Source organism: Rhea pennata, chromosome 10 (assembly GCF_028389875.1).
Source record: "Rhea pennata isolate bPtePen1 chromosome 10, bPtePen1.pri, whole genome shotgun sequence".
NCBI classification, from domain to species: Eukaryota; Metazoa; Chordata; class Aves; order Rheiformes; family Rheidae; genus Rhea; species Rhea pennata.
This window is the reverse complement of record NC_084672.1, coordinates 9,289,489-9,428,432: the sequence shown is the minus strand read 5'-3', so window position 1 is coordinate 9,428,432 and position 138,944 is coordinate 9,289,489. Positions and strand designations below refer to the sequence as shown.

The following is a 138,944-nucleotide window of genomic DNA, read 5'->3' as shown; positions in this document are numbered from 1 at the left end:
TAGATTTTAGACAAATTTCTCAGTGAAGCTTTTCTATATCAAATCTGTTTTGCAGCAGGGTTCACAGGACCCCATGCTTGAAGGAGGCCCTGGCGGTCAGTGACTCCATTCATAAAACTCAAACTTAGCCAGTGCATTATCAGCAGCCCCCAAACTGGGCACACTATCATTTCTACCGTATGCTTTAAGTATAAAAAGGCTAAGAAAGTGAACAGTTAACTGAACCATAGTAAAACTGATACATTTGGTGGGTTTGAGAAATTATTTTGTTTTCTTTATTGATGCAAGCTATACATTTGTAAGCAGTTCAGCACCTTGCTAGCTTCCTGCCAGACTGAGTCATTTTAGCTGCAAGATGAGAAACAGCAAAAGTTCAAGGTTGCCACAACAGCAATCAGGCTTCAGGCCTGGAAATACTATAGGCAAGTAAGCAAACCATCTCTCAGCCTCAGGAGATTCAATTTCATTTAATAAAGCCAGCCACGCACGATACCACACAAGGCAGTGTCATTGCCAGCAGAGCCAGGGCCCACACCAACACCCTCCTGAACAGCCGCGCTGGCGAGCTCGATGCTGCAGGGACAGCGGGGCCGACGGGCCACCTGGCAGGGCTGGACAAAGAGCAGGTAACTGAGCTTTGGCAAAGGCAAACCAGGCACTTGTTTTTCAGGTAGGTTTTTCCAAGTTCACAGCAGAAAAAAGCAGCTGTGCTCTGGTGAGATTTTCAGCTATGGAGGGTTGCAGACAGTAAAATGCCAGACTGTTTTTCTTAAGAGTGATTTGAGATTAACTTGACCTGTAATACTTTTTGGACATTTTTAGTTGAGGTATAAGCAGCAGTGGGGCATTTAGCTCTAAATTTGGACATCTATCTTTGTAGTCACAGACAAAATATACCGTTTCCATTCCCTCCACCCCCACCACAAAGATCAGTACTTTCTTTGCCTTTAGGTAGTTCTTGTCTTAAGCTTGTTGATACTAGGATGAAAAGAACCAGAGCATCTCCCCTAGACCATAAGATGATGCTCTTACACCATCCCACCACCCCCCACAGGCTACTACAACACACACTTGTCAAACTATGCTGAATGCATGCATACAGTCTGGACTTCGCTCTCAAAACACAGCTATTTTAATCAAATTTGTTCTTGTTTCAGAAGTATTTTACCCTTTGTTGTAAATGTAATCAGCTTCCACTCACATGCTGTTTTCCCCTTCTCTCACACTTGTTCTGTTCCCTCCCTCACACCCACCTTTCATATTTTAAGCTGCACTGGTAGAAGACTTTTTTAAAGGAAAAGTTAGTAGCCAAACAGGCCCATGTCATAAGATGAATGATTATACAGCTGAAGCAGCAATGTTTTCAGAATTAATCTTACCTAAGTATTTCATTTCTTCATTTTAAATTATGAACCTCCTTCTACATAATACTGGTAGGTTTTATAGATCTCACTCCTGAAAGCAAAGTTTGATTAAAAACCCTAGAAAACCACTGCAGCAAGAGGACTTCCGTCTTATCTAAGAGACGGACTCTGCTATCTACTGAGGAACTCATGGCAAGATGACAGATAGTCCAAATAAAGATTTTATCAAAAATAAGCATGACCTAAGAGGGCTACCATGCAAGTCTTGGGCTGTGCCACTGTTGGGTTTATGCAAAAAACACACTTACTTGGAAACAGAGCCCTTAGGCACGGCGAGCGGCTGTGCGAGATCAGCCGTTCTGCAAGGATTCAGCGCTGTGAGTACCACATGCTGTGCGATTCATTGAGAGCTGTCGATACACATTTGCTTCAGGAGACTAGGAAGCATAAGAAACCCTGCGGCAGACAAGATGCAAGACTGGTGAGCTGCAATCAGTATAAATTAGTGTCTGTAACGGATAAATCCAATAGCCAAGAAAAGAGACGATATCTGTTACAACTGTCTGAAAATCCAGGTGCAAAGCAAGCTTGAGGAAGTTGCAAGATTTATTTGTAGCTCATGGCAAGGGGATCTCAGTAAAACCTGATCAATAATCAGAGCTTTGCAATAAAAATAATAATAATAATAAAAAAAGCAATGCTAATTTCTATTTACATACAATGAAGAAATCAGGCTGCACAACACCACAGCTAGGCAACCCCAGACCCACTGTGAACCAAAGCAGCTTTAATCTAAATTTGCAGATTTTCTTGACAAGATTCTAAATCAACAAGGAGTGGATTTATTTAAGTCCTAAGCAGAAATAACACTAAGTCAAACATCAAGGGTGGCAGCTCTGCTCTTCCAACGCTGCACAGACAGCAGAAGAGCAAGGGATGAAATGGGGCAGGCTCTAGAGCACAGCTCTAACAACCCAAGTAACTGGGTCCCCCTCTACCTCAAGGGAGACCAGGGTTGGGACCCACGCACAGGCACTGCTTGGAGAGGAAGGAAGACGCACAGCTCTTCTGCCTGTGTTGGACCAGCAGGAGATCGATGGTTTTCTCACCAAGCTGTCACTCATCTGAAACAGGATTTGCTCCATCCTGCAAAGTGGTATCACCACAGAAGAACCAAATGCCTCCATTTTGCACAGAGTCCAGACCTATCGCTCACCACAGCCGGGTTTGTCCCACTGCTGCAACACTGCCTGCACAGAGACCCCCAAGCCCACCTCCCCCAACATCCTTCCTTAGGAAACCCTCTGCCAGCTGTTCTTATACAGGATACATAGCCTACTCCATTGCATCTGCTATTCTCCTGCACCTGGGGGCAAATCCTACCTACTCCAAATTCATTCCAACCAGGCTGCAGCACCCACAGCAGTGGGCCTCTTCTGGTGGCTGCCACTCCACTGAAGCCCTGCATGGATTGGAAACTGATGGAGGTAACAAACCTACTGCTGCATCCTTCTCGCACAGCCTCTCTCTGGTCTCCTGCTGGGCAGGACAACCATCCTTCTCAGGTACACTAGCTAGAGCACAAAAATTCCCAGCAAGCCCCAGATAATATGAGCTGTTGGGAACAGGCCAGAAGACAGCTCCTGCTTGCCTTGGCAAACTCCTTTCTCCAGCATGGGACAGCTCTTACCTGGCTTTTCCCAAGACCCTTTGTTTGGCTTCTTGCAATTCCCCCATGGTGTTCTACAAAGTAGAGGGAAAAAAAATTGTAGGCTCTTCTAAAGGAATGGGTCTCTGGGAGGCTCCAGCTTTCCGTGCAGGTTCCATTTTCTTTTACTGGCTGCAGTGCAGACAGGACAGAGCCCAAACTGGCTATGGAAAAAACATGCTTCCTCCCCTCACGCCTGATGGCTCTCATAGCCCACACAGGTAGGTGGGAGAGGGGTGTCAAGAACAACCTCAACCCAGTGTCACTGGGCCTCCTGGTAGATGATGTAAGCCAATATAATGGGATGCTAGTTAGGAATTTCACTTAAAGCTCCATGTGCATACTCTACCTGCACAGCCTGCATAGAAAAACCTCATCTGACAGTTTTCTTAACTAGGAGATAAGCACTATTAATTACCAACAGGCCTGAGGATATCTTCTTTTTCCCCACTCCCCTGGTTTCTTTCAAGCACTTTGATGTACAGGCTTCTCCTTGCCGAGGAAGGGATTGTATCTGCAAAATGTTAATAGTCTAAAGCCATTTTCAAAATAGCTTATACTGGCTGATAAGTTTATCCTACATCTTGGCACTTTAAAAACAGCAAATCCAAACACTTCCCCTGACCAATTTATCAAGATTTATATCAAATTTGGGTTCTCTATTCTAGCTTGACTCGCACAATTTTTCAGAATTCTATAATCAAGTCCCGAGAGACCCATGATTTTTTCTGTGCACTGTGTTTTCTGCTCTCAGGATGTTCCTGTATTATAAAATAAAGAGGTAACTGTGTCAGGCTGTAAGCAGGAAGAAAATATCTCATAAATACAGAAGAAATAATTAAAACTCAGAGCAATTTATTTTGGAGCACATATATGCTTTTGTTGGTAGGAGAATGTCATACCCTGCTCTTTAATCTTAGGATCCACTGAGGCATTGTGGCACTTAATGCTTTTCAACGTGGTGCATTTACATCCATTCTGTCCCCTGAAGTGGGACAGGCTTTCCAGTGGATTGTCACCATTTAGTAATTACAAATATAAATGTCACTGCTGTCAAATAATATAACACACCTCACGCATCAGGACACAAGCTGCTTAAAAATCAAACTATTATAGTAAAGCTGCTGCTGTGAGAATTCACATTGATTAAATTCATAGACATTAATCATTTTTAATAAAAACTGAATTTTGTCAAGGCAGCAATGAACTTTCCAGAAGCTATTGGAATGAAATGAAGTCTCCAGAAGACACTATTCCTGTGGGCATTGCTTCAGCATCAGAGTTGGAGAACAATTCTAGCGCATAATGTATAGCTGCAGAAAACATTTTTACAAAAATAGACATCCATGCAGCAGTTCAACTAATACTGCAAGGGCAAATACAAAAGACCTGAAAGCTGCAACCCTGCTGCAATACTGCAAATGCAACATACTGAATACGTGGTGATTGCTCACATGAGCACGAGCAGAGTCACCGCAGTCGCTGGAGCTGTTTGCATATCAGTTACAAGCCTGGGCCCAGAGTCCATAATAATTGCTTTTACCGTGCTGTCAATCCCACCCCCGGGAAAAGATTTCGTTGCTAGCCTGCTCAACAACGCCAAGGCATTTTCTATTTTCCACACTGTCAGTCTTAAATCTTATCAGGTTTCAGACTGTAGGATACAAATTATTGAGGCAGCATTATGACGGATACACTGCCGAGGATGCCCAGTTACTCAAAGAGAAGAGGGTAAATTTGTTTCCCTTATGCTTTTCTATCAGTGTCAGATCCATCTGCTGTCCACTGCTGTGTTCATCTCTGCCACGTTCGGGAAATGAGATGACCAAAGGGTTCATGACAGACATCAGTTAGACAGAAGCCTCATTTTTGATTGCAGGATTTAGGTTCCTTATCTTTTTAGAGAAAGGATACCCTGGGAAAACAAACTATGATTATTTCCTCTATATATTAAAGAGGTTATTTTGCATCAGGATCAAATTGCAGTCACAGCGTGGAGCAACCACTCGGCATGATGATAGATTGCGGTATCAGTCATACCTGTGAACCTTACTTACAGAAGCACCACAAAATATTTGAGCTGGCAGCTGATCCATTTTGAGAATAAATATAGCTAAAAATATTTTCTATCTTGTAGAAGTTACAACTCTTCAAAGTATGTGCAGAAGTGGTCTCTCTTCACATCCCTTCAGCTCCTGCCTGCGTTGTTTAACAAGGGACAAAGTCTTCCAAGCAGGAAGGACGTGCTAAAATACAGCAAGTGATGCTGATGCCATCATGCAGCCTACTTGTGGGAATCAACTCTGGGACCAAGAGTAGATCAAAGAGGAGGAAAACCATGCCTGGACCAGAGGCTGCTCAGCCTCAGCTTGCTGTAAGCCCAGCTAAGCCAGAAGCTGTTTTCTGGGTTTACATCTCTGTGACAGAGCCCAGCCACACACTGTGGGGTCAGTCTGCACTCAACCACTGGTTTCCAGCGCAGGACTGAGCCTTGCCCAGTTTAGCACCCGCCACAAGAGCACAGGTCTGCTGGTGCCGGCCGCAGCGCCCACCTGCAGGGGACAGCAGGATACCCTGAGGGGCATGGCCGAGCCACAGCAGGTAGCCCACATCCCAGAGACCAACTCTTTGGGCAAGACCAGCGCCAGAGCTCAAATCTCTTGCTGTACCCTACTTCCCCCACAAACACTTCAAATGCTCCAAATAAACAGGGATAAGAGCTCCCAGGTCCTTCCCGTCTTGGAGAGGTGAATCAGGCATCAAGTACCTCCTTCAGTGTTTACCTTCTTTACTGAACTCAGGAACCTCCTCCTCATCCTTGACCCTGTCTTGCTCCCTCTGTTCCACCAGCACAGCTGTTTATGCAGCTGTATTGCAGATCAGACTGAGGAACTGATTAGGGCTTAAAAAAAAGGGGGGGGCTACTCTTAGTAAACAGTATCTTAAATTTAGCTGAAACAAGACACAGCAAAACCCAAAACCACGCTCAGAGAAGGTTGGTCTGCTGGGACTGAAGCCTTGCTAGACACCCACCAGCAGGGGACAAGCCAGAGGGCAGCCCCACACATGTTGGCAGTACACAGAGCAGTTCATTGTGGCTCCCAACAACACTGGGGTCCTTCCTCAGGCAGCCTCTATACCAGACCAAACCAAAGGCTGAACAGACTTTGCTCCTTCCAGGCCCACAGCGCTTCCTATTTCAGCTTGTCACAAATAGTCATGCAGTTTAACCAGCTCTGAACCCTGTCTTCATCTCCCCAGGAGAAGCACCTACTGTGCCAAGGCACCGATCACCCTACTGCCTACCCGTGGCATAAAGCCAACATTGCATCTTCAGCCTTTACACCTTCTCTCCTAGATGTTCCTCACAAACACAGATCAACATCTGACTTCCCTAGAATAGACTGGAGCAGCCCCACTAGAAGATGTTTGAACTGCAAGAGTTTGCACCAGCCAATGCTCCCATTCTCCAGATTTTCTCCTTGAAGGACTAGGGCACTTTGCTGTATTTAAGCAGCTTTGCTTTCTTATTCAGCCTGCCTGAGCACACATTCCCTCTTGTTCCTCAGCATCCCACAATTAGAGATTTAGCCTCAAAGTGAGGCAGCTGTTTCAAACACAAACAAAACCTGAGCACTTACCCCAATGTCCTACATCTAAGTTCCTGAGCAGCTTTTCTCTTGCATCCACTGTTTGCCACCAGAAGCACACAGTCATTTGCAAAAAGCTGTTGTCCACCTTCTCCAGAAAAGTCTATTATTCTGCAAGCCTCAGACCAAAACTCCTCATCTAGCACCAGCCTTCAAAAGGGAAGAAGAATCTTTTATAAACTAATGGTCCTTAATGATTTTCAGGTGGTCAACATATCAAAAAAATTGCCTTCTCCACCTGAAAGCTGTTATCCCAGCTCCCTGATGCAGTTTTACTGCAGAGAAGAGAAGGGGTAGTCTGGGGCTAAGTTTGAAAAAAAGAGCTTTCAGAAGAACATTGCTAGAAAGAGATTCATTGAAAACAAACTTTTACAGACTGTTTTTGACTTTTATGCTTTAAGGGGTTAACCTGTCTGGCAGGTCAGGTGCTTTCCTGGATCACAGCTCTTAGCCCAGCTCCTCCAAGCTGCGCAGAAAGGAGAACCTAGTGCTCATTGCAGAGTGGAGAGAATCATGCTGGGGTAATAACTGGCATGTAAAGCAGCAAACTGAAATTCCAGACCAGATGACTATCTTTAACCAAATCTGCTAGAGCTGGCAAATCACAAGGCTTTTAAATGAAACTGCTAGCTCTTGTATTACCCAGATACCTACACAGGCAAATGTGCCCAGGCCTTATGAGAAGCTCTGCATCCTTTTCCACAGAAATATTTTTCTCAAAGAAAAACTTGAATTTTCAACAAAGCAAGGTGGATGGTTTTGCAGAATTTCTTTATTTTTACTTTATTTTTCTTATTTTATGGGAAAAAAGGTTCAAAACCTCAGCTTTTTTTTGATGTGGAAACGTTGTTGCTGAGCTCTAAGGGAGTCTGAAGTCTGGTTTTGTCCGTGTTGCTTTATCCCCTATAAAACAGATTCCCCGGCTGGATTTCACCACCTAGGTGCATTTTCCATCGTGGAAATCTGTGATTTTTATGACAAATCATTTGTGTTGCTTCATGGGAGGGAGAACGGAGGCCAATCTAGAGGAAAACATTGACACCATTTCCAAATGGAAATACTTTTGGTGCTTTCCTTTTTCTTTTCTAGTCTTTTTTGGACAAAGAAACAAACTTTTTTATGTGGTAAAAAATAAAGACAGTAGAGGCAGAGTCAGCAGCAAAGCACACATCTTCCTCTAAAAAAATATAATACGTGCGTACCAATGTAATAAAAGCAGCGGCATCTTGCTCTGCATTTCAGCGTCAGCGTGTCACTGAGTTGCACCCGCTTACACTACTGATGAAAAGGCAGCGCTGCTGCTAGATCTGCAGAGCCAGTTCAGCCATGGAAGAACAATCTGGAGTCTATTCTGCCTCATAAATCATCAACAAAATTGTCATGTGTAGAGAGCTCTCATTACAGCCAGGGTGGATGAGGCAGAGAGAAGGCAGCTTGGCTGTGCAAAGCCGGGCCGCGGTGGCGGGCGCCGCTGGTTAGCAGCAGTAATCTGTCAGAGCACATGGAAGCTCAGCGCGCTGGCTTGACATTTGCTTTTCAGAGCCTGCTTTTAATGTGCAGAGTTAAATTTGTTTGCATAACTTTCAGAAGAGAAAACCCATCCTTAGTTGTCTCCAATATTCTAAACCTGTCACTGCTTAATATTGGGGCGCTATGAGACATCCCTTATTTTTATCTGTGCATTATAAATTAAATCCAAAATAAAAACTATTCTTTCCAATCAAAGGGAACCTTCCCAGGGAGCACTGCAAAAAAATGGTGCTCTGCAAACTGTGTTTGCACTGAGGGTGTATGCAGAGGAAAACAGATGGAGGTGCTTTCAATTGCAGCAAATTGCTAATATATTTAGTAGCTTTTGTTTTGCTCTAAGGGAGAGCAGTGTTTGCATGTGTGTGAGGGACACTGAAGGAGACTGATGGGGCAGCTGGAGCTGTGCTTTAATGTCCCGGACTTTCCATATTGGGTGCATCTCACTCCAGCTGCTGTGGTCTAAATTACAGGCCCAGTTCCGTGCTCAGTCCCAGCCTAGCTAACAGTTGCTCGTTTGCTGAACTTTACTAGTAGAGTAGCCTACAGGTGATGATAGTCCCAAGGCAGCCGTAACTTAAATTGCGGGGCCAGAAGTGCATCTGAATTCTTCCTCCCATGGGCACTCCAGACAGCACAGCATCCTCATCTCATAAGCCCAGGTCAAGAGCAGAAGTGAGTACTGAAGCCTATTTTTATGCATTTAGGAGAAACATTCACTCCGCAATGCTCTGCTGAGAAGACTCCAGGAGATAAAAAAGTAGTTTTGCCAAAGTGATGGACATATATGGTGCTTCAGTGATAGTGCAGTCACAGAGCTGAATTCAGATTTCTATGAATACTATAGTTCTGACCTGAATCTAAAACCTTTTTAAAACCCTTCCATACACCTCAATTATTTTAACCACTTAGCCATCACATCCCAGTATTGATTTGAACATGTACCAATTATTTAAGTCAATTGCCTATTAAAATTCATTTTCAGTGAAAGGTCAAAACTGCAAATTGAAACCAGATGCAGTACATTATGCCTATCAGTATTGTGATCTGCACACAAGTTCATTACTAGGTTTCTACAGAAGTAATTTCTCCTGTCAAATTTTGCTCTGTATGCCAGTGTAGCTATTACCAGCTCTATTAATTAAGAGGGCCTTTTATTATTATTAACCAAGGTTTAAAACACTGCAATCTCACATAAACGTACGTAAAAAGGCACTGGGGCTTGCCCACCTACACTACGTTGCTCCTGTCACTCAGAGAGAAGTGGAAAGGAATGAAGTTTGCAGCTGGATGTGCCTTTTGTTTCATTACGGGAGATCTGAAGAGCTCTGAGATTCCCTGTTGAGAATAACAGTGATAAGTGGTACCCTCCTCCGAAGCTTTCTTGTGCAGGCAGGACTCGCTTGTAAAGCGAGGTGACTCGCGTGCAGTTTCTAATCCCCTCGAAACTCATCAAGCGAGAAGGGCCCCGGGAATGGCCTCTCTGTGTCACCTTGAAACTTCTGTCGACTTCTGATGAAAGGCAGCAGAAATACAGCAAACCTCAAAGTAATCACAAAGCACTTACCCAACTTTCTCCTTTCGCAGCCAGAGCTGGGAAATCTTGCCTAGATGCCTGACCCCCCTTCCCTCCGGGAAGCCCGACGCGGGCTGCCTCGCTGCGGCCCCTGCCAAGTTGCCGTATCGTTTTCAGTCTTTGGTATATCCTGGGCAGCATCTAATTTTCTCTTTAAGATCATAGAATAATAAAGGCCAGGAGAACAGTTATTCCCCAGGTAGCCCCGCTGACTTCCAGGCTGCTTGCTCTCCACGGAGCATCAAGCAGGCATCACAGCAGCAGGATCTGGCCTCGGGGAGGAGCTGCTTGGGGAGATCATTGATTAAAGGAGCAACATGAAGTGCTGTTTCCAGTGCCTCAGTTCTCACTTCTAGAGCCTAATGTTTTTTTCAATTCATGCTGCTGATGCACAAAATGCACAGGACCAACAGCAAGAAAATACCCCCTTGAAAATACGGTTTTTAGCTGAAGTCCTGTCTTGGGACATCTGTGGATGTTTGAGTGCAACTGCAAGAAGTCTAGAGAAGATTAGATGAGGGCACGGAATTACTCATCAGCTGCCACTCCTGCCACATACCTTCCCGAAAATGCACCCACTGCCCTTTGCATCTTTGTTTTATTTAAAATGAGGCAAGACGCTTATTCTACGGCTGAGTAGTAAAAGGGATGTTAGAATGCAGGAGGAAATATAGCATCTTCTCCCTGAGTATCAGAAGTGTTTTATTTCCTTTGAGATTGACCCTGTAGCATTCCCAAGAGAAAAATTAATTTTCTTCCTGACTCAAATTGTTGCAAAGGATGCCATCAGTTCCAGTGAGAAAATACTGATCTTCCCCAATGAGAAACCTGGAAATAAACCAAAATGGAAATTTTAATTTTAAAATGCCAACTTGAAATAGGCATTTGCATTTCTGTCCTCCAAGAGCAGGCATATTTCTCCTATTAAGATGCTTAAAATAGGGTTGTGTTTTGGTTGAAGGAGGGGGTATTTGATACTTCTGCTACAAAAACATGATTTCTGAACATTTCTAGAGAAGATGTCTGACAGTGTTCAAGCTGTTTGGAACACAGCCTACACTCTCGTTTTGGGATGCTGTAAGTTGCTCAGATCAATGAACAAATTTTAAGCATCTTAAACTGTCCAGGCTAGTTCAGTCCATTACATGTCTCCCAGCCAAGGGAGTTACTTCACTTGCACATTGCACCGACACAGACCAAGGCTGTATTTTCATTACAGCTCCTTCCAGAGTCCTTCTAAGATTCCCTAATAGTTCTTTAAGACAATAGCTGGAGAAAAGAGGAACAGAAAACACAAAAGGGGCTGCTGCCAGAGTAGCAGCCGCACACTGCAGACAGTTCAGCAAGCACCCACAGATGTGCAATCACTGTCCTTGTGGTTAGTCCTTTTCTTCCAAAAAGTTCTTATTACTTTGTTGTAAAATTCTCCTCTCTTTGTGGAGCTCTATATAATGTTTTAAATTTCTTTCTATTGTACTTGCTCAAGAAAGGGGTTGCCAGTCCACACATGCCCAGAACATAACACACTACCAGATAGCAACATGGGTGAGTGTGAGCCATAAAGCTCCAGCCCTGAATGAGTTTGTCACTCTCTTTGCTCACCTGTCACAATCAGCTGTGGTTCTCTTCTGCTGTTGACTGGGTTTGGGGTTTTATTTATTTATTTATTTATTTATTGCGGCATTTGTGACAGCAGTGGAATGGCTAAATTGACAGGCTCAATGTGGTTTTACAGGGCAGGCCATGCAAAATCTTCTCTTATGAAGATATAGAGGCATTCCCAGCAAGTACATGAATTACTGGCATGAATATTTCGGTGGGTTCTCAGCAGGGTTCAACTTCTGTGATAAGTTCCCATGAGGGTCAGATCCTGGGAAAGGTAACAGGTACCTGCAGAGACCCCTCCCAGTGCCCACAACCTGCAGGCTGTTAGCTCACTCTCAGTAAAGGTAAAATGTGGGAAGGTGGTTTACTTCTGCTACCTGACCTGTGTGATTGCTGGGGCATCCTGCCCTGGTCCCTGACCAGCTCTGCTCCACATTTCCCATGTTTTCACATCCTGAGAAAAGATTCTTGACTCAGCCAGACAGTGCCAAGACGGCCAGAGAAAATGAATAGGGAACTGCAGAAATAGGACTGTTTTAACAGCTGGCTGAAGCACTGCATGATAGAAGAAACTTGAAGCATGTGTAATTATAATGCCAGGAGAGAACATCTCCGAACAACAACAGGGGACCCGTCGCTTCCGTTCTCTCTTTGCAGAAAGGATATGCTCTGATTGCAGGAAGATCTGGGGACAGAGAATGACCTAAGGGAAAGCTCTCCCTGGTGTTTCCATCCATAGAGCTTGCTGTTGTTAGGCAGCAGAAGTACACCTTGCTAGAGAAGATGGATGGATGCTCTCCAGGCAAATATCCTGGAAAGAAAAGTCACAACAAAATACTTGCTTGTTCCTTTGCACCTCTCCCTCAGGTTAAGCCCAAAATAAATGTCACCGAAATAAGCAGAAAACTTTCATTTTCATCTGATATTGGTCAGAGCAGAAAGAGTAGCCAGCATCCAATAGAGCTCTCTTCCCATTTAGTTACATCGAGGAAGATCTGGGATGCTATTTCTTACTCCTGTGGGCCCCCAATACCTTCCTTGAAATTAATCACTGGGGAGTATTTTATTTTACAGAAGATTTGGTTTCTTAACAGGAATTCTTGGAAAGCAGCAGATGAAAGGAGCTGCATCCAGGGTAGAGGTCTCAGTTTGCACATACTACTCACATGGGATCTATAAAAACCAAGAAAGTGGCTCCTGAAACTAGGAGCATTGTGCAAACAAACCCCCAAAAGAGGACCAAGGATGTGTAAAGGTGCCAAAAAGATGGATGTGATGCATTGAGAAGACTGTGTCTGTTGGTCCTGTGTCTTGTTAAGTTGGGCTAACTTGTCTCTCTTAAGAGAATATTATTATTTTAAAATAACTCTGCAGACACAGCCTCTGGAAAGGATCAGTGAAGGGTGTCCAGTCCCTGTCTCAGCACCCATCGTATTTCTAGTTCAACTGCAGAAACAGCTGATCTGAAGGAAGGTCAGTGGCCTCTCTTCCAGAGGGTTTTGCAATGCAGGCATGTGCCTGCTGGGAGCAGAGTGCCCAAGCCAGTCTAGCGAGGCTAACAGATGGTAAGGATCTTCCATCACTGCACAAGTCACTGAGCCATCTCCAGGGGAGGGCGGACACAACACCTGCTCTTGGAGTTTCACATCGCTCTGTGCAAGCAAAAGGATAATCCATGAGTGAGAGAAGCACTGTTCAGGGTGAGCTCCCTCAGCTGTGCTTGTTGGAAGCCATGGGAAGAGATCTGCAGGACCACAGCTTATGGAGGAAGGAGTTTAGTCCCTGAGAAAGAATGGGAACGGAAATTGTTCCACTTGGCCAAAAGAAAGCAGGAAGTGCTACATAACCCAGAAGGACCTAAATCCCAAGTTCCAATATTCCTTTCTTGCTTCTTTTTTTTTTTTTTTTTCTCTCTCTCTGAGAAGAGTTCAGACCTGGGAAGGATTTTAAGGTCTATGGCAGGCCAATACTACCTCTTTGAATGCAGTTCACAAAGAGAAGGTATCTCAGAGCAATGTAAAAATGACTAGCATCTAGGAGTTACAAAAATTTGGCTGAGATCATCCTCATGCCAGTGTGAGACAGTCCCCTGGTAGGGTACACAGCTGGTGCGAAACTGATGCTGCACTTGATCTTAGCTGAGAGGCTATTAAAAAGAAATCAGAAGAGACTGGCTAAAAGCAATTTATGGGGTTACAAAATGATGTATTACATGCACTATGGCTCCAGGTTTGCAGTAATTTAGGCTGGTATTGATTGAGGAGAGACTGGGGCATATTCCACCACCTTTTTAATTTCAGTCTGATTTGGCCACTGCTTGCAGGTCAGCAGGCAATTTGATGAGACAAAAACAAACCAAGCATTAGAGCAGCCTAAATCATCCACTTTTAGAAGTGCCTTGTAAATAACTTTTAAGTCCAAACAAGGAGAATAGAATGAAAGAACTGGCTATTAAGGAAATCACGACTGAAGTTCCAGACTGGGAAAATATGCTTTCATGGCACAGTTAAGAAGGAGTATCATTCATTCATACCATCATCGCCTACTTTTATTTCCCCAAACAAATATGATGTCTTTTTCCTCATATTAGGGTGCTAATTCTGATTCAATATGAACTGATTAGATACCAAAATAAAGCCGAAGTACACATGCATGCTTACAAAGGCCTCTAATCATATCACTGCCGCAATGGATGGATGACTTGGTAGTGTTCCAGATTATTCGAATCATACAATAGCATAGGATTGTCTCTCCACCCTGAGGAGTGATAAACTTCAGTATAAATCTCCATAAGGTAAAATCTGGGATGATTTTCTCCCGAAAGTAATTACAATACTGAACATACTTGCACACAACAGGTGTTAGCAAATAGTGGAAACCCAGCATTATTTGAGGTGGAGGAAAGCAATTGTCCATCAGCTCATATCAGTGAAGAAGTCTTGCCATATGCCAGGTGTTACCAAGTGGTGGAGATTCAGGAGACAAAGCACAAACACAGGAAGCAGGGTGGAAAAGGCAGCTTAATTCCTCTGTATGTCCCTTTGATTCTGGGATTAAAACAAAGATGCATTGATGTGCATAAAATCATAGTCCTTTTTTCTTGTTTCTACCAGGAATCTGCCCTATATGGGAGGAACTGCTCAAATATGTCTGACAGAGGGACAGAGTTGAGAAGTGCTTCAGTAAAATGAGGAATCATCTCATGTCAAACAGTGTATCTGACTGCAAACTGCCTTCAGTGTCAGCTAAAGCTCTGAGCTCACCTCTGCTACATTCTCGTATTGATTGTGTGTAGGTCGCAGGCGAAGGTCCAACTAAAGAAGATCAATTACCTGGCTTATACCAGCCATCAGGTGTTGGATAAAAATGGATTTTCCAAACTTACTGTGACTATCAACAGTTTGAACTCTAATGTGCACAGGGAAGCAGAGACATGTAAAACACTGATTGAGCTAATTAGCACATTCCTTCATGAAGGCTTCTCTGATCTCTAATTGCACATTCATTTCAGTCTTTTAATATTGCACTTGTGAGCCTCTCTTCTGTTTTCTGCAGGTAAAGGGAGGTATGACCTTGTATCCTGGTACACATGTTGACAGAGCTGGAGATGTGACATTCCGGTTTACTGAAGCTCAGGAGGCAGACAGTGGAGCATTTGGATCTCCCTCATTTCTCACACGCCTGCACCATATGCGTGTTCAAGGATGGATTCAGTGCAAACGCATCCTGTGTTGCTCAGCTAAGGAAAGCTCTCTGCATTCACTCCAAACTGAGCAACTGTTAATGAGCTCGTTCTTTATTTCTAGCTAACAGGGTGTTTGATCCAATGGCACACCAAGCAAGATGAATTCTTGCAAAAGTTTTGACTCGTAATAAAATCAAGTTGACGACACAAGAGTGGAGCCAGGGATAAACTCTCCTTCCATGAACCTGTAGAAAATGATACCTTGCTCCCAAACACGTGTGTGCTCTTGGAAGCCTAGCATAGGTGATGCTGACAGACTGTTACAGCTAGCAGATGAACTGCAGGACTCAGATGCTGGGGAATCTGATTCCACCCTTCCATCCTTCTAATAATTATTTGTACAATCAAATGTAACCACCTGAGCATCTTGTCATTTTGCTTCAACTCCAGAAATCAAAGACTTCAAAAGTTATTGGCAGTTTTAATTAAAACTAACTTTGAGATACAGAACAACAGTTATGGCTTATTCTAGATAACGTTGTAATAACCTTCTCTCATATTAAATAGAGCAGTAATATTGTTCACCAGAGATGAGGACATTAGCACAGAGATGAGGACAGCCTTGCTGTCACTGGGAGGGTGCTGCAGCCAAGAGAGGGTCTAACATAATTGCACAAAAGGTATTTGTTTCATGAAACGAGACTATCCTACAGCTCCCTGACCCCTGCAGCATGCTCCCTTGGAAGTCCAAGTGTCCTGCAGCTTTAGTCCAAAAGCCTCCCTTTTTTTCTCAGCAAAGTGGTGCCAGTGGGAGGCAGTTCCCAGGTTTCCACCCCTGCCTGCATGCTGGCAGCATCATGCCCATCTGAAAAGTCTTAAAAGGCTCTAATTTGGGGAAGGCCTGTTGGGGACAGGGGAAAATAACCTATTCGAAGGAACTCTAGTTGAGTATCCCAGTGTAAAGAAATCCAACACCTATCACTCCTTTTGAAAACCACACTTCTGCTCTTCTCTGAAACACTGAGCACACATACAGAGCTAGCTGAGACAAGCTTTGTTTGAAAGACTATCACAGTGAAGGAAAAAAAAATCAAGATACATATCTGTGTGTGTTTCATCTCTCTGAGGAAAAATAAAAACAAAATAAATACTGCTTCCTTGGAATTCTTATTCTTTGACTTGACCCTACTGAGTAGAGTATGAAAGAAAATGAAACATATTAGGCTTGTATTCAAAATCTGAAAACAGTTTTTTTTCCTTCTCAAACTTCTTGTGGAAATGCTCACCTTTCTATCAGATTTACTTACCTATCTAACCATAAGCTCCTGCTAACTTGAAATTCCTCTCATATGAAATGCACTTACTTCAGTGGGCATTCTGTTCAGGAACAGTTCATCCTTGGAAAAATATTATTGCTGGAATGCTACGTGAGTCCACAGCTTAAAGCTAGAAGATGCATTTAAATTCTCTAAAGAAGCTTTAAGATTTCATAACAGTGCTTGATCTGCCTTTGGGTGAGGGGGTATGTCCTTCTTCTTTTTGAGCTGCAACAGCCAAAAACATTAATTGGCCATCTTTTATCAAAAATGAATTATATTTCAGAATATGCTTTTTGTGACTGTTCCGTTACCCCAGTGTCTTGCTAATGTCATAACTGCAGGATGCCATCTTTCAAAGAGGAAGAGAGGCTCTAACAGTTGCTCTGTGCCTGAACAGTGAAAGCATATTCAAAGTTAAATGGGAAAACAGTTGTCACCACAATGATAATCAAACTGCAAACTATATTAGTGCTTTTCCTCAGGAAGCCACAGATTGAGGGAACAAGATGCATGTGTCTTTCAACAAAATAATTATGTTGTAATGAGACTGCCCTAATGTATTCAGTAGAAGAAACTGTTGTTAAGATTGACTTAAATGAAAGTGCACAAGCAGAATGGGTAGCCTAAATGAGTTAGGCTTCACATTTTCCTCCCAAATCTATCAGCTCAGAACCAGCACAATCAGAGACATCGAAGGGTAAAAATCCAAATGAAGATGTGATGTGGGTTTTCAAGAGGCGGAATACATACAGAGGAAAGCTTTTGATTCAGGCTCACTTTGTAGAGGAAATGTGCAAGTCTATCTGCTCGCTCAGGTTCCTACAAGTAAATAACCTCAGCCCCTCTGCTCCCTGAGGAATGATGATTTACAAGATGATTTACAATAGTGGTAATGTACACTGAAGAAAAAAATACAACCACTGATTGAGGTGATCATAGCACAGCAAAATAACTCTAGGCTTCCTTCTTTTATCACTCACATATGCTTTACCCTTTGTTACTTTGCTCAGCAGCTCTAGACCTGATTTGATCTGAAGGAAGGGTGCTTGTCTGCAATGCTGATCAACACAATTCAGCCTTTAAAACAGATACCCATGCCAAGGTACTGTCTAGTACTGCTTTTAGCAGAAAATATTTTTAAGAAAATGAATATTAGAAATACGAACTTCCACAGAGACAGCACCAGGAAAGGAGGAAAAAAGACAAGTCCATAGTACCCCCTTGACCTACTCACTGCACCGAAGTACTGCGAAGGGCGAGATCTACTGAAGCAGCAGATCTGTTTAATCCTGTCTAATCCACCATCACTGCTGCAGTCTTTGCCAGGAGCCTGTCAAATTGAAGATCCATAAAGGACAAAAGCTACCAGTAATGAAACTGAGCATTTAATTCCTATCTGGACCACGTGAATCTCAGTCTCTGTCCCAACCACTGTCCTGTTGCCTTTCTACACTGTGCCAGCAATTGTGCAGGAAATGCTTTTCTCCTTTTCATCCACCACATCAGAAGTATGCCATAGCATTCATGGGGACTCACGAGATCCAAACATAGAACATATGGAGAAGGCTTCAGGAACCCAGACTATTTTATTTCTAGAAATTTAGAAGCAGAGGAAATGTAGGCTAAAAAAACCTCAAGAGACCTCCCCATATTAAGTGAATCTCCCTGACCAAGGCATATCTCTTCTATGTCATTCCTGATGGATGTTTGTTTGATCAAGATTACTTCCATGGATGGAGATTTCATGGCTCCCCAGACAGCTGTGCTAATGCTTCCTCGTAACCACCATAAGTTTCTCCCTCATTCCTAACCTAAACCTCATTTGCTGCAGTTTAGATCTGCTACTTTATCTGCTCCATCATGGGAACTAAGAACTGCTAGCAAACCGCAAGTCTTCTTTGCACACATATATAACTTGAAAATCCCTACCCATGAACTAGCCTTTATTTGATAGGCTCCTCCACCTCCCAGACAAAGATCTAACAAAATCCAATGACTGGAAGCTGGAACATTATCTATTCACGTTAGAAACAGGGTGAAAATTTGAACACCACAAGTGGTTTAACAACTGGAACAATTCACCACAGGCTGTGATGGAGTATGATGGGCAATTTAAACAGAATACCAGATGTTTCTACATTACTGTGTTTCAAAAAATATTAATTCAGAAACATCCTCTGCTGTGTGTTTACTCTACAATATTGTGCTGTACTACACTATAATAGGTTGTAAGGTCAGAATTGTAACCTGGCAAGTTCCTTCTCTTTGCTTAATTGTTTCTTCCTCATGCTTCAGTGTGGGGTTTTCCCCTACACAGGGCTTCACTTCCCCTGTGAGCCCCCTACACAACACACTTACTCCCTCTCGCCTTAACCCCCAGAGCAACAACAGCTAGATCCTTCACACGCAGGAAAATTGTTGTTTACTTGGCTGGGCTGATGCAAGCTTTCTAACATCTGTTCATCTGAGCTGTACAGAGATGAGCTGGTCAGACTGAACAAGAGTTTCACCCTCAGCAGCCCAGGCCAATTTGCCATTCAGATACTATGTGTTTCCTCCTGCACAGGAGCCCTGCAGTGACATGAGTCATTCCCCTTCCCCTCTTTTAAAATACGGACTCTCCTGGGGCTGAGCCAATGTGTGTCACTGCGCAGAGGTGCGTGCACATGAAGGCCTGGCTCTTGTAACGACAATCCTCCCCTGCTGCACTACCAGTCTGCTGCGCTACAGCACAGCCCTGTTGCTTGCCCTATGAAGGCTGTAGGTTTTTCAAAGCCCAAGTCCTGCTGCCTTCAGCTATGCAGAGTGCCTGCAAATCCACAGAGCAATAGCCAAAACACACACAGCATCACGCTAGTAGTGATGCAAATCTCTCACCTCTGATTATTTATCATCAGCAGCGAGGCTCAAGTAATTTCCTTCTGTATTTTGGCCTCAAAAATATGGCCAAGTTCCCCTTCAAGCCAATGGTCCTTCTCTTGCAAGATCAGATATAACAGCTGAACCAGGTTCCTCGTGCCTGAGGAGAGGTTGTTCATGAAGTATCATGTCAGGTTCTAGACAGAGCAACAAGGAACAAGAACAGACTCTAAGGGGTTTGCAGAAATTCAAACAAACTGAAACATCTGGCACAAGCACTAGGAGAGATTAAAAGAGTTAAATCAGTGTAGCTTGGCTGAACAGCATAACTTTTCAGCTATAGCCTGGATGTAAGGGAAGAGAAACTGTAGCCTGGTACAGGGAACTGGCTTTAGAGGTAATGAGACGACACTAAATTAGACAGCAAGAGCTGTTTGAGACATTAGGAATGGTATGTAGTACCTGGTTGCCCTAGATCTAGATACAAGCTTGTGCTCAGGGACCACCTTTAAAGCACAACAGGGCTCTGGGTCGCCCCTTCACAACAGCACATGCCTACTATCAGGGCAAACAGAACAAGAAGTTTGCTGGAACCATCTCACCCTGGTCACTACTATGCGCCCCATAGTGCTTGCAGTGACATTACATGGACCAAATAGGAGACACAGGTCTTTGCAGAGTCCGCCTCAGGATGGCTGCAAGGTGTACGTAGTGAGGCACTATGTGATACAGCTGTCCTAAGGCTGACAATACAGAGGCAAGGAGTACAGCTCACAGAGCACACCATGCTTCAGCTGTTCAAAGGCCCATACTCTTTCCAACAGTAAGGATATGGCTTACCCAAACAGCCCTAACCTTTGCTGGCCCTCAGTAGGGGAATATTATCAGATCAGCTTCTGACTTCTCCTACTTCCAAAGCACAAGCAAGTACACAAAGAGGTAGGATGACATTTGGCTTCCTGCAAAGAATAGCAGATAATTTAGTAAGATTAAAAAACAGCCTCCTCTCCCACAGCAACCACCTCTGCATAGCTGGGCAGTAACCTGGCTGCACTGCAATGACGCTGCTCGAGCGCCTCTCTGTGGATTTTTGAAATCCTGTTCCTGGACTCACACAATCCTTTTGAATTCACTACTCTTTTTTTGTTCCTTTCAATTACAGAGCCAAATTGCTCTTATTATACCCAGGCAGCACCTTTGAGTTCACTGAACTTGTTGCTGAGCCAAATCTTGGCCCAGCTGAAACTAACAGTTTCACCTTTTGGTGGTGATATTATGATACCTCCCAAGGCCTTTCTATAATTTCCAGCAGCAACATTAGCTCAAATTGGCTCAGGCATGTGGCTGCCTAGGGCTCACTGAATGACTGGGAAGGAAAAAAATGGCTGGAAAGGGTATCATCTTTAGAAGAAGCAATTAGGTGCCTCTGATCCTCTACAGAATGGGCTGTAAAACTCAGTGCACAGCTCCATCACCAATGCACATGTCAACATGCTGATCATACCAATTTTTCTGTAGCTCTTTGAAGAAGCAGGAGACAAATAGTCCTCCTGCTGAAGTCATGAGTAAAAACAAAGTCCCTTCATCAGCCTCCCACAGCTGCTTGTTGTTTTCCTTCCCCCGTGGAGCCTGCCAGCTTCTAGTTATCTTGGCCAAACACATGATTAGAGTTTTACAGCAAATTCAAACTGCAAACAAACAAGCACATCTTGAGACAAATGCACAAACTGGTGGATGCACAGTACATCTAGCTGCTCTAGCAGTTAGAGCATCTCCATCTTTGGAGATATTCAAAAGCTGCCTGGACATGGTCCTGGGAAACCTACTCTTGGCAACCTTGCTTGAACAGGGCAGGTGGACTAGGTGATCTCCAAAGGTCCCTTCCAGCCTCAAGCATTCTGCAGCTCTGTGAACAGATCCTGTCCTGCCTCTTCAGTTCCTACAAGTCCTACTCCTTTTCTGGATGGAAAGCAGAAGGGGTAAGATCCAAGAATACAGATCTTCCAGGCTTACATTTAGACAAGTGTCAAGGATTATACCAAGTGTCAAGGGTATATTAGTATAGTTGTTGTGCTAGCTCTCTGCAGCATGAGAAGCAATGCAGGAAGAGAAATTCCTGCCCGGAGTAATCCCTTGTATCTAGTTATGGCAGAATGGACATTTTTTTTCTTAAATCACCACAGTTAGTGCTAAACCAGGTGGCTTGGTTTAAATAGGCATTAAAGGTAGTTTGAGCTAACCAGTCTGACTTTGCACTGAAGTAGATGGTGAGTGCTCATACAACCCACCATCAACGCACAGAACAATTAGATGAGCTGTGGAGTTGTAATCTGTGGCAGACAAAGTGATAGCACAAAGGGCTTTGCCATGGCCCACAGAGCCCTTCACAAAGGTAGCAAGTGGGAGGGTTTAAATTCAAATAGCTGGTACATCTCCAGAGCAAATCCAAGCATCTGAAATGATGAAACAAGCATAAGGCTTTTCTTATTTCCTACCTTTTCAACAGACTGGGTTGCCTTCACTTTCCAGAAGAGGAGCTGAGACCTCTCATCAAATCTCAATCCAGAACAAGACAATTTCCTATGAAAAAAAACTGAAATGGGACGTTGGCATAGGAGAGTCTACATAGCTCAAACTGAATGCCTGCACTCTAGTGATGTTTTGCTGAACCCTAGGGAGGACTTATAAGAGGGAGAGCCAGGACAAATACAACTCACCCTTGCATACAGATGGGAGCAGTCAACATCACTTCAGTGGCATCATATTTGATTCTTGTTCCAGACACGGGTGCTTGGTCTTGCATTGCTCCTGCCTGTTTCTTTTCCTATGCTGTCTGTAGTGTTTTGGCCTTTGACTAGTGTGCTGGTCATGCTTCTGTACTGTCTTTGGCTCAACACAGTCTGTGACTTCTCTGGGCACCCAAGCTTGTCCAGCTCCTCAATGATATCAGCACTTGGCTCTGACACCAGTTCTAGCCTAACCTTAATCAGTGAGACTGCCTGCCTGTGTCCAGACTGTAATTCCTACATAGTTTTGTCCCAAAGCTTCCTGCTTTGAAGTCAAAATAAGCAACTAGACTTAGGAACAGCCTGGATGGGTCCTGACACACTTCGCAGCATCACTAATGCTGGCCCTGCTATGCTCTGGGTGATGCTGGCCTCACAGGTGACTTGCTGTCTGGTTTAAAAGGACCAGGTCTCTTGCTAAGCACAAGGATGCTGCTGTCTGCCCATACAGGTCAGAGAAGATGACGAGACACACTGGTGAAACGCAGAGACAAAGACAGAGCATCTAAGTCTGGTAAAATGCCAGTCCTGTGAAGTGCAGGAAACACGTGTACTAAACAAAAAGCTTTATTAAGGAGGAACATTGTAACACACCACACTGCTCTGATTCTCCAAGTCTTTGAGAAGACTCAAAAATCCAGTGCAAATCCTTAATCGAAGCACATAAGTGTTGGGCCCACCACCTTGGTGAGAGGCCTTTCCTACCTCAAGACTGTTTCATATGTTGTGTTTGTCTCTGAAGAGGAAGAGCTGATTCCTGCTGTAACAGGTTGAGGGTTAGGTAAGAAAAGCGGGGTGCAGATCCTACCATAGAGCAGCAGGTGTGAGTAGCAGGCAAGGAGTTAGTCTAGATGACAAGTTGCTCCAGGCTGGAAAGCAGCATGACTTGCATGGAGTTGGTGTTCAAGAGTCAATCCTGGGCCACTGATCTGCAAAACTGTAATAGCAAAGAGCCGAGCCCTCAGGATTTAAGGCTGACTACAGCTTCTACTGTCCCCTCTCTTTCTCTCTCTCTCTCTTTGTCCATGGCAGCTGCGTGTGCCTGAAGCCGGCTCCAGCACTCAGGCATCTGCTCCCCAACTCCCAGCAGGCTCTGCTGCCTAATAAAGGGAAGAAGAAGGGGTTAGAACAGTCTCTGCCATTGCCTCTGCCACCTCCCTTAATGCTCAAGCAGTCCTAGCCTGGCTCCCCAAGGGTCCCTGGGGCTCACTGCAAATTAAGTAGTTCCAGTTTCTTGTGTCTGAAAGGCCCAGTAATTTCTTCCATGTTACTCAGCACTAATGTGCTCTTGTCAGTGGTGACCTCAATACTTCCCCCTGCCTGTTAGACCCTGTAGACACAGGTCTCACTGCTGTTTTCTGGTCAGAAGTAGGGCAGATGCCAGGAAATCCTAGTAACTCCTTTCTCTGGCTTTAGCTCTCAGTACCCAGGAAGCAAGGTATCCCTGGAGCTGATACCTCCACAGTTTTGCTGGTATGAGATTGACAACAGACTTCTCTCCAGCTTTATGAGAAGGAAGAACAAAATGGCATAGGAAGCAGCTTTTCTGCCCTTAACTAGCTGTCACCACAGGATTTGCCCTAGAAACAAAGGGTTAGGGAAGGCTAATAGGTAATACGACACTTTGATCATGCCTGCACCTACCTGCTCCACTTCAAACTGAAGAATTAAAGCCTAGGGATAAGACTGAACAGATGATCATTGACATGGATCTGGCTCCAGGTTCCGAAAAGAAGTAATTCAAGGAAAAAAGTCACCTAATCAGATGCCACATTGCCATCTAGTGGCAACGTGAATTCAAAGCATCAGCTAGGCACAGATCACACTGCAACCTCAGCACCTTCTTAAACTGAGAAGTCACCAGCACAAGTCTACTTACAAACCAAGCAAATCTAGTAACAGAGAGGAGGAACAAGTGCAAAGATATCCCAGCTCTGTTTGTCGATGGGCCCAAAAGAAAGGCAGGCATTTAAGTGAAGATCACATTTCCTGATGGCCTTGCACAGTCTGGGTTGCACAAAAAGCATATGAGGCTCTCCCTACCGGAATGACAGGCTTGTCCCATGCATCCTGACCTGAAACTGCAAATTATTCTAGGAAAGACAGAAAGGGGAGAAGGAAGGGCCAAGTGCTGTGAGTGGCTGTCTGGAATCCAGCTAGCTGAACATCAGCCTTACCCAGACATACATATCTGGGTCAGTGCATAGAAGACCCTAGGACTCCAGGATGACACCTTGTATGGACCTGAGCAACATCTCAGCTTACAACTATTCTGATGCTCCAGCAGGAGAATCTTACCAATCATGAAAGAAAATATTACATCTCTCAATCCATGGCAGGTCCTGTAATGGTTTCAGAGGCAAATCCGGTTCCTTTGGGAGAGACTCCTTCAGCAGGTAAGAGTTGAAGTCAAAAAAGAAGATGGAGCTGTGACTTGCTCTGCTCTGTGCCAACACATCCGCCGGCTGCTGCTTATCTCCTGGACAGAAGAGATAAGAACAGTGGGCTGTTTCATCAGGAGTCATGCACTGAAAAGAACCACCAAGGAGCAGTGCAGAACTGAACCCAACGACCATGTATCTAAAATTGTTCTGAGTTCACCAGTAGAGAAAAGACTAGTCCCCAAGGTGGGGATATTTTCCAGCCCTGCTCCCCTTTGTGAATCCTGTCTTAGGTAAGGGGGACCAGCAGGCTGCCTCAAGCCATTCCCTGAAGATCACAACAGGGTTGTAAGCAGAAATGTACCAATATATAAAGGCTAACAAGGCCTGAGCAGTTCCTGTAGCCTCCTGTAGTCATGCTGCATGAATTGGCGCTTCCCCTTCCTAGAAATGTGCTTGCTGAATACACTTGTCAAGAAACATAGCCCAGTTCCCTCTGCCCTCGCTGACACTTGAGTGCATAGTCCCACTGTGCATCTTACTACCCACCTCGAAGGATCAGGCACTGATCTGCAGTATCCATAGTGAACACTGGTTGCCAGGGGGATGCTACAGCATGAGAGAGTGGGGTGCTGAAGTAGCAAATAATGTGCGATGTGGCAGTGTCCATCAGGAACACTGTGCCATCCCAGGAGAAGACCAGCGCCTGAAATAGCAAGTTGACAATTAGAAGGGCATAAAAGAAAGGTGAACAGCATTTCCTAAAGAGGTCAGAGAATGGTATCCAGGACTTCATGTCCTTAACTGTTGTTGTTTCCTTTGCCTGCTCTGTAATTGTAGGGCCACAGAAGATCAAGAATAGCTTGTGCAGGGAACTTGAACTAGAATTGCTGCAGGCTGGGATTGGGATGGGCAAGTTATAGCTGAAATAGACCCAGCCTTCTGCACTAGATGGTTCTGGCAAGGGGGTTATAGTCCTTCTTTTTCCCAGAAAACTTTCTGAAGCCATTTGAAAGGTCTGACTGGAGCTGTGCTTTCAGCTTCTCTTCTCCACGAAGCCCTCTTATATTTGACCCTGATATCTGAAGTTTCATGACTGGACTCTCATCTTTGCACTTTGACCTATCTACCTGCAGAAGGACCTCCAGTGTCTTCCACCTCAGCAGCCGTTAGAGGACACTAGTGTGAGTGGAGACTGAATTAGACCATGGAAGATAAATCCTTTGGGAGTTACCATATACATACAGATTTGTAATTGTTTCTGGAAGTCCTTGAGATGAAAATGGAGGCTGGAAGAGGATTTGCATGGCAGGGGGGAGGGAAAGGTTGTACTATATATGCCTGTCCTGTTCTTAATCTTCAGGGCACTCAGTTACAATCATTACTAGAAATGAGACGCTGGGCCAGATGGACGTTCTCAACCAGTTCAACTCTTTTTGTGCTCTTAAGGTAGGCTGCCAGCAATACTCACTGTGTTAGGGAAGGCCAGGACAGGTGCCACTGTGCTAATGGTAAATTTTGGATCCTCAGGCCTGTAAAAGAGACTCAAGCTAAAAGCACTGTTTCATGTAGACTTGGCACGTCACTGAGACACTGTAATGACAACAGTAGTGTCTGGCACAGGAGCTGGAATGAGGTTCAACCAAGCCACTTCCTCATGGAGACAGGGCCTGTTACCCCTCAGAAGTAGCAACCTCTAAAGCCTGTCCCTATGCATAACTGCCTAGGAACTAGATAAGTGCAAATCCTGTCTGCCACATAAGCCACAGTTCCCAGAGCAGCAGCAGATTCCCCAGAGCTGGTGAACAGAAATTTGATAGAAAGCTGGCAGGAAATGCCTATTCTGACTTGCAGGTGCATGCTATTCTGGAAAGAAGAAAAGAGCACAAAAATGTGTCCAGGGTCTGGCCAGGGTCCAGAGCAGTGGTATGAGCCTAATGCACAGGAGAACCCAGGAACACCCTTAAATTTGGTATAGCCATTAGATTTTAGCACTAGGACTTCTCACCAGTAAAGCCATGCTTGTTGCTGCATGGCAGAGATAGCTGGGCAAAGGCAACAGAAGAGTTCTGCATCCCATAGAGATTTGGGGTTCCTTGCTGGTCCTGACCACTATCCCACACAGTTTCTTTGGCTGGAGTGACAGCTATGAGAGTCAACCTCACCTGTCTACCAGGAGCATGATGCTGGACTTCCTGGCCCTGGGTGCTCTCACCAAGTAGAGAGATCCATCTGTACACAGCACTAGAAGCTGCACAATGGGATAGGCAGAATCTCTACCAGTGTAAGGTGTCTGGTCACCGGTAGCTGCAGCACTCCGCAGGAAGTGCATACTACGGATGACATGTTCCTCTAAAAGGGCAGTCACAGTCAGTGGGTATCCTGAGGAGGCAGAAAAAAAGGAATAAAAACTAAAAAAAGAAAAATCTATAAAAAAAAAACATCAAGGCAGTAGTTTGGGAAGAAAAGAACAGGCAATTTATCCAAGGAAAGCTTCACCAGGGGATGTGGAACCTTTATAGGCTTGGCTGGGACCCAGAAAGGTCCCTTATTTTGTTTGCACTTCTCTGGCTACAGTGCAGTAAGAAGTCTTTTCAGCTTCCTCCCAGGAACCTCAGGGGATTTGATTTGGTCTTAGGCCTGCTCAGGGATAACTGCCAGGACAGCCCTGATGGAAAATGATTCTTCTGCCAGGAGAATCGCTGCATGCACAAGGTGACACTAGCATTGATGGCAGGCTGGACTGTGATGCCGTATCTCAAAGATGACCTGAGGTTGCAGTTGGAAAGAAGCAACTGTCCCACAGCCTCAGGGTGAGATGGGAGTCAGTTCTCACTACAGCGGTTCATAGGTCCTGCACTGTTCTGAATGGGAATGGTTCTGTCAGGGCTAGAACAGTCACGTTTCCATGATGGCACAGCTGGCCAAGCATCCTGTGAACAAACAAGTCTGAAGACTTGGAAGATTTGTTTGTAAACTCACTGGCAATACCCTGTTCACATTCACTCAGTCTCAAACGCCATTTGATCCCAATGGACAGGACAAAAGTGCAAGCTCACCTAGGTGTTTATCCCAAATAGTTATTGTTGCATCTTCACATGCCAGTGCCAGGTACCTGCAGCAGGAACTGACAGCTGAGCACACAATTGGCGCTGCACATGGCCACACAACATCAGGCTTCGGATCAGCATCTACACAGCAGGACAGGAGAAGGCTTGACTGCAAGACCGTGTTTTTTCATGGTGGCAGCTTCCTATTTCCCAGTGCAGCACACACTAATCTGGGGTCTCCTGCCAGGCTGGCTTCATTAAAGATAGTGCCAGCACACAGAGCACAGAGCCCTGCAATCCGAATGCAAGCCTAACCTATAAGATACAGGGCAGCTCTCCTCCCTGATTCTTTGAATCATTGAGATCTGCCTGAGACACAATTACTGGCCTCCGAATACCCCACAGAGTACCCTGCTAGGAAAAATAAGACTCCACCTACACAGTTAAACTTGTGACAGCCCCTTCTAGCCTCTATACTATCTACTTAAAATAATAACCCCTTCTAGTCTGGGCCTAGTTCTCCTTCATCCCACAAGGTTGTGTGCACTTTGTTGTAGTGAATAACTAAATCCTATAGCTAACAAATTCCCAAAAGCCTGCTGGGGAAAAAGGATCCCCTTCCAGAACACAGGTAGGAAAAGGACAGATTAACACTGGTAAGTGCTGCTGGTGAGACCTTTGTGAGCAGCTGGGAACTTCCCTGACACACTGGTTAATGTGGAAGCCTCTGGTCACAAGTTTGCATGACAAGCCCTGTTTGGTTCCTCTTGCTTACCCACTTTCTCCTTGAGTGGACGGTTAAGCGAATACAAGCAGAGATTGTGACTTCCATCCCAGTGCACACTGATGCCAGCTGGAACAGCTGGAAATGGGGAGGGCATAACAAAGAAAGGGGATCAGGGGACACAGGCAACAATCCAGCAACTCCAAAACCCCATTAGGAAACACTGGGAGGAGATCTCAGCATATGAGATCTCTCAAGGTTTCCCTAACAGAATTTATCTGAACTCTGCTCACATAAAACCTAATATGATCAACCACCCCTTTGTGACCTTTTCCTTGCCTACGTGCTTCCTGCCCTTTTTACTATGGAGCTAAGTTTGACTGCACGCTGGTGACTGACTTACATATGAGGGTTGGCATTTTTATCCAGGTTTATGTCCTTGAGGATAGAATTTAGTCAAAACAAGCCAGAGCCATTAAGCTATAACTGAAGCTCAGCACCATGCAACAATGAGTTACACAGGTTAACACCTTATTCCTACCCATTTGGATTACCTGGCTGTAGTTTTATTTCAGGTCCCACCTGTAGGATCCGGCTAGGCAGGAGAAAATGAAAGGTAGCATGTCTGAAAAAGGAAATAAGAAATACATGCAAAAGAAAGGCTTGATAACTAGACAGCACTGCATCAGGCCCTGAAGCTTTGGAATGAAGGAGGAAGATCTATAACAGAGGCTTGTATCTACACTTGGAAAGTGCCATATATTGAAATCTCATGCTGGTTGGGGCTCCCACTCACCTGGGGATCTCATTCTTGCTCTCACCCTCAGCCTCCAGATACTCCTGATAAGTGCTGTGGAAGATTGCCTCCTGCTGCTCCCACTGGGAATTCTTGATCAGGTGATTGTGCCCCAAACCAAATACACTGCCATCATCCACTTTCATCAAGGCATCCAAAGGACTTGTATAAATAGTTCCTGAATTGAGAACACAAATGAAAGAGGCACAGCCTTGGGAGAAGCAGACACCATAGAGACACGGGAGAGCCCAGAGGCACTTCTACCATACCAACTTCAGGGTGGCACTGTCCTGAAGATGACCACATTTCGTTTTACTGGTAGAAATGTTTCAACATTAACAACATTCTGTGGAACTTTTTGTAGCACTAGCCCATTTTCCAGTTATTTGAAGGTCTCAATTAGGGCAGATCACCTGAGGATCCAGTTCACCTTGCCTTTCTGCAGCATTCTCCCTGACAGCATTCTCAGCATAAGGTCTACTCCCTCCTCTTTACTCCCCTTAAAAGTTTCAGCATGAATCCGAGAGAGAGAAAAACTGGTATTACCGTCAGACTGCTAGGATCTAGGAAACAGTCTGCTTCCTCGCTGGTGGCAATGAAGCCAAGGCTGTATGAAATCCACTGCCAGGCACACTCAAGTATTTTGTGCTAACAGAGGTGTCACATTATGTGATGGTTGGGTAACAAACAATTCCCACTACAGGATTATAGGTAGCTACAGAGACAGGGCAGGAAATGGCCAGGAAGCATGTCATTAAAACTTTCTGAATTTTGTGTTATAGATGTAAGGGTCATGATTCCTTTGCCACCTGAAGGAGGCTGCAGGGTGGACATGCAGAATCAGTTCCTGACCTGTAATAGGTTTCGGTGGCTTGACTTTCAGCAACAACACTGGTGGACTCAGCTTGGCATCAGCTTTGTTTGCAGACACAGGAGACTCCTACAATAGAGAAAGAGTCAGCCTGAGAACTGGCTTTCCAGTAGCTGTGTTGTGTCCTACGCTGAAAGTTTTCACCCGTCAGAAGTTCCTGAGACTCAAATGTTTCCTGAAGTAGGATCTGCGTCTCCTCAGATGGTGCAATACTGTGGGGCTAGCAGTTTCAGGGAGGAGCAGCAGAAATGTTAGCCCTGGAATCAAAGGAACTTCCATGAAAGTCTATCTTAGGAAAGGCAATGTGTTCCAATAACACGGAACAACGCAAAGCTTGGCTTACATTGCCTAGGAGATACTGGTTTTAGTCTCATCCTTCAGGCCAAAACACAGAAATTTGAGGGAGGTCACTATTTTCCCCAACACAACTACAAAGGCTCTCCTCCTCAGACACTGTGCTCTGCATATACCCCACTTCAGATCTCCCTGAATGCCTCTTATTGAAGCAGAGGCCTTGGTGGGACAGCGGAAGGCTTTAGCCTTTTCGCCTTGGGTGGGAGCAGGGAAGGACTAAAGGTTATAGAGTGTTATGGAATTCATGAACTATATTTGACTTCAAAGGGTCCAGGACACTAGGAGATCACTTGTGTGCCTGGCTGGGAGTGGAGAATCTTACCAGGAACCTGCACTGGTGCCCCCTCCCCACACTCACACAACAAACTTGCCTAAACAAGAAACATCAAGCTAAGCAGTGCAGCATGTCTGAGAAGGAAGAGGCAGGAACCTGGATACTTTATATGAGCACAAAAAAAGAAATCAAAGAGGGAAGACCTGGGTGTGTGTTTACTTTTGGCTTGCCCAATTTAAGTGGGATGTGACCGGCACAGAGAGTGCTCAGTAGCTACTCCCTCCTAAATTCCCAGGAAAGTCTCTGCTGAAGAAAGGAAGAACTGTGAGGCAGATGTTACAGCGGGTTAACCAGAGGTGCAAGATAGACAGTGCCTGTGTGTTAACAAATGATCTGGCAGGGTGAAAGTGATGTGGGAGAGGGTTAAGCACTGATTCAGTATTTAAAATTCCCCATAGCAGCTCAAGACATTCATTGAGGCCAGTTACCATCTCTGCAGAACGCTCTCCATACAGCTCCAGACTTCTCTGACAAGGAATCAAAAGAGGGCAGTGGTTAGTTCAAACAGGCTGGCTGAGGGTGGGCAGAGATCTTACCCTGCTCAAGGGGATCCAGCTACAACCCCAACAGGTTCCTCTTAAGAGATCTAGAATTTGAACCCATGTCAGAGGCACTGCCAGGACCAGACTCCCAAGTGGAGATACCAGGCCTGATTCTCAACTCTGCTTTTTCACCCTCCCCTAGTAACATAAGGAGGAAGGCAGAAGTCCTGTGGGAATATCCCCAGACATGGCGTCCTCAGATGGGGCAACACTGCTGGGAAAGGAGCTGGCAGTTTCAGGGAGGGGCAGCCGAAATGACAGCCCTGGGACCAAAGGAACTTCCTTGGAAAGCCTGTCTTTGCAGAGGCTATGTGTCCCAATAACATGAAGCCCTTGTGAAATGTGGGAAGGGCAGCTGTAGAAATTGCAGAAACACATGGTATCCCCCTGGGTTGACAGACTTGTTCAGCCTGAATCTTGCTGTCACTGTCTGCAGGAGCAAGCGTTGAAGAAAGACCTGTAAGCAAAAGGGTACAAGAGAAAAATAGTACAGTCGGAAACAGAACTATTTCGTACCATAGATGCCTGGCTTGACTTCCTCTCCCTGACAGCCAACCCTGCTGCAGCTCCTGGGCTATTTTCTCTCTCCTTCAGCCAGAAATCCTTAGGCAATCGGTAGATCTCCAGCCAAGCTTCTGTGTTGCCTGCATTGGGAAACTGTGTTGAGCAATTGAAATTAAGGAGGAAAGGTCTTCCAGGCAAGCAGCTCTTACATCCTCAAAACAAGATTTGGATTTATTTATTTATTTATTTATTGGAAATATAAAATCACTTTGCTCTCTGTGCAGCCCACCTCTCCTCTCACTTCAGGCTTCACATGCTAGACTCCAAGACTGACATTACAGACCAGCTCAACTGCTCGAGGTCCAATATCCACGGACCTCAAAAATTCCATGGAGCAAATTTGTCACAGAAATTGACCTGTAGCCCCTGATCTAAGATAGAAAGTGGTCTCACTGACTGTGGATGCTACACATCTCAATCTCAGTGTATGGTCAGGCAGGTTCCAAACATGGGGTCTAGAAAATCTACTAGCAGAGAATGGGCAGCTACCTTGAAACAGAAGAGTACTATAACAGGGAGAGTTGCTGTGTTTTTCAGACTGTCTCTATGCTCTCTGCCTTGTGCCTGCAGAAAAAGTTATCCAGATCTATGTTTCCAGTGTAAAACTGAGCCTTTGTGAATCAGATGAAGAACTGAAGCTGGCGCTTCTAGAAAGAGGGAAACCTGCTTTCACTGAGCCTTCTGGGAGCCTTGAAAATTACACTGCCCAGTTCCAGTCAGCTGATCTGGGATCAGCACTGATCCATACCAGGCCTTTTGGAGAGAACAGGGAGTGGCAGCAGCAACTCTCTAGGCTGGAGGAAAGGATTGGGTGGTTTAGGAATAGGATCCCTGGGAACTCAGAACACACAGAACATTTTAAAAGCATCCACGGAGGCCTTTCCTCTAGAATGCAACAGCTGTCATCCAATAAACCAATACACCATGCACTTGCCTTGCAGCAGGACTCCTGCATAATCGCCTCCTTGGGAAAGCACTACCTCCACACAAGTACTCCGCTTGCTGATATCCTCCTACCAAAGAAAAGAGGGCTGGCATTAGAGCAAGGTTGCTGATTTAGAGTGCTCCATGACTTTAAATAGTTCTCAGACAGGTGAAGGCAAGACAGACTGCTGGAAGAACAGGACTAACTATCCTAGGTACAGTGCATATGCATGGGAGTAGGAAGGTAAGGGAAGTGTCTTGTGCCTATGGTTTTGTTTAAGTTTGCACTGGGTTGCCAGGAAAGTCTAGTGGCCAACAATGCTACTCGTGTGTCCTACGCAAATACCTTGGAAGTGTTTAGTTTGGGCCCTGCCTCAGGCTGTCCTTCAAAGGCGCATGGAAGCTTCAGGAGATGCAGAACAGCATAATGGAGAAAGATGAGTGGGAGGTACTTAGTGCTCTGGCTTGATCCCAGAACGGGCAAAGAAAAAGCAGACACCAGAAGAACTTAACGCTGGACAAGGCCTTAGAGCCTAGGAAAGTGATCTAAACTTTGTGATTTATACCTACTTACTTTACGTTATTTGATTTACACTTTTGTGTCTTAGAGGAGAGCTATCAGCTCTGGAAATCACTTCCCTGAGTAAAGGAAGATTCATGCCACTGGGTCACAAATGATAGTACCAGAGACCTCCAGACAGTGCTTCTGCTGGGATGTAACTCCAGGATGCCTGCATTCAGAGATGACTTTGGCAATAACATGGGGTATATATCACAATCACACCGTGCTCTCCTGGCTCAGTGAATGGCTCTCTGGTCTTGGAGTGCTGCTGCTGCCCATACCAGAAGTATCAGATATACTAGAATATTTCTAGAGGGCAATTAGCACTCATCATGATTGACTACTTAGCAGTTTTTGCCCAGTGTCTATGGAATTAACTCACTACTTACCACTTCATTTAAGTTTTTAATGAATAGGAAGCTGTCCTTGTGAAAGCAGAAGAGCCAGACAAGCCCTGGAGAAGAAATACAAATATAAGTAGTAGTAGAAGGAAACTGAACAGATGGTAGCCAAGCTCTTGGGAGATGGCCGTGACAACATGTGCAGGAGAGCAAACAGGACTACATATTTTCCTGGGCTCAAGGAGGAATATCCCCTTGCTGCCAGCACTGAACTTCCACTGCTTTCCTTATCAGCATTCGCAAACAGTTGGCTATACATGGAGACAAATCAGCCAACTTGAAAAGTAATTCTGCCAATAAAATAAAATAAAATAAAATGACAGCTTTCAGAGGAATCAACAAAGTAACGAGATTTATCATAGGGCTGTGCAATTACAGATGCTGAAACGAAGAACAGGCAGCAATCCATGGCTACCAATACTTTCTGTCTGGTCCAAGGTATTGTTAAAATTTACTGCATCTCAGCTTCAGCTCTGCACCCGCCCCTGCTGCTCCAGAGAGGACACCAAGCCCACACCCTTCACTAATCCCAAGGCCCTAGGGCCACTCTGTCACCCTACAACCTATTATCTAATGACCTTCATAGAGCTTTCTAAGAAACCTATCAGGTACATTTACATTCCTCCCTAATTTAATACTTTTGTGCAAAGTAGCTGCCAACTCTTCTGCCCTAAAGCACAGCTATCCCCTAGGTAGCTCAAGGAAATCCAAATCACACTAACCCATTTCATCCACAGCAAGCAGGACATGGTGTTCATTCCCTAAGTCCGAGGCACAGACGGCACAAACCTCTGTCTTGACTGCATCCCAAGCAGAGACCTGCTTACAGTCAGATACCTGGAAGACAGCCAGACCCATGGACAGCCCAACAAAGATGTATTTTCCAGAGACAGCAAGGCAGTTGGCTCTTCCTGTCACCTACCAAGAAAAGGAAAAGATGAGTGTACCCAGCTATTTCCCCCAGGGGGATACATGAGCCACACTCCTAACCTTTCACCAACAGTAATCAGTGATTTACTCTACAAGGGGAAAAAAATTGCATAAACTTTCATCAGAAGAGTAGTAAGGGCAGTGTGGGAGGGTGAAGGTGTCTCATCTCCCATCATGGAGACAGGTCTGTGCCAGGAATGAAAGCTTGCTCCCCTCTGATAAACAGAGGGGGCTTTAAGGGCCAACAACGGGATGCCGAGTCCCCCTATTTTAGGCAAATGCAGAATGCTAGCAGACATGCTCTACCTCCTGGATACCTGCCCTCTGGATACCTCCACAGAGGGATGGACAAAGCAGTGCAGCCCTTCCGCCCAGAAGGTCCCCACAAGCCCCCAAAGCAGCCCTTTTCTGCTGCCAGGTACCATCATAACACAAAGCTGAGTTCATCCATTTACACGCTACTGATTAACTGCCTTCTCCGCAACAAACAAAGGTGAAGCCAGCCTGAGAAGCAGAAGGTGAATTTAGTACTGTTTAATATCTGCTTCTTTCTTTTCAAAGATGTGTGATGGATGGGTGGGAAGAAGAACCTGTTAAACAAGCTTGGAAGCTGCAGCCTTTTGAAATGTATCAGGTGAGATGGCAGTGGACTCTGAGGAAAGTGATGAAGATACGAAAAATCAACTGAATGGATATTCTTAAGAAAAACTGCTACGGTAATTAATGCTGTATCTACTGCAAGCAGCTCTTTACCTGCAATTCAGCTGTGGGAAAACATTTTGTGGCCTGGACTTCTAATTTTTGTGCTTCTTGGAGCATCTCTCTTCTTTCAATGATTTCCATAGCATTCTCAAAAATCAGCATCACCAATTTGTTGATCATCCTAAAAGGCTGAGGCAACACTTCAAGCATTTTATCAGGATCCTGCTGGAAGAAGTCTTCCTCATCATCCTTTAACCAGTCTTTTTCAGATGGTGGAGGAATCTCCAGGGGATGCTTCCGGATATACACTGGCATCTTTCTGCCTTTCCAACTGCAAAGCACACCACAGATGCAGTAATCACAGTAGATGCAGAAGATCAAGGAATCACACAGTATCTATATTCATGAGGTAATGTGAAAAAAAAAGATAGTTATTGATTTCTAACAGGGAAGTAGGGTTCCTTTCTATATATACGGTCAAGGCAAACCTGTTTTACATAGCTCATTTCTACTTCCTCCATCACTTCTATTGCTCATGTTTCTGCCCTGCTCTGGGAACATTGCTACCCAGATACCTGTAGGCTAAACACTCTGGTGAAAAGGTAAAAGTTTAGGTGCAAGTCTGCATACAACTTAGGACAAAATATCTGTAAATAGGGGCTTGTTCTTCATTAAAAGGCTTAATCAGCCTGGATTAAAATAAAAATTAATTTTGAAAACAGCTAATTTCACCTTAAGCTAGGCTGAATATTCAAGCCATTGGGTACATCATTTGTTTCTAAACTCCAGTTTTCACAGTATGCCCACTGCACTGGCCCACCACTGGCACCATGAGTTATAAGCTCAGACCCCCTGGAAGTTGTTAAAGCAGCTGCAGGCTCCCCCATCCTTCGGGGTCAGCCAGCACACTAACGCCTGGGTTAGCATAGGCCGGGGGAACCACAGCTGCCAGCCTGACGCAAGAGTTTAACCTAGGACTGGGAAACAAACTCCTTCGACCCTGACTCTGGAAGGGAGAGACCAAACTACCGACCTCTCGAGCTAAAAAACAACAATAAAAGGCACAAAGCCAACCGGGCCCCGCGGGAGGGAGCTTCCCAGCTTAGCTCAAACGCCAAAGCGACCCACGGGCGCCTAACCCAGCCCGGCAGCTGCGGGGGGAAAGCTTTAAATGGGACACCGCGCTGCCGCCCGCCCCTCACCTGCCCCCCGAGTGTCGCCGGTCGCCATGGCAACGGCGAGGCGGAGCGCCGCGGCGCGCCGCCCGGCCGGAAACGAGCGCCGAGGCGGAGGGTTCCCGCCGCCGCCGGTGCCGCCGCTCGCCGCGCCCGCTGGGGCGGGGAGGCCGGCGGCCATCTCCTCTCGGGGCTGCCCCTCCGCCATGGAGGGCTTCGTGGACTTCACCAACCGCAGCCAGGGCCGGGACCAGCTCTTCCGGTGAGCGCGGGCGGCGGTGCGAGCGGCCGGGGGGGGAGGGAGGGGCGGGCAGGAGCCTCCCCTCGGCCCCCAGACGGCGCCGGCCGCTGCGGGCGTCCTCGGGGCCCTGTGCCTGTGCGGCCTCCCTGGTGGAGCAGCCCCGGCACCCCCAGGCGTGCCCCGAGGGCTGGCCGTGGCCGCGGGGTGCAGGCCCCTTGCGCAGTCAGTGCCGGTTTGGGTCCCCCCCCCCCCCCCCCCGCTGCCTGCGGTGTCCCCCCCAGGAGAGCTGCTCCCAGCCCTGCAGGGAGCCGGCGGCAGGCCCGAGCGCGGCCCCTCTCCTGCGGTATTCAGCCTTTCCCTTTCAGGCGGTGGTCGCACACAGGCCTCCAAGCTGCTCTTCGTTGCCCCGCTGCGTTTTCTTTGCTTGCTGCTTTGCGTGTCTCCAGCTGCTGCACCCTTTACGCTGCCTCTGACTCACCCCGGCCCTGCTGCCTGCCTAAGGGGCCGGGGAAGGTGAGACGGGCGACCTTAGGCTTGGAAAGACAGTTTGCACTGCTTCTGCTGTTCCTACGAATTGTCCATGTTTCACCTGTGAACCATTTTCCTCATTTTTTCCATTCCAGAGCCACTCAGTACACATGCATGTTGCTTAGCTATTTGTTAGAGCATAAGGCTGATACTGAGAAGCTGGTAATGAAACTCAAGCAGTTGGAATCTAGCATGAGCTCTGGCCGTAAAAGTAAGTACCCTGCTGTGTAGAGGGGTAGTTCTTCACTTGTTTCTTCCAGCAAAGTAACTACTGAGCCAGCCAACTTACCCTGAGCCCAGCAGCCTCTTTTAGTATACGCACAGATTTGTCAATAGACCTTATGCCTGTGCTGACTTGCTAGAATAGGTACAGCCATTTAGATGTTTATCGCTTCATTAGCCTCTTCTCTAATGAGGCAATCTCAAGTATTGCTGAAGGAACTAGAGAAGTGAGTTAACAGTCAGCTGTTGCTGCAGAAATCAAAGTTGTCATCTCTGATAAAGGACAGAACAGAGAGTTACAATACAAGGCTGACTTACTGCCTGCTTATGAGTCCTTCCAGCTAGTGTGATGAGACAGTCAAACGTTAAGGATTGTCATCCCAAGAAAATCACCTCTGAGGGAGCATCCTTTGATACGGATTTTTATACCCTTCTTCACATATTAATTTTCTTCAGCACTTTACCAAATTATGTACCCTTCTGTACTTTTCTTTTGATCTAACCATATGCATCATTTCACGCAGTGTCACAATTGCATCAGTTATTTTCTGCTGTTGCTATGGTTATACTACTTGCTCTCAGGCTGACCTTACACCTGCCTATCAGTTAATCAATTCTAAAACAATTTGAGTATATAAGGCATATATTGTAATTTAGTATGTTAGCATATATTGCTTTATTATTCCAATTAGCTCTGGAGTATGATAATTTCTAGGACAGAGGCCAGCTGGTTTATCAGCGTACCTATAATTGTCTTGCTTAAGCTAAACAAATCTCCAGCAGACTTCAGGCCTAAATTCAGGCCACTTGTATTTCCACAAAACTTGGATACTGCCACGGCTATCGTTGTTACAGTGCAGCACCTTATGAAATGAATTTTGTCTGATGTATTAACATTCATGTTAATACATGTTAATAAATGGAGTGAAATCCAAGCAGTGTAGAGGACGAAATCAGGCTTGTTGTATATATACAACATATATATAGGGAATGGAACATGCTGTTCTTTTTGGCAGAGAACTATGTGTACCTCTGAAAAATTCTTGTTGTTCTTGTTGACAGAGGAAAAACTTGGGTCTGAGTTTGATCCGCATGTGAATCACCAGCCTTCAGAGAAGCTTGGAAATGACATAGCTCATGGTTGCAATGGAATTAATGCAGAAACATCTCCTGCCCACAGAGTTAGGAGAAATGTGGTCCAGTGTAGAGCTGAAATTGGAAGCTCTGTTTGTATCATGTTTTTGCTGGCCCTGCCTTGGTCAGGGCAATTGGTCATATTGGTCCAGAGAGCACCTAGGCCTTGAGAATAGAGTGGCAGAAGTCTGCAAGTCCTGGCTATTGAGAGAGTTGTATATACGTCCTGGGCTGCTACAGACCAATACTACTGGGATATTTACATCTCTTTCCTTACAAATGCTAGCTTCTCACATTGCGAACTCACAATTTTCCCTAAGGAACATACAAATGCCCAAAGACTGTCAAGGTTTTGAAAAGTGTATGTGGACAGTGACAGGCAGAGTTGTCCTACGCAGGACTTTGTTTGTGGTAAAGGACGGGTCATGCTAACCTTTGTGGGGTTTCTTGCAGTGTTCAGACTGGGCAACATGGTACATGCCTTGGTAGCAGCCAGGAGAACTACACAGTTGCCAGATGTGGTTCCTCGCTTCTGCCTTACAACTTCCAACCTGACCCGTGCCCTGTACTTCATCTGCGATGCAGTCTTGTGGTTGAGGAGTGTTGGTCTCCAACCTGACATCGATAAGCAGAAGTGGCGGAATTGGGCTACCAAGTGTTACTACTTTTCACTGCTGATGAATCTGGCCAGAGACTGGTATGAGATCTCCTGGAGGTTGGAGCAAGCCATACAGAAAAAAAAGACAAAAGAAAATTCTTCCTGGGACAAAGAAGATCAGGAACTAAACTGCTTGAAACACGATAGCTTACCATCTTTTCTCCTCCTGCTGTTTCAGATACTGAAAAGACATCCTCCTTTGCTGCTAGACATGGTGAAAAATCTGTGTGATCTCTCTAGTCCTTTGGATGCACTAGGAATCTACAAGACCAATCCGGGAGTGATTGGTTTCTGTGGCCTCATCTCCTCTCTGGTGGGGATCCTCACATTAGCAAGCCCACATCTGAAACTGAAACAGTGATGCGAAAGGAGCCACATAGTGTGCAATGAGCCAATAGCTTTGATTCTCTGCCAGGTTTTGTTCTCATATCGCACTTTGAAAATGAAGATGTCTCACAGTAACTTCAAGATGAGGTTTACACTCTGAATAAGTGTCTTTGCAGATGGGTTAGGTGCTGTGATATACTCCCTAATGGAGTGGAAATGGGAGAAGACAGAATAATATTTCACAAACAGAAACAGGCCTTGGAACGTGGCTGCTAGAGGAACATAGCTGCTAGATAAGGAAATATTAATGTTCCCATATTTTAATATGGGGTTATGAAATAGCAGCATACAACAATAGGTGTATGACTCGTAACTAATCATGTTTACACTGTAAAGGTAGAATTCACCAATCAAAGGTTCCTACAGTCAGATTTTTTTAGTATGTTCAGGCAAATTAGGAACTATGATTAAAATGTCTTGAAGTAATATGTGAGCACTCTGATTGGTTTGAATTGATGGATTCTGTCATCTATAGGCTGTGGTTTGAATCCAATGTGATGGTAAATGGAAAGTGATATTGTCTAACCTTTCAATGGTCTCCATGTAACATCCATTGGTGGTACTGGATCCGTAATCTAGTGAGTGCCAATTTATGCCTCAGGAAATCAGCACCTTCTTCTTTTCCTTTGACAATGTGAGCCAAGGATTCTTGGCTACAAACTCTGAATTCTCCAGCAGGCCATCGGTGAGGGTTTTGGTGAAGGACAGTGTGTGGGAGAAGCTTGTTTCAATGCTGATAATAGTGTGATTTGCAGGAAACTGGGTTTCCAAAGCTGTGAATTTGGAACCACTCGCTAGCAGTGAATTTCACTTTATACACACATTTTAGCTCCCAAGCCCCTATGATTCCACATGCAACTATTTTCTGTTAGTCACCATATGATAAGTAGTCTGATTTGTTGTTTCAATTTTACTTGAAAAATTCTAGTGTAATAAGGAGCTTTGGAACATGCACTTAAGGAGAGAAGGCTGTCTCAGAGCTTGGAAGGACTGCAAGGGTGTGTTTCCAGTTGTGTAAGCTCTCAGAGGGAAGGGAATGGAGCTGGACTTGATAATATCAGAATCATCTGGGAGAAGAGAAGCTTATTATCTGGATTTGGGCATTCATATTTCAGATATTCCTACCTGGTCTTCTCTGTCTTCCTCTGCCATGGCCACAAGATTTCTTCTGTGTTTGCTTACTGTTTAAGTAAGTTCTACCATCTGAAAATGCCTGATGTTTGCCCTGCGACTGCATTATGACTCATCACTTACCTATCTGGGAATGGTTACCTGGCAGTGTGGTCTAGATTAAAGGAAAAATGCTATGTCCAGTTGTCTAAAAATTGTATGGCTTGCAGTCCTTCTTTTCCTAACTTCACAGAGTACCAGTTCCAACAACATCTGAGAAAAATCTGTTCTGCATGTAGGAGACCAAACTGTCACTTTTCTTCAGCAGAGCTAGGCCTGTGTGTTCTGCTGCTTTCTGATGCAAGGACTCCTAGTTTAATTTGTCAGGAGATGTGAACAGAAATTACTCTAACCAAGACCAAGGTACTCTTATTATTTCTGACTCTGTTTGTAAACAGAAATTAAAGAATGCCAGTTTCCTTTATTAAAAGGAGACAGCTGTGGAATTTAGTAGACATGGTAATGCAGTGCTCCAGTATATCTTAAATCATTGTGGTCAATGCTTGGAATTGCTTCCACTCTGATTTTGAAGTGTTAGCCAGCAAATGAAGCATGTGGAAAAAGGAGCTTGCTGGGCAGGATAATTAAGTGTGCTTGAAAACCAAATGTGGCCTGCAACAGCTCTTCTTTTTAATAGGGAAATGAATACCATTAAAAGTAGAGTGTACTGGCTGTTCAGACCACAATAGAGCATTATGTGATGGGCTATGTTGTCTTTAAGGGCTTCCTCTCCTTTCTAACGATAGGGTTTTTTTTTTCTTTACTCCATTTGCCTTTGAGCTCCTGGCAATGTGTGGACCATCCATCCCTCCCTTAGTCAGAGTTTGATCGTTGGCCCGGTGTGCAGTAGCTGCTGTGAAGGGAGTAAGAGGAGTTTTGATGATCTAGCAATGGAGGCTTGGCCACCCTCTGGCTGTAGAATTTTGTCTTGTTGCAGGAAACTATGTTATGAATTCTTTACGGGGAGCTCTCACATACAAAATATATCTTTCATTGGTTTGCCAACTGATTTATCTTTTTCCCTTGTAGCTTGTAGATAAAGGGAAATGGATTAAAATACTGATGTGGCCTCTAGCTAGATACTCTTCCCTGTGCCCCATGGAGGGAGAAGTGTGCGGTTTTCCCCTTGTGTTGGGCAACCACTGTGCAAAGCCATGAGCCAGCCTTTGATGTTTCTCCTGTAGAGATTGGGATGGATTAGCAATTACAGACTTAATTTTGGAGATGGGGCGGTGAATTTTCAGCCTCTCTCAGCCTTGTCTGTCCTGTTCCACGTTACACAGGTTGGAACATACAAGAGTAGCTCTTTTTGCTGAGTGTTAGGCACTAATACTTGCCTTTCTGCTCCCCAGCTGGAAGCTAGCAATATAATGCACCTTAATATTATGTGACTGAAGCCATAGAAGCACAATCAAATACAGAAAATCCTTTTATACCTTTTCTTTATATCTCCTTCTAATACAACAGTTGGAATAACGATGGCTGTTTGAGCACAAGCAATAAACTTAGATGAATATGGCACTATGTCTGTGTGTGTGACTTAGAAGGTGTAGAAAAGAGATAATGAAGGTGAATTTTATGAAGGATGATACTACTAAAGAGTTGTTGCCTGTATTTGCACTGGGGTTACAGAGCTTTCCTTTCACAGTAACAAGGTCTCAGTCAGATTCGTCATATTCATTTACAATCTCAATTTCTGTTACAAAAACATTGAGAATGTAATATGTGAGTACTTGGTAACACTGAACATGAAATTCAGTGAAGGAAAATGACATTTTGGGCATTGGCATGAGCTGTTCTCGTGTGCAAATAAAGAGAGCTGGAGCCTTCTGCCCAGCATAGGCACAGCTACCGTGAAATGAACTGGTGCCACCTGCATTTTAATATCTTATAAACAGCCTTTTGTTTGGATAGGCTTCGCTGTTGAAGGGTGAATCACTACAACTGTTTAACAGTGGATATTTGTTTAGAGTAGAGAATGAAGGATAAAGCCTCCAGCAGAGAGGGGGAGGGATGGAACAGCAAACCATTAAAACTAGGCTCTTGCTGGTAGCTTACTGCTAACTTTCATCTTTTGCAGAAACAAATTTGAGAGCTCAGGAGCTCAAAAATGTCACTTCCTGAAAAATGTGTAAACCATTCTGTTCAGTGATGATTTAGCAAGAATTTCTGAATTACTGGTCTCATACACATTTCATAATGGGAACAAAAAGCAGCAGAGTGGCATATGAGATGCATAAAGTAATTCTTCTACTCTACTTACAGGTGAGGCCTACTAATACTATTACTGTATCTGGCATAATGTTTGAAGAAATATGTGAACCATTCAGGACTCACAGGTGAGCAGCAAGAACAGTCAAAGGTCTGAAAACCAACATCTCTAAAGAGGAATCCAAACAACCAGCTTTGCAGAGCAAAGGTGACTGAGGGAAGGTGTACAAAGCCTTCAAATATCTAGAAGGTTATCTGCCCAGAGGAAGATAATAAATTGATCTCTAAATCCATCCATGAGGTAATAGTCATATATTACATCAAAGAATTATTAAATCACATGGGAGACTTTTTTTTTTTTTAAATGTAAGTAAAATGAAACAGTAAATGGATCGCCTAGGAAGGCAATCTTTAAAAACGAAGTGGATAGACGCTTATTAGCAGTGATTTGGGGGGGTGCTGATCCTGCCATAGGGCCTGGAAATGGTTACTCCCTAGGCACCTTCCAGACCGAAGTGTAAGGAGACTTTGCGTGTCTTTGGGGATCTGGCTCATCCCCTCACCATCGTAATTACTGAGTATGGAGGAGACTGCAGAGATAAGCATGTAAAAGTTCTGCTTTCCTGAACCTAGCTGACCCAGTGAGTTCTGAATATTGCCTGCAGGAATGCTGGAGCTGTTTCTGGTGTGCAGCAGAGTGGTGGAGCTGGGCAAATACCTTTGCACTGCACAATGTGGGGGCTGGCACACCCTTTGCTCTAGAGGAAGGGGAGGGGATGAGCAAAGGCATTAGTAAGGCAAAGGTTGTGTTGTCTGTTAGTTCCAACTAAAGCTAAGGCAGAGAGAAGTGAGATAAATGGCATTTTTACCAAGGCGAGCAAAGCTGGCACAAGCCACAGTGCGAAAAGAGCATGCAGTAAACGTTGGAGCAGGCTGCTGCCCTTTGTCCTGCTGTCTGGAGAGCAGTGGCTTACGCCACCACTGAGCTGGGGACAGTCCGTGCTATTCCCTTGCCCGGTATTTTTTTGCCTCTCTGTTGCAGGGGCGTGAGCTCAGCTCGCAGGCCTGCAAGAGGCTGGAAACAAACTCCAGACTCTTCAGGAGGAAAGGAGGTATTTTCCTCCCTTGCACTGCTTTTCTAATTCTCTGGGAAGTTTCCCAGCTCCCCCTACAAGCAGTGCTGCCAGGAGTAGGGAGCCCTAACAGGAGTGCTGGGTGGTGTGGGTGCACACCACATTATCCTGTGTGAGGACACCAGGCAGCTGCAGTGTTCAAGGGCTGGGTCCTGCTTGGTCCTTCCCTGAGGCTGAATGTGGGCAGCTGTACGCCAAGGGTCTCCCTTACTCCTGCTGTGCTGAGTGGTTGAGGACACTCAGCAATCTTGTATCAAGAGACAACTTTACTGCTGCCTGGATCTATCCTCTTCACACATCCCTTTAGGTTATTTCTTTATCCTTTGGCATCACTGCTCTTTCCAGCATGCTGTCCAGGTCATATCAGCGCAGCTCTTCCTAGTACAGTGTGGATTAAAAGTGACCTTGATCTCTGTAGTCAATAACCAAACCTGTCACAGCTCATCACAGTTTTCTTCTTCTTTCTTTTCAGTCAATATGACGTGCTGTTTTTGTAAAGCGTGATGTGAGTTAGCAGGGTGCCCATGCAGCAAGGAAGGCTAACGGCATGAGGAGCAGCACTAGCAAGAGCATTGCTGGCAGGTCAAGGGGAGTGATTCACCCTCTCTGTGCAGTACTTGTGAGGCCACATCAAGAGCAGCGTGTCCTGTTTTGTCTCCTCCTCGCACCCCAGTAGGAGAGATTGTTGTCTATCCAGAGAGAGTCCAGCAGAGGATTACTGGGGGTAAAATGTTTAGGGGCATGGAACATCTGCCATGCAAGTGTAGGTTGGAGGATAAACTCTTCTCTGAGATGGACAGGAGATAGCAGGCATAAGTTGCAACAGAGGAAATTCCAGTTGGACACAAGGGAAAACTCCTTTAACATGAAGGTGGCTTAGCAGTGAACTGGGGCCCAGAGAAGTGAGGATCTCCATCCTTGGAGATTTTCAAGACTCAACTGGACAAAGCCCTGAGTGGCCTGATCTGGCTTCAAAGTTAGACATACTTTGAGCAAGACTTAGACTAGGTCACCTCCAGAGGCTCCTTTCAACTTTTTTCTCTGATTCTACCTATTCCAAATGCCTGGAGCTTTTTTCGTACAGTGTCTGCCCAATACACAGCTAAAAGCATCCTCACTAAAATCCTCAGTGAATTCTTTTAGACTGGTCTGAGAATGCATTTTGTATGACCTCTTCCCATTGCTCATGGTCCATTGCTTGCGAAGTGGTAAAGTCCAAGGATGACTTCTTTTCATGTTATTTGTTAGGATAGGATTAAACTCACATGCATCCCAGCTGTGCCTCAGCTTCTGGGCTCTGCAGTGAACAAGGCAATGGGGATTTTTTTGCAATCAGCTGTTCTGAATTGAGTATGGCTCGAGGGAGCTGTTTGTGAAGTTACCACAGCAAACCACCAGCTCCCAAACCCGTGCAACTGGGAGGTGGAGCCTCATGATGGTCCTGCCCGGGGCGCAGCACATCTGTGTCAGAGTAGCCACGCAACAGGCAGTGCAGCTGCCACGCTCTGCTCCGAGCTCTGCCTACGACGGCGACGGACCCTGTTCAGTGAGTAGTCTGTCACCACCACGCACTCCAGGGAAAGCTTCTACGGGCTGGGGTGATGAGGGCAAGGATTACCTACTCTGCCTAAATCACCTGCATTTAGTCTGTTGCAGAGAAAAGGAAGTCTGCACTGGAGATGGGAGCGAGAGAAATGCTTTTGCATGGCATCAAGCTAGGAACAACGGAGATGGGTGCTCTGTGGCGCTTTGCAGGAAGGCGCTGGGGTTGCATGGGGCACATAGGAGAGCTGCTGATACTGCTGTGCTGCAGCTGCAGAGCAGCCCAAGTGCATGAGCTGCAGAGCAGACATGGGCAGGGGGATCATGTTGTCTTGGACCTGAGACCTCACACAGCCGTGCATCCCAACTCCAGCTTGTCAGCTCACCTCATCCCTACCTGCAGCAGCTCTCTCTGCTTCTGTCCTGATTTTGTAACCTTTTTCTGTTTTCACCTGTGTCTGTCATCCTGGCTCTTTATTCCCATATCTTTCATGCAAATCCATTAGTATTCTCCACTCCTGGTTACCCTGAGCTTTCCCTACAGCTCTGCCAGTGCATTTTATTCTGTCCTGTTAGAGCAGGAGCTTTAGCACCTCCAAACTAGATGCCTCTCAGCCCTTTCTTTGTATCTTTGAATGTTAACATACACTACCAGGAGAGGTTCGTGTGGAGTCATCAGTTCTACAGTTTAACCGGTAAAGAGTCATACATTAGGCAATGCCACAACTGCTGAACCCATGGGAGCTGCCATGTCTCCGCCCAGCTCCTGGCCCATCACACTCTGGGGTGCAGGTCAGGCAGCAGGAAAGAGCGCTGCAAGAACAAGTCCAGCTCTGCCTTTGCAGCGTGGTCGGCAGCGCTGAACTTCGCTTTGCAGGTGGATGCATCACAATGACGGCAAAGAAGAACCAGGCTTTGCAGAATGGAAGTGCCAAGGTAAGCATGAGAAGGAGGGAGAAAAGAAAGGCAGAAGTCTGTGAAAAGTGCTGACTGCTTCATGCTGGCTGTGCTAGATGAATCAGTCACTTCTGGTGCTGTCTCTTGTGTCGCTGTGTTATCTTTACACGTATTTGTACTTGTAATAATATAGAGCATCCATCAAAGAAAACAGAATAATCTTTAGGAAGATGGAAATTAAACAGTTCAGAATCAAGTAAAGTAGCTCTGACCTGATAGGAGCTCTCAGTGATATCAGTCAGTAGTGCCTGTACTTACCTTTGTCTCCTTTATGGATCAAAAACCTCTGGCAGTTGTGCTGCTGTGAATGCAGCACCGCTCTAAACAGCTAGAGCCACTGAGATTGCTTAAATATGGGATTTGTGAGAGTGCTGGCCCCAGTTCAAGCCGAAAGTAGCAGCAGATATGTTTATTGCTGAACATTGCCATGTGAACGTTCACAGTTCCACTGCATTAACAAGTGGGACATCAAGCCAAGCTCAGCCTCCCACCTATGCAGACAATATCAGAATATCACCTATCAGAGAATATCTCAACATTTTCTTTCATTCTGTCATATGCAACCCAGAAACAGCATTTGCCTCATAGCTACTGTGATGGATCAATATATGCCCCATTCTTCCTGTCACTCTGAAACACCCCACTTTGTTGCGTTGAGCTAATCTGCTCTGTAAGCTGGTGAGCACAGCAACAGAGGGTTAGAGCTGCAGGTTCATCCTGCTCATCCACCCTTGAGGCCCTGCTTTTAGCAATGATCTGACACTAGTAAGGTGGATAAGTTTACGTTATGCAGGTTTATACTGGTGTCCTGTGTAGCCCACACTATCAGGGCTGGCAAACACAATGTCTTGCTGTCTTAGAGATCTCTGATGATCTCTTCTTCCAGCCACGATTCTTACCAAAGCCCCTTTGTACCATCACAGGTAGACCCACTCCTCTCCCTTTCTACTAAGTGAGGTCTATATGCCTTTCCTGCCACTCTGGTGACAGCATGGACAAAACAGATGACAATTCTCAGCCATGTAGACAAAATGAACTTTGCTGATCCAAACACAGGAGCAATGGCTAGGTCAGATAGAAGAAGAAGCAGAGAAGGGTGGAAAGCTGGAGAGAGCCTAAACGGTCAAGGTTGCTGTTTTGGGGAGATGGGAGGTATGGGGACTGTCACCCTCTCCGACACTGCCTATTGCACCCGTGCTCCTTCAACAGCAGCAGCAGCCAGCCTGGGTTTCCATGGCTATGCAGTAGGCAAAGCAGATAGGAGGTCCTCTCTGGCGCTGTCTTCCATCTCTCTGCTTCCCTGCGCAGCTACTCACTTGAGTGAAGCACAGAGCTGATACAGGAAATCTGGGGAGCAGTTGGATGCTAGGTGGGGTTCAAGAAATGCCCTTCTCCTCCAGAGTGAGCTTAGGCCCTCCATGGTCATTACAACATGCCAAATGCCACTGATGTCCAAGTGATCGGGCATTTCTCAGGGAATAACAGTTGTTGGCTGGTTCCTAACTGATCCCCTGCCTGTGGTACACAGGAGAACGTGCTGCAGAGAGTCCTGCAGCTGCCGGTGGTGAGTTCGACCTGCGAAAGCCTGCAGCGGACGTACACCAGCACCAAGGAGGCCCATCCGCTCGTGGCCTCTGTGTGTGAAGTCTACGAGAGAGGTGTGCAGGGGGCCGGCGCCCTGGCCGTGTGGAGCATGGAGCCGGTGGTGCGCAGGCTGGAGCCGCAGTGTGAGTCTGTTGACTGCTTCCACTTGGGGGGGGGGGGGATGTGGCAAGGGACAGCAGCTGCCTCGTGGCCAGGGCTGAGGGAGGAGAGGGCCCCGTTCTTTGCTTGCCTCCTTCATGCCCTGCAGCAAGTGATTGGGGTGGGGTTGAAGCCCTGCAGGGTCATGAATGCTATACCTTACTGGGGCTGCACTGGTCTGTGGCACTTGAGACCTTTGCATTTGGCCAGAACAGTATCTGTGCACCCTCAGCCAGCGCAGGGTCATTCCCTGAGCCCTGCCTGAGGACATCCTCCTCCAGGACAAACTGCCTGAACCTCTCATTCCCCTGTATCTCTGCGGCAAACCCACTCTCACCAGAGCCTCCATATTCCCCCTCCCTCCCATCCATGTACCTGAGGGAAGGTCCCCAGGTGAGAAGTGCAACACCTAGCAGGCACCTTCCTGCTGTTTCCCAACATGAACCCCCCCAGTGGCCTGTGACAGACCAATGCCACGGCCAGGCAGCAGTGAAGCAGCCCTAAGCTGCCAGCCACACACCAGCTCCTGGCCGGGTGCCTTTCCCAGCACTCTGCCTGCGCTGACCTCTGGCTCGCACTCATCTGTGGGCAGAGATAACACCCAGGTCTCCCTGACCCAGATCTGTCCAGCTCCCATCTCTAGATATTGCAAGGGCAGGTGTTGTAGGGTATGAGCGGTGCTGGCCTCAGTTTAGGCAGCCACGGAAGGAGAAGTCAAACAGAACAACGCTCCCAGGGAGCGTGGGGCCTCATTGAGCCTGCCGTTGAAGGACTGGGGCTTTGCACAATGTCCCATGCTGAAGGCAGTGCTTGCATTAGTATGCACGACCCCTCAGCACAGCCCTGGGATGGCCAGGCAGGCAGGCAGGCATCCCACCTCTGCATCCTCTGCACCTCTCCAGACAGTTTCTCACCAACCCAATCATCATGCTTTTGCCCAAGGCAGTCACTGTGGCCAACGACCTGGCTTGCCGGGGCTTGGACCACCTGGAGGAGAAGATCCCGGCACTCCAGTACCCAGTTGATAAGGTGAGTCACAGATGAGACCCCACTGCCTTTGGGACCCACCAGTCCCTCTGCAGAGCCAGCATTACTTCTCTTCCAGGGCATGTTCTGTTTTTCTTTCCTACCTCCATCTGATTATAACTTGATGGTGACAGGCTATTCAGGAGTAAACAGGGCAGCACCTTGAAGCAAGGACTGCTGTGCAGGCACCTCCAGCCAGGAGGATGGCTGGAATCACTCACAAACTAGTACAGTCCAACAGCATCCAGTGCTCCATCCCAGCTAGCTGCCTCCAGCCCAGGCTTGAGAGAGCTATCATCCCCCTCCTGGGGCTGCCTCAAGACTGTTTGCACACACAGCCATTGCTGTGGTCCCCATGGGTCCCTTTGGCTCTCCCACACTGCCTGGAGCACCCTGGCAGGGCTGTTCTCCATCTCTTCACCTGCAGCTTGTATCTGAACTGAAGGACACCATCTCCTCCCCCCTTCAAAGTGCCAGAAGTTCTGTTTCCAACACCGTGGACAAGGTCAAGGGGATAGCGGTGGAGGGTTATGAGAAGACCAGGAGCACAGCTGAAACCACAGCAAGGTATACAAGGAGCAACTCAGTGAGCCAGATGGCAGCTGCAGGCCTTGACACAGCCCTGGGAGGGCTTGAGAAGCTGATGGAGTACCTCCTCCCAGAAGAAGATGAAGCAGCAGGTAGTCCTGCCTCCCACATCACCTCTGAGGGTGGCTGGAGAGAGGGGTGGCAAGGCTTCTGATTCCAGCAAGAGCATGGGAAATGGGGGGTAAGGGGGGATGAGGGAGGGCTGTGAATCCGCTTTGGACAATTTACTGCCTCTTCATCTCTTGAGAATTAACAGGAAAACATATTTGTGTGGATAAAAGAAAACAGAGGGAATGAGGCTGTCCAAACACATGGGTTCCTATCTCTTGCCGACAAGATGCAATTGCTGCTGTTTCCATAAGGTGGCAATGCCCCTTGGGCAGCCACATCCCCGCACAGCACCAAGAGTGGGGCGCAGTGGGGCTGGATGTGTGCAGACCCCCAAGCAGGCAGGAGCTGAGAGACGCGGTCTCACCCAGGAGCAGCTGCTGAGCCAGCCCCCCTCTGCAAGGCAGTGCCTCCCTCTGCACGGGGATGGGGCAGGGCAGCAGGGAGGGCTGGCAACAGGGCTCTTGCTCACAGGGTGCAGGAGCAGTGCTGGGCTCTTGGCCCCAGGAGGATTGTGGCTTGCAGGACAGAGGAGGAGGTTTGGCTCTCCTCTGGGTGCAGATGCTTCTGCGAAGAATAGAAAGGGGTGTTGGGATGGGGGCAAGCCACACGGCGATGCACGGTGTAACTGGGGGTGTAACAGGCACATGGTCTGGGAGCCCCTGGCCCCGGGGGGAAGCAGTGTGAGGCCAAAGCCATCAGGAAGGTGGTGCAAGGCTGTTAGCAGGTCTGTTCTGCCAGGATGTAACCGCCCTCCACTGGCCCTGTGTCGTTCTACCTTTAGATCAGAAGCCAAAAGAGGTTCGTGGATCAGTGGCAAAGGCCTCCCAGCAGCACCCCAAGGCTCCCAGTGCTCCCAGTAATCCCAGTACCCTGGGCCGGATTGGAGCCTTAGTCAGTACCGTCTCCCACCGTGCTTACCAGCAAACGGCCCAAAGCTTCCAGCGTGCCAAAACCAAAGGGCAGGAGCTGGCCACCTGGATCCCTGGTCTGGTGAGTGCGAGAAATCGGCTGCCGGGACTCCTCAGTAACACCATGAAGCAGCAGGCAGTCTGCCCTCTAAGGTGGGAGCTAATTGCTATGGGGGGTTATTAAAACACCCGCTTGCTGCAGCATCCTGAGCCGCATGCACACCTTGACCGCAGGCACGTGCTCCCGGGCCACCCAGTGCGCCCGTGGCAGGAGCCAGCCCAGCTCTGCCTGCACTGCCCTTCCCCAGCCCGCAGGGAAAGACACCGGCTTCAAGAGAGCCACTCACTGAAGCAATAATAATGGTGTAGTGGGGTAGTTTTGCCTTGTTTAGCCCTTCTCAGATTTCTGTCCCTTTGGTCTCCATGGATTTACCTCCAGGCATCTAATTGTGAAATACTGTGATTCCTGCTGAAGGATGAGAAAGTCTTTCACAGTGTAGAATCTGAGACCTTTTCCATGTTCTCTGAGTCACTGTAAGTTTCGCAGTCATAACTTTCTTTCTTGTTCCTTCTTCGCATAGCACCAGCACCTTGGGGGCCCAAAAATCTAAGTGCTACATGCTGATAAGATAAGCAATCTGTATAGGAAACATAAACATATGCATCCTGCTTCCCAGCACCACATTTTTTGACTGATTTTGCTCTAAAATTACACATATCAGGCTCTTTAGAGCACATTAGTGAGCAGAGTAGTGATCGTTGCTGTTTTGGATGTATCCCTTCCTGGCTCATAGGAAGAACTGAGTGGGCCTGCAGTTCCCATCACTTCTGCTCGTGCTTGTAGGAGAGTCCTGAGCTCCAGCGGGGAGCCAGTCCCTGCAATCTCCATGTCATAGGCATGCTCTCACACACAAGCTTGTACTACATTAGCAGGATGCATTATTTTTAGCTGGCTCCAAATGTATATTACTGATTTATGGCCTTGCCATAATATCCTCCCCAAAGCAGAAAGCCCTGCCAGCATCCCAGCTAGAATCAGGAGTAAGAGATGACCCTTTCTTTGCCTCTCCCACCAAGTTTGCTGGGATGGGAACCCCCTTCCCTGACCTTTGCCAGAATCCCAGAGCTCCCTGATGCCATCAGGACTTCTTCCCACGTGCATATCTGTCCCCTATGAGTCCTTTGCCATCCTGCAGCCCATGCCAGGGGATGCCTTGGGGCTATGAAATCCTCGTTTTCACATGCTAAGAAGGATGGGGCGGATGGGCTACGAGGCAGTGTGCATCCTGTCGGGCTCCATTGCAGTGTGCTGGAGGAGGCCAAGGGCAGTGTGGTGGCACAGGCATCAGCATCGCTGGCATCACACCGGCAGCAGGGCTCAGCCTCATTGCACTGGGCAAAGGCTCCGCAGGAGAGGCCTTATGCTGAGCATTGGGGCAATTCCACCCTCTGGGTCCAATCTCCTGCCCTGGCCCTGTGTTTTGGGTGTTGGCATGGTGTGGGCTCACTCGGTGGCTGCAGGGGCACTTGGAGGCAGTGCTAGGATGGTCCTGAGGCCCTGCACTTGGCCTGGGGGTAAGTAGCGTGGCTGGGAGCTGTCAGCTCTCCCCAGCAATGGCTTTTTGCTCCTATTCCAGGGCAGCATGGTGAAGCCGAGCGTGCCCACGGTGCAGTGCACCCAGAGCGAGGGGCAGAGCACTCCATCTGGCTGGCTGAGCAGGAGGCAGAGCAAAGTGCCAGAGCAGAAGCAGGAGAAAACAGAGGGGGAAAAAGAGGACGATGACACAAATGAGGTATGCAGGCAGAGCAGCAAGCCTGCCTGGCCGTCCCGGCTCTGCTGGCCTGCAGAGGTTGTTCCAAAGCGCCCTCCCAAGTCCATAATGGGGGCTGTTACCCCATGTCCGCTTGGGGACCAGGCTCACCACCACCGTCATACGCTGCGGGGAGCTGAGGCTTGGAGACGGCGAGAGGGCACTTGCCCACAGAGCTGGACACAGAGCCCACAGCCCCATTCCCAGCCGGGACCGCTCCTGGCTGCGCGACAGCCGTCCAGCATGCACGGATCCTCCCAAGAGCCGCTCGCACGCTCTCACTCTGTTATCGAAGGGAGAAGCCAAACAACTTCACTCCCCATCTGGCACTCTTCCAGGGGGTGACTGCAACCCAGAGGACTGAGTTTCCTTGGCAGCCTCCAGTATCTTGGGCTAAGTCATTGGGCAGAGGAGCTGGAAAAAAAATCCTGCTTCACAGCTGGGGGATGTTGGCAGCCTCTGTGGGAGGCAGGGTGGAAATGCCCAGATTCCCTAAATCTGCGGTGCTTCATGCTGCACTGAACTGTCGGTTCATCTTGTGGTGTTCACCAAGCTTCTCCACACTCTTGAAAAATAATCCACGGTAACAGCAGTGAGTGGCACAGCACACTGCCACGTGGGAAAGGCAGGAGGAGCCTGGGGGTAGCGGGCGGCTGTGTGGCAGCTCTGCTGCCTGAACAGGACCGAGAGCCGGGCCGGCAAGGCAGGGGTGGGAACTTTCCCTTTGCAGCGGGTCTGCTGGGACACGGGGCAGGAAGCTGCGGGCCGAGGGTCAAGGCCCTTCGCCTCTGCCTCCAGGCCCTGTGCAGCTGGGAGAGCCAGCAGAAACACGGCTCGGGAAGGGCAGAGCTGTCCCTGGAGGCCAGGGAGAGGGGGGAGCCCGGGGTCGGGGGGACAGGGAACAACCCCAGTGCAAAGGGCTGCAACGGCTCTTGCAAAGCCGGGGACAGTGATCCTGTATCGTCAGCGGAGGCTTTGAGGGGCCGGAGGGGACAAGGAGAGCCTAGGGCTACAGTTGTCCTGTCTGGGCCATGACTGGCACCAGGCAGAGTGTCTGAGGTCATTTGTCTTTGCAGGCAGGGGAAGGCCCAGGGCTGGTGGGCAGCATGGCTCAAAACCTACAAACTGCCTACGTTTCTGGCATCTCCAGCGTGAAGAAGGTCCCAGCTGTGGCCTGGGATGCAGCTGAGGGCTTGATCCTGTTCACACCCCGCAGGCTTTCCAAGGCCATGGAGACAGTGGATGCTCTCGGGGGGACCCTTGTCAGTGCCCCCAAGCATCTGCTGGGCACCCTGTACAGCTACGTGCCGGTGAGTTTATCTCCCAGACCTCGGATAGACCCTCAGAGAAGGGTGCATGAGGAGCTCAGGCCCAGGCCAGATCCTGTTTATCTCCAGCAAAATCCCCAGCTCTGACCCTTTTTGGCCGGCTTCCTCCTGTTCATAGTCCTTAGCGCTGGGCAGTGCCAAGGAGCAGCGAATCATCCAGAGCAGGGCACACGGGGCGCTGTGCGACACCTCAGTCCCAACCCTCCCTCGAGTCCCTCACCGCCTCAGTCCCCCAAGCGGTGACGGAGGGTCCTCGTGAGCCCCACGGCAGAGAGCGCAGATCAGCTGGCAGCGACGCCTTGCACCGCTGACCCTAGCGCTACACATCACGTGCATCGGTCCGTCCCCGGCAGACACCGAGGGGCCACGCGGTGCCTTTCGCACAGGCCGTTGCAGCTGGGAGAGACAGTTTGTGCTCAAGCCTGGCTGTGTCCACAGAGTCCTGCACAGGCGAAAGTTCAGGCCAAGTCCATGTCGCCCTCTTTCCTTCCTTCCTCCCTTGGGTCTTACAGGTTTTGTGGGACTGAATTTAAAGTTTGGATTTTTGGCGTGGAGACTTAGGTGACTCAGGGGCAGCTGGTTTGGGGCTGTGTTTTGCTGAGTTGTTTTGCAGCTCCTGAGGGAGGAACAGGGACATTTGCACCTGCAGCCACTGACTCAGAGAGGGGGACGCAGTGTGGTGAGGTGCTCACCAGGGCTCACCCTGGCTTTTCAGCTCCGCAGACAGTCAGTGAAGGAAGAGGAGACCACTCGGGGGAGCAAACCCAGTGCTGAGGCAGACCACAAAGAGGAGGATCCCAAGCCTGCAGCTCCCTCCTCTGAGGAGAAATCCCAGCTGAAAGGAGACTGGCGAACTTACCGAGGTCACCACCCCCTCTCCTTTTTGGGCCTCGAAGACCCCTTCTTCATACGCCACAACCTCTATCGCAGCCCTAACTTTGAGCCCGAGTGCCCTCTCCCTCGCAAATCAGCCTTCGCCCCCTACAACAGGCGGGTGAGCGAAGGCTCGTACCGCTTCAACCCCGAGGCGATGTATACTCGGGCTTATTACACCAACCTCTACGGCGGCACCTTCAAAAAGGACTGAGCTGGCGTGGGAAGGACAGCGCTCCCTCGCTGCCTGTCTCGCCCACGCCAGCTCACTCTTCTTCACGCTTTGCCGGCAGCACGACGCTGCGGTCAGCATCCACCCCCGCCAGCTACCCGCATGGCACCGACCTCTGTCTCCCCCGAGCCCAGCACGAACACAGAGAAGAGAGGATGGTGGAACCAGGCTTGAGGCTGGAGGGAAACGGGCTGCCCGGGCCCAGTGGTAGGTGTTCCTGGGGACCTGCCCCGCAGTGAGTGACACTGGGGTGGTGAGCTCCAGGTAGCAGCGTGGGGAGGCCTGGGGTGCTGCAGGATAGCATCTGAGCAGGGGCAACTGTACTCTCCGTCCCTGCCTGTCAAAAAGTTGGAAATAAATGGTCATTTCCTCTCTTCCAGACAAAGGAAAGGCACCAAACTAGCTAGGTCTTCTAATAACTTTCAGTAGCCAAATCAGAAATGTAAAGGCTAGTCTGTCCTGCTTCTGCTAGAAGAGCCATAAGGCTCTCCGGCATATGTTACGAGCCTCCTCTAGCCTTGGTTCAAATGAACAAATATTGAGTCTTTACAAAGGCAGCCTTCCACCCAGTTACCTATTGCGCTTACAGGAGATTATAACAAAATATGAGAGGCACTTTGCCCTCAAACTACACTCTCTTCATACTTACTCAATGCAGGAGGAGACTGTTTCTGTTCTCTCAAGACTGTAATGGGGCTTAGTAACAGCTGTGCAATGGGAATTTGTTTCTTTATGGAGTGGAGTGAGGCCAGGAGGAGGACACTAAAGGCAGCAAGAAGTTGTGAAAGGAAGAAAGTAGGTGGAGAGGATACCAGAAATGTGAACGAGATACAGAAAGACTGGGGAAACCAGAAAACAGAAAAGAGGACCAGTCAGGGCTGGCACCAGGCCACCCTGGTCCTTGAGCAGACAGCATAGCCTGTACGAACTACAGAGAGAGAACAACATTGTGAGACAGACCAGTGAAGACAGCAAAGCCATCAAATGCCAGCACAGACAGCCTGGTTCCTCCTCCCTCTTCCTTCCATCCTACCTTGCAGAGCATGTCTCTGACCCTACTTTGCTCTTTCCAGGCTTATCTGGGAGCTGGGCTTGAAAGTCCCCAGTGACTAGCAGGATTTACAAATAGGAAAGCCCCGGGGATCGGGCTCGTCATCCACCAACGAGAGACTAATGGTAGGGCCTGTGGGGTCAGGAGCAATACCTGTGACAACAAGTGAAGCCCTTGGAGTCCCTCTCTCCCATAGGACTGCCTGATTTCCTGCAACATGCTGTTCTATTTGCTGCAGTAATAAATCTTCTCTATTTGCCATGTGTGCAGTTTGCTCAGTTTCTTTGTGTGAATGAGCCTGGGTGGCTTTACAGGCACCAAAAGGCAAGAGCAGAGGAGAGTGAGAGCCAGGGCTGAGGGAGAGGGGATAGGAAACCTCACTATCAAGTTGTTAATGCTGGGACAGTGGGATCCTCAACATCCCTGCAGAGGTGTGTTAGCTGGGTCCACACAGGGAGCCATAAAGGGGCTGGAAAAACCTAGAGAAGAGAGCCAGGTACAGATCTCTCTGCCTTCGGTGGTGCTCAGGTAGTGCCCAACACAACCCAGCTGTCTTCTTGTGTCTTTAGCATGAATTCACAGCCATATAGAGTCAGGGGCTTCCTGCCCCAAAAGATTTATTCTATTTACAGTGGCACATTAATAGAGAAATCACTATCTTCATCACGTACACAAACCCTCTTCCTACAGGCAGCACTCCCAGGCACACCAAGGGCCTTGGAGGGGTGTGGTGAAGGGTTTGAGGGAGAGGCAGGGGAATGCCTTCCTGCAGTGGTGAGCTCAGGAATGAGCCCAGTGTCCCTTTTCCCAATCTCCTTTCATCTCAGGGGATGGACAGGCATGGCTTTTACAGAAGGACTGGGTTTATAAAATGCACTATACAATACCACGCCCTGGGAATGAGCCATACAGGTAATTTTTCCCATGCACAGTCTATACACCATTTGAACAAGGGAAACATCTGCAATCACTGAAGGCTGTAGGAGGGAGGACCGTTGGCAGGGAGACTCACAGTTATAAAGCACGGCACTGTTTGAAATCACGCAGAAAAGGCAGACCGGACCGGAGGCCAAAGCATCCTTGCTGAGGTCCTTCAGTATCAGCTGGTAATGCAGGATCGGAGAGACTTGGACACCACTACTCACATATAGAAGCCGCTGGCTATTCCACAGCCAGTTCAGCACCAGCCAGTGTTCAGCGGAGAAATCCTCATCCAGTCAGCTAGTTGGGTGTGAGAATCAACAGAAAAGTGAGAGTAGATCAAGGATTACAGACAAAGGGACCCTGACAAGTATCACAGTTAGAAGTAACAGGAATCCTGCAGAAGGAGCACTGCCAGGACCCAGGATAAGAGCAGGGGGCAGGACAGTGCTACCAGACAAATGCAGTGCATCCTCTCTGCTCACCAACAGTTGGAGCAGTTTCCCATAGAAGACACAGAGAAAGCTCCAATGCTGCCTGGGGTAGCAGTAAAATGACCTGGTGATTTCTGGTGCTGGAGGAATGAAGGAGAAAGCAGGGGGCACCTAAAAACCTTGTATGGCAAAAAGGAGAGATTCTGACTCAAAACGTGTCCCATCATAGAGCTAAGAGCCTCATGGGAGGCCTGCAGAGACCATGTGCTTTAGCAATGACGTCAGGCATGACTAGGAAAATGCAGCTGAATCCTAACCAAGGAGGCAACTCAACACTGACCATGGGGGCAGGGCTGGCGGTATTCATAGCTTCCCATGACATACAAGGGAGCCTAGGTCTGCAGGGCTTATCCCCATTGCTACGGAAAAGCCCTATAGTCCTCGGCTGCACAGGCCATATATAGCTGGAAACCTGGATCCTGATGTTGGGATGTAATCAAGGAAAATATCATACTTATCAAATGTACACCCATCTCCACTGGTGCCCAGGGAGGAGGCTCAGCCCAGCCAGGCACTGCGTAAGCCCAGCTGGCAGCACACAGAGAAGCAACGCACTGGGCGAGCTCAGAGAGAGTCTGTTCTTTTACGGGCAAACACAGCCGACATGCTCTTGACAATGCCACGGATCCGAGTACCCCTTTTCAGTGCCAGTCTTGTGTCAGGGATACGCTCAGCCAGTCCATGGAAGACCATGAGCGCCCCATGATAAGCCTCGGCGGCTGAGACCTCATAGAAACCACAGTCCAAAGAGAGGGCCAAGAGCCGGCCCTCCTCGCTGGACACCACCCTGTGATGGTGCAGGTCCCGTTTGTTGCCCACGATGACGATGGGCACCTTCTCCTGGCTCAGACCCTCCTTGGCTGCCTTGATGAACTGCACTTTGAGAGGCAGGATATTGAAGCTGGCACGGTCACAGATGCTGTATACCAGGACAAAGCTGTCTGCCCACTGGATTCGCTTTTTCTCTGAGGAGCCCTCATCTGCCTGGTCCTGGGGAAACAGAAAAGAGACAGGAGCAAAACAGTGGGGTTAAACTCTGAAATAACTCCCAGTGAACTGCCAAAGAGGATGTAAATGCTGGAAAAGCTCCCTGGCCCATGGGGCTAGGATGGAAACAAAAATACTGCCCTTCTCATCCAAGTTCATGGTTTACCAGCCTAAACTACAGCAACCAGGGCCTGGAGGGCACACAGTGCTGTTTTTATCACCACTGGGCAGACTTGCTTGCCAGAGACTGAGCCAGACTGATGCAAAAGGTTCATTTATCCAGCTCCCCCTCTCCAAGCCCGCCTGCAAGCAGGCAGTGTACAAGAATCCTGCAGTGCTCTACCGTCCTGAGTTCAAGGAGGCACCAAACAGCAACTCCTGCTCGCCAGTTTAGCAAGCAGGTCCAGGAACAAGCTATAGGGCACTAACCCTTTCACTGTCACAGGTCCAGCACCTCCATGTTATTAAACAGATGGGAAAAAGAAGACGGAGCCTATCAGGAATGGCTGGTGAGCAGCAGCAACACAGAAGGGCAACGAGAATCAGGAGCACAGAGGAAGGCAGAGCAATACCTGACAGATTGTACCAAGGCGACAAGATTGGGGCACTGGAGTCATGGTTACTGTCCTCACCCTATCATACAGGTGTGGAAGTGCTGCAGGCTGTAGGTGGTAATTGCGTGGCGTTCTCAGTGTGGCATTTCCATTTTGTTAATGCAGTCTTGAGCTCAATCTCGGCAGATAAAATTACTGCTTCAGCCTCCACTGCCCTTCTCAGTCAGAAAACTGCAGGCTATGATGACTACTGCTAGACTGTGAATAACGTTGCAGCCCTTTACTCTGCAGGCAAGAAGGGTTCAGTTGCCCACAAACCATCTGCTGAACGAGTCTGAAGCAAGAGCTTTGTTCACTGGTGCTTCCAGTCTGTGACTTTCCATTTGTATTTTTTTTTAGTAAAGGGCTTTTCTCCTTGGGGTGAAACCTCGCAACCTGAGTGGAGCCCTCTCACCTGTGAATATGGGACGTCCCAGATGTGGAAGAGAATCTCTCGGCCATCCACGGTCAGGCTGTGGCTGTAGATGAATTCTGCCAAATAACGAGAGTGAAGGTAGTTGTCTTCATAGGCTCAAGAGACAGTTCCCTCAAGCCAGGCCTTTTTCTCCTGGGGACAAGCCTGTCACGTCCACTCTGACGACATTGGCTGTCCTCGCTATGTGGAGATTGCACTCCACAGGCAAGGTCTGAGGGCTCCTTATGCAGAGTAACAGCCATGCAGAGTGTGTTGGTCTCCAGGACAGAATTACCGCTACCTTAAACACCCTAAACTGCCTGGATATTCACCTCTGCCCCAGAATACAGTCCATGCACAACTGTGCCATCAGTTCTCCCCACCCCGAGCCTTTTGCACACCAAAGAAACGCTTCTGAGGCCAAAAAAAACAGGCCCTGGAACAAATACAGCCACGAAACCTCCTGGGGGCAGGTGAAGGCCCTAGGGAAACACCGGGGTGGATGGGAAACAGCCAGATCCTGTAGCCAGAATCAGGCTCATTCCTGACTTCCCAGTCCCTAGCAGTAAGCTAGCAGGACTGCCCTCCATCTGGCACTCACCCATGTCTCCGTATTCCCCGATAAAACGCCTGGTGAGGAAACGCACAGTCAAAGCTGCAAAGAGGAGAGTAAGACTCATAAAAACAACCCTAAGCATTAAAGATCTTTATTTCGGTCCCAAGCAAGGTTAGCTCGGCCCTTGACCACGGTCAGGCACCATCCCCCCTCCCAACTCCCACTGACAGGCATGACCTCTGGATTTTCTCCGTTGTGTTTCCTTGTAGCCATCAGCAGCTCTGCAAACAGAGCAGGGGCAGAGCACACACCAGCACATCAGCGGACTGCGGCTCGCTGGAAAACTCCTTCCCCGGACACCGTCCCGCTGCCCGAAAGGCTGCGCTCAGCTTCCCCACCTCGAATCCCCGCTGCCCCGGACAAACCCAGCCCCACCTCACCCGTGAGCTCAGACTGCAGCACCGGCACCGCAGCTCACTCCAAACTCTGCTACGGGGTTTTCGCTCTTTTCCTGTGGGTGAAATGGAAAGTTCCTGCCTGCAAACTTTCCTCTCTCAGCTACCGCGTGTTTCTTACCCGACTTCCCCACGTTGTCCGCTCCCATAACGAGCACGTTTGCTTCCATTTTCAGGGCGGCGGGGCCAGGCACCTCCAGGAGGGCAGGGTGCTCCGGGGTGAAGCTGGCACTGCGGCGCAGCGGGAGCCGCAGACCCATGTCTAGCAGGGCCGTCCCTCTCGCTGGCGGTCCCAGCGGCTCTCCGCGGAGCAGTGGAGCTGCCGCTTCCCACACCGCCCAGGGGATCCGTGGGGACCATACCATTCCCAGCAACCGGAGGGGTGACGCAGCACGAGCTGCGGCCTGGAAGATTAAAAACTTTGCTATCAATCAGATCCGCTCAGACGTCAGCCCCCGTACCTGGCCCCGCCGCCCCGAGCGCGGCAGGGCGCAGGCCGGGCAGGGACGTGCTCTGCGAAGCGCGTCCCCGGGGTGGCCAGGGCCTGCACGTGAGGCACGGTGTCCCTCGGCGGGGCCGCGCGGCCCCCGTCCCGTCCCCGGAGTCGTCGCACGGCTGTCTGCGTGTGATGGAGCATCTAATGAGACCTACACGGGTTGTCTTCTCCTCTCCGCGCATCTTGGCCCCGATTTCCCGCGTGGTCTCCGTAGCCCGCCCTGCTCTCCCGTCCCACGCAGTCGTCTCCCTCCTTCCGCTCCCCCAGCTCGCCTCAGCCGCTCGCCCTCACGGGCAGGGCCCCCGCTTCGGCCATCACGCCCAAGGGTCCTGCCAGGGGGACAAAGGTCTGGGAGCGGAGCCCGTCGCCGGGCACGGCCGCCCTCGGCCCCGGGACCGCGGCACGCTCCCAAGGAGGCCGCTTGTCTCCCCGAGGCAGGCCCCGCGCCCGGCCGGGGGGCCGCAGGACAGCCCGAGGCCCCCCGCGGCGAGCCCTGGGCGCGCGGGCGCCACAGCCGCCTCCTCAGGGCTGCGCGGCACCGCGTGCCCCACGCCGAGGCCCCGCCGCGACGGGGCCGGCCGCGGCCCCCCGACACCGCCCACGGGGCTGCGGGGCCGCTGCCCCCCGGCGCCGCGGCGCAGCGCGGCTGGCGGACCCTGACGCCCGGGGCGCCGGGCCGGGCCGTCGGCGGGCGCGGGGGGCCGGGCCGGGCCGGGCCGGGTCGGGCCGTCGCCCCCCGCCCGGCCGGGCGGAGGCAGCCCCGGGCCGTTCCCCGGCAACGGCGGGGCCGCGCCCGGGCCGCGCCGGGGCGGAGCCGTCTGACGCCATCGCGGCGCGCCGGGGCCGGGGCCGGGGCCGGGGCCGGGGCCGCCATGGGCCCGGAGGGGGCGGCCGTGCGGGTGGCGGTGCGGGTGCGGCCGCTGCTGCCCAAGGAGGTGCTGCGCGGGCACCGGCCCTGCCTGCGCGGCGACGCCGCCACGGGCGAGGTGGCGCTGGGCCAGCGCCGCCGCTTCCGCTTCGCGGCGGTGCTGCCCGAGGGCGCGGGGCAGGCGGCCGTGTACCGGGCCTGCGTGCAGCCGCTGCTGCGCGCCTTCTTCCGCGGCTTCAACGCCACCGTCTTCGCCTACGGCCAGACCGGCTCCGGCAAGACCTACACCATGGGCGAGGCCAGCGTCGGTGAGTGCCCGCGGCCGCCGCCCGCCGCGCCCCGGCCCCGCCAGCGCCCCGGCCCCTCCGGCCCCGCCGCCCCGCCAGCGCCGCCGTCCTCACCGGGGCCGTTTTCATGTTGTTGATGACCGTGTAGATATCTTACTGAGCATGTACTGTAAATATTTTGGTCAGCCTTAGTTAATGGCATAACTTGAAGATACTGAATTGCTTCCATACTTTCAAGTTTATCTCTAGTTTAATTTTCCAGCTGGGGATTGGGGCATTGTCCTTTTACATGGCTGTTAATAAACAAAAGCAAAACAACTTTAAATTAAAGTTCCAGAGTGCTGTGGCCAGATAAAGATAGTCTACAAGCATTAAAAAAATAAAAAATAAATAAAAATAAAAGTATGTGCTAGGAAAGTTTGTGGAGTAGTGCTGGCTTCAAAGGCAGGCATATTCTGGCCTCGGGCATGGTGTTTGTTTCCTTCTGATACCTTAATGCAGCTTTTTGGTCTCAAGGAGCACTGTAGACATGCAGTGTTGCTCGAATGCTGCACTGCTGTGGAAGGGAGGAGTGGAATAGGATTTGCCCCAAGGCCCTGTGTCTTAAAAGCATTCACGTGGAAGTTTAATCTGGGCTTCTAGTGATGAGCTGTGGGAAAGCTGCAAGGCTGCTCCGGTTTTGTGAAGTGTGCCCTGCAGCCTGGCTCCTGCATCGTGGCTCAGTCCCCGTCTGGCACTGGCTCTCAGGGCATTCGGCGACTGTGTACATGAATCTCTTTGCCAGCCTCCATCAATGAAGATGAGCAGGGCATCATCCCACGAGCCATGGCTGAGACCTTCAGGCTCATCGATGAGAATGACCTGATTGACTACACGGTCAGAGTGTCCTACCTGGAAGTGTATAAGGAGGAGTTTCGGGACTTGCTGCAGGTGGATACAGCCAGCAAAGACATCCAGATCCGGGAGGATGACAAGGGGAACATTGGTATGTTTGTCTGCTCTTGAGCTCCCTTTTCTTCCCATTTGCAAGCCATTTTGGCGTTTGTGTCCATGTAAGGTGGAGCGAGGTCTTCTCCTCCACATCTCTCCTGCAGTAGCTTGCTATGCATAGCCCTGCTCTGTCTAAAAAACCTATTTTTGCATGGCATAATGTGAATAGAGCAGTGGCACCAGGCTGCATAAGGGGCACTGGAAGGGACTCCTCAGAGTCTAAGCCTCAGACTTTGTGTGCCGCTGAGAACTGTGGTTTATGCTGCAAGAAGGTTCGCAGGAGCAAGCTGCTTCAGTGTGCTGTGGGGTTGTTCCAGACTGCAGGCTCTGCTGCTCCTTTGTGCAGATTTCCTTGGGCAGCTCATCCCTTGCAGTGACAGCTCTGTTTCCCATTGCAGTGCTGTGCGGTGTGAAAGAGTCAGAAGTGGAAGGGCTGGATGAGGTCTTGAGCTTGCTGGAGATGGGTAACACAGCCAAGCACACTGGAGCTACCCACATCAACGCACAGTCAAGCCGCTCGCACACCATCTTCACGGTGACCATGGAGCAGCGGCGTGGGGCTGGCCGCCTTACTCGCCTCACCCTCCATGATCGCGCCTCCCTCCCTGCCTCGGGCCAAGTGCTGGTTTCCAAGTTTCACTTTGTGGACCTTGCGGGCTCAGAGCGAATTGTGAAGACTGGAAACACGGGGGAGAGGCTGAAGGAGAGTATCCAGATCAACAGTGGTTTGCTGGCCTTGGGCAACGTAATCAGTGCCTTGGGAGATCCTCGGAGGAAGTGCAGCCACATTCCCTACAGGGACTCCAAAATCACCAGGTACAGAATGGGATCGGGACCCCACGCTCTTATGGGTGCATGGCCCAACAGGAGGGACATGAGGCTTCTCTCTGCCTTTCTGGCCTGCTGAAAGTCTTCTCCCATGCTCAGCCTGCAAGGTTTGGTGGCAGAGTCCCCCAGCCTACCGGAGAGAAGTTTGCTGGGTGAGATGTCCCTTGTGCTGTCACACTGGGGCTCTTGGTCCATCTACTTGATTGCAGGAGGTCAGTTGACCCCATGTGCCTCACAGCATTTTAGGAATCTACCCTATATGTGAGTCTTCCTGTAGAGAAGCTGGGGAAACAATGAGGCCAGGATAAAAATGAAAAACTAGCTTGTTCTGGTGCTGCAGAAGGCAAGGCTTAGATGATTCATGCTACTGAAGCTGAGATTGGGTGTCAGTGCAGGTTATTCTGCCCATTCCTGCTTAGCAGTGAGTAGAAAGTGCTCCAGTATACCTGTTGGATGGTTTGCCTATAATGAGCGGGGCTGTAGTTAATTTTTAGCCTAAACAGATGTCCTTTGCAATCTACAGCAGGGTGCTTTGTTGCATGCACCTAGCAGTGTTCTCAGAGTCAGGTAGCCCAGAGCCTTGGGAATTACCCAGAAGGAAATGTGCCATGGTGCAAACATTTCTCCTACTGCTTAATCATTCGGGTCACTTTGCTAGTGCTGAACTGATTATAGACAGAGAATATAATTTTCTTTGGGTTTAACCTTGTAAATGGATGGGTAGGTGGTACCCTTCTGTTTCCTGCATTATTCTACATTTCAGCCGTTTTAATTGTCTTGTGATGTGCTTATTCCTAGGATCCTAAAAGATTCCCTGGGGGGCAATGCCCAGACTGTCATGATAGCCTGTGTCAGCCCTTCCTCTTCTGACTTTGATGAGAGCCTCAACACACTGAATTATGCCAGCCGAGCTCAGAACATCCAGAACAAGGCTGTGGTGAACTGCCGCAAGGAGACAGAGCATGTTGAAGAGCTTCATCTGCAGATAAAGAACTTGCAGAAGGCACTGGAGCAGCGGCACCGCTCAGAGACCCGCATTATCAACCGCTCGGACACCACCAAACAGAGCTCACAAGATGCCACAGCTCGCCTACTGGCAGAATGTGCCCACTACCGGACATGCACAGACGCTGCGTATCGGCTGCTGATGGAGCTGCAGGAGGACAGCAACCTCACTGTGGAACAGATCCTGCGGGTTAAGGAGTGGCTGTGTGCCGTGGAAAGCGAGAGGAGCGAGCTCACCTCGGCCGGGTTGGATAGTGGCATCGAGAGCACCTCTGCAGAGGACCAGAGCCTTGAGGGACAAGGTTCAAAGCTGGCAAAAGCCCAGGTAATGATTGGGATGTTAGCTCTGCACTTGGATGTGGGCATAGCATCCTAGTAAAGCACAGCACAACTGCCAAAGTCTGCTGCCTGAGGGGGGGGGCAGACCTATTGTAGAGAGCAGAGTTACAGAGGTGCCATGTGAGGACAGTGAAGTGGGCCCTATATTAGCAATGGGAAAGGCAGATGATTTTTTCCATGAAGCACTCTAGTGGTCTGGCATGAGCTCCTGTAGGCACTTGGGGAAAAATGAAGAGGCTGCTGTAGCTCTGAAGCAGGGAGGAGATGATGCTCATCTGACTACCCTGAATACAGCAGCCCTGGGGCAGAGAGCAACAACCACAGCTCGGCAGGTGGAAGGGTCAGGAGAGCGAGTGGAGGAGAAACCTGGCTCAGGGCAACCTGGTCAAGAGGCCATAGGGAGGCAGAAAGATGGTCTTCTAGGAAAGCGGAGAGAGGCTGGATTCAGCTATCATTCTGACATTTGTTTTGAAAGCAAAATCTCTGCAGAGCTGTGTCTGCAGAGCTGCCGTGCCGCTGTGGAGACCAGGGCAGTGAGGGAAGGACAAAGGCGGAGGCTGATGCTGCATTTCTTGTATTCTAGGGGCATGTGAACACTGAGAAGGTGTGTGAGCCCATCAAAGATGAGCATGTAGCCAAACTGCAGAGGCAAGTGGAGCGTCTGGAGGAGGAGAACCGTGATTTCCTGGCTGCCCTGGAGGATGCAATGGAGCAGTATAAACTACAGGTATTTCTGGGTTCTGCTTTCTTAGAAGGGACCTGCCTTGCTCTTCCCCGTTCCCCCAAACAATAGGGGTGAGTGCAGCCTGGCCTCTGGGATCCTGTGCAGCAGATCTGGGATTGACAGGTTTATGATCCCATTTTTCTTGTTGCCTCCTAGAGTGACAAACTGCAGGAACAACAGGATAAGATCTCGGAGCTGCATGTGCGCTTGGAGATGGCAATGCCAAATCTGAGTGTGCCAGAACTGCTGGAAAACCTCCACTTGGTGACTGTCACCCAGAGACCTCACACAGCCCCTCTGGATGCTGCACAGTCCCATGGCCTCAGCGTGGTTCCCTCTGGGCTCCTCCATGCTGAGCAGAGTGGAAGAGGTCTTTATAGGAAGGTGAGAATGCAAATCTTTGTTGTGAGTGCCTCCATTTAGCAGGTGCTGCCTTTTCACTCTCAGTCCCTTCACCTCAGGAGCTGTTTTTTCCCACTTCTGCACATTAGCCTTGTCAAAAGTGTAGTCCAGATGCTCAGTTCGCATCCGGAAAGATTCACATCTCTGACAAAAGCAGCCAGCTTTGAAACTGAGGCCTTTGCTTTGATCCTGCCAGCTAGTTCCAGTCTTTTGCTCAGCTTCTGAGCAGCAGAAGGCAGGAAGACTGCCAGTTAGTTATGGGAACACTCCAATTCCCCCGAAAATACACTGAACTCTGCTTTGTTGCTCTTCCTTGTACCTAACAGCAATGCCCAGCTGAAAGTCAGCTTCTTTTTCTAACACGGGCTCTCACACAGCATGTTTCATTTCTCTCTGATTCTCTTTCCCAGCAGCTTGACAGTAATCCCTCCTGCCAGGAAGAGGACCTAGCAGTCTGTCATCCCAGCCCTGTGCAGTGTCTGACTGGCAGCCCAGAGATCAAAGATGTGGTGCTGAGAAGGGAGTTCAGCCAGGACTCAGAGAAGCTGGCCCAGCTGTCCTCAGAAGAGGAGGAAGAGTGGGAACAGAAACGGTCCCTGTATCAGCGTCGGTGAGTTGAGGCTGTTCCAGCACTTGCATTGCTGCTGCAGTAATAAGGCCCTGGCCGGTCACTGGTTGGAGCTTAGTCGCCCACCTCTGCATCTCAGCCCTCATGTAGGATGTAGAAGTAAATGCCATTCCTGGGGTCAGCAGTTCTGTTGAGACAGTTGACTGCTTACCGAGGAGCTAGTTTGCTTCATTCCTGAACTTCATTCCCACTATTTCGATCTCCCTCTTACTCTGTGGATCATGAGGGTCCTTAGTGGAAACAGCTCTGGTAGTGCTGAGACCCAAATGATTAATTTGCTGTTCTTTCTAGAAATGGGATCCTAAGTTGGAGCAAGAAGGAGATTTGCATCAAGTTGGGTGAGGAGACGAGTGGAGGCAATTCCCAGCTAATTCAGGAGCAGTCAGAGCTGCCCAAAGGCAAGTGGAAACCCTAGGTTGTCAGGCAGGCTTTCTAAGGGTGGTGGTGTTTTGCTGGGTACTTTTGATAGGAAGGTCTGGCTGAACCAGAGGACAAAATGAGAGTCCAGCTGCTTTGCTCGTGGAGAAAGCTAGCTTGCTGGGATCTCGGAAGAGCTGCGTGTTTTGGTGGAAGATGGAGGTGGCTGGGTGATGCTGTGCCAGTTCTAGTTACAGATCTGAGGTCTGATTGTCCTTCTGTCCACATGACTGCTAGGACAGGAGCATCCTTACCTGGGAATCTGTGTTGTAGAAGCCTGCCGGAGGCAGGAGCAGCTGGTTGGTCTGCGGGAACACCTTCCAGGGAAGGACTCCGAGTGGAGGCTGGTGCAAGCACAGCAGAAGATCCGAGAGCTGGCAATCAACATCCGTATGAAGGAGGAGCTGATCACAGAGCTCATTAAGACAGGTGCAGAGGTGCTGGCGAGGCAATTGGGGACTATGTACCTGTTTCCTGCAAACCTTCTCCTGGTTGGGATGCTTGGTTTCCTCTCCCAAACTCACCTTTGTTTCCCTGTTGTCTGTGTTCAGTCTTTCTCCTGTAGGCAGCAAAATGCTGTTTCTCTGTCCTCTGGCTGACTGGGGCCTTTTATAGTGTTTTTTCCCCAAATCTCTTCCCCAAAGTAGCTGAGGGCAAGGAGAGCATTGGGGAGCTGAGAAAGGGAGGTCTGAAAGTCACTGTACCTAGTCTTTATAGCCACCTGCCAAAAAAGTTCAATGAGCTAGAGCAGACCTGCAAGGCCAAGGAAGCAAAGGTCTGGTGCTTTGTCTGGGGCTCTAATGAGGAGCCCAAGGGCTCTTCAGGGAAGAAGTTCAGTCACCCAGAAGGGGAAGCTCTTCCTTGTCTGTGCATGAAGGCTGCCTCTGCTCATATCTGCATGGCAGCTGATCCAGTCAGATCCCTGGGCAGCGATGCCGCAGCCTGAGGCAGATGGAGCCCTTCCATGGGACCTTGGTGGCAAGAGAACTGGGCCTGGGTGTCAGCATGGAGGTGTGTGTATGTTGCAGGCAAGGACGCCCAGGCTCTGAACAAGCAGTACTGCCTGAAGATCAGTGAGCTGGAGCAGGAGGCAGAGCAGGTGCGGGCAGAGCTGAGCGACAGCCAGAAGCAGCTCCAGGAGTTGGAAGGCAAAGAGCCATGGGACCCTGGGGAGAAGCGCAAACTGCAAGAGTATCGTACACGTGTGGCAGCTGCCCAAAGCAAGGCACGGGTCAGTGTGAACAGAGGCAGTCTGGCTCTGCCTACCAGGGCTGGTGGGTTGGGGCACTCCCCACAAAGGGTGTGGGGAAGCTGCCGAGCCTAAGGATAGCTCTCATCTGGCAGGTTCTGAGCAAGAAGAAGCAGGCAACGGAGAGGCTGGTGTCACTTTCAACCCAGAGTGAGAAGCGAGTGCAGGAGCTGGAGAGGAACATTCAGCTGATGCGGCGGCAGCAGGGTCAGCTGCAGAAACGGCTGCGGGAAGAGAGTGAGCAGAAACGGCGGCTGGAGACCGAGATGAATAAACGGCAGCACCGAGTCAAGGTAGGCGCTGGCAGGAGCAGTTGTGATAGAACTGTATTTGAGATGAAGACAGGTGGGCTCTGCAAGCCACTGGGCAGTTCTGATGGTGCCTCTGACTGTCCCAACGGAGCAACAAGCTGGGGAGAGTATGGTGGGTACTACAGTTTTTAAGAGTCTCCAAAGAGCTAGCTTGGGAGCATAATCTGCCCATCAGCCTGCAGTCCCTGGCTGCAAACAGCTTCCAGTCTCTCAAAGGCTGACAGTTGCTCCTCCCCATGCAGGAACTAGAACTGAAGCATGAACAGCACCAGAAGATTCTGCGCATCAAAACTGAGGAAATCGCAGCTTTCCAGAGGAAGCGGCGGAGTGGCAGCAACGGTTCTGTGATCAGCCTGGAGCAGCAGCAGGTACAGGCACAGCAGGTCTGGCTCACCCTTTCGCTTCAAAGAGAACTGCTGTGCCATGCTACAGGCTCACAGGGGATGCCTGGCAGTGGGTGTCTCAGCTTGAGATGGGCTGTGGCATGCTCAATCCCTAGCCTGTCCCCTCCTTAAGGAGGACAGTGCCTGATGTCATTCATGTCTGGCAGCAAAGTACCTAGAGATCATCTCTCATCTGCATGGCTAGGATCCCTTTAAGTCTAAGCATTTGTAGAGAACCTGTGCTATCTTGTCTGTTGGTACAGGGGTTGTGGGAGTTATGGCTCCCTAGGCCTCCTTGACAGTTGGGAATCCAGCTCAGCTCTGCCTCTTGTAGGAGCCTGGAGGATAAAACCAGTGAAGACTGGGCTATATAGGTTGGCACAGTTAGAACCAAGACTAGGTCTGATCGCAGCCCCTTTGCTCCCTAATCTAGTAGTCTTCAGATTGCTAGTGCTGTCAACAAACGTGCACATGACCTTTCTCTCTCCTCCATCAGAAAATTGAGGAACAGAAGAAGTGGCTGGACATGGAGATGGATAAAGTCCTTGAGCAGCGCCGGGCCTTGGATGAGCTAGAGGATGAGCTGAGGAAACGAGAAGCTATCGTGGCCAAAAAGGAGGCGTTGCTGCAGGAGAAGAATGGCCTGGAGAGCAAACGACTGCGCTCCAGCCAGGTGGGAGGAGAGTGACACCTCTGCCCCTTGCTTGCCTTCCAGCTAGAGAGGTGGGAGAGGAAAGGGCCTGTGAGGGGATGACTACGTGCCATTCTGGATCTGGCAGAGAGCTGCAGGCCAGAATGATGTAGTGTCATTGGGAAGTAGGTAGAAAATTTTATCTGCCTCTGCGCTAGTGGTTTGATAAGCCAAGGCATTTCGGGGGGGGGGGGGAAGGTTTATTTTCTGGTTTTCAGTAACAACTTGACCTGTGGAGGGAGTGTTGAGAGGCCTGGCTTTCCTTTAGAGCAGATCCTTTCAAGCATTTTCTGCTTCAGGCCCTTACAGATGACATAGTGCGTGTGTCCAGCCGCCTAGAGCACTTGGAAAAAGAGCTGACAGAGAAGAATGGACAGCTGCGCCATGGCAGTGCTCATGATCAGCAACAGATCCGCCAGGAGATCAACAACCTGCGCCAGGAGAAGGACCAGCTGCTCAAACAGAGGTTGGAACTAGACAACAAACTGCGCCAGGGCACGCTGCTGTCCCCGGAGGTACCTGTTCTTTGGCAAGGCTGCTCTGCTTGTGAGAGTGCAAAGCAGGAGGAGAGAAGTAGGGTAAAGTCCTGATCACAGGTTCCTAAACTGTGCATATCCCAGCTTCCTGCTGGTAACATTGGAGCTAGGTGAGTTGCTAGGTGGGAGGGAGATAGGGAAGGAGTGAAAGCTTTGGTCCCATATGAGTGCTGTTCCCTGTCCTGCATGCTGACCCCAACCTCAGATGGTAATTGCTGTTCTGCCTTGGCAGGAAGAGCGGATCTTGTTCCAGCTGGATGAGGCTATTGAGGCTCTGGATGCTGCCATTGAGTACAAGAATGAGTCCATCACATGCAGGCAGCGAGTGCTACGGGCCTCAGCCAGCCTGCTGTCGCAGTGTGAGATGAACCTCATGGCCAAGCTCAGCTACCTCTCCTCCTCTGAGACCCGAGCTCTGCTTTGCAAGTACTTTGACAAGGTGGGAGTCAGACTCCCTTCTGCGCTTACCAAACTGTTTTCCTCAGCCTTGAGCCTTCTGTCTGCCTCCTACTGTGTTTCTGCCCTATAAAGCTATCCCACTTGTCCCAACACCTGAAATACTTAGGTGCTGGTAGAGGATGCATTGATCCCTGTGCTGTGGTGTCTCTGCCACAACAATGCAGCAACATGTTGTTTGCTTCCTTGAAGTAGCTGTGACAGCCTAGAAATACTAATCTCCTTCACATGCAGTACCCAAAAAACCCTAACTTGATCAGGCTGTGTGGGGAAGAAGGCGTCCAGACTCCAAAGGGGTTGAGAGATCTTTGTTCTTGGGCACTGGACAGGTGGTGACACTGCGAGAGGATCAGCACAGGCAGCATATTGCCTTTTCAGAGCTGGAGATGCAGCTGGAGGAGCAGCAGCAGCTGGTGTACTGGCTGGAGGTGGCTGTGGAGCGCCAGCGCCTGGAGATGGACCGCCAGCTCACCCTGCAGCAGAAGGAGCACGAGCAGAACATGCAATTGCTGCTCCAGCAGAGCCGTGGTAACAGCAACAGGCAGCTGCAGCCTAGCATGTTCTTGGGCCTGTGCTAGCTCTTCTTCAGCTTTTGTAGGGCTCTGTGGCTTGAAGTAGCACTGTTTCTCCTTGTAGAGCACATGGATGAGGAGCTGGCCAGCAGCAAGATGCAGTATGAGGGGAGGATTCAGATGCTGGAAAAGGAGCTGAGCCGATACGTGTGGGCAAACCAGGAGCTAAACCAGAGGTTGGGTAACATGAACCTCCATCCAGGACAAACGAAAGGTAAGGGAGATCCTCGTCTTGGGCTTTGCCATTCCTAGCAAATTGGAGGTAAGCTGCTAGCACCCAGGAGCAATGCTGGAGTGGTTCAGTGCTGGCAGTGAGCACTGGGGTTAGGTTTAGCTCAGTTGGTTAGAGTGTGGTGCTAATGATGCCGAGGTCATAAGTTTGATCCCCCTATGGGCCACTCATTTGGGGTTGGACTAGATGATCTCCAGCGGTCCCTTCCAACCTTACCAATTCTATGATTCCATGAAGCACTTTGTAAGAATTGCTTTAATTTTCTCATCAGCATCAATCCTGACATTCAGCTCACCGCAGCTGTAATTTTTCCCAGCAGGGATGGAGAGAAACATTCATGGGGCTGGGGAGAGACCTCCTCCTGCACTTGGGATCTGTGAAGAATCCAGCCTTGGGGAACAGCACTTGCCCCCAGCTGTTACTGAAGAAAGCCATTGGGTCAGGGATGACAGCAGAGATCTGGTGCACGCCCCTTTGCCATCCACATGGCGACGTTCTTCCCTGCCCAATGACAACTCCGCGGACCTTCGGCAGAGGGACACAGAGCACCTGCTCAGAGGGGGGCAGTCCCATGAGATGTACCTGCCACGGAACCTCACATCTGCCTCCAAGTCCCGCCGGGAGCCGCGCAGAACCAATCTGAACACACCCCCTGTGCCTTACCACCCAGCAATGATAGATGTTAGGAAAAATCCACTCTAGACATAAGCTTGCAACACTTCTGTGGCACAGGGCCAGAAGGAGTAGATACTGCTGATGTGGGCTCAAGTGCCTTTCTGCTCCCCTGAGCCAACCTGGCCACAAACCTGTTGTATTTCATAGGCCTGAAAAACGTAGGGCTTTTCAGCATAAGGGAACTAAGGTGCAGTCTCACCAGCACTGCCTGGCCACCTTTCCTCCTGCATCTTCAGCAGCTTAAACACTGGGAAGTGGGAGGTATCTCTGAACCTGGCCTCTAACACTAAAGACTTGTTTACATTTCCACAACCTCTGCTTGTGGAGCTTGCTCATCACTAGCAGATTCAGAGGGAAACACACTGCAGTTCTAGAGAACTTGTAAATAGATTTTTGTAGTAACTTTTTAAAAAATGTTTCTACTGTAACTTTTCTAATAAAGCAGAATGAATTTTATGAAACAGGCACATGTCAGAGGTCCTATGGTCACTAATTCAACACTGCAGGAAAGACATTTAGACAAACTTCATAGCAACTGTGAATAGCTGAGGCCTGCTGCATTGTTGCCTTAATGTCTGAATACACGTGATTTAGAAGCACTCAAAATAATTACCTGTAGGATTCATGAATTACGCATTTCTCTATTTGCCTTCAGCAGCAAATGCTATCTAAGTTGCTTCAGCAAAAGCACCTCCTGACAACAGCTCAATTATCTGAACCATCTCAGATAAAAGCAGGCCTGGTTCAATACTATCTTTTGCTCTAAGCTTTCGAACAGTTTTTTTTTCCTCATTCTTAGGAGTACTTCCAGTCAGGATGTAAGAGATGAAATATGATCCTGTAAACTCATGCTGATCTGTCCCTTTCCCCAGGTGGATCTTAAGTTTAACTCTCCTAACAGCAAGAAGTGAAAGCCTTGATAGCTGCTTTTAAGAAGAGAAAGCTGCAGCTAGGTTCTGCCTGATCCCCAAAACAAGCCACTTACTGTTGGAAGAATAGTTGTGATAGCTGTGTTCCTCACTTCAGCCTGAAGTAAGGCATGCTAATTTAAAAGCCAGTATCTGCAGGAGGAGGAGAATTGGAAGATGATTCCTACATACCTATCTTGCCTATAGGGGTATTTCTTGTCCTCTTTTTAAAAGGGAACTTAACATTACTGAGGGCTCTAGGTGTGTCTGAACTGCAAGATATTTCCAAAAATAAAGGCCTCTAGTTTAAATAAGGACCTTCAGCAGCAGAAAAAGGAATCCCTTCTACTCTCTCAGAAATAATCATCTTTGAGCCCCAAGCTTATCTATGAATCCACATCCTTCCAACACATACACCTTTTCCCTTCATCAAAACAACCCTAAGTGCAGCACTTCCCTCTTAGAAAAGCCTTAAAACCACTTAATGACCTACTTTTGAACAGTTATGCCTGGCTTCAGAAGGATAGCATGCTATCTTTCTTTGTAGCTCTTTGCTTCGTGTATGTTCCGTGGACACTGGGATGACTTCCCTGCTGTGCACAAACAGATCTCTGCTAAAGGAAAAACCCAGCGCTCCAGGAGAGCTTTGGGTAGCGTAAGACAACACATGCTTTCAGCTCCTTGTAGGCTACGTTTTACTCACTGAATCACAGCTCCTGCTGTCTTCCTGTGCTCTCATTCTAACCCCACATCCCACAGATGATTAGTCACTATCTAATTAGCAATGAAGCTGGAGAAGGGAAAAAAGTCTCTTTGAACTGTCATCTCCATTTACTCCGTAAGAATTTTACCTCTCTGGGGAAATTTCCTTGACTCCTCTCTGGCTCATTATAAGCTTGCATAAGAGAAGGGTAACAAAGTTACTCTTCCAGCAACAATTGCACCAGTACTAGACCTATTCAGCCAGCAATTCCAGATCCAATTCTGCTTCCGGGGGCAGGGCAGGAACAGAAGGACAAACTTCCCCTCCACATCTTCCCTGTTGCCAGCTAGGTGGTCTCTCCAGTTCTACATAGTCTTCTCTGGCCTTTGACAGATATTTCTCAGCAATTTGAGCTCATTAACCTGTCAGAGAATGTCTGCTTTTTTTGTTGTTTGTTTGTTATTTTCCTGCTAAGGTGACAAGCAGGATACAGCTCACAGAGGGATCCAGTTAGTCTCAGAGCAAGATGAACAGCAGAAACATGCAACCAGTTTTGTACACATTTGCCTTCAGCACCCCTCCTGCAGCCATAATCCCTTGCTCACAACTTGGGGTAGGCCAGGTATAAGACCAAGTGACACAAAATAAAAATTCAGTAATTTTATTTTACAAGATAGGCATAGAACACAACAGTTCTCCTTACCTAGTGGAATGGAACCTTCACTGCAAAACCTAGCTATCACACGCAGAAGTAGTGCCAGAAAGACTGAGCTAGGTTTTGAATGGATGAAGAGATGCTCCAACTGAAGCTAAAAGCTTTTAAAGTGGTCCCTATATCCACTGTCACATGCTTGCATCCTGCCTCTTACCAATGCAGACAGCTCCAGGACAGCATCAAGTATCCTCATCCTTGTTAAAAGTCATGTTGTACAGCTGAGATGATAGGAAGTTCCCCATAGTATTCTGTCCTGGCTTCCAACTTCAGCTAAGCAGCTTTTTACGTGAGTAAGTCCTGCTAAGGAGACGCTCCTTAGAAGCCACGCTGTTGAATGGAGACAGCTCCTGACTGGCAATATCTTGGAAAGCATCTGATTCCTCTTCTACAAACACAAAAAATAAATTAAAGCCATGATTTGACAAACGTACTGCTCAGTGACTCTAAGCAGCCCAATATCAACTGGAAGCAACAGAAGTAGTAAACTGCACTATATGGTAGCCTATTCTACTCTTCAGTATTACCTCTGCTCCCTTCTGAACTTCCCAATGCAAATATCTTAAGGCATGTCAGATAGCAAAACTGAATACAGAAGTCGCAAACATACCCAAAGGCTTTCAGCACAAAGACCAGTCCCTAGGATAGTGCTCTCTCATTCTTAGATACAGGCATACAGAAAGCAAATTTAGATAGTCCGCTAGAGCCCAGCCTTTCCTCACAGCCCAGGTGGTTGGTTACCTTGAGCATATTTTCTCCAAGATGGTGTCTGTCTCTGACACAGCAGTGGAGACTGGGTCAGTGCTAGAAGGCTGCTGGCAGAGAGAGCGCTTTTCACTGGCGGAGTTGAGCCTGGAGAAGCACAGTAAGATACTGCAGCAAACTGACAACTCATGGCTTTCAGGTAAGTCTAATACAGTCCCATAAGGCAGCAGCATCTGCCTTTACCCTCACAGTTATTTCACATCTTACAGGCTAAAACTACTCTACTATAGATCTTTGTTTCTAAAACAAGACTGGATTAAGTATTTGGAATTAACAAGGCCCTGCTTAGAAAGCTGAGATGGCCCTTGGTGAAACAGGCTAACTGAACTGTCAGCGTCCACAGCAAATAAATAAATAGAATTTAAACTTCAGTGCCTACTGATACAATATTATGACTAGCAAGGCAAACACTTCTGTACTGTTGCACTTCTGATTTACACATTGAATTAGCACTATTAGGTTGGCACATTAGAGGATTGGAACACCAATATATACAAATATCCATAGGACCACCTTCTATGGATATTCCAGTTTGAGAGCACCAGGCTGTAAACTTCATATAGTTGGGTATAGCATTGAACAGACACTGAGCAGAAATAGTTAGCCGCATCAGACAAATGCAGATTCATTACCTAGTCCAATCTCAAAATGTATTGTGATAAAAGCTTCCCTCAAGCAACAGTTCGCTTTCCATCCCATGCATCCTAGCTGCCTTGCAGCACCTTTTATCACTTGATTTTTCATATCTATTCAATCCAACAAGTTAGCCATTAGAGGCAGTAGTGATCCTTTCTCAACCAAGTCCTTAAAGTAAATTCCTCCCAGCTCCTGCTGTTTCATGTTTCCCTGATCACCCCACAACTGTTAACGTGCCAATAGGTGAACTTGTTATCTGTAATCTGCCTACTTCTCTACTATAATAGGGCAAAATTACCTTGTACATCATTTGCAACCCACTCTTCCCCTCAATCTCATTCTCCCTCAGATAGACAAAAAAAAAAAAAAAAAAAAAAAAGTTGTGTTCTTGTTTCTTGCCTATCCCGTATTTTTAAGGCATCTCTGAATTTCAGTGGAATGTCACTCGTGCTGCTCAGTTACCTGACAAAAGGAAGACATCATCATCCCCTACGCAACTGCGATGCACAGGAGTTACAAGCGAACATGCTCTGGGTTTCTCCGGAACTACAGTGTCTGCCCTTGATTTGCTTTCCTTGCTCTTGTCTTGAGAGCAGCAAATGAGCTCTAAGTTGGTCATATCGGTACAAGACCTCTTAGCCTCGTGCTTCTCCTCCTTTTCGGGTGATAGATACGTAAAGACCCGCTTCCGAGATTTCAGGCCAAAAGTCCCAAAGGCAGTATTCTCATCAGTTCTGGGTTCAGAGTCACTAGGAGATGGCTGATCCTGGAGCCTGCAAACCCCTTCCAGTTCAAATTCCCCAAAGGTACTTTTGACTTTGTTGCTGTAGTGCTCCAAGATTTTCATCTCCCCCTCTTTGTCTGTCAACGTTCTCTTCGTTTCATCTGCATTTTTCTCACTTTGAGTACAGCTAGCATTAGCAGTGCTGCTGGAGGCTCTCTTTCTCCGAGGCCAATCCTTGATAGCATCAGGAGTAGTCTTCCCCTTTTGCTTTGGGGAAGGTGTACAGGGAACTCCTGCTTCCAAGGGGGATGGGGAAGTGGTGTTAGAGGCAGAGGCACAACTCGTTGGGGTGTATGACTGGCATATGTAGGTCTGTCCTCCACCTTTCCCAGGCGTACTATGGAAAGAGCGAAAGCAAGAGGGCGAAACACAGACTGCTGCTAGCTTTTCTGGGTGTTTGCTACACCAGGTCACAGTAAGATCACCAAAAGGGCTCTCTCCTCCCTTGGGTTTGCTGGCATTTGCTTCAGATTGAATTTCCAGTGCTGAGGAAGATCCAATCTTCTTAAAGCGAAGTTTGGGCAGTCCTGAGGCTTGCATTTCAAGTTCAACCTCATAAGTCGGAGGGCTCTCAGAAGGCAGTTTGCAGTGTCTTTTAGGAGTAGAAAATTTGGCTGGAATTTCAGGATTTCCCAGGCGTGCTGCAGCCTCCCGCTGCCTCCTGTCTGCAGTGCAGCGCAAAGAATAGGCAGAAGCAGACTTCGGCAGAGCAGGCAAAGCATTCAGGGCTGATCTGGAGTGTCTCTTAAGACTTGGAGCTTTCAGCTCTGTACATGGATCTCTTACAGTTCTTGGTTCCAAGTCATTATTGCTTGTTTGAGATTCACTAAGGAGAGACTCACAAGTATTTCCACTGGAGTTATCCTCCTTAACCAACTGCTCACTCTCCATCTCAGCCTTCAATACCTGTACCTGCCCTCCAGCACAAGGCTTAGGAGAGAAATGCTTTTCCAAGCTCTTCTGGTCCTTTCTTGGAGAAGGATTTTGAGGTAATATACACATTTGTTTATTTTTCTCTGATATAGAGGTAGTTTCAGGAATATGGGTATTACAAAGCTGGACACTTTCTACAGAAGAGCTACCACAGTTACTATCATATTGACTATCCTTATTTCTGGAAGGTGTTGTACACACAAAGGTGAGGTTCTCTCCTCCAGAATTTGATTCACATTTGGACTGTTCAGGTGTGCAGAGGGGGGACCTCAATGAAGCATCAGTGATGCCAGGCAGTTTTAGAAGAGATGTTTTAGGTGTGTTAAGTTCCCAGTAAAACTCCTCAGTTTGCACATGAAAGGGAGAGCTGTTTGCTGGAGCGTTTGTGGAATTTGCAGAGGGGGGAGAATTGAAGGGAGGGTCTGCCCTCGCAGTGAGCTGTGCAGTTTCTGCCCTCAGTGGGCTGGTATGTAGTTTTGAACCTGAATCTTCAAGCTTTCTGGGAGTACTTTCCACTATCAGAGGCGCTGATTCTGACTGCATCTGTTTTTGCTCTGGTATGATTTGCCTCTGAGCATCGATTAGACACACTGATTTTGAGATGGATCTCAAGGAGCGTCCTGGAGGTTGAAGGTCTGTAAGAGATGTTTCTTGGAGGGTAGATGTGGAAGAAACACTTGGATTTGAATCTTTCAGAGGCAATGATGAAGCACTGTGCATTTTCAACCCTTCCTTTTCTGGTATTTTTAAGTCAATCTTTTTGTGAGAAGGGGAAAATCTTTTCATTGGAGAACAATCCGTATAAGTTACTTGTAGTAAGTCAACCTTCTTACTTTCCGTTAACACAGATGGTGACATGACCCTCTGTTTAGGGTGAGAAAAGTACTTTCCCAAGCACTTAGCTACACTTTGCCTAGCAGCTGGACTTCTGCCAGGAGTCCTCCCCAACATCTCTGGTGTCCTGTGGAGTGTGCGAGGTGATCTCCTTGGTAGTTTACTGGCAGAACTCAGTGGTTTCTGGGTAGCTTTATGAGGTGCTTTTTTAGGAGTCTGTAGTGGGGGGGGAGGGAAGAGAGAGAGAGAAGAATCATGCATGTTCTGCTCCAGCACTATTTATCTATCCTTCTTGATTTTTTGGTTTTTGAGATTTAAAAAACAAAAGGAACTGTTTGGTTAGAGATTCTACACAATTTAACCCTAGGTTTATGATGCATAGATCTGATTAAGCACCACTAGAAAAAGAAGGTGGGAAGAAGGAAAGAAGAAAAAGGAAGCACGTGTTTCTACCTGACAGGCAATTTGCTCCTTTAAGGAATCTTTTCTTGTTCTCCTCTTTCCAGGTGAATGCTTCATTACAGGACTACACGTGTCAGTAACTGCTCCAAAGAAAAACCTCTTGGGAGTCTGGACAGTGGAACTTTCAGAACACACCTTAATACCTATGAAGTAGAACAGAACAATTGAATTAACACCAAGTAACCTGACACGAACAACTGTCTTGGTCACTTCAAATGTATGGACAGATAATTTACAAAACTATAGTCCTGGCATGTTCTTTTCTAGCCAAATTTTAAAGCTGCACCAGAATTGTTATGTCCCAATCTAAACACTAATAAAATCTGTAGACAGAGAGCTCTAAAAAAATAAATAAATAAAAGGTATAAAAATAGCCCAGCCTTAATCTATTTATAGCTCACAGCATAAGAGTTCTGGTTCATGATTAAGGAACCTAGTAGGTATAATATAAAGAACCATTTATAGCTGATAATCTTACTGAGAGAAAGCCAGAGAAGATCCTATCACTCTTCGCTTTATGCTGCCACAGAAGAGACTGAAAGTAGCTTTAGGATTTCTCTCCGATATTTTACAGGGACTTCACTGCATTTAGAATATGCAGACTGACAATCAGTGGTTTGATGGGCCCGACTGGTTTTGAAATTGGCAGTGTATTCATCACAAAAAAACTGCTGTTCTTTATTCAGATTCCCAATTCAAAAATAATTAACTAGGACAATTTTCTGTCTACAGAAGATATTATCTGACAGCTCTTAGCCTCTAAGAATTTTTTGTAGAGTCAAATCAAACCAAACTTAGACATATACATATCAGCTTTTCAGATCAACAACATTAGCCTGCTCAAATCTCATTCAGTACCTGCTACTTCCTTCTGAGCACAGCTCTCCTTCTCTTGCTGTGGATAGACTTGCTGCTTAGTTTGTGAGCAGGGCTGTGCAGTGGAATAAAAAGTGCCAGAGCGGGTCCTATTCAGCAACAGTTGTTTGATACGTGGACTTCTTCTTAAACCTGCTTCTGAAAGGCAAGAATATCAGATACTGGGCCTTCTTTCTCTCTCAAGAACAGAGACATCCTCAGGAAGGGTTCATAACTGACAAGCACACATCTTAAGAACTAACTCTGGTGAGTACAATTAACACTGTCTCATATAAAGAGGCAGATACGAAGGGTGGAGGAGGAAGAACAAAAACACAAGAATCCTTCAAGTTCCTTGGAGGTTTGGAATGCTAATGCACGCAAGTCTCTTTCAAAATCATGGTCCCCTCTCCTAAGTCATGATTACTAGTTACACCTTTCCAGAGTAAAGGTACTTGTTCACGCTTGAAGTCTCTTGTGTCTTTCCAGCTACAGAAGTCAACTTTCTACCTTTCTTTAATCTCTACAATAAAGGGTTGCCAAAGCAGTGAGCAGAAAGTGGTTCTTCCAGAGGTGTCTGTGTTCCACCAATAAAATAGAGTACTTTTATATTGACTTACATATGGCTTATCTAAACTGAAGCATGCTCTTAAAAGCCACATCACAGTAAAAGCCCTTGTCAAAATCAGTGCTTACCACATATGGTCTTCTCTGGAGATTCTTCTACAATACCAGCATCAGAACCTGGATCAGACACCCTTGAGAAACAGAAGCAGCTTTGGACTCAGCACATTGTTCACATTTGTGGAAAGAGAACTTACCAAGAAAACTGAGAGTTAGTGCTATATTCTACAATAGAACATTGCTTTGTGGGTTACTCTGAATGAGCATTTAGGAAGCACTTCCCCATCCATTAACACTTGATTGGGCATAGGAACCTTTCTAGCTGTAGTATAGCAAATGATCTTACACAAAAGCAAATGCTAGATTTCAGCCTGGACTCCACAAGTTACAGCACAGGCCTTTTCTCCGGAAACCCTGGAAACAACAACTAAACATAAATAGCAATTTGCTACAGGAAGGATAGTACCCTAGCTTATATGACAAAGCAAGCAGTATTTCTCCCCACTCGGACATTGGAATTTAAGAATCTCCATCAGTTGCTACCTTAGGTGAAGGTGACATTTTGACTACAAAACAAAACCCTGCTTCAGAGCCACTTGTTAAACATGCAGCAATTACTGAAGAAATTCAGAAACAGCTCACTCACCGGCCCTTGATCTGTTTATGTATTAGCCTTCTGGAGATCTGCTTATGTAGTGGTGTCTCTGCAACTCTCTTGGTCAACAGCTTGCGATGATCTTAAACAAAAGAAAAAAAAAAATCAAGCAAGAGATTTACATCCAGAGCACAACATTAAAGTTAGGATGAATAAAGAAATATGGTTTCCAATAGGCTTCAGTTTAAGAATGACAGCCAATAGAGAACCACTGTATGTTGGTCTCCCTGCACTCATGAACTTTGAAATACCTATTAGATGATAGTTTAGTATCTACAAGCCTCCCCATCCCTTCAATATAAAAATAGGTAATATTATTAGTGTCAGACATAATTAACCTACTCTAATAACTTGCATTCTTCATCTTTCATTCACAGATCCTTATAATCAAGGATTTTTTTTAATTTTTATTAAAAAAAGCATACAGAATTCAGTAAAAGATAGGTTTGGTTTCAATACCATCCTATTCACAATGAATAGGGTGGTATTGAAACATTGCCATGCTCACCTAAAGTATTTTCTCCTTCATTAAAAACATAGCACAATTAGTTGTTTCACAGAAAGGACAACGCAAGAATGGGATTTTTTGGCAAAAGTTCTTCCCTAGCAATTCTACATATGCAACTCATGCCCTACCTTTAGGACCTTCATCACTGCATTTGTATCTTAGGCCTTCCACAGCAGATACTGACTGACTTCTAGGCATCTTCTTCGTGAACCTTTTTGGTGGTGAAAGTATATCTTCATTGAAAAGGTTCCTCCTTACCTTTGTAACCTCTAAGAGGCCAGACAAAGCAAAAAGTAATCACAAAAGGAGAATTAAGAAAGGGGGGGGGGAGGAGAAAAAAAAAAAGTCAATCACAGAAAGATCATTTTGTCAAGTTACTAGAGGTAGGAACACCACATACCAGTGTAAGGAAACAACTTTTCAGAGGCCAGAAAAGCACTGAAAAGAATTGTTTTTCTATTAATGGATACTATCACTATCCATGCCCACCTCAAATTCCAGTCTGGACTTATGAGTTTGCACTTTTCATACTTCCAGCAATAGACTACTGACAGATAACATGACAGAGATCAGCCAGTGAATTCGCAAAACAGAGTAACATGGAATGGGCCACTAAATCTTAAGTGAAGCACATGTGAGCTCTAGCAATAGGTATGAGATTCAATTTTATGAAGTGTTTTAAGGAAAGAGACATCCTGTTTTCCAGATGTTAGGCTGTTTATCTTAATCTGCCTGCAGCATTATCAGATGCTGAAATAGAATGTGTTATCTTCTGATTCTCTTAGAGGAGGAGGCAGTTCTAGGGTCTACTGGTACAAAAAGATGCCCTGTTTACTACTAAACTCCTGTCCTCATTTTTTGTCCTCCGGGACAGAAGACAAATAGTTTTAAGATTCAAGAAGAACTGAACTGAAAAGGTTTCCTCTTCAGGATAAGTAATTTTTCCGCATGTGTGAGTGCACACACAGCACAGCCACTCTTTTTCCCTTCCTCAAAGCTTTTGCAGAATTTTGCAAAGCTTCCTGCAGATTTCCAGCATGCGTCAGCATGATTTCATCATGGCTTACTAAAATTTACAGAGAGAACAACATGTGCTGAAGACACCTTTCCATAGAAAAGCTAGAAGTCAGTACCTTGCACTGCTTCTTTCTGCAACAAAGGCATCTGTTGGGATTTCTCAGTGGCAAGGCAAGAACGAGAGTTCTCCTAAAACAGAAGTTAGATTCACTAGCAGTTTAAGGTTACAACTACTATGAATGAATGCAAACATTAAGCTCCAAACCACCTATTTAGTCATTAGTTAATTTTCAGGTTCTCCAACATTATTCTTGCTTCCATATAGCTATAGATACACCTACTGAGTGAATACAGAGCAAGATTTTGCACTTAAGTCTCATTTCACAATGTTGCTGCACCCCTGCAGAAGCAACCCATACAAAATCCTTCTGTGAAATCTTTACCTTTCTGATGGGATTCTTGGCTACCTTGGGAATCTCAATTTGACGCAAGTTCTGCGGTGCTTCTGTCATGCTCCTGTGCCTGGCTAATACGTTATTCCTTTAGAAATTATTAAAAAAAAAAAAAGTCAGCTACACTTCTAATTTTACTTTAACTTATACGACACCTTATATTGAGGTATGACTCTAAAGACAGAACGTCTTGACCTATATTCAGGATGCTAGTTCTTTGTGTTGGTGTCTTATTCATATTGCAAACCGTCCTTCAATATCATGACAAAGTTGCAGTTACAGCTGCTTATAAAGCAGGTATTAAAGTTTATTTCTTAATTTGTTAAGATGAGCATAGGGTTCCTACTACAGAGTCCTACAATAAACTGTATTCTTAACTTTAATGATTTGTGGTCATCTACTGCATAAAACAACACCCTTTTTTTAATGGGAGAAGATCATGAATTCTACCCCTGTATAAAACACACATACAGAATCAAGGTCACACTTTCAGATAACGAGCAACAGGGAATTAAATTGAAAAGTGGGAGCCCTTAATATTCCCTCAGACACCCAGTGCTATCAGTAAATGTCAGCTAGTCCTACCTAGCTATCCAGGAACAGATATCAGAATGAAGGAGCGATAGTTTAGATGCTCCTCAGCCTCAAATTAGGCTGCAACAAGCTGATATTCTATTTGGAATTGTTACCTTCTTTTTTTGGCAGATCGAGTACGTAGCTCCTCCAGTTGATCACTGTCAGTGTGTAGACAAACAGTGCTGGGAGTTAGAGTAGATGATAGAGAGTGTGGAAGGCCTGGAGACTTGCTATCCAGAGTCACTGAGTCATCACTGAAGAAGTCTGAAGGCAGAACAGATGCCAGCTTTGGGGGTATTTGTGTACCTAGACTGTAGTAAAGATCTCCAAGGGTCTTCGGTATAGAATCCATATAACTAGAGTATCAGAGAGAACTCACATCAAATAGAATCCACCATAAAACTCCACCAATTTTTTAATCCCAAATTTTGAACCAAATCTTTACCCGAGCTTCAGTTAAAAAAAGGTAACCATTTATTTGCTAAACAGCTACCTTCTCTTCAAGTAAGATAAAAGTGTAACAAACAGAATGCATCCAAACTTGTCAAAATCAAAGTCAAAGCTGCAGATTGTTGTTTACTCATAAAAGATATCCACCAAAACCACAGCCCCCAATAAAGCTTGGTCAACCTAAAGAACGTACGATGCTAATATTTCCTCTAGAAACTTTGTAAGATATCCTGGGTCTTCAGTCAGGCACAAAATACGCAGCATCTCTGTCATCTGGAAGAGAATCAGGTGGGAAAATGGATTAGGCTGTGACAGCTGCAACACCAGATTCTTTAGCACAAAATACAAAGCACTACAGTAACATTACAGTAAAAGCATGGAAAACTACAGGTTCCAGGTCTACATTCCTGGTGTCATCCAGGAACACAACCAGGTCTATAATTTACTTGCCTGCTCTAAAAGCTGCTCCATTTCATCAGTATTGCTTTGTAGTGAAGAGCATTGAAGACATAACTCTAGACGCAAAAATACCTGAAGTCGGCACCTAAGTGAAAACAAGTAGTCATTTGTCACCCTTTTTTGTGGTGAAAACAGCTTATTTACCTCAAAAGAATTGCTCAAAAAGCAATAAGCACAGCTCCTTTCGACAGCATGATTTGGTTAGTATTTGCTTTTGGCGGCAGGGGAGACAATTCGTTTCAGATAAAGATTGTGATGCCTATCATATAGCGCATATATGTGCACTTAAAGAGATGTTTTTACTGTGACCATAGATGCTTCCTGGAAGTTTTACCAATGCAAATATCTTTCCATTTGTACAAAAAAAGCCACCAGTAGAAATTGCTAACCAACTCTATAGTATTTTAGAAGCTGCAGTAGATAATGTATCTCACTCTCTGATTTTGCTTTCCTTCTCTGAGCCATGCTGTTGCCTGAGAGTTTTGCTGGTCTTCAGGAGATGGCTTCTGACTCTTTCCACACAGGCCACCTGCAGATATACACAATTACAAGACTTCAAGTGAGTTCCCGCTCCACATGGTAGATTCCCCACCACCACCACTTGCTCCATGGATATAGTTCCATTTCCCCCACTCTCCTAAAAGAAATTCTCTCTTCCAATTTCAGTAGCAAAGTTGTGTTCAGGCAAGACAACAGAAGAACACATAGCTTGAAATCAAAAAAGGTCACGGGCCTGCTTGTAGCTTCAGGGCATTTTAAGTAACTATGGATCTGTCTTTCACATTATTTTCTTCAATTAGTCACAAGCTGACTTACTTTGTTTTTTAAGTAAGCAAGAAATAATTCTAATGATTATAACTTAAACAAGAAAACCCTTCAGCATTCTCTTTTCTGAAGAAGTAGGGGATGTAGGTTAACAATGTAAACCAAACCCAGATACACAGCTTTAAGATAACTTTTTTAAAAAACACATTATTTAGAATACTAACTTTGAAAGAAGTAAAATCTGAATTCAAAGTGAGGTTGATATCAAAAATAACAGCTTTTAGCAAAGGTATAAACTGATAATTGAATCAGATTTTCTTAAGTTCTTTATAGCTATCTGAAATCCTTCACTATTGTGAGAGCTCTGATAACATAGCTCGAAATTTTTTAGTCACATGCATCTTTGTATAAAACCTTACAGTAGACAAAATAAAGGTAATCTGAAATAGCAAGTTTGGACTTCCAGCTCAGTAGTAACCCTGCCATGCAATTCTAGTCAGATCATGAACACTCCTACAGTGTAAATATTGTACATATGATCTTCATGCTCACATGCTCTTCCCTACCTCTCTCTCTTTGGCATCTTGTATTTTCAGGAACCTTTTAATGGCTGTGATCATGCCCTGGGCACACAGAAGTGAACTCCCTCCTTCCATAACAGCCTTCTGGTAGTTTGCAGTTAAATGGGACAGCAGTTCCTCCTCAGTTTTGAAGTCTGTAATAGGGAAATGTTACAAGTCAACTAAACACCAGTACACTACAGCTTGTTGAAAAGTAGGAGGAGGTAAAAGGAGATCATTAGGAAAGAAGAAAAGAAGAAAAGGAAAAAAAAAAAAAAAAAAAGCAGTACAACTTTGCTACAGTAGAGACACATCCAGAGCACAAAACACTAACAAAAGCAGTCCCAAGTGCAGACCTATGGTAAGTGATAAACTTTGGCCTAAACAGATCAAAGCAAGATTTCAGGTTACTGCAACATCCTACTTTTGGCACACCAGTCCCAGAAAACAGCAAAGAAATTCCTGACTCTAGAAGTCGGGATAAAAAGCCTTCTTGTGCTAGTTGTTCTTTACAAGTTTCCTTTCTACAGCCAGAGTTTCATTTCTGATGAAGTCTAGGCTACAGGTCTAGTCTCTTGTGTAGTGTAACAGTGGGTAAACAAACTTCATTTCCAGACCACAAGCAAAAACATATAAACTGGCACCGAAACTGAAGTCCAAGGCCACTTCCACTTACAGCAGCAGCATGGCTTCTCCAAAATTCGAGAAGACAGAAACAGACAAGCACCAGAAGTATTTTCACAGAAAATGTTTGGCTCAAAGAAACACGGTCAAAAAAGTTCCTTTAATTTAGCTCTATTAACAAAGAGGGCTACATTCCACTTACACCTTGACAGCTGCTTCCCTTTATTTCCTTTAGGGAAAAAACAGTTCCTTATTACTCATTTCATATGGGGGTGAGGCATGAATACTAACCTCCTGAGTAGTTATAGCACGAACTCTTTACAAAGACTAATCAGAATGAAAAAAAAAAAAATCATCATTCTGTGCCAACATGAAGATATAGAAATCTTATATCCATTTGCTGCATAGCTCTCAGTACTCCATTATTTTCCTCCCCTTCCATAAAGATCCCTTATAACAGATACTAAAACTGATGACACAAACCTATTATTTTGAATGCCTTTTCCTTTTCTTCCAGCTTTTCATCCAATCTTTTTGCTAAAAGCTTCTGTGGGACCTTCTCATTCACTGTTGGTGGCACATCAGGTTGAAACTTCTGAGCTTTTACATTCAGTCTTGCTACATTCAGCATCTGCAGGGAACGGGACATGGTCTTCATCTTCTGCCTGACTGGAGTTCGGGGAACCCCACCTGCAATGCCACAAAAAGGGATGTCTACCATCAGATATACTGGAGCAAGAACTCCAGCTGAGGGAGGGCATAATACTGATCGTTTCTCATGTTGCTAGCAGTAAGAACAGTAACCTTCTAGCTGAAAATATAGTTTAAAGGTTTCTATTTCTCTGAAACAGAAATACAGTGAGCACAGCAGGTAGATACCTCTCTAAAGTGGATAATAATCCTTGTTCTACACAAAGGGAAGCTGCATAAACAGGATGTGGTCCTGGGTCACAGAAACAGAAATAAAAAATTAGAGTAAAATTTAGAGATACAATAGATCAGGATATATGCAACTTTGGTTAGCGTACTGCAATGCAGCGATGAAGCTCTTCCTAGAGGAGAGAAAGCTTTCATTTTTTCCAAATTAGAATCCAGTAAAGATGTTGCAATACTTAGTAGTAGTTGCAAAAGGTCCCTAATCCAGTAACTAATGAAACTGCAGAACTCTGCACTCTGCTTTCCAGCAGTTTTGTTAGCCACACTGTGGGCTTGAATCGCTTAAGGAGTATTTTGGTATGTACTAAAGGACAGCTTTAATATGTTAATTATGTGGTCTCTAAATAAATAAAAAGCCCACACATACAAAACAAAAACCAACAACAACAACAAAAAGTGGCAGTGTGCCACTGTTCAAGAGGACAGATCTTTCTCATAGTTCATTGAGAAAACTATCATCTTTAAATGGTAGTGTGCACATACTCCAAAGTTACACATACGTCTTTTTTTGGTATTTCCTGGTCCAGCTGTAGCAGATACTTCATTGGATTTTCTCTGGTACATCTCAGACAGACTTTCTGAAAGTTCCACTTCAGATTGATAGATATCATCCTTCTCATTAGTAGAATTAACTTGCAGTAACCTATATGATGGCAAAAGCAATTCAATACAGGGACCAAAAAAGATGAAATAGGAGGCATATCCTCTGTCCTCACTGCACAGTAACAGGTTTTTCTAGTTGCCAGCCCAACTCTTTAGGGAAGTAACACATACTAGCATTCTTCCAGAATCTTGCTCAATAAAAATCCTTTCAGAATGATCATCAAATCAGAAACAAGTGTAAGAGTTGCTTTATATACAATGGATACACCACTGACTAAGGCCAAGAACATGCAGAAGCAAGTTTGTGCAGACTAAGCTATCCTGCATTAGGTGTTTTTTAGATACTTAGCAAGCTCTTTGAAGAAAGCAGGCCTATCTGTTCCCACTAAAGTACCAACTGAGATAACTACCACCAACATCTCAGTGAGTTTTTATCTGACAAAAAGAAGTGAAGCCTATCACTTATCTTAGTGCTTTAGGCAATTTTAGGCCACCTACTGCTCCTGAAATGGTCAACACCTCAACCCAAACAGACTGCTACCTAGGCCATCCTTAAGGGGGTTTTTTTGTTGTTGGTGGTGGGGTTTTTTGGGTATGCTTTCGCTTTAAAATATCTCAGTGTACATAGTAATAGTAATAATAAGAAATAGAAGCACAAGGAGAATTCTTCCATTCTCTAACTCTACATAACATGCAGCCAGGCTCCCTAAACAGGAAGTAGAAATCCTTGACCATTAATTACTCAGAGACATGTTTCAGAGAAATACCTGAATGACTCCATTAGATCTGAACTTGCTCCACAAGCATTTGATGAAGGATACCATGCTTCAAGTACTGAAGGATGCCAGTGTTCCGTACGGGACAGCTCCTGTTGGACCCACTCTGGCACAGGAGTTTCTTCTGAACAGAAAAAAAAAAAAGTCAGAATGGAGATACATGAAGTGGCAGAAGCTTTGACCTTCACCGAGACTCTAAAGCAGAGGACTCAGCTTTGATCACAGAATGCAATAGTCAAAATATTTTTAATAGTCAAAACATCAGGCTGGGGAACTTGCAAGAAGATTCTATAATGCAAAGTAGCCCAGCAACATGCATAAGTACTGCATTTCTATAATGCAAAGTAGGCCAGAGTAGTGTCTCTGCAGCCACACCCAAAAGCTTTGCTGGCCAGGGATGGCCCCATGTAGCACATTTTGGAAAAACTCATTCTAAAAGCTGCTCACCAAGCACAAGGAGGTGTGCTTTACCTTAAAGTTAACAGAAACCAACGCTCTGCCACTGAAACAAAAAGATAAACCCTTGCAGATCTCTGAATCACAAACAAAGCCTGAGCTATAGAAGACAAAACAAACAAGCACCAAAATAACTCATCACTAAAGTAATCACTAGCTTTAGTGCCCTCTGCCTCAAATCAGATCTACAGATAATTAGAAGATGATTCCCAACACCTACCAGAACTAGTCAAAGACTCTTCCAGTGATGTGTCAATTTTACTCAGCACACTATTAACAATATCTGTAAGGTTAAGAGTATGGTCTTGGGAAGAGCTCTCCTCTACAGCCCCTCCAAGGTTGCATCGCTGAGCTTCAGCTGCCTTCTCAGAACTAAACGTAAACAGAACTGCAGTACTTTCAGAAAGCGGTGATAAAATAGCAGTGCAGGGACACAAAGTTTTGGATAGAGACACCTCAGCAACCTACATAAAAAGAAAAGGATGTTTGCATTACATAGTAATATCCAGAGGCCTACAGTAGCGCACAATTTACAAATAGGCTATAAAGCTTACTTGATTTTCTAAAAAGGGTTCTGAACTTATGTTCACTCAAATGAACAATTCACAGCATAACAAACACCATCATTATTGTCTTTAAAGCATGACACACATAAGACTCTTTTAATGACCATTGCAGAATAGATATTGATTCAGGGCAAACAGGAAGACTTACCATGTGTAGTTCTTCAGTTAGTAGAGTCTTTAAAAGCTGATGAAAGAGTGATCTGTTTTGTTCTGCTTGTTCAGCCTGGGAGCTCTGCAATATCCAGCTCTCTGCAAGAAAGTTGCTAGCTTGCATCAAATTCCAGCCCGTCAAGGTACCTTTCAGGAAGATATTGGCTGGATGCTGTGGTTGTCTTTGGCTCATGGCTAGAGGTTCCAAGATCACTACACAGTTTTGCTGCTTATCTTCTCCTGTGCAAGATTAAGAATAAAACAGAAGTTTATAACGTGCAAAACAACTTTCATCCAGATGAAGATACAACTTCAAAACAAAAAAAAAATAAATTTGTAATTAAACTGGCAGCAAGTCTTCAGTAAATGCGTTATATAACTGACCTCCTCGAGCTCTCATAAAGGAGCAGAGTGCAAAGGACTACTAAAGAAAGAGACCACATACACTTCATCTTCCTTTAAAGCTGATCTGATCTCTTTTGAAGGTGCTTTTCATTTACCTGCTTAATTTAAACAAATTAAAGTAGCTGAGATAAAGCATGTAAAATATTTAATAGTGCACACAGAGATGGGACCAACAAAGAACTGTTCATAGACCCAGACTTCTGGTAAAAATAAAAAAGTGGTGAGACCAAACAAGGAATACGGGCCGAGAGCTGTCCTGTCAGAGGCACTGGAGCACATTCAGAAGATATATGCATATATATGTATATGAGTATGTATATATACACACATATATATAAAAATATATAAGCTGTTAAATATCTCAAGTTACCTCTTAACATACTGTTCACAGGAGAAACATATCAAGGATCCTGCATGAGAGATCAGAGTTATTTCTAGGCATGCCTAACTACCCCTTTTCATTACCGTGCCTGCTGAGAAACAACACCCCTTCTTGCTGAGGGAATACTGCTCGGAATGCAGAGGGCTTCGAAAACAAAAAATTCAAGGTAGAATCCAAGGGCAGAAGCGTGGTCCATGGCATGAACTGTGGCACAGAGAAACTGGACTCTCCAAGAAAGCAATGAGCAAAACCTGCTCTGTGGTGACTCAAACATTGCATTAATATCTCAGATGACAAAATGGTGCCTCCCGCCTGGTGGATCAATTCAAACATTGTCCAGTATCCAACATGATCTGGAGATTCAAACAGCTGCAATAAAGCAACAGACAGGTCTCACGTTAGTTTTGGCAATGAGAAGTTCTCTATCCAGACAATGAACACAGATTATAGGCTTCTATAGGAATTGGCATAAGGAATGCATGCAATGCATTTCAAACATTTTCCAAGTGCTTTTATGGACTAAACTAGCCCTCCTAGGAGCACAGTAAAGAAAATACAACCATTGACTTAAGAGGCAGCCAATATCTTTGGGAACAGAATCCTGAATTTAGTATCTAGACACCTGAATTGTCAGACTGCTTATTCAGTCCTAAACAGCTATAACTCCCACCCAACTGAAAGCATAAGGCAACCCATCAGACAACACTTCGATGTCACTCAGTTGCTGATGTATCTTATTCTCCACAGGGATAACTATTTCAGTTTTGGGGCTTTTGCTTAACAGGATTACACAGCAGTTATCAGACTTGACCTCTCTTCCTTCCATTCAAAGATTACAGCATAAAGGTTCACATCCTCCCTTCTTAAACGGAGAGTAATCGAGGAAGATGGCCCATTATTGCTGGCATTGCAAAGGTGTGCAGCACCCTCCGGTTACCTTAGGCCACTCGGCAGTGTCCACCCAGTACAGCGTGATTTTCTGGTCTACGATCAGCTCCTGGACTCTCTTGGGCAGGAGCTTCTCCGCCAGCTCCTGAGCCGTGGACGGCTCACACGGGGAAGGGACGTCGCTCCCGGACACGAACTGCCGCAGTTCCCTCCGGGAGTGGGGGCAGGGGGAGAAGAGGAAGATGGCGTTAACGAAGCCCTCGGGGGGCGGCAGGCTCTCGGGGGGGTCGGTGGCAGCCAGCCCCGTCCTGCGGCTCCTGCGGAGGGGCTTGGTGGGCGAGGCGATCTCGGGGCGGTCCCACTGGTAATCGAGGAGCGTCTCCTTGAGGCCGTTGTGGGTCAGGGCGGCGCGGGGCGCCGGCCCGGGCAGGGCGGCGCCGGGCCCCCGCGCCCCGAGCCGCGCCGCCAGCTCCTCCTCGAAGCGGGCCCAGGCGCGGGGCCCCGGCGGGCGGAAGCCGCCGCCCCGCGAGGCCCCGCCGCGGCCCCCCAGCGAGTCGAAGAACCTGAAAGCCCAGCGGAGGCGGGGCAGGCCGAGGCGGCAGCCCAGGTGGTTGAGGAGCCGCAGGGCGCCGAGCTGCAGCCGCTCCCGCCGCGCCGGGCTGGCCGTGTCCAGCAGGAACACCACGCTGTGGGAGCACGACATGGCGCCCGCCGCCAACGGCCTCCTCACAGCGGCGCCCCGCCACGCGCCCGGCCCAACGGCCACCCGCCGCCGCCGCCGCGCGCCCGGCCCATGGGCCCCCGCGCGCCGCTCACAGCGCGCCCGCCGCCATCGCCGCCCGATCCAACTGCTGGCGCGCTCACCTCCTCGCGCCCTCATTGGCTAGCGCCTCGAGGCCCGCCCCCTCCCGCGCCGCTCCCCATTGGCCCGCCGCGGCGCCCGCGCTGGCGCCCTCAGGGGAAAGCCCGGGCAAAAGGGCGGGGCGGCGCTGGCGTTCTGGGCGGTACTCTTCGCTGACTGGTCGAACCCGGGTGGGAGGGGAGGGCGTCATTCCATTGGCGAATGGCCATGACGCGCGAAGGAGGGGCGGGGCCAGCCGCGGGAGCGAGCCGATTGGCCGCCGTTGCGAATTTAAAATTTAAAGGCGGAAGGGGGCGCGTGAGCGTGACAGTGATGTCATTTCCTTGCCTCGCTCATCGGGCGTGACGCCGCACTGATGTCAGCAGCGTGACGTCAGTGTGGCAGTTGGGGTCTCCGAGCACGCTGGGGGGGCAGGCCCAGGAAGGATGCTGGCGATGCCTGCGCCACCCTAGTTGCCCCCTTACCGAGCCCTGGCCTGGAACTACCTAAAATCTGTATTTCAGGTGAAAGCCCGTTTCAGAACAAAACACCTACGGCCATCAGAAGCTGTCTGCTTTCGGCTGTAAGCGATCTGTGCCTGGTCCTGGTCCTGCTCTTTCTGAGCGACGTCAAGACGCCCCTCTCTTCACAGACGAGGATCCCCTTGAAAACGCTCCTTGGACCTTGCAGTGCTCCAGCGTGTGGGTGTTCCTTGCCTCTGCGTCCTGTGACTGCTTGTGGTTTTATTGCGCATCTTCCAGGTTTTGAGGGACAGACTTGAAGAAAGTGACGCTCTGGGAGCCACATAAAAAGAAGTGGATACTGGAAAACTTTCTGAAGTCACGTGCTTTTTGGAGGCTTGAAGCTAGGAGTCAGTTCAGATGATATCAAGGCAGGGATACAAAGACTGTCACAACTATTGTGCAACAGAGGCAATGTCCCTTCTCAAAATAAAAGCAAATCATGCTAAGGCTACCATAATGAGATATTAAAATGCGCTTTCTGGAATGAAAGTTTGGGGAGAGGTGACCTCAGCTCCCTAGCAGGTGAGATTACTATATGATATCTTATTATGTATTTCTCAGTAATTATCTGTTCTGGTTTCAGGTTACTTTTGAAGCTTGTGGCTGCTTCCTGTTTTAAGAACAGTCCTTAGGCCAGGGCTTATCTGATTGCAGAGTCATATACCTTGTGTTTACTACTCTTTATACATATCATTCATGTCAGTATGTTTCTTCTGCCAGCAGAATTCTGGGTTTCTTTGCATAACAAAGAAACAGCTTCTCCTTGTTTTGTTTACATGTGCCTATATTGCTGTAGACACTCCTGTGTGACCGAGAACAGTCACCTTCTCCTAGATGATGCAATTCATGGTGATCAGCACCCCCATTCCTAGGAGTTATGTACCAAAAATCATCATATGGCTGAACCAATTCCCTTCCTCTGCGGGAAGATTAAGGCACAAGGCACAGAGGCCTGGAGCAGCCCTGTAGTGGACACTGCAGGTCTGAGATGGATCCATAGCTCTGAGTTTGTGGTGGCCAGGCTGGGCTCAAGCTGACTCTGTGCTCTAGGACTGGAGCATGATGCTAGATACGCCAGCTGCTCACGAATCCAGGCTCTACTAGCCACTAGAGGTCAATACTGGTCTAAAAAATAGTCCTCTGCAGCTTCCATCCTGTTTACTACCTGGAGCTGCACGGAGGATGCTGGCTGATGGTAGGCTGGCTAAGAAGCTCTCCTCCTCACTGGCACCAAGCAGAAGGGACAAGGGACTGGGAACGGCAGGAGCCCTGCCCAGCTATCCTGAAAGTCCTATGCCTAGGCTGGTATAGAACATTCCTGGGCAGAGATGCCTCTCCTGAGCTTTTCCTCATGTTTAAGTCACCCCAGAAGATCCTGAGGCCAATGCAAGATCCATCTAGGAGCAACACAACCACTTATCTAGCTCAGGATTCTAGTTCTGAGAGTAGCTGGTTCATGAGAAGAGATTCTTGTCCAAGTTTAACTTCCCACCCTAATAGCCCATTGTTTAGGGACTGCTTGAGCCAGATGTTGTGCCCCCTCTTATGTGTAATGTCCTGATGGACCTTTCTTTACATTTGAATTCAGCACATCTCCTGCCAACCTGAGGCAGCTGAAAAAAAATGAGATGAGAGAAAGTGAGGCATTGATGCCAGGACCCAGGAAGGGAGCATGGCAGGAGACCAGAGGAACAGGGCTCTCAAGGGGGTTGGAGAGAGAGCAGAGTGGGAGGCTACCAGTTGAAGAAAACCAGGGCAGGGGCAGTGCTAGCTAGAGCTGGAAGAAACAAAACACTCTGGAGATGGGGTGGCTGGGGTCAGCTGAAAGCTGGGTGAATGGAGATCAGTGTCAAAGGAGAGAGTAGAGCTTCTGGAATCAGGCTTGGATGAAAAGGTGTAGGGTTGGGTATGTGCACAGGGGACTGAAGTCAGAGTGAGGACAGAAAAAACATGTGTTTTCATCAGCTAACTGGCCCACTAGACGTGGCCCATTTGTAGGTCTTGGAGCATATCTTACCCTGTGGGTATTTAGCAGTCTGGGTGTGACCCCAATGTTGATGGATCATACTGAGGAAACAGGAGATGCGACAGGGAGTAGGAAACCCTATAGACCAGAGCTGCCTGGAAACCTGTGCCACCCTTCTCTCCTCAGCTTGAATATCCCAGCTTAAACTAGCGTCACCAGCAGCCAGTCGTATTTATAAAGCAACAAAGACAAGTAGGCAATAAAGTGAGCATTCAGATTTATTAGAGACTGTGAATGCAAACAGATTTAATGGGCTAGAAATAGAGGCTGATCCACTCAAGTGCGTAGGAGAAATCTGCCACCCAAGAGCATGGGAAGGACACCAGGTTTCCCTGGCTAAAGGGGTGGTGAGGGGTCTGTGATCTGAAGGACACTGACTCTTCAGGGAGCACTGGTGTGACGGGAAGGACTGGGCTGTGTTTATAACTGATCTACAGACTGTTGTATCTCACACAATGTGGATTTGTAGGTGTGGGATCAGTGCAAAAGGCCAGCATCAGCAAAGGACCATGAATGAAGGCATCTCAGTTCAGTCCCTCTTCTGCTACTCTTTTGTTGGACTTGATTCTTTCTTGTGCTCCATACCCTGCAAGGCAAGTGTAAAATACTGCAAATCAGATCAGTGCCCTTGCACACTTTGTTATGGTGTAAATAACTGCCTGAGGTGCTAGGCCTGAAAAAATGGCTTCTCATTGCATCTCTGCTTCTCTCTGTGCTGCAGGTTATTCCTCAGTGGAAATGGGAGGGAGCAACAAGAGGAGAAGATCATGTCCTGACTATACTTCTTCATATGCTAACTTTCCTGATGTGCTGATTTCTGATCCTGGCTCCATAGTCCCCTCAGGTAAACAACGTATCACAATCAACATTTATCGTTCAAGTCATTTTGATGAGATCCCTCTGGGTATACTTGCCCTCTTTCCTCTTAATCTTTGAACAAGAAAGGAACAAACCCTCATCTGTGTCCAGTCTTTGTTGTGGCTGGAGACAGTGCTGCACCCCCAGTCCCACTTCCTGTTGGGGTGAACATCAGCAGAGAGCTCAATCCTGGCCAAAGACCTGCTGAGCTGGAGGAGGGATAGAGGCTGTATGGTTGACAGCTAGAAGGAATCAAAGCTCAGGCAGGTGCCATCAGCCACCCACTCTGAAGCCATTTATTGGTCTTTCCAGAGATAATGCTGCTCTTTCCACTGGTGGTTTGTCACACCAGCTCGGAGCCATGGAGAAACTCCAGGAGCAGCCTCATCTACACGGTAGCACTGCACAAAAGAGTCTGGCGGGGCAGAGCCTTGGCTCAGGCCAGCGTGGGGGCTCTCAGTGGGGCTTGAAGACAACCACTTCTGGCAGGCTGAGCCACAGGTCCTTCAGCTGCCCTGGGTCCATCTGTCCTGGCTAAGATACTGCTCTGGGGTCTGTTCCTTGTCAGTAAATCCCTCAATTTTACAAGCCCTGAAGAAGAGCTAAGCCATTTGTGCTCCTGCAGCTGGCATCCATCCAGCATCTTGCAGCCTGCACCGTGTCCCAGCAGCCTGCTGAGGACACTTAGCAGAGTGTAACCAAAACCTGCCTTATCAGGGACTGCCTGGGAACAGAAAACAGACTTGGGGCACAAAGGAATTTCCCAGCAAAGTGCCACTGGGAGCTGCTCTTTCCACCACACTCTGGCCTAGGTCTGGGAACTACTGCCTCGGAGTGTAGGAGCCGACAGCTTTGCTCATGCCACTGCCCTGCCATGCTGGCACCAGGGCTCTCTGCTGAGGAGAGCAGAGCCCTAGCTGAGGCTCTCGTGAACCTGCCCCACCTTGGTGTGCCCCAGGAACTGGGGCACCAGTTCCTGCTGCTTCTGGCAGGCCTCTGGGAGGGACCTTTGTGTGACCTGCCTCTGTTTGAGGTACTTGGTGCCTGTACCTTCCCTTGCCTGGTTTTCCTGACTGGCATTTTCCTCCTGTTGTTCTGTTCAAAATGCTGTTGCCAGTCTCTCCTCTCCTCACTGCTATCCTGAGTGTGAGATCTCTTTCTTCCTGTTCAAGCTCCTGGTCCTTTCCTGCCTTACTTGTTCTTAAAACTGATCCAGCTCTCAGGAAGCCATTAAAGACATTGCCTGAGACCTGGTGACCTGCTTGTTTTTCTGGTGTGTCAACCTGAGTCGCTCATACTTTTCACACTGTCCTCTGCTTGCGCTGCATACTGCAGCGTTCGTCCTCTCTGACCTGCTCCCCAAGGACACTGACTTTTCCTCTTTCAAACAGAAGGAGATAAATTCTGTTTGGACAATCATTTACTTGATGGTAAATGCAGTTTCACGGGAGGAGGGGAAGAGCACAGGAAAAAAGAATTGTAAATTGGGCTCACATTTGGTTGGCTCTTTGACCCAAAAAAATATTTTTCTGAACTTAGAAAAGTCTTTGTTTTGGTCTTTTTCTAATATTTCTCACTGAGTGATATTTAGTGGCAAGCCCTCATTTCAGAGAAGGGCTACAAAACCCCAAACCTGAATGAAACGCTTGATCTCTCATTGCACCAACACTTTGTTCAGCCCCAGTGGAAAGTTTGTTTTCTGTTCTGCTGAACCAGCCAAAAAATTTTGTTTTGAGTTGACTCAGATACTTTGCTTTCAGGACACTCCTCAAGGACCTGTGGAAGATACAAATCACCTTTGACAGCTGGACAAGGCCCAGAGTCTTCCTTACGCAGCATGAAACCTTCTGGGTTTCCCCATACCATCTCCCTCCAGTGCTGCTGTATGTGCAAAGGTTAGTGGCAGTGGCTGATGCTGGTTTGCCCCATAGTCTCAGAAGAGCAAGCCAGGTTGTGCAAAGGGCTCTCTGACAATTCTCCAAATGGTACTCTGAAAAGGGAGAGAGCTGTAGGAAGGGAAATGGATCAAGGGTGGGAACATTGTCTGTGCTTCCTGGACATCAAGAACCAGGCCTTTGGCCTGACTGTAGTGTGACCTGCTAGGTCACTGATGCCTCTTAGGGATGAAGCAGTCAGACATTGCAATTGTCTGCAAATGAGGCAAGTTCCTTGGTTCTCCTTCAGGGCCATCTTAATAGAAGAGAATCTGACCTGCTTCCATTCTGCTCCTAGTGAGCTAGGCAGGCCAGCGCAAGCTTTGGTATAAATCCAGGGTGCTCTACTGCTGCACGTGGGCTAGCCTAATTCCATGTCCCTCCCCATTTGCTCTTTTGTTCCCCCTTGGCGAAGTTCCCATATCGGCAGGTTTCACCCAATTCTCCTCATTCCAGTGAATCCTTGGAGTGGCCAGGAGATAAATCAGGTTAAGGAGAGTTTAAGCAGCTAGGGCTTAACCTGTCAGGGCCAGGGCCTGCAATACTGCGGCAGGATTCATTCCTGGAGACTGTACTTCCAGTTTTGTCCTCCCCAGTACGCCCCAGGCCCCAGCTTCCTCTCCTTTGCTGATTCCTCCACACAGCCCCACATCAGTTCTATAAGCAGATTATCCCCAGACACCACAAGCCAAAGATAACATCTTTCTGTCCCTGCTCATATGCCTGGGTATCTCCTTTGAGCTTGCAAGGCCACAAAGCCTGCAATCTGTCAGCATACCTGTAGGACATACCAGCACATGTCCTGCCATGTTCCCTCCACAAGCATGGTCTGTCTGGGGTCACCCCTTGGAGCCAAAGCATACGTCCCTTTGCCCCAGCATTCATGATGATAAAATCTACTGAGACAGTTTGCAGTGAACCAAGGAGCCCCCATTTCCTCCTTTCCAGGGTGAAGCCTCCAGGCAAGAAGGAGGGATTTCTGAGCATTTTCAGTTTTGTTATTGCATCTCTAAAATATTTTTAGTGCTCGTAAAAGTGAGAAACCCAGCTAGGGCCAGTACAGTACAACTCTCACCCAGAGCCCTCCTGAGGCACCTTAGACCTGACCAGTGCCAGCCTAGTCCCAAGTCTCCAGAGCAGAAGGGCAAATATACCTTTCCATCTCCCTCCTGAGGCATCCAGCTGATTCTCTCAGGGGATCTAGGGCAGATAGAGGCTGGAAGAGCCTCCCTGAGTCATTTCTGCTAACCATACCTAAAGTATTACTTTGAAACTAAACTGCAACCATTTACGTACAGGGTTAGCAGGGTACCATGAAGGCAGTGCTGCCTCCAGATAAGTTTATTGACACCTGCACACTCATGGGGATATGTGCGCTGAGGCTTAAAGGTCCTAATTTCTGTGAAAGAAAGGAAGCAAATTGTGTGTGTTGGGTGCACTGCCCCGCCAGAGAGAAGGGGGTTGCCTGCAGCAGTAGCTCTTCCTTCACATCTCCAGCCAACTCTGCCACTGGGATCCAGTGGCGCAGAGAGGGGACCTGGATCCGGCATTACAAGTAGATGGGCAGCTTGCTACAGATCTAGCACTTAGCTGCCACACTAATGGGCACAGGACATGATGGGCCAAATTCAGTGGTGATGTAGGCAAGCAGTCCCTCTACTAGGCCATGCACTGGCTCATACTTGCATGGAGTTTCCAACAAAACTTTTAAGCAGCTTGGCACTTATGACTGGAGTATGAAATCTGCCCCATGCATCATGTGATGCAGTTAGGTACCTTACAGGATGGATGCAAAGGACTTGGTCTAACCCACTCTAGGAAACCTTCTGCCTGCAAAGCTGCAGAGGCACCTCTGATCAGAGGGAGCATGGGTTGGGCAGAGGCCAGGGACTGCTGTGCTGGCAGGAGACTCCCCGTAGACCTTAGCACTCCTAATAGCCCCCTTGGTTTGCCTAACGCAGACTCCAGAATGATCTCACTACCTTAGCGGAGCCCTTGTTCACTTGCTTTGCTCCTGGGCAGTGTAAGGAAGCATCACTTCCTACAGTCTCTGCTAATGATTTGGCCGATCAGGCAGATCAGAGTTGTATGGCTGCCATGCAGGGAGGAACCTCAGTAAAGTTCCTCTCCTCAAGGGGCTGATCATCAGAGTAACCCACTGGGGCCAGCTCCTTCTGTTTGCCTCTTTAAGTGGTATGTAAGTTCAAGAGGACTCTATGCTGCATGTAGCCTGCACTATCCCCCTGTCAGGGTGCGTTCCCAAGCCTCTCCAGTAGCTGGTGGCAGGAAGTGCTATCTCAGTCAGCCTTTCTTGTATTGCCCAGGCCCTGCAAAGGAGCCTCGTGAGAAGCCAGTCCTTTAATAGGCTCTCACGCTGTTGACAGGTGAGAGTGAATAAGGAGTCAGCCCCTGTACGTGGGGGCAGCTAGCAGAGCATGCCGGCTCTGATCACACTGCAGCAGCAAAGTGCTGATCTGCAGGTTGATAAGGAGAGGCAATGCGAGGCGGTGCAACAAGGTGAGACTATCAGGCCAGTGGAAAAGCTATTATTGTTTGCCCTCTGCTTTCATAAAGGGAGTGCTGTGCTCAGACACAGGGGAGAGAGGCAGGGAATAGAGTGGGTAGGAAGGAGGTCAGTGAACAGAGCTGCTGCAGAACTGGAAGGCTAATGTACAGGACTGTCAGGACTACGGCAGCTCCCTGGCTCCCAGACTGCAGCACAGCTCTCTGTCTCTGCAGGGAGAGGGCTTAGCAAGCTACTTTTCTGCATATACTGCCAGTTCAATGAGACCCCTGATTGGAAAGCGCTGCAGTTTGCTTTCTCCTGCTAAAGGGCAATCACACAGAGTAATTGCTGATGGCTATGCTGCCAGGAGTTAGCAAGTTCCCTTATGCTATAAAATGCTCCTTTGTGCCTCTCTGTCTCCTTCTATTGAAGCTTCTAAGCAGTCTTGCTGTCCTGCTCTAGGGCAGGGCTGAAGACTGATCTTCCCAAGTAGCTGGCAGGAGAACATACGACCGTCAACAGTGCTTCCTGTGATTAGGGCTCAGGTATTGTTTAGGGATTTCAGCTGCTTTCTAGCCTCCTAGTCTGTATGGCTGAACATGGCCTGCAGAATCCATGTATTATGGGAGGTCCAAAAACGTAGTGCAGAGGGCTCTGAACAGCATCCCGAGAGGGACTGATGATCCTTAGGAGAACAAACTCTGCTCTTGTTCCAGGTGAGGCAGGCACCCTTGAGGTGTGCAAGGGCAGTGCGTCCCCACTAAGTGACTCATGTCCTGTTGAAGCAGACAGAGGCTCTGCTTGTGCAGGTCCAAAGAGGGCTGGGCAGACATAGACCTGTTGGTGCAGGAAGCAGCATGTCCCTCAGTATAATAAGCATGATGGTACAGACCCTCAGGGTATGAAGACCTATGGAGACCATCAAAGACAGCTAGTGCACAGTGAGCACTAACAGACAGGCAGGAACATGTTGTGCAGACCCATTGTAAGAGTCAAGTCACACACTAGATTTTGGAACTACTGCCTGCACTCATGTCCCTAACACTGTCCTGGTGATGAGCACAGGGCCAGAGCCTAGAAAAGGGAGTTCAGCCAGCTCTTTCAAGCCTGCAGGAACACTGTGCCAGCTCTAATCCTCAGCCATCGGTTCCCTTTTCCTCAGCATCTCTGTGGATGGGAAGGGAGCAGTGCCAGTCTCGTGCCTTGCAGAGACAAGTGCAGTACTGGATTTTGGCTCCAACCTCCCAGCAGTTCCCTGGAGCTGGAGGAAGGGCCTGTGCCCTGGTGCTCTCCTACAGTCTGGCTAAAGGAACCAGCCTGGTACCCTAGGCTGAGATATTGGGACTGATGTTGGCCCAGAAGATCATGTTTTAAGATATTGCTCAGTCCTTTTCAATGTATAACATATTTTCCCTTATCCTTTGCAAAGAAAGTTCATTTCACATGCTACTTTGGCCTGTAATGCATTTCCCATAGATAGCTCAGCTGTTGGGCAGCATCAAGGGCTTTCTTGCTGTCTTTCTCCCCGCAAACCCTCCATGGTGTATCTTAATTTGCTAGCAGATTCCTCTGTAATAAAGAGGTGTTCTTTGCTTTTGAGTTGCATTTCCTCAGCTCTTTCCAAAGATACCTCTGCCATGCTGCCTGCATGGAGCCCAAACCTCTCCAATGAGATTTGAGAATGATTTTGTGTTGCTGCCAGTCTCTCCAAAACTATCCATGGCATTTTTCTGCCATTTGTCATTTTGAGAAGAAAGCAAACAAGAAGTAATGATAAACTCAAATTATTGCCTTATTAACATGGAAATCAATACCATTTGCTGAGCCTGCAGGCCACAGTTAGATGCCATCAGCAAATTTGGGCAGCTTGCCTGGGCTGCAGTCTTTTATCTACTGACAGGCACTCTGGGACCTTCAGCCAGAGGAAGGAACTGTGATCTGTTGAAGGACTTGCCTCAATCTTTGGGAAAAGAGCACATAATTTTTTCATTGTTTTGACAGTGCTTCAAGTCTCAGCAGAACCAAGTGTTGCGTTTATGCTTATTAATGTAGCACTAAAGGAAGTCCCATACCAGAAATGTCTTGTGCTCTTTCACATGGAATGGAAAAATCCACATTTTTCCATTGACCCTCCGTAGATTTCCCCTCTTTTCCATGCAGCACTGCCAATACAGTGCAGTGCAGATGCAGTGAACATATTGGAGGGGTAGAAAGATATCAGCTGTGAGGAGGGGACATGGCCAAGCTGAACTGAGCCCTGCTAGGCAACAGTGCTTTCTCCAAGGGTGCTTGGAGGAGCCAAGCCATCTGGAGACTGCAAGGCACTGAGGTCTCCAATCCCATTTCTGGCACTGTCTCAGAGCTACTGCCCTAGTTCATAGAGCTTGTGCCAGTCCCAGCTCAGCTCGTCTTGCCAGGATGATGTGCTGGGTAAAACACGTTGGGAAATGAAAGGATATATGTCAGTTCTCTATCCCTGTAAATATATGGCAGCCTTGACAGGCCCATTGCATGTCTACATGATCCTGGCATTGGTTTAAAGCATTTATCTTCCTCTTCCTCCTGGAACAGTGCCGCAAACGTCTTTCCCCAACATATACTGCAATACTCACGCCCAACCCAGTGATTCAGGCTGCCTTGAGAAGGATATGGGGAGGCCCCACAATTTGGTTTTTTTCCTGGTCATTTAAAGGGAATTTGGACCTTGGGCTCAGCCAATTTGCTCTTGGTTGGACAGAACTGTCCACAGTGCAGTGAAAAGGGAGTGGGCAGCCCCCAACTTCCTGGCAGCTCTGCCAGGGCTGCATCTCCCCAGCTCTGCATCCAGAGCCTGGCAGAGGCTGATGGGGGAAACGAGCCCCTGTGATAGTCTGGTGTTGCCCAATAGGCTCTGGGAGTTGCCCCGCATGGGGTGGCAGGCCCAGCCCCATTCACCTTCACCCTAGCTTACAAGGTGTGATTGACTGTCCAGATGCATGCCAGAAAGTAAGGAGGAGAAAGGTTTTACCACCCTTCCCCACCCATAGGGAGAAAGGCCTCCCCGGACTGCCGTTCTGCCCTGTGATACAAGAGGGACCTGTGAGGAGCGAGTGGGACAGCTGATTCCTGGGTGAGGGGCACCCTGCCTTCATCCTCTATACTGGCTGGGAAAGGGCATTTGCAGAGCCAGATCCATGACAAGGGAAGCAGGCCACCAGCCCCACTATGTCATGTAAGAAGGGAGGGTGCTCAGGGAGACGGATGCTGAGGGTCAGGACGCCTGGGTCCAGTTCTAATCCTGAAAGGGGAAAGGAAGGGGTGTGGGGCAGGGCAGAGCAGGAGGCAGGATGCCTGGGCTCCACTCCCTGCCTTGCCTCACGCCTCCTGCAGTCACCCGCAGAGGCAGGGCTCAGAAGTGTTTGGAGCAGCTTAGAGGAAAGGTGCTGGAGACCCATCCCTCCTCCTAGAGAGAAAGAAAGGTGAAAGCAAGTCTGTCAAACCTCCCGCACTCTGAAACGTGATCCTGCCAGAGGCACCTCCCTGGGCCCCACCTTGCTCTCTCATACTTATATATGTCGCCTGCCTTCCACGGATGCAGGGGACGCAGGCTTACACATTGTGCCTGCTCCCCGGGGAGCTTTGTGGATGGAGCGTCCGAGGCACCAGGGGATGGCGAAGAACACGTACATGCGCTGGCGGCTCCCACTTGTCTGCCTCCTCTGGGAGGTGGCTATGATCGTCCTTTTTGGGGTCTTCGTGCGCTTTGGTCCCGAAGCTGATGCACATTGGGAGGAAGAGAAGCAAAAGATGAATGTGACCAGTGACATAGAGAATGATTTCTACTTCCGATACCCATGTGAGTATTTGGGAACCCTAGTCTGAGTGCTGACTGGCTGCATCCCTCACATGTATCTGCAAATGCTGCTTTTAGCACTACTGTCCCCAGCATCCCAGCCCAACTACAGGGTCCCTCCTGCTGGATCAACCCATCTCTCTGCTATTTGGCTGTGCAGTTTAAGATCTTCCCAGAACCTTGTTCTTTGTGGGTGAGGGCTGTAATTTGGAGAGGTGCTTGCTAGCTCAAGGATAGAGGTGGGCTCCTGGACAAGCTCCAGAGACCACTGTCCCTGAAAGCAGGAAAAGTAAGGGCAGGCCGCAGAAAGGGCAGTGAGAGATGGGCTTAGATCTTCCGTGTTACATGAATGAACACCGCTGTCTGATCTCTGCTACAACAAGCTCAGCGCGTACCCACTACCCAGAAAATGGCTTCATTGCCCCACAGCTCTATGCATGGATTTAGGGGAAGGTGAAGGGAAAGGTCTAGAAGGACAAGCCCTTGCCAAGTGCTTCTTTCATCTTTCCCAGATATTTCTGGCTTGGGACACAGCTTGTCAGAGCTGATGTCTCCACCTGCTCCTGGAGAATCAAGCTTTTGCCTTGGGGCTGGTCTGAGACTTACCGAAGAGCAAGAGAAAAGCCTTGTGGCTTCCTAGTGCTCTTCAAGCACTGTCAACAGGGTACTATGACACCAGTAAATTACGTCTTTTTTTCCAGGAATAAGGCTGACGTGTTCTCAGCACCTTTCAAATTTCAGCTTGCTGCCTCCTCCCTTGGCTCTGGATCAGAGCAAACTTTTCTGTGCATACAGAGGAACAGCTGTCTAGATTCTGTGACATCTTCCTCCCCTTCCTACATCCTCCCCCTCACTAGTAAATCAGCCTTTAGTTATAGCCATTTTGATGCTGGAAATCTCCTGACCTGCCAGGTTCTTAGGGCTCTCCGGTCACTGTATCATATTAGGGGTAGGGTTTTTTCAGGAGCTTAAAGCTTTTTTGACCAGGCAGTGTGTTTGACTGGATTTGATCTCCAGTGCTGATTGTCATCTTTGTCAACCATTGGAAGCACTTTGCTTCTGTAGGCAATTGTTTCCAAGGAAGCAACAGCCCTGAGTCATGAATCTATTTAGAACATTTCCATTACAAACACTTTCTAAATCAAAGGAGCTATAGAAACATGTACCTGCTGAGTATTAGCTATTTCAGAGAAGGATTTGTTTACAAAAACTAGTTGTTCAGCTGGCATGCTCCTAAGTCTAAGGCCATGAATCCCCTGAGCTCTTTGTCAAGATCCTGCCCTTTGGACTAACACCACACAGGTCTTTGTGAAGTGACAGCAGTGCACAAGTGCTGTTGTTGTCATTGTAATGTTGGGACAAGGTCAGAAAGGTGAGGTTTTAGGCCAAGGAGCTTGTAGGAGCTAGCAATGTTATATCTCTTTTGTGCTCATAACCCAGCTTTGCTCCACAGTACTAAATATTCTCTGTCAAATGGCTTAACAAAGTCTCATAGTTAAATCAACTTCAGAGCAACTGTTCTCAGTTTAACTTTGAATTCTGTTTCTATTTCAGACCTGAGGAAGGGCTCATGTGCCCAAAGCCAGAGCTGTTTTTTCCCCATTAGCTAGTCAGAAATATACTTTCTCTCTTTCTTGCACGCGCTCTCTTGCTCTCGCTCTGCAAAAATGGGCAAACATGGCAAGATGACCAAGCCCTGTCATTTTGATCTTTGTCTCCATCCAGCTCTGCTTAGAAGAGACTGAGATAGTTAAACACACGCAGATCTTCTGCCTTAATGTTTCTGTGACTGCTACTGTCCACAGGACCTGTACTACAATAGCAAAGATGTTGCAGTGGGAAAGGCATGACAAACTGAAGAGTCCTCCAAGCCCAGAGATGATTAGGAAATCCAGGCAGGAGGAAGGCTGTGTGCAGTTGTATTAGTGGTGCCCAGTTCCACGACTGCCAGTTCAACTCCAGTCAGCACTACAATTTCTTTTAATTTGAATCATATATTGATATTTCATAATGGATGAATCATCTGCTCTCCAGGGGAAATAAATGAGATTCTTCAGTACAGGTAGTATTCCCAAAGCCCAATCACTTCCTCTTGTAGCAATGGCAATTGCCTTCCCATAAAAGCAATGTCACAAAAACTTCAGGGCTTAGAAGCCCCTGGGCTATTTGTGAGTCACAAAATGTGTTATTCTTAAGACAAAACAAATGCAAGGCTTTAGATTACATGCAGTTTGAGGAAAGACCTGCTCTTCTTTCTATGTTTGTACAGGATCTAACAAACAATCAGAATCCTCTGTGTTTTTGGAGGCTGCACAGTCTGCGACCTTAATTTTGACCTACATATTTCTGCTTTCAGAAGGATTCAGCAGGAATATATAGTGCAAGTGGCAGCAGATCATTCCAGTCATGTATTTTGCTGCTTATCCTTGAGAAGAGAGGTGGTGAGAATAAATACAGCTGCAAAGGGAAAGTGTGTGTGATTGTATGGTAAAATCAGTGTTATGAAGACTCGTTCTTAGCACATGTAGAGAAGTACACTTGAAGTTACCTCTGCTGAACAGTGTCAGCTGCAGATTTTGTCTCCTTGCTTCTTTGCAAGGAATTTCATTAGCGTGGGGAGCATTTTTAAAAACAAGAAAATTGACCTGTCTCTGCAACTTGGCACTACACTGCTGGAGTCTGTTGAAATGCTTGTCCTTATACAAGTTGCGAGATCTTGGAAAGTACCAATGGACAGAAGCTAAGACTTCTGCAGAGTTACATCTCACCCAAATCCTCATCCAGCCTTTAGTGGAAGTAGTGGATACAGTCCCACTGTCCCTGTAGGAGCTGATTCAGGAGCTGCTGGGCTCTCTGAATGCTGAAGGGCCAGCACAGGTTAGGGGTAGAGCAGATTCTCAGCTGCTGAATTTCTTTTGCTCTGAGCCTACACCTACTCTGAGGCACACAGTCTTTGCTGGCTACAGAGCTATAGTGTTTTGTTCACTACATAATGCAAAATTGCTGATGTAGCTCTTAATTTGCTTTGTTCACCTCTTCTACAGTATTGGTTTGCTGGTGGTTATCTGCTGGCAGGGAAACTCAGCCTTGGGTGTCCTGCTCTTTTAATGGGCAGAGCAGCCTCCAGTGTGAGAGTATGCATGATTTAATTTGTAATTATGCAGCTTTTCAGCTCACTTAATTGCAAAGTGATCCTTATCTGAAAGTAACAATGCAACATTAAAAAGTAAACCAAGTTTATTGCACCAAGAATTTCTCTCAAGAGACTCACAGTCCCACAGGTACAGTTTCCCCCGGGGAAGGGCATCTGAGGGACAGGAGTTAGTAGATATGAGCACTCTTGGAAGAACTGGATGTCTCTGGTGAGGATGGCTTTTGCTCCATACTGAAGGGAACAATTAAGCAGTGAAACTCTCAGAAAGTGAGATCCTGGTGTCAAGCATATTTTGCCTCTGACTTCCGTGATGCAAGAGTCTCCACTACAACAGGAGAGGGAGAGCACGCCTCTGTTACAGCACTGTTCAGAGCTCATCTTCCCCAATGCAAGTTCCTATCTCAGAGGGAGACCCATTAGATCTGTTAAAGGGAACAAGCCAGAAACAGTAGCATAGGTATCACTATAAATCCCAGCAGTCACCACTTCTCTCAGCAAGGTTAGCTCTGACAGCTGGAAGAAGTAATGGTTACAAGCACTGTGCTGTGGGTTGGCCTGCAGAGGTTGATGGACAGAAAAATTACAGTTTACTGTTTTCTTTTTTTTTAATTTAAGTTTTCATTGTTATTATACTCTTCCCTAAATACTTGCTGCAAGCCATCAACAGGGCCAGGACCCTTGGTAAGATGGGCCTACTCAAAATAACGATTCATTTGCTTTTAACCAAACTCGGGCACTGTTCATTTTACTTGACATTTTTGCACTTTTTCAAAAAGGAAAAAATATTTTGAATACACTATTTTGAAAACAAAAATGTTTTCCTCTGAATACTCCTTTAGACTCTCCAATCTTCCCTTGCAAACTGCTTTTAGTAAACATTTTTTGGCTTTCAAGACTGAACTTTTTAACCAAAAGGCAGTTTCCAAAAGTTGAGCCATCATCAGAATGAGCGGGCATGTGACAAACGCACATATTCCAATTTTCCCTTGACTTTCCTCCCTACTGTCATTGACATGCTTAGTTTCTCTGCTCTGCTGAATTCAAATGGTATTTGTGGCCCTGTGTTCCCCTGTAGAGCTGATGATTCCTTCCCTCCGCACAGCTTTCCAGGATGTCCACGTGATGATATTTGTGGGCTTTGGCTTTCTCATGATGTTCCTCAAGCGTTATGGATTTGGAGCTGTGGGTTTCAATTTCCTCCTCGCTGCCTTTGGGATCCAGTGGGCTGTCCTGATGCAAGGCTGGTTCCACTCTTTCAAGACTGGAAAGATCCTGATTGGAGTGGAGAAGTAAGAAGAGATACGGGCTCTGGGTTACCACCTCTCGGCCAAGCAGTAGAAGAGCTGGGATGAGAGCCAGGCTAGGAGCTGGGAGCACCTGTCCCTGTGTTATGGGCAGAAGACAGTCTTGCAACTATTGTCTTCCTTCCATGAGCTCTAAAGAGCATATTGTATAAGGAAAGCTCTTTGGCCAATTTCCCTCCACCAATGCAGCAGAGTGGCATTCTGCATACCTTCAGTCGCTTTCCACCTTTTACCCTAAAGGTGGCTGCTATTATGGGAGTACTGTTCAATTTGAAACGAATGAATGAGAGTCATTCCTTACTCCCCAAGCCAAGTACCAGAGACCCCAGTGCTAAAAACTTATATAATCCTGCATTTTATTGTTCAAATAATTTGGGAGAAAGCATCTTAATTGGACAGTATGTCCAGATGTGAGGAAGGTTAACGGGAAATCCAGGGCTGGCTCCTAATCACGTGTGTCCTGGGCTGGGATTCTCTAGAGCCAAGGGTGGATGAGGGTGAGTTAGGGGATAGTACTTCATTATTAAACCATAATTTTCCTTTCTCTTTTTCAGCTTGATCAATGCTGATTTCTGTGTGGGCTCAGTGTGCATTGCCTTTGGGGCCATCCTGGGCAAAACTAGCCCCATACAGCTCCTCGTCATGACTTTGTTTCAAGTCACACTCTTTGCAGTGAATGAGTACATCCTCCTCAACCTGCTTCATGTAAGGCTTTTCTTTAGGGCAGCACCAACTTGGTTCTGTTTCTTCCTCTCTGCATGTCTCTTAAATATGTCTCCCTTTGCTAAGGCTCCACCAAGTCCTTGCTTTCATAAGCATTTGAAATGCAATAATTTAGGCAGAAAAAGTAAAAGCATTAGAAAGGAGGGGGATGGCAGAAGCCACTCCCCTGTGGTCTGGCCTCTCCTTTCGTTAAGAAAGGAGATTTCCCAGGGTTTTACATACAAGCCTGATGAGTCCAGAGCACTGGGTACCTCTGTTGAGGCTCCCAAGGCGGCCGAGGAGTCTTGACACAAAGGGCCAGTCACTCTATCCTGTCAAAGATTTCCCTTGTGGCTGCTTCCCCTGCTGGAATATGGGCTTTGTTGAAAGAAAACAGATGTCAAAGTGGATGAGATGTCTGCTAACGGAGGCTGAGTTCTTGCAGTCTGAGAGAGGGTTTGAGGGGCTGGAAAGTGAAGAGGCTTCCAGAAGACCTGAGCACATGTGAGAGCCAACCTGGCATGAAGGAAAGGATGCTGAAGCCTTGGGAGAACTAGAACTTCATTTATTTCTAATTGCCAGTCAGAATTTCATTTTCTTGGTGTGAGGGATAAGAATGCACTTATAGAACCAGAAAGAAAGTAGGAGAGCCTGAGCAATGAGGACCCTAGAGTAACTCTCACACTGGGGAAAAGGAACTCTTGGAGAGCCAGTAGCCTGGTAGTTTGAAATACAAGGCAGGGATTCTCCTCCAATGCTTATCAGCAGTGATGTGAAAAGGGGAATTCTCATCTGACAGCATGATGATTATTTTCACTGCGTGCCTTTGAAATACCCTCTGTGATTCCCTCCAGGTTCATTACATCATGTAAATGAGTCCAGGCAGTGCCCATGCACAGAGGTTCAGCCCCCGCTGTCTTGTGTGTCTGCTTCTTACTCCATTCCTGGAGGTGATGCTTCTGACATCAGCTCTGGGCAAATGCAGCTAACAAGAGAGAACTGCAGTAGCTGCAGCAGTCCTGAGGCAGATAGAAAAGTAGAAAAGTGATGCAACCACAACCACAAAAGAGAACAAAGATCCAGAGAGAGGTTACTGGGGTGCTTTATCAAAGGTGGCCTGTTACCACCATGCTAAGCCCATTCCCCACTGCCAGGACATTCAGGGACAGCAAGAACTCTTGATCCGATCCCTCACAGGCTAGCAGGAAGTCTGCATTCACAACAACCATCATCAGTGTTCAAGGGGAAGTGCTTGTAATACTTGTGGCTTTTCAATATTTGTATAAGAATCCTGAGGTGAAAGGGATAAATTATTCTGTATTTAGTGCTCAGTCCTGTGACTATGTCATCTGCTGATGATGGAAGAAAGTTAATCCTGATTTGTTTTAAGAATATTGTTGCAAACCACTTGTCATTGGAACAGGTCAGAAGTTCTCTTCTGCCTTCATACCTACCAAGGAGGAGCTAAGAGGAATGGTATGGCCATACACAGGACCAAAAGAGCAGGATAACTAGCAGAACCAGAGCATTTTTGTCCCTCTCTCCCCGCGACTAATTGCAGGCTGGAAATTGGACAGACAAGATGGGCATGATGCAAACCAGATCTCTCTTCTAGAATGAATGGAGATTCCAGAAGGGTACTTCTGCTTTCTATGGCTGTAGGTTAAAGATGCTGGTGGTTCCATGACCATTCACACCTTTGGGGCCTACTTTGGCCTGACTGTAACAAGCATCCTATACAGACCCAACCTGGAGCAGAGTAAGGACAAGCAGGGCTCTGTGTACCACTCTGACCTCTTCGCTATGATCGGTGAGTCAACCCTAGCCTTGGTGGAGTTGGTAGTTGTGTACTGCTCAGCTACAGTAAGCTTGCCCCTCCTGTCTCTGGGGAAACTGGACTGAAACTAGGGCCTGGTGCTGAGGAATGCTATATCCCACCTTTTGACAATTCAGAGCTATGCAGCACCCTTCATCAGGGCCTGGGTTGAGATGGTGCTAGAGAAAACAAGTAAGTGTTTTGGTTTCCCTTCTCTGCCAGTGTCTCCTGGTGCTGTGGGGGGAACAGTGCTAGGGCAGCAGGACTAGTGAACCCAGTGATTCAGCTTCTCTGTGCGAAGAAAGATCATCCTTTTAGGAATTTTTCAATCCCTGTATTCTTTCTTTTTCCTTTCTGTTCTTTGTCTCGCCAATCTCCATCACATCAGGTACCCTGTATCTGTGGATGTACTGGCCCAGTTTTAATTCAGCAATTTCTGAACACGGGGATGCCCAGCACCGAGCTGCCATTAACACATACTGCTCGCTGGCTGCTTGTGTCCTGACTACAATGGCCTTCTCCAGCATGCTGCAGAAGAAAGGCAAGCTTGATATGGTAAGCTGGGAGCAAAGAGCCTTGTGCTACACAGAGGACTTGTCACTAAGTTGATTAAGATGTCAGAAATGGACTGCTACTTTTTATTTGCTGAAAAGGTACTGCATTTCAGGGCATGATGGTACAATCAGCCCCCAGCCAGAAAACCAGACGCTACTTGGAATAAGCAGGCAGGTAGTGAGTCCTGTGGTGCTCAAGGCATGTGGGGAAAGAACTGGGTGATGCCCTGCACATGGTGGACCTAAGGCACAGCAGGACCATACACACATTGATGTGCTGCACCAAGAGAGCTTCTGATGGGCATGATGCAGAGCTGTGTTTGGCAGCATTCTCCAACAAGCCAAGCAGGCTTGTGTGGCAGCTTGTAAGCAGTCAGGGGGCTGACTTGTACATATTATGTGTGTGGGAGCACAACTGTGTGACAGCAGAGCCTGCGTGACACATGGGTGAGACAATATCCATCTCATCACAACTCCCCACCCAGACTTGTGGATGCAAAGAGTGTGTGTGGTATGGAGAGTGGGAGTCTATGCACTGTGGTGCTACAACAAAGGCCGGCTGTTCTCCTTCTGTTTTTCTCTAGCAAGCAGGAAAATGGGCCCTGATATTTCCCCTGGAAACATTTTTAGACCTGATTCTCCTGCTTTACCATCCTCACATCCCTGAGCAATTGGGATCTCTCTGAGATGATAACACAGGATGGTTATTTCTGCAGGTTCACATCCAGAATGCAACACTGGCTGGTGGTGTGGCTGTGGGCACTAGTGCGGAGATGATGCTGACTCCGTATGGCTCCCTCATCGTTGGGTTCATCTGTGGCATTGTGTCCACAGTGGGGTATGTCTACCTCACGGTGAGTGCTGTGTGGGGAATTGCTGCCCTGGTCCTGCTAAGGACACTAGGAATTAATTTATTTCCCATTGAGGTTGCTGCTTTCCACTGCCCCTTATGGATGCATTTGACTCCATTTAGTGCCTCAAAATTCTCAGGAAGGCCCCAATAAGAGAGTGTTTGGAGGTTTTTATTTCACCTTAAGCTTGGCTCAGTCATTGTCTGCAAGCCTTTAATTCTTGAATGGGACCCAGAATATCACTCTTCCTTCCCTGCCAATCTGTGTCCTCCATAGATGGAACTAATTCCTTTCTAAGATTGTGTTCAGGTTCCTGATCTCTCTCTACTTCCCTTCCCCATAGCCTGTTTTGGAGTCCAGGTTGCACATCCAGGACACATGCGGCATCCACAACCTCCATGGCATGCCGGGGCTTATTGGGGGCATTGTGGGAGCCATTACTGCAGCTGCAGCCACAGAAGATGTGTATGGAAAGGAAGGGTAAGGCAGCTTTAAACTCTTCCATAACTCTTTAGTTGGGGCTCCTTGGGCCGGAAGACAGCATCAATTAATAAATAGCCTTTGCTTCGTGTCCAGAATTGTCCCTTTCTCTCCTCAAGAATACACACTGCACTGGCTAATTTGGGTTTGCTGAATTGTGAAAGGCTAATCTCTTGTAGCTGACATTCCTCTGGTGTCCTCAAAAGATAAGCCATAACCCCAATCCTTGGCATTGTTCTGGGGCACAATAAATGGGGAAGGTTCCTCTTTCTATCTCTGCATTGTTTGGGGGGTCAGGTAAAGGCTTAAGATCTGAAATCCAAAGTAAATGTTCATATTTTGGGCTGCTTCTCCTCATTAAAGCTTTGCCAAGGGGCCAGAGGAAGTGAACACTGTTTTGTGCCATTGCAAGATTCTTCTAGTTCTCTGCAGAAGAGGAAGCCGTGAGGGAGCAGGGCACACTGCTTCTCCAGTTTTGTTCACCACAGCTTTCCTCCATCTGGGAAAGGTCTGCTGGAAGCAATCATTTCTGTCCTCTGCAGGTTTATCAAGGCCTTTGACTTCACTGGCAGCTACAGGACCCGGACACCTAGTGTCCAAGGAGGTTTCCAGGCAGCCGGCATTGTTGTATCTCTGGTCATGGCTTTTGCTGGGGGGGCCCTTGTAGGTAAGCAGGAGGGGAGCATGGAGAAGGGAGGATTGAGGCCAGCCTGTGGTTGACCTGGGCGTCCATTAACTCCTCTCTTTGGCCAGGTAGATTCTTCCTACTTAAGTTTCAAGGATTGCTCCCCCCAACAGAACCGAATCCTAAGCTTGCTTGCATCACTTGTGATAACCTGCAGATAGGACTGTCCCAAAGCCCACAGGGGTAAAGGGAACAGGGCAGCAGAGAGGGACTCTTGAATCCCAGCAAATGCACACGGGTTTAGAGAAAAGGGGAATTAGTTCTAGTGTGGGTCAGATCACAGCCTTGGTTTCTGCTTGCAGGGAGATAGGGTTGGAGTTTGCATTAGTCCAGCCCTAAGCAACATGATAGCATTCACTTTGTGCCCTTTGCTGTCTGGACTCGGGGACTCTAGCCATCTTCTCCCATCCAACATGTCATTGCTGCCGCTTTGTGGGCAGCTGGAGCATGGCAGAAACCCTGTCTTGCCTCCTTCCCACCTTCTCAATCAGGCCGGCCTCTGCTGGGATAGCTCAGGGTTGCGAGCAAGCAGCAGGTCTCTGCTTAGGGCCCACTTGCCCACTCATGGAGTTCATGGCTAAGAGGAGAGGAAACATCTACTCCCCCAGATAGTCAGTCTTGGTACTGCATGATGCAGAGACCTGCTCCTTTGAGAGTCCCCCTGCTAGAACCAGACAGAGAGCCCGGAAATTGGACCCGTCTGGTCAGCAGGGAGAGGAGACCAGGGAAGACCCCAAGCTAAGGGTCCTGGGGCCTGACTCAGGGTTACTTCTGCACAACGGGGAGGGAGCCCTGCCCCACACCCCTGGGGAGCTCGTGTCCCCCTGCCTCACAGCCCGCTTCGGTGCTTCCAGGAGGCATCCTGAAGCTGCCGATCTGGGGCGATCCCGCGGACGAGACCTGCTTTGAGGATGACATCTACTGGGAGGTGAGCCGGGGAGCTATGGGACCCTCCCGCTCCGGGGGACGAGGCGGGACCGGGGCTTTGGGGGCGCAGTTGGCGGGGCTGAAGCAGAGGACTCGGAGTCCGGGCTGGTGGGGCTGAGGTGGGGGGTTTGGGGCTGGTGGGGCCGACGTGGCGGGTGGCGGCCGGAACCGGTGGGGCGGCGGCGGCGGCGGCGGCGGCGCGGCCGGGGCGGCGCGGGAGCGGCGGGCGCGCACAAGATGGCGCTGCTGCCCGCGGCACGAGGGGAGCGGCGCGGGCCGGGCGCGGCTCACGGCCGCCGCCGCAGGTGCCCGAGGACGAGGAGAGCGACGTGTACCACATGCACAACCCCGGCGACAAGCCCGCCTCCCCCTGAGCCGCCGCGCCGCGCAGGCGGGGGCCCCGCCGGCGCCGGGGGCCCGGCGCGGCCTCCCCTGCGGCGGCGCCGGCCCTTCGCCGCGGCCTCCTGCGCGCCCCTCCCCGGGGGACGGGGCGCCCCGGCGGCAGCGGAGAGCCTTTCCCGCCCCGAGCGGACTCGCCCGGAGCGCCTCGCCCCTGCCCTGCGCGGGGAGGCCGCAGGCCGCGTCCGAGCAGGCCGGGCCGGACAGGCCGCGCCGGGCAGCGGGGCAGGGGTTGTGCGCCGTGTCTGTGCACCCCTGGGGAGCAGTTCAGCATCCGCCGGGCCCCGCATCTCTCGGGAAGGAGAACAGGGATGGTGGAGACCTCCCTCGTCCAGCTGCTGCAAGCGGCTGCCCTTCCAGGGGCTGTGCCTGCCTGTGCAGGGCGCATCACGATCTCCTTTCCTCTGCTGCCTTCTGCCACAAGCTTACTTTCTTCCCACGGCAGCAGGACTCCAAGCTCCCAGGCTGTCCTGCCCTTCTCTCTCATTTTTGTTATTTGTTCATGTGAATAAAATAGCAATATGTTTTTCTTTCCATGACCATGCCCATTGTGTGAGTAGTGGAGTGGGGTGGGATGTTGCCCAGACCCTGTTTCTCCCGGGGTGACACAGAGCAGCTATGCTGAGAAACAGTGACAGAGCCATGTTCACCTTCCAGGCAAGCAGCTGCTTGGGATCCCCAACTCCATGGTGAAGGGGCTGGGCAGGATGTGACCTCTGCTGAGCTGGAAGGGACTAAGTGTCCCTCTGTCCATGCCCGAGCACTTGGGGAGCTGAGTAGGTGCCCAGAAGCTCAGAATAAAGTCAAGGAGCTGGGGTACAGCAGGGTGACCTGGAGCTGAAGTGGAGCATGAACACTTCCAGTACAGGCAAATTACAGAAATGGAGCCAGCTGGCTTAGGACCTGACACTGTCCTTAAATTCTGTGTATCCCCTTGCTAAAAACAGAGCCTCTTTCTCTGTGCAGTTGGACCCAGCAGCCTGGCTTTCCGTGGTGAGCCCTAGTGGTAAGCCAGGATCCACTGCAAAAGCTGGTCTGGAGCTTTTGGGGAGATAGTGTTGGGGTGCAGTGGCTGTCGCTGTGCTAACGTTGCCATCCAGAGCCTGGATGAGGGCCCGTTTCACAATCTGGCTAGGCATTTATGTGCCTCCCTCCGCTAACTTCTCTTGACTGCTATATTGAGGCCTCCATCACATCTTTAGGAACCTTGTTCACACATAGCGTGCAGGCTGGCAAGACCTTTTCTTCTCCTTGGTTTCAGCAATTTCTTCCAGCATCGTCAGACCATTCCTTCCACTTAAAGTGTTATCCTGATGGGATGAGCCTAAAGATAGAACACATATTAAAGGGTCCTTCTTCCATCCAGCAGAGTCATCAGGCTTCAGTCACAGCTGAAGGAAGGTAGCAAGAATAAAAATCAAACACAAAACCTGTGTGTTTTCCAGGGTGAGGAACAGGAGAGGAAAAGAGAAAGAAAGGAGGTGGGAGGGCTGATAGGTCTCTTCACTGTGTCTAGCTATAATTCTCACACCTGAGGGGGGGAGTCAAAAGTAGCTATTCACATCCCCTTGGGATATGACACCCTTATTTTCCATGCTGGGTAAAGACAAAAACCCTTTACAATATGTTTCTGGAATTTGTCAGCGGCTGCCAGCAGCAGCATGTTAATTAAATGTCGGCAAAGATGGAAGCAAGAGGCTCTGCTCTAATTGGACACTTTGCTTGGTGGAGCTGAAAAACATTGTGACAGAGGAGGAGGTGCCGAAACACTGTGTTCCCCCGCCATGGCGAGGGGATGGGGACAGCCAGACAGGAGATGCTCTGTTCTGATCCAGGGTCTGTCTCTGTTTGACCTGAGACAACCTTGCTATTATGTGTGTGTGTGTGTATATATATATATATATGTATGTATATGTGTATATATATATATATATATATAAAAGACTAATAGTTAAAGGCCTGCCAGTCCTTCATAGGAGTGGTTTCAAACCTAGCTTCATGGGATAAACGAAAAGGAAAAGCTCAAGGGCTTGTTGTCTATGGGGAAATTCAGCTAAGTCTCTATTAAAAAGGTGCACCTTTGTTCCTGGGCTAGGCCACCTCCTTGGTGTCCCTCTGCCCACTACTTCATCATCCCTAAATAACAGACCTAGTCCGCTAAACCTACAGGTCTCCCCATCCTCATGCCAGATATTCAGGCTGTAGTCTGTAACTCAAGAGCGTTTTACCAGGCTAATTTTACTCCAAAGAAAATACCTTCTTAGCCCCAACAAATCTCAGCAGCTGAGTAACCCCCTCCCTCACCTGCTCCCTGCATGCCCTGTTCACAGGCAGGGAGGGCACCTGTCTTCTGTAGTCCTGAAGATGCACTGGCTGATCTTGCCCACATCCAGATTTCTGTGACCTTTCCATTTTCCTGCTGCCACATGAGTTGTCCCCTGGAACGTCTACCTGGCTCACCTGGGATAGCACTAACCATCCTGTACACAGGCCATCTGAAACTCTAGCCCTCTTGTCAGATGACAATGTATTGTCCTGGACTCTTACGCCATTCTGATGGCAAAGCAGAGTCCTATAGGAGTTGGAAATGGTCTCTGGAGAATGGTCACAGCAAAGTTTGAGCATATGTGGAGCTGCACCCTTTTCCAAGTGTGGGGTTGAGAAAATGAGGAGCAATTCCTGATTTCCATGTGCTGGGATCTGCTGGAGAAAAGAGGTTTCCTCCCAGCCTGTTTCCACTAGGGAAAGGATGTAACAGCCATTTTCTGCTCACAACTTCATCCATTGAGCCAGTCAGAAGTCATCACAGAGAAATTTACTGACAGGTGCTGTAAACAATCCCCTTTTTAAAAGTCAGTCCTAAACTTTGTGTCCCAAATCTGCAAAACTACTTGAAAGCAGGAACAGACCTCTTAGGCTGGCTGTGTGACCATAGCCAGGACCCTTCTGTCCCCCATTCCTGAAGGAGCTGTTGGGCATGTCCCCAAAGTGCTAGAATCCAGCTGTGCCAACCTTACAGCTTGCCCACTGGGAGAGCAGCCTGTTGCCCTACACAACCTTGGGGAGGCTGTATCCAGCCCCCTGTGGCCTCTCTTGTCCTCTTCCCAGCAGCTTGCAAGGGTTATGGAGAGCAGTGACCAAAAAGGTCAAATGAGCCTCATGGCTTTAATGAGGCCGCCAGCCTGCATCTCCATCACTGCTATGGGCAGCGGGCGCTAGGAGACAGTCCTGTCCTGTGTGCACGTGTCCGGCAGAAGGAGCTCAGGCTCCACTCTCTGTTTGCTCTGCTCTCCCCAGTCCTTCAGACTCTGCCTCCTCCTCGTGGGAAGACACCTAAATTGCCCAGACTCCTGGGCAGTGAAGCATTTTATTGCCCATGCTCTTGCAGGACTCAACCCAGTCTCAGTAACTAAATCACTCTCTAGGGCTGGCCTTGCAGTTTTAATTCCCTGGCAAACAATGCCGAGGTCGGGCTAGTGCGTTTGAAGTGCAGTCACGGCCCCAGCAGTGGACAGAGGGTTTCTCAACAGGGGATCGCAGGGAGTGGAGGATTGGCCTGCTCTGGAAGTACATGTGAGAAAGGAGCTGTTGATACCCTCAGGGATTAGGTAGTACAAATTGGCTGGGAAGCACCGGAGGCATTGACCAAAGCTCCCATGGGGGGACTGGCTGAAACAACCAGCCTTCAAGTTGTCTGGAAGGCCCAGCCTGGCTGCTAATCCCCTGAGATCTATGGAGCATGGAGTAGAAAAGAAGTTTAAAAAAACCCTGATGTAAAGATAGTGGTTTCCCCAAGGGGATGATGTTAGAGAGAGCGCAAAGGGGAAAGGGGCAGGTGGGGAACAGCACCATTTAATCCTGCTTTTAATAGGCTAGCAGGTGGGCTTAGATCATACTCCTGCTCCTGAAAGCTGCTGCCGAGCTCAGCAGGGACAGCCTTTGCTCTACTGTCCCCCAGCTTCTAACGGGGTCCTTGTGCCTCTGCAGGTGGACACCTGTCTGCTGGCCAGCCTGGGAGCACAGGCAGATTCTCAGCATGTTATTTCTTTGCCTCTGCATTGGGCCACCGGTCCGGCTGCTGCATGGGTGTGTGAGCACCCCCATCATGCATGTGCACACGTGCAGGAGGGCTGTTTGTGTGTGTCCCGATGTACGTGAGTGTATGTGAGCAGGTACACTGTGTAAGCTCTGGGTTTGGGCTGAAACTGGTCACCGCTGCATGCCTGAGGCATGGGCCACGCCTGATCACTTGCTGGTAGCATGTCAGCACATTTGCAGCTCTGCATGCCCTTGCACACCTTGCAGCTGTGAAGGTTTTGCATGTGCATTTAGTCTTTTTGAATATGAGCAGACACATTACCTAGCATGTCGCAAACCGCCTGTTGGCAGTGGTGTGTCAGCATGTGCATGTTGCCCTCGTGTGCCTGGTGGTATTGGCATGTCTGTATGTGCATGCCAGCATGTTACACACATGTATCCATGTCAGTGCATCTCTGCACATGTGAGTGCCAGCCAAACAGCCGCAGCGTGTCTGTGCACATACATGCACCTTTGTGTCGGCACGAACGTGTGCGTGTCAGGCCTGGTGTGTCCATGTATGTGTGTGAAAGACACTCCAACCCCTTCTTAAGGAGTGCTGTAAATTGTAATCAGATTAAGGCAGCCAATCACTTAGAGCCCTTGAAAAGGGCATACGTTCCCTAATCAGTACCTAGCATTGAGTCTCACAAAGGGTCTAAGTAACTCGGCAGGGGTCGGGCCCTCTGGAGCGCAGGGGAGGGGGCTCGCCTTTCTTTTCTCTCTGTCCCTTGTAATTATGTCAATTTGCTAGCCAAATTGTTTGCTTGAGTGGACAGTGGGGGCTTGCCCCCCTTCCCACCTCCCCCCCCCCCCGGCCCTATTCATGTGCTAATGTGGGAAGGAGCATGGCCTCCTGACTTCAGGAGGTGGCTGCTGGCCTCTAGAGGAGCAGCCCGCAGTAGAAGCAAGAGACCTGCGCTTGCTCCAGGAGGCCGCTGCAGCCATCCCCGGTCCACCCAGCCAGATGAAGACTTTTGGCCCCTTGGTGGTCCAATGAGCATGAGAGCAAATGTTCTTGGTTCCTGGGCTTCCTTCTCGTGTCAAGGCAGCATGGTCTCTGTCATGCCTGGGGAATTCACCAGCTACCTGCTCCATGATGTTACCGGAGCATCCCCTGGTGACTACATTACAGAGTTAGCCGGTGGAGGAGAGCCCAGTCTCTGTTTAGGGTGGAGAGAGACTCATGAGATAGTAGCAAGGAGAAGTCAGAGCTGCACAGGATAAGCGAGTGCTAGAGAAGTTAGGTAGGAGAGTGTCCAGCCCCAGGAAAGTAAGCTAATCTGGGCTCCAGGCCGCAGTGCAAAGACCACTGGACTGCTGACGAGGCTGAGGAGGAGCAAGACTAGGGAGAAGATCTACCAGGAAGGATGAGAGGAACACTAAACTGAATTGAGGAGGGACAGCAGAAGACTTGACTATGCTCTCCCTACCCTAGAGAGACTCTCTGTCTTGTTGAGAGATACTGAACCAAAGGAAGAAGAGGTGAGGACCCCATTCATGTAGCTGAGAGGAAGTCAGGGAGAGATGTTGTTTCCATGGGCATCCTGCTCAGTGGGCAAGAGTCCCCAGATACACAAGCCTTGGACTGCCTGCTGGCATCATCAGGTGTCAGGGACTGGAAGGGGACAGAGGAAGAGGTGACAGTGAGATGAGATCATGTTGCAGGAGGAAGAGATAAATCACAAGTGCTAGGGAGTTGGGAGGGATGCTGGTTTGACAGCCATGCATGGAGCAAAAGCAGCCTGGACAGACATGCATGGGAACATCAGCCAAGTACAGGACTCTGTCTTCCAACTGCTACGCATAGGCTGTTGGGGCCGTGGGTCTCCATCCTGCTTGGGACAGCAGGACCTAAAATTCATGGTCGCATGCTGAAAGTCCCCTTTGCATGCCAATGGATGTCTTTACTAGGCAGGCGTGGATGGGCAAGGGGCTCCCCTGTTTGTTTTAGCCATGTGGCAGGGTGTGCAATGCCCACACAGGATCCAGCCAGCTCTACCCATGCACCTGAGCTCTCACCTCCTACATTTTCTTGCCTAGTGCCATCCCTCCTTGAACTCCGTGCCGCACTGTAAGCTGCACCTGTGGCTCTTCCCCAGCCAGGGCCACAGCATCTCCTAGCTCTATCCTGGGGCCAGGAGCTGCACCAAGCCGCACGCTGGCTTTTGCAACTCACCTCCCCACCCGCACACGTCCTGGCATTTGCATATATTCTGCCCACAAATCCTTGTCAAGGGGAGCCTCTTTATTGCCTGTGTAGATCACAGAGTGTTAGTTAAGGGGCTTCTTTGTATCGCCTCAGACAGCTGGGGTCATCAAAAGTCCTGCGGTGGGAAGGAGAGACAGGAGGAGGGGGGAAGCCCTGACAATACAGACTGAAGGATTAAAGGAGCATATAAAGTTCCTATTGAGTGAGACAAGAGGCTGTTCACTCTGAAGATTGACAGCAACCAGGAGGCGATTCCCAACACAATGTCCAATTAATTCTCTACCCTCTTCGCTGCCGTCTCCTCCCTCCCTCCCTTCTCCTGGGCTGGTGCCTGAGCAGGGAAGGGCTGAAGCTAAGATCCTCAAGAAGGTAATTAATTATTCCTGACTAAGAGAAGGCTGCCAGGGTGTAAGGCAGTCCCCAGACTTGCTGGGCACCTTGGCCCCCTCCCGCTGGTTCTCAGTAGCACAGCCACTTCAGGAAAGTTTTCCTTTCTGTCACAAGCCCAACTGTGACCGGAGGGTCTGTTTCTGCAGCAGCCCTGCACAATAAGATACAGTTAGTGCTGGACCCAGAAGGGTTAGATTTAGGGCTAAATCCAGGCTTAGTTCCAGGTTAGAGCAAGGCAGACACAGCAGCAGAGCTGGGGAGCATGGATGAGGCCCATGGGCACGTAAAACATTTTGACAGAGACAGAGCAGCAAGTGCCAAGGCCACGCTTGGGGATCAGGCACAGAGCCTTGCTCCTTACCCATGTGTTTCATGGGAATGGTTAAAATAGCTCCATGCAACCTATTCTGGTAGGGAAAATTTGGCTTCTGACTACCAGAATCCCCCCCAAAAGCCACAATGCATGAGTATTTATGTATGTGTGTGTGTATGCATGCATTATGTTTTTAACTTTAAAGTTCTACTTTTTTAACGCGAGATTGTAAAGTCCAGGGGTTTGGCCAAAGTGCTTTGGTTTTTAATTCTCTGCACAAAGCGTTACCCAGCCTGCTGTCCTGCTGCATTTCCGCCAGGCTCCTGGGGCTTCAAGGCACTAAAGTGGCAGCAGCTTGATCTAATGAGCACTGAAAAGAGGAGCAGAGAGGACGCAGCAGTGTGGAGCCCAGCAAACACCAGGGGACCCTGGGTACATTGTCTGGGCAGGTAGCTGCCTGCAACTGCTGTCCTCTGAGCCGGCTGCCCACGCCAGCCTCGGCGTTTGGGGTAGATGTGCTTATAGGAGATGTTTGCAAGTGTGCTCCTCTACTAACAGCATCTCTTTGATTTAACCTCGTGCCACGGAGAGCAGAATCTGGGCCACCACGTGAAATTCCTGCAAACCTTTGGGGGAGTTTGTTTGATTTGTCCATTTTTCCTTTTGCAAACATGTCAGACTGGGGAAGGTGGGGGTTGGGAGTAGTCGGGGAAAGCACCTTTCTCTGCACTGGCCCTCCTCCTGGTGGCATCGTTGGTGGTGTTGAGGCATGCATGGGAAATGTCCTTCCATGGTGGGAAGCTAGTTTTGGAGGAAAAGCCTCTATGCCACAAAGCCCGGAGGGCCCAGCTCCCAGCCCCGGGTCTCGTCCGTGCAGGGCGATGCCCCCGGTGTGGCTGGGCGCCGGGGCAGAGCGGGGCCGGCCCAGCCGCGGCAGCCCCGCTGCGCCGCGGAGCCTGGTGCCTCCCGCCAGCTCCCTCCAGCCGCACGCACACTCCCAGTGAAGTTGTTTGAAAGTCTTCTGGCAGTTTTAGTGGCAAGGAATAACAGATTAGCCATGATCTGATCAGCCCAGTATCTAAGCTGTATTCTCCCTGCTGACAAGTATTTGAAAGAGGGGAGGGGCCACTTTCAGCCCGAACGATGAATCTTTCACCGACAAGAAAAGGCCTTTTTTTCTCCGGCGAGGCCTCAGGCTGTTTCGTGCCCTGTTGCTAAGCAAGGCCCGGAGCCGGCGATTGCACGCGGCCCGAGTCTGGCGCAGCCCTCGGGCTAACGAGATCGGGAGATTCACACCAGACATCTTGTTTTGTGGGGGTTTCTTTTCTCACCCACCTTTGATTGGCAGATAACAGCTCGCTGGCGATTCCTGCGGGATAACGGCAGCAGCGTCCCCCTGCCTCGGTGGCTTCGGGGAGCGATGGCTCTTCTGGGGGTACACACGGACCGGGGCCGAGGGTGTGATGCTTTTGGGGGGACAGCAGAAGCTGTCACAGGTCCATGAGCCAGGATCTGGGCGCTCTGCCCTAAACCTCTTGGCTCTGAGTTATAAATGTTGTCTGTGCAGGAGCAGCCGCTCTGCTCCGTTCCCACGCACATGGGCTTTCCCGCTTGGGGCACTCATCAGCCCTCAGGGAGGCTATTTCAAGAGCGAAAGGTTTAAGAAATGCCCCCTGAAAGATTTCTTTTTTGCTCCTAACACCTTCAGTGGGGCACACGGAGCAGCTAAGCCTAATGATGGGGCTTGGTGTACAGCAAGCTTGACCCTGACGTTTATGGGTTACAAAACCTCCTACGATCATGGCAAAATTGGTGCTCGGTGCCCCTGCTATTCAGTGCTCCCACAGCCACCATGTTGGTGGTGCTGGAGCATCTTCTCATGCAGCAGAACCTTGGGGAGCGCTGGGGATGTAGCCATGTTGCTGCTGTCTCCACTCACCATGTGACCATGTCGGGGGGATGCTTAGCACAGGGTAGCTGAGAAAAAGCCTGGCCTGGCCTGATGTGCAGGTGACTCTGGTCATGAATTTGATCAGAAAGAGCCAGGAGGGTAGTCCCTGGCCCTGGGCCAGCTTTCTGGTCCCAGCAGCCTAACACTGCTCTGAAGCATCCTTCTCCCTTGCAGCCTACCAGCCTCAGCAGGGCAGAGCCAGGGCCAACTGCCCTGCCAGAAAGAGGAGAAATCACTAAAACAAAGGCTTTCTGGGCTATATCTGGAGCTGCCAGCATGAGGTGCCCTATCCTAAGACATGGTGCTCACATCTCCTTCCTCTCCTGCACAGCAGGCAGGCACACAGGCCAGGTCCCCAGGCAGAGGGCTGAGCTTTCCCAAAGCCTGGCTCCTCTGCTCTCTCTGCCTCTCCCTTAGCAGGCTGGTTGCTGAGAGGCAGGGAGGAGGTATGCTCCCTTTCATAAATTTAACCCTCTAGTGCTACCTGTCTAGTGCTAGGAGGTAGCTCTGCTCAGCCACTGCTCCAGGGAGAGTGCAGAACCTAGGTGAGAGGCCTCAGACTTTGTTCTTTTGCTTTGCTTGGGGTTTATACTGGCACTCAGGTGCCACCAGCTCAGCATCACTGTGCTGCCGAGCCATCTGTTCATTACCACAGCACAGAGCTGGTACTGGCTGCCCTTGCCCCGGAGTAAGGGCCACATTGGACTGTTGGGCAGGAGGCTGCTGATGGGTGAATTTAGCGGCCAGGTGTCCCACATGGGCTGGCTGGGTTGCAGCTGCCAGTTCTGCCTTGCAGGTCCCTAAGCAAAGGCATCTCTGGATGTTACTAGTGCATTTTGGTCCAGTCACTCTGCTCTTTGCATTTGTCCCAGTGCTTGGCTTCCTTGTGCAGGTCTTAGGCAAGAAATCCTCTCTTTTTGCTTCTGTAGAAATCCTGAAGAAGTTCTCCTTTTTCTCCCTCAGCTTGGGTTTCTTGACCTCAGACTTGTGAGAATGCTTGATCTAAAGATAGACAGAGGTGGCCAGGGCTTGCTGCCCTCTCTGGGTAGCACTGCCGGATGCATGGATATGGAAGGATTGTGGGCAAGACAGTCAAAGAAAGAGACTTGTAGAGAGTCTGTTTCCCTTTCCGGGTATGACAGCCAAGAGACCCACTCCAGCATGTTAATACAAGCTGCCACCTCCCTGCGGGCATTCCCTGTGCCCATTGGAGAAAAAAGATCCAGGGAACAATTCCAGAAGGGCTGCAAAAGTCATTGCTGCTTTGAGCAGCACAAAAAGGGAGAAAACAGGCCTTAGAGTCTGAGACACAAAAGGCCGGATCCATGGCTGTGATGCAGCCCCTTTCCGTAGCATTAGCAGCACAAAGCAGCTGAAAAACTGGCTTCTCTGGCATGCTGAGCACTCCTCTGGCATAAGGGATGTCTCAGTGGCCTGGCTCCAGCATAACACCCCCACACTGAGCTCCCAACCTGGCTGAAGAGGCAGCACTGGGTGCCAATGCCATGGCTGCCTCCAGCGCCATGGGCAGTGGGACATGCCACCGAGTATGACCTAAGTCATACTGGCAGCAGGATGACTTTTGGCTACTCCTTCCTGGAATAGGATTATCTACACGTGGGATTATGGGGGAAGGTGTAACTGGAGAAGCTACATCCATTTATGCTCACCATTTATAGAAATGTCTTCTCTACTGGCTGCTTGCTATGCTCAGCAGTGGGCACCCACCCCAAATAAATCCTTCAGAGCCAGCAGCTCCTGAAGTGCATGTTCATGTCTGCCTAGACTTGAACCAGTCAGTGCAGTGACAGCAAAGCACAGGCGAGGCTTACAGACTTCTGAGCCATCTCATGCAGTTGCACGTATTCAACTAACTCTCTCTCATCCTTTTTCTCCCCAGATCTTTCTCTTTGGGAAATGAGTAAAATTTCCCAGAGAACATAACATTCCCAAGAGGACAGGAGACTGACAGGAAGGAACAGGACAGAGTACTTGCAGGTGGTCTTTAGCTTTGTGGCTCCGGTGGCCTGGGCTGTTGGCAGCCCCACAGAGACAAGCTCCTGGGTCTTGAACCCTGCTGGTACTTCAGACCAGATTTCTCGCTCTTTCAGGGTGACTCTACCAATCATGAGACTCATCTTCACTGTAGTTGAAAGGCCTCCTGCCTTGCTCTACAGCCAGGAATTGCCTGTTAGGGATCCCCACTGCAATTATAACCTGCAACATGTTGGTGAGAGTACATACAGCCAGAGCCCAGCAGGGTGGCTCCTTGGGTGTGGAGGAACAGTATGAGAGCTGGGTGCACTCTCTAGCTTCTCTTGGGAGGGGGGAATGAAGGACTTCTGAGATGTTTCTTAAAGCTTCCTTGCCCATTGCTTTGTTAAATGTGGCAAAGACCTTATCTCTTCTTGGTTAAACCGCCTTTCTCATTCACATTCTCACCTGTGATATGATAACCCAATTCTTTCTCCTAGGGTGTAAAGACTCACGTTTGACTGTCCTTAATCTTCATGTCATCGTGGCAGTGACCAGCCTTCTAGAAGATCCAAGTGCTACAGACAGCAAGTTCCCAGCATCAAAACGAGTTGCTCCTGACTTTATTTCCTTTGCCTTAGTTGATTCTCTTGGCTTTGCCTCCAAGGCTTGGCTCATCTTGAGCTACACTTAACAAGGCAGATGCTGGCAGGAAGATTTATACATGAGAGGAACAGCAGCTGCCCATTCAGGTTCACTTTTTTCCAGGAAATCCTGACCACTAAGATGATTTACTCTTTAACTCTGGGCAATCCTTAGATTATGTTGTGTTCTATAAAAACCATAGCTAGAAAGGATGTGGTGTGTAGAGACAAGCCCAATGGTCCTCCCAGCACTCTGAACATGTACAGGAGAGCACAAGGGCTCTACCCCAGCTCACTTTCTTGAGTAAGAAAGAAAAAATAGCCTTCAAGGAATAGTCAGTAAAACCTGATCTGAGAATTCATGTCCTGGTGCTGAAATAAACCATTGTGCAGCAGAGAATAGTACACAATGTAAGCACTCAAGAAAGTAGAAAATAATGTTATCCTGGTTTCTTGTGAGCACCCTCCCATACTCATGCAGACCAGCAGAACAGACACACAGCTGAGGTATATTTCTATGAAAATCCTGCTGCCTCTGCGCAGCTATCTGCAGTGTTTCTTTCCATGGCCTTAGCTACAAACCATGACTATAAGCTTTGGTTTTCTTCAATCGAGTTCAAATATCTGGAAAGTCCCTCTGAGAAGGGACAGTATCTGGCCCTTTGCAGGGGGAAACCAGCTCCATGCAAAAATCAGTGAATGGATATGCAGAGCCCTGGAGCCAAATGGTGCGTAATGATTGCCCTTCATTCCTGCGTGCATGGGGCGCGCTCGGCTCCGCAGTGGGAATCCCTCCTGGTGGAGGAATCTCAGCTTGCCAAAGCTGTTTAGTCTGGCCAGCCTGCTCCCTCCACACCATCCTTACTGGACCAAAGATGACTGAAATAAAGAGCCATAACATAGTCAAAATGATGGCTTCAAGGACGGGGGACCAAGTGGGGAGCGTTGGCTTTCTCAGAGGTGCCACAAACATTGCCACATCCTTTTTTTTCAGGCGCTGGGGAGGGGGCCGATCCACGGGCCTCACTTCAGACAACAGGCCCCAGCTCAGAAAGAAGTAGAGCCAAATTAGTATGCAGAAGTAGTCGCCACTTGCCAATAAATTAGCATAAACCACTCTAGGAGGTAAATAGACATACAAGGCGCCAGTGTGTGCAGCGTGGGCTGGGGCTTTGTTTCAGCCCCACTATTGTCACGGCCCCTGCTGAACAGTGACCGACTGGGGCCAGTGTGGTGGTTTCTTACACTTTTGACTGCTGGATAAAAGGGGGGAAAATAAAGAGAGGGGAGAACTTTTTCTTTTTTTCTTTTTTTATTTTATAAGTCCAGACGAAGTTACAGACGTCTGTTAAACGTCAATTACAGCTGAATAAAGACGTCTGCTTAAGGCTTAGTTATGGCTCCTTTCAGCCACCAAGATTTTTCCAGGGCTGGCCTGGGATGCCTTCAGCAACCTAATTTGGAGATTGTAACTCTATAAACAGGCTCTGGCATTAATCAAGGCTGGTGAAAATGCAAATGACTGTGTGCAGGGGGCTTGGGGATGGGCTGGACTCTTGTGTCTTGGAACTTAGGGCACAGAATAAAAAGAAAAAAGCAAAGAAGATAAAAAAGAGGCCATGCAGCAGAGCAGGGATCCATAAATAGAGAGCTTGGTGGATTTTTCTGACTTTCATTCTGATGCTCTGGACATCTCGTCCCATCAGGACTCGTCTGTACTCACCTCCTCTATCTGCTGGTTAACCCTCACTGTGCTCCTGCCTGTACGAAGCCAAGGCCCCTCTCTGTGGGGCCGGGCACGTCCTTATCTTTCCAAAGCCAGTTGCTTGGGTTTTCCCAACAAGAACAAAGACACAATACCAACAAACCAGGCACTGAATGCTTTAAAATCCTGGAAAATCACTGGAGATTTTGGAGAATCTAGGCTATAAAAGAGAGAATGTCAAAGCAGCATTGGGATTGCTACTAAGAATCATTTCACTGGGAGGGCAGCTAACGCTCTGCCTTGCTCTGCATCACTTCCTACCTGGCCTCTTGATATTACCTCCATTTCCTCATGGGCAAAAGGCCTCTATATTCTAGCTGAGACAGAGAATAAAGTCCTAAGTTAGTGCATCACCATTACAAGATGTCCTGGTGATCACAAAGACCAAGACACTCTTCAATGGGGAGGAAAATACCCAGATAGCTAGGGGCCCTCTTATCTCTTCAATTGTATCCATGTCAAGAGAATAAGAGTGGAATGTTATATCTCCCTTTGCTCATCAACAGTATTGTCTTGTGTCCTGAGATGCTTTAGCAGTCTAAGGTGGGTATATGGTGAGAAGAACCATGTTCTATCATACAGCCATGCTATATCTAGATGTTGTAACCCAGAATATAGGAATAACCCTCAGCATCAGACTGAAAACAGCAGAAACAGTGCTGATGCTGAGTTACTTGTAATATGGACAAGGCTCACCGGTTCACGGAGCATCCTTGCTGTTCTGTATTCCCACGCTCAGCACTACATGGGCCCAGTGGACCCACTGGCTCAGTGACAGTGGGGTGAATGATCTAGAGAAGGATTTAATTTTCCTCCCTCCCATATCTTCTGGGAATCTTCTTTTTTGGAGACATTTGTGAAAAAAAGGCGAAGTCCAGGAATAATTTAAAGGTAGAAGTAACACAGGCACCCTCTTCCCATTTTTCCCTAGGAAAGCAATCCTTTCTCTTCTTGTTTCTACTCTATGGGGAGCATCCTGTCCCCATCCCAGGCTCTCTCTTTTTCCCCTTTTGTCTGTCAGTCACTTTTTCACATTGTTACGCATTTTCCTCTGTCTCCTCTCTATTTCCTTATCAGCAAAATCAGTAGCAAAGAGATGTGGGATATTCAGACGCACAAACTCTAGTGCCCCCATCTAGTTACCTGCACTGGTGAATTTCTACATATATTGTACTGAATTAAATAAACTGGAATACAAAGTCTCTTCTTGGCATGTGGAGAGGGAGGTTGAGTTCTGGCCATACTGAAGTCCAACCATAGGACTAGAGCAAAGCTTGAGAGAATAACAGGGAAAGGGGGGTTTATTGGAGGGCATAAAATCAGAAATGCACATCTCAGGTCTTTCCTCTTCAGGTATTGCTCAGGTGGGGAGAGCCTAATCAGGAACGAGTGTGCCTTTCTCAAGCAAGCAGAATGGCTCTGCCGGTGGGTGAAACTGGAGCAGGTTTTCCACTAGCCAACTGTCATCCAATCATAGTTTCACTGTGATGAGCTGAAAAACTGCATGTTGAGAGAAAACTTCTGAAGGATTTCTTCCAGTTTGGGGAGGGCATGCTGAGGGATTTAGGCCAGAGGAACTTCTTTTGGTCATGGCTTCTAAAATAGCTGAACATTTTACTTTTTTAAGCATCCTTAGAAACCTGTGGTTTGTCCCAGGCAAAGTGTGAATAAGGGAGGCGATGTGTCAAGGCTATGGGGAACTCCTTGCTACGTGGTGACACATGTTCACAAGTGTCTTCTGCAGATCTTTTTTTTTCACAACTGGATCCAGTTCAGGGGAAAATTGGAAGAATGATAAGAGGATATGACATAGGAGCTTTGCAAGAACTGGTGGAGAAAGAAGCAGCAGAGAGGAAATCCTCAAACATGCAGCTGGTTGGCACAAGCCAAGCACAGATCACTGGTTCTCCACAGCCCCGGTGAGCATGGCAAAAGGGATGCAGCTCAATTTGTACCACAGATGCCACTAGAAAAACTCTCCAGCCAATGGAGAAATATGGAATCCCCCAAATTTGGAGAGATTTAAGATCAGGTTGGGCAGATGTAGGAGATAGTCTAAGCATACTTGATCCTGCCTCAGAGCAGGGTATGAGTTAGATTCAGGGCTGTACTTCCAGGATACCTAAAAATTCATGCATGTTCCATGCAGGGTTTTTATCTCTGCAAAAGCCCAAACATTTAATCCACAGCTTGAATTTCCCATACACAGTATCTGTGTGTGCTGGCTGATGCAGAAAGCGAAGCCCCAGAGCTGCAGTTTGGACACGGACCGTGACCCTGCTGCAGAGCTGCTGGCAGAGGCAACAAGCTCTGCTTCTCCCCAGGACAACTATCCCTGCGTGTTCATTTGTGATCAAGATTTTTTCATCTCTTTTCTCTCCTTCTAATGTCTTCTGTGTGCTCAAGATTTCCACTGGGGTAGAAATAATCCTGTGTTTGACTCTCCATGTGTTGAAGAGGGAAAGAGGTGGAAGCACGTGGGCAACCCTGTTCTGCTAAGTCAGGCTGATGTTACCTTAACCCTCAGTTCACATCCCTTCCTCCTTCATCTGGGAAGACAAGGACAGGCAGCTTTTTGGATAAGTGGCTCTTACAGGCTCTGGCCACCATGGAAAGGAAGGTCAGACCTTGAGGTCAGGAGGTGTCACTGAGTCCAAAAATCAGGATATTACAGAGAAAAAAAAGAAGGGACAGAGGTGGGGAGAAGAATTGAGATCAGAGGGTCAAAAAGCAGATGCAGAGTGGGACATCGAGCAAGCCCTCCATGAACAATGCCAAGGGCTTCCCCAAAAAGCCAGGGACTGGAGGGTGAGGTGGACCAGCGGCAGCTGGAAGATTTAATTACTCCTCTTTGCAGACCTGCTTAGCTCCCTCCCTCTCAGATCTGCATTTCAATATGAGAGTAGCAGTAAGTGGGATGCCGCTGGAAGGGGTTAGAATGATTAATCATTTAAAAAGCAAGATCTTAATTACAGGGTGCAATTTTTGCTATTTAAGGAGTCCATTAGTTTCCAGAAAGGAAAAAATATATATATATTGCAGGTTATTCTCCTTTTGAAGAAAATTGGAGGGGGAAGGGCTGGGGAGATCTCAGCACCCAGGCTGGCGCGGCCACCCCTCCCAGGGCGAGGGGGTTGGTGTGCGAGGACGGCGATGGGGAGGCGGCGTCATTTGTTCCCCGAGCGATATTTTTGAAGGGTGCTGGCTGCGAGCGTTCGCCGTGCTTAACCACGCGCTGGCACAATCTGTGCCGGAGCAGGCAGACGGCTCCTGCCTCAGCCCCCGGAGCGACGCCTCCCTTCCCGGCGCGGGGCGGGGGGCAAAGCGGGATTCAGCCGCCGCGAGCACCGCTGACACCCCCCCACAGCCGAAGCAGCTCCCGAAGGGAGAATCGGGGCTGCTTGTCACAGTAACGACTCGTCCACTGGGAGCCGGCCGGAGACCTCTCACGGCTCGGCTCGGCCCGGCCGGCGCGCACGGCGGCGGCGGCGGCGGCGGCGGCGGCGGCGGCGGCAGCTCTCCCCCCGCCGCTCGAGGGAGCCTTGCTTCCCTCCCGGGCCGGCCGGCGGCCCCGGTGCGGCCGCGGGGGCTGCGGGGTCGGGCCCGGCCCCCCTCCGCCGCCGCCCCGAGGGAGGCCGGGGGGTTAATCGCCCGCCGCCTCCCCTCTGACCCCTCTGTGGGTTTTTCTCTTGTATGGTCATTTAGCCGTTGCCCGGCACAAAAGGGAGCGATTAAACACAGCTCAGGCCCTTCATGCTTTAGTGGATTAATTTGCTGATCCCCCACGGATTAAAGGTCTCGACAGGAGCGGCGGCGCGGAGCCCGGAAGAGCCCGAGGCGGCAGGACGAGCGGGCCCGGCCCTGGGGCGCGGAGCCGAGGGGAAGGAGCGGGCTGAGGCGGGGGCGCGGGGGCGGCGGGAAGGGGGCACGGGGCGCCCCGTCCCGCGCGGGCGCCGCCGCGGGTGCCGCTGCCGTTAATTACTCGCTCGCCGCGCGTCAGATGCTCTCGCAGCTTCTCCACACGAGCGCGGATTAATTGCAGGGTTAGGTGCCGAGGCAGGCCGGACCACGTTATTTCTGATGTTTGCTCTTTTCACGAGGAGAAAAAATGCCATGAATCCACAGCAATCAGTGGCTTTTAGCTTGTCACTCTTACGACACTCTTTACTTAGACCAGGAAATGGCAAATGTGGTGGAAATAAGAACTTTATTATCTTTTGGGCTTTTCCGGCTCCCAAAAGGGAGGCGCGTGCCGGGGGGCGGGGGGTGGCAGAGCGAGGTGGTGGGGGGCAGCTTGGCACAGGGGAGGGTGCGGAGGAAGCGGCTGCCTCTTCCCTGCGCCCGAGGAGCTTCGCTTGGCCGCGGAGGAGAAAGGCGGCGGCGTCCTCGTGCCCGCGCGGCTCTGCAGAGAAGGCGACGCCGTGGCGAGGCGCGGGGGGAGGGAGGAGGCCGTCCCCGGCGGCGGCGGAGGGGAAGCCTTTCCTAGCGCTCCTCAATGCCCTGCTAGCGATCTAATTGCCGCCTCTCAGCTCGGCGAGGGGACGGCCCTCCGCTCGGCCCGCCGGCGGCGAACGGCCAACGCGCGGCCGGCTGGCGGGGCCACCCGCGCCCCCCGCTCGGCCCGCCGGCGGCCCTCCCGCGGCCCTCCGCAGCCCCGGTGAGCGCCCGCGCTGCCAGCAAGGTGTAATTAAGGTTAATAAGAGGGCTGGGGGGGGGGTCGCCGTGGCAGTGGCGGCGGGGGGACCCTGCGAGTCTAATGGTGGCCGTAATTAGGCAGCTGCGGAGAAGCGGTTAATGAACACGGGCAACCACTAATAAAGCTCTTCCCCAGCAGCCTTCAGGCCCGGGTAATTGAGGGATTTGCGAGCGCCGCGGTTTCCCCCCTTCGCCCCCGTAGCGAGCAGAGCCGCGTTAACCCTTCACGTCGAGGGGCCGCGTGGCCTTGGCGCCCACCCCCGGCTGGCCCCTGCGCGCCAGCGGCTCCGCGCTGCGGGGCTTGTTGCCCCACCGGGCGGACGTGCCTAGGTGCGAGGCAGCCAGGCAGGGGAGGCTTCCCGTCCGCGCTCTGGGGCTCGAGCGTCGCTCGTGGTTGCACGGCCGCAGCGCCTGGGTCACCCCGCTGACGCCCCGGGAGCTGCAGCACCCAAGCCACAGCCACCGACGGCTTGTGAGCATCCTGGGAGCGTCGATGAGGAAGCTGAGGAGGTCAGACGAGATAGACGTGCACCCAGCTCTCATACTGTTCCTCCACACGTGTCAGCACTTGCTGACAGGCTGGCGGAGTGGCTGCTGGGGACCCCGGAGAGCCCGGTGCTCAGGGAAGGCTGCTTCTCCCTCGTGGGTACAAGCGCTCTGGCTTTGCCCCTTCACGTTCCCTTCGGTTCACCAAGCTACCCCAGGTCTCTGCAGCTTGCGTGGAGACCAGCTCTTGTCCCAGATGTTCATGGAGGGGAAATGTGCTCGCACGCAGCCTTGGAGGAAGCAAGCTGTAGCGATGCCTGCGGCAGGCTGGGAGCTGGCAGTGGCGATGGAGCACTTCTTTGGGGAAGCCAGCTGCAGGGGCACAGGACCAGGGCTGCCGCGGCGAGGAGGCTCTACCTCCGGGCTCGGTCCCTCACACGCTTGCGAGTCAGACACGTTAATTACTTGTACTGGTAGAGCCCAGATTCCTCCCTCGGTACAACGAGGTGCAACTGTGATTGAAGCCAGGAGGCTAGATGTGCTGTCTACCCCTCTCTGCTTGGAAAGAAGAGAGCTGCTTGGATGCTGCACTGAGAAGGAGCCCCATTTTGGAGGGTAAAACTAGAGGCTGGCAACCCTGTGACTGGGGCACAGATCCCTGCGTTTGTCCTTGTGAAAGGAGCAGACCAGCACAGGCGCTTGCAGGGGAGAGCAATTGCCAGGGAGCTGCTGTAGCGAGCCCAGCCCGAAGCCACTCGGGAGCACCTAGCTTATGAGAGAACCAGCTCCTTTCTCTGGTGGTTTCCAGAGGCAGCAGGTTATGGCCCAAAGCTTGCTCTCGTTTGGGCATCCTGCCACAGTTCTCCTCTACTGTGCTACGTCCCTGATGTGACAAGGACTGTACTCAGGTCAGCCCCCTCCCTCCAGATCACTCTCCCTATCTCACTGCTGGATAAACTAGGGTACTGGAAGGAGCCGAAATCTGCTGCTCTTACCCAAGCATCAGGAGGGTGGTTGTCATCTGTCCTGCCCTGTATGTCTGCATGTGTGAGGTGGTGGGAAATAAGATGCTAAGAGACAAGAGCAGCTCAGAGCAGCATTTTTATTTGGAAACAGCGATGAAGAAGAAACCTCTCCTTTCCCCTCTTCTTGCAACCTGGCAATCTGGGGGTCCAGATGCTCTCTGCTCCAGCACTTTGCACCCAGATCTGGTGTGGCTCTGCTGACACGCGACTGTATCACACGATCTCCTGGGATCTTGCAGATGCACGTGGCCTCCAGAGATGGGGCTAGTGGCAGTGGCTCAGCCTGCATTCCTGCAGCCAGCGTGCCACTCCCGTCTCTCCCAGCTGGCCACGTGGCCTGGGTTTGAAGCAATATCCTGAGCTGAGTGCTGTGATAAATTAGCTCGTTTAAATCCGGATGCTCCCCTTAAAGGCAGCCTGCTCATTGGCTCCGTTTTTAAACTCATATAAACAGGTTTCTCCTAAGCTGAGCAGACAGCAAAGGGTCCCTCTCCATGCGAGTGACCTGTGCCAGCCACCAGGGCCAGCCTGCATCTGCTCCACAGCCGCTCATCAGCAAACGAGCAGAAACACTCTGGCTGCAGGGGTGTTAGTGCCCCTCTTTGGGGGATTCGCTGTGGGTTTTACACTCAGCTGCATAAATTAGCTGAAGCAGACAGCAGTCCCTTTTCATTCTGGGTTGCTGCTTCTGCTCTCCTGCTTCCTGCAGTACCCTGCTCCCTGGTCTGGCGCAGTGCGAGGTCACTGAACCAGCAGCCTGAAGTTAATAATCACTTCTAGCTATTTTATGGTGGCTTTTTTTTGGGGGGGTGGGGGGGAAGTAGGAGAAAAAAATACTATTAAATTGTAAATAAATAAAAGGGTAAAAGGGAGGTAAAGGCTCAGGAGTGACAAAGAAGAACCCATTAGCAGTCCAAAGACTGTTCATGTTGGGTATTACCAAAACAGCTTGGTAATAAATATATTTTCTTATCAATTATTTACCAGCCAACCTGCTTTGGCAAATTCCACGTGCAATAAAATATGTAGATTTTTCATGAGAAGGTTTATTTCTTTTTGACTCCATGCTCCATAAAACACATTTACCCGGTCATATACAGAATACATTCATCCAGTTCCTTTAAAACAAACAAAATAACCTCTCTTCTCCATCTGGCCTCGTTCTCTGCTCCTTTCTAGCCTGGTCTGCTTCTCTAGTCCTCGCAATATGGAACATGACAGGGTATTTTCAATGCTATTTTTGTCCATTGTGTCATAGCTTATATTTAAAATAGCATTTAAATCTGCCAAGTAGTGCAGTGTTTTAAACTGCTGTCAGACTGAATTTCTCCTCCTACATACAGCATATTTCAGATACGACTTAAAGACAGCTGAGGGAAGCTTTTGAGAAGGGGGGAGGTGGAGGTGGTTGGGGACCTGATTGTCTACAGGCATTAGGGTAGTCAAAGGATATTAATAGCACACAGGGGTGTTAAGGAGGGGAGCTTTGGGGCTGGAGGAAAGCAGACGTGCCGAGAGAGGGTGCACGAGGTGGCGAGATCGCCCTCCCGGTGGAAGAGGCGGATTGCCTCTTGCCTGGGACGCTCGCCCATGCGCGGGAGGCGGGCGCCGACGGGCACGACCGGGGGAGCCCTGCGGCGCCTCAGCAGCTGCCGGCTGTGCCGCCGGGAAGCTGACTGGGAGGGAAGGCTTCCCCGCTTTGAGGGCTAAATGAAGTGATGCTGGGTCTGGATTTGGGGTGTACCACTTGACTCCCCGTAAAGGGGGCAACCAAGTCTGTAGAGACAACGGCAGAAAGGCAAATGGTCTTGTCCTGCACCACTGGCGTATGCTTTTATTTTCTCCTTCTTCTCTGATGGCTTTTCAGGGCCATGGCTGACATGCGGGAAGCGAAGGAGTGTTTGGGCGTGGAGAGGGCCCTGCTCTGTCCTTATGTGAGCAGAGGCCTAAAAATGCAGCAGCAGGAATGGGGACAGCATCCTGTGGGTGCTTGCTGGCCCAGGAGCCCTGCATCTCTGGAAAGCACCAGGGAGCTTACCAAGTTTTGGCTTTCTACATCCCGCTTTAATTCTTCTAGGCACTTGGGACCTCAGGACTTGGGGAAGGAACTGCTGTCGGGGTGACCGGGATGCGACAGCACGGTCCCAGCCGCCGCACTCCAGGTGAGCAGCATGCCAAAACCCTCTGTACCAAATTCCAGGGATGCTCCCATTTCGGGGCAGAGGCTGGATGCTCTTCTCAGTGCACAAAAGCCACATGGCCCCGGTTGCCGAGTGGCCAACCCCTGGAAGCAACAACGTGCTCCTCATGTCCCGCAGTACGCAGTGCTCGGCGGGAGGGCTTGGCATGGCCATGCAGATGTCCAGGCTGTCTCTCCGTTCTCCCCAGCCCAGGGCTCCCCTAGCAATCAGCCTGCTGGCCCTTTCTGTTCCTTCCTGCCATGGGGACAGCCCCAGCTGATACATGCCAAAGCTGCCTCTTGGACAGTGTCACACAGCAGCACATTCAAGGCTCAGGGCTTAACCCATGGGGCAGCAGGATTGGAGCCCCATGGCATCACAGGAGCTCCTGGGAACTGCTCTCTTGCTGACTTCTTGGAGGGAGAAGGCGGTTTCACTAGTGCTGGTCCGGATGCTGATTCCCCAAAAGGTTTTGAATCTACTTCTATGGCTGACCTCAGTTCCCAGGCCTTCCGCATCAGTGCCTTAAAGCTAAATGTGAATGGTCTCCCCAAACTCTTTGGTTTGGGGACCCAAGAAACTCAGCATTCTTGGCAGGCAGCACTGCCTTACTGTTCACTGCCTTCACTGCCATTAACAAACATCATAAATATCCCCAGCAGAGCCTGCTCAAATAGCTCAAATTTTAATCCTTCTGCACTGCTCCATTTTTACCAAGCCAGTTTTCAAGTCATGATGAGACATTTCCCCTGTGATCCACAGTTTCGCAGTCTCTTCAGAAGTGCTGCTCCAGGATCACTGTCAGTGATGTCGTAGGATCACCTGCTCTTCCAGCAGCACTCATCAAACCTCTCTAGGTCAGAGTGGCACCACAGCCATCGCAAGAGCTGGTTTTATGTGATCCAATCACTTAAGAGTTATTCAAGCACTGAAATATTAGCCTAATCTCTCACAGCCAAACCCTTGACCGGTTTAAATCTCCTTGACTCCTCTGAAGTCGGTAGACACGTGTCCACGAGAAGCGAATCTGGAACGATGTGGCAGGCTTTTCCGACAGCACATCCCTTGTGAAGACTCCTTGTAACCCCAGCTAGCTCAAGATGAGCTTAAACCTAGACTCTATCGCTCCCAGAACTTCTTGAGCATCAACTATTGAAACTCTGCCTATACCCATAATCTGTGTAAATGCCCAATCCCTTGCTCAATCTGGCCTTGGTCTCACACAGCAGCTTGTCATTTCCTCCTGCTTCCTTCAGCCTTCGTGATGCTGTGGGCTGGCAGGCTTGCAGAGCCTGCTTACACCATGCCCAGGAGTGGGTGATGACACCCGTAAAGCTGCTTCACAGTTGATGTCAGACAAGGCATGGAGCCGCCGGCACCTCTGCTCCATCCTCTTCCCTCTCGCCTCCTGCCTGCTCATAGTATCTCAGCTGCAAACAGCTGCCTGGTGCACTGGGGTGGCTCCAGAGGTGGTCTGGGGCTGGTTTTTCCCTCTGGACTGCAGTATTGAACTCAGACTGCCCTGGCTTCATATATTTTACCAGAGGGCCTTTATTCTGCTGCTTCTTAGTGCTGGGCCAATGGTATCCCCCATGTGCTGGGTGCTTGGTCGTCCCCTTCTGTCCTGTGAGGATGGAGCAGT

At 48.6% G+C, this 138,944-nt stretch overlaps 7 protein-coding genes across 12 annotated transcripts; 4 read left to right on the top strand and 3 right to left on the bottom strand.

The window, feature by feature from the left end:
* Positions 1–23,040: 23,040 nt before the first annotated feature.
* On the bottom strand, positions 23,041–35,529 carry WDR93 (WD repeat domain 93). Its single transcript, XM_062584025.1, has 15 exons — positions 35,266–35,529; positions 34,305–34,500; positions 33,571–33,635; positions 32,630–32,708; positions 31,648–31,775; positions 29,883–29,970; positions 29,031–29,208; positions 28,789–28,859; positions 28,286–28,372; positions 27,520–27,651; positions 26,626–26,842; positions 25,932–25,992; positions 25,010–25,166; positions 24,378–24,558; positions 23,041–23,179 (listed from the first exon to the last, which is right to left on the bottom strand). The coding sequence occupies exons 1-15, from the start codon at positions 35,527–35,529 to the stop codon at positions 23,041–23,043; spliced, it is 2,043 nt and encodes a 680-aa protein (XP_062440009.1).
* A 961-nt stretch (positions 35,530–36,490) lies between these two features.
* Positions 36,491–39,985, top strand: PEX11A (peroxisomal biogenesis factor 11 alpha). The gene is made up of 3 exons (XM_062583556.1): positions 36,491–36,651; positions 37,254–37,369; positions 38,968–39,985. The coding sequence occupies exons 1-3, from the start codon at positions 36,596–36,598 to the stop codon at positions 39,531–39,533; spliced, it is 738 nt and encodes a 245-aa protein (XP_062439540.1). The 5' UTR covers positions 36,491–36,595; the 3' UTR covers positions 39,534–39,985.
* A 78-nt stretch (positions 39,986–40,063) lies between these two features.
* Positions 40,064–56,504, top strand: PLIN1 (perilipin 1). Of its 3 annotated transcripts, XM_062583553.1 has the most exons (10): positions 40,064–41,092; positions 42,995–43,241; positions 46,493–46,551; positions 48,101–48,299; positions 49,262–49,344; positions 49,769–50,021; positions 50,822–51,030; positions 52,586–52,741; positions 53,836–54,069; positions 54,803–56,504. In XM_062583553.1, exons 3-10 carry the CDS (start codon positions 46,507–46,509, stop codon positions 55,172–55,174), a joined length of 1,551 nt encoding a protein of 516 aa, XP_062439537.1. In that variant the 5' UTR covers positions 40,064–41,092; positions 42,995–43,241; positions 46,493–46,506; the 3' UTR covers positions 55,175–56,504. The 3 variants fall into 3 exon arrangements, with proteins under 3 accessions (XP_062439537.1, XP_062439538.1, XP_062439539.1); XM_062583554.1 differs by lacking the exons at positions 40,064–41,092; positions 42,995–43,241 and adding an exon at positions 45,464–45,619; XM_062583555.1 differs by lacking the exons at positions 40,064–41,092; positions 42,995–43,241 and adding an exon at positions 46,384–46,407.
* A 355-nt stretch (positions 56,505–56,859) lies between these two features.
* On the bottom strand, positions 56,860–61,609 carry LOC134144630 (ras-related and estrogen-regulated growth inhibitor-like protein). The gene is made up of 5 exons (XM_062583722.1): positions 61,316–61,609; positions 60,786–61,068; positions 60,255–60,308; positions 59,654–59,730; positions 56,860–58,648 (listed from the first exon to the last, which is right to left on the bottom strand). The coding sequence occupies exons 1-5, from the start codon at positions 61,340–61,342 to the stop codon at positions 58,223–58,225; spliced, it is 867 nt and encodes a 288-aa protein (XP_062439706.1). The 5' UTR covers positions 61,343–61,609; the 3' UTR covers positions 56,860–58,222.
* A 414-nt stretch (positions 61,610–62,023) lies between these two features.
* Positions 62,024–73,214, top strand: KIF7 (kinesin family member 7). Of its 4 annotated transcripts, none has more exons than XM_062583935.1 (18): positions 62,024–62,336; positions 63,100–63,300; positions 63,704–64,121; positions 64,932–65,463; positions 66,061–66,204; positions 66,358–66,585; positions 67,017–67,213; positions 67,523–67,629; positions 67,886–68,077; positions 68,677–68,879; positions 68,993–69,190; positions 69,451–69,576; positions 70,088–70,264; positions 70,582–70,797; positions 71,051–71,257; positions 71,604–71,802; positions 71,911–72,060; positions 72,395–73,214. In XM_062583935.1, exons 1-18 carry the CDS (start codon positions 62,033–62,035, stop codon positions 72,778–72,780), a joined length of 4,185 nt encoding a protein of 1,394 aa, XP_062439919.1. In that variant the 5' UTR covers positions 62,024–62,032; the 3' UTR covers positions 72,781–73,214. The 4 variants fall into 4 exon arrangements, with proteins under 4 accessions (XP_062439919.1, XP_062439920.1, XP_062439918.1 ...); XM_062583936.1 differs by having other exon boundaries at positions 67,014–67,213; positions 67,922–68,077; XM_062583934.1 differs by having other exon boundaries at positions 67,014–67,213; positions 72,398–73,214.
* A 1,852-nt stretch (positions 73,215–75,066) lies between these two features.
* On the bottom strand, positions 75,067–92,900 carry TICRR (TOPBP1 interacting checkpoint and replication regulator). Its single transcript, XM_062583700.1, has 22 exons — positions 92,247–92,900; positions 91,393–91,678; positions 90,521–90,759; positions 90,027–90,270; positions 89,342–89,474; positions 88,472–88,614; positions 87,519–87,725; positions 86,418–86,566; positions 85,521–85,615; positions 85,078–85,171; positions 84,821–84,900; positions 84,291–84,533; positions 83,593–83,689; positions 83,266–83,338; positions 82,261–82,401; positions 81,616–81,706; positions 81,042–81,103; positions 80,349–80,504; positions 79,482–79,633; positions 76,940–79,244; positions 75,818–75,928; positions 75,067–75,464 (listed from the first exon to the last, which is right to left on the bottom strand). The coding sequence occupies exons 1-22, from the start codon at positions 92,898–92,900 to the stop codon at positions 75,346–75,348; spliced, it is 5,874 nt and encodes a 1,957-aa protein (XP_062439684.1). The 3' UTR covers positions 75,067–75,345.
* An 11,610-nt stretch (positions 92,901–104,510) lies between these two features.
* Positions 104,511–115,565, top strand: RHCG (Rh family C glycoprotein). The gene is made up of 10 exons (XM_062583805.1): positions 104,511–104,721; positions 108,975–109,161; positions 109,731–109,881; positions 111,541–111,688; positions 112,083–112,249; positions 112,965–113,102; positions 113,443–113,579; positions 114,122–114,246; positions 115,119–115,192; positions 115,497–115,565. The coding sequence occupies exons 1-10, from the start codon at positions 104,511–104,513 to the stop codon at positions 115,563–115,565; spliced, it is 1,407 nt and encodes a 468-aa protein (XP_062439789.1).
* The last annotated feature ends 23,379 nt before the right edge of the window (positions 115,566–138,944 follow it).

Excerpts from the sequence above, each read along its gene's own strand:
- WDR93 (XM_062584025.1), bottom strand. The coding sequence starts at position 35,529 with ATGCCAGTGTATATCCGGAAGCATCCCCTGGAGATTCCTCCACCATCT. Across the intron at positions 29,209-29,882 it reads GCCACCGAAACCTATTACAG|GAACTATTTATACAAGTCCT; the intron begins GTCAGGAACTGA and ends TTCTCAATTCAG. Across the intron at positions 27,652-28,285 it reads TCCACTCAAGGAGAAAGTGG|ATGCTGATCCGAAGCCTGAT; the intron begins GTAAGCAAGAGG and ends CCTGCTGTGTAG.
- PEX11A (XM_062583556.1), top strand. The coding sequence starts at position 36,596 with ATGGAGGGCTTCGTGGACTTCACCAACCGCAGCCAGGGCCGGGACCAG. Across the intron at positions 36,652-37,253 it reads GGCCGGGACCAGCTCTTCCG|AGCCACTCAGTACACATGCA; the intron begins GTGAGCGCGGGC and ends TTTCCATTCCAG. Across the intron at positions 37,370-38,967 it reads CATGAGCTCTGGCCGTAAAA|TGTTCAGACTGGGCAACATG; the intron begins GTAAGTACCCTG and ends GGTTTCTTGCAG.
- PLIN1 (XM_062583553.1), top strand. The coding sequence starts at position 46,507 with ATGACGGCAAAGAAGAACCAGGCTTTGCAGAATGGAAGTGCCAAG. Across the intron at positions 48,300-49,261 it reads GCGCAGGCTGGAGCCGCAGT|TCACTGTGGCCAACGACCTG; the intron begins GTGAGTCTGTTG and ends TGCCCAAGGCAG. Across the intron at positions 52,742-53,835 it reads AGGACGATGACACAAATGAG|GCAGGGGAAGGCCCAGGGCT; the intron begins GTATGCAGGCAG and ends TTGTCTTTGCAG.
- LOC134144630 (XM_062583722.1), bottom strand. The coding sequence starts at position 61,342 with ATGCGCGGAGAGGAGAAGACAACCCGT. Across the intron at positions 59,731-60,254 it reads CGGGGAATACGGAGACATGG|AATTCATCTACAGCCACAGC; the intron begins GTGAGTGCCAGA and ends GTTATTTGGCAG. Across the intron at positions 58,649-59,653 it reads GGGACGTCCCATATTCACAG|GACCAGGCAGATGAGGGCTC; the intron begins GTGAGAGGGCTC and ends CTGTTTCCCCAG.
- KIF7 (XM_062583933.1), top strand. The coding sequence starts at position 62,033 with ATGGGCCCGGAGGGGGCGGCCGTGCGGGTGGCGGTGCGGGTGCGGCCG. Across the intron at positions 62,337-63,099 it reads CATGGGCGAGGCCAGCGTCG|CCTCCATCAATGAAGATGAG; the intron begins GTGAGTGCCCGC and ends TCTCTTTGCCAG. Across the intron at positions 71,803-71,910 it reads GCTGCTCCAGCAGAGCCGTG|AGCACATGGATGAGGAGCTG; the intron begins GTAACAGCAACA and ends TTCTCCTTGTAG.
- TICRR (XM_062583700.1), bottom strand. The coding sequence starts at position 92,900 with ATGTCGTGCTCCCACAGCGTGGTGTTCCTGCTGGACACGGCCAGCCCG. Across the intron at positions 86,567-87,518 it reads AAAGGCATTCAAAATAATAG|ACTTCAAAACTGAGGAGGAA; the intron begins GTTTGTGTCATC and ends TCCCTATTACAG. Across the intron at positions 82,402-83,265 it reads GCAGAAAGAAGCAGTGCAAG|AGGTTACAAAGGTAAGGAGG; the intron begins GTACTGACTTCT and ends CTGGCCTCTTAG.
- RHCG (XM_062583805.1), top strand. The coding sequence starts at position 104,511 with ATGGAGCGTCCGAGGCACCAGGGGATGGCGAAGAACACGTACATGCGC. Across the intron at positions 113,103-113,442 it reads TGGGGTATGTCTACCTCACG|CCTGTTTTGGAGTCCAGGTT; the intron begins GTGAGTGCTGTG and ends CCTTCCCCATAG. Across the intron at positions 113,580-114,121 it reads GATGTGTATGGAAAGGAAGG|GTTTATCAAGGCCTTTGACT; the intron begins GTAAGGCAGCTT and ends TGTCCTCTGCAG.